This window comes from Danio rerio, chromosome 5 (genome assembly GCF_052040795.2).
Source record: "Danio rerio strain M-AB ecotype USA chromosome 5, GRCz13ab, whole genome shotgun sequence".
NCBI lineage: Eukaryota > Metazoa > Chordata > Actinopteri > Cypriniformes > Danionidae > Danio > Danio rerio.
Window position 1 is genome coordinate 17,332,762 of NC_141025.1, and position 144,179 is coordinate 17,476,940.

Genomic DNA, 144,179 nt, shown 5'->3' on the forward strand with positions numbered 1-144,179 from the left:
TATATATATATATATATATATATATATATATATATATATATATATATATATATTTTTTTTTTTTTTTTTTTTTTTTTTTTTTAAAGATAATGTCTCAGACAGAAATATATTTTTGCTTCTAACGCATGAGTGTGGTCTAGCAATATTGGGTGGTATTTTGAAAAAATGTAGAACAACTTCAAAGTAATTTCACTTTAAACACAAGTTGTTTGTTGTAACTTTTGACCCCGTCAACAGGGACAAAAGTAACACATGGCTGGGTCAAAAGTAACACAACAATGTGTGCTAGATTAACTGGCTTAATCTTGTTTATTTTAATCATATCTGACTATGATCTAGATAACATTAACTGCAAACATTCTTTTTTTTCTTCAAAAAAAATTTTAACTAGATTTTTATTTCAATTTCAGCTCCATCAAATGTTTCAAAAGCAACCCAAGAATGCAAAATGTTCAATTTTTTTTCAATTTGTAAATATTTATTTAATTTTTTATAAATAACTATTAATTTTATTTTTATTGACAATATACATTAGTTTTATAAAACATATTAATCTAAACACTGCAAACTCTAATGTGGAACTGAAAAATAAAGTATGTCTAGAAGCATAAATATCAGTTGGGCATAAATATCAGTGTTACTTTCATCCCCAAAGGAACTCTTGCCATTTAAAATTTCAGGATGTGCTATTGCACTAAATAACCTGTAGATGGATCATTAGTGTGACACATCGAAAAAAAAAAGCACTGCTACAATAATTTGCTTTCTGATCTTAAAAACTGAAATTCTGACCTTACCGTAAGACACGGTCCCGAAATCAGCTAATATTTTGCAGCTCCTTTAAGGGTTGCATGTGCTGTTAAAGCCTGCAAAAGCAAAAATTGTCAGAGCTTCAAAAATATCGGTTTGTTACTTTTGTTCCCACTCTCCCATACATATAGTACTAACAGCTTTTCTTCAATCATTTCTGCAATTCTGACAACAAATAGACACAGATTTCATAAAAGATTAGCGTATTATTTTTGTGTGTATTAAGCACATCAGTTAAATTACAAAGCACATTAAGACAAGATTACTTTGTTTTAGATGACGTTTGTGAAAATGAAATATCAAAACGAATGAAATAATGTTCCATCCTCATTATAACAGATAAACTCAATGCAAAAACAAAACAGCATTGCCTGTAGTTGTACAAGGTGAAACAATCAAACTTAATTTAATAAAATAAATGAATAAATAAATAAAAACATTTTGAAGTCAATTGGGCAATAAATACACTCTCAGAAGTAAAGGTATGTGAGCAGTCACTGGGGTGGTACCTTTTCAAAAGGTACAAATTTGTACCTAAGAGGTCCATATTAATAACTCAAGGGTACATAGTACCTAAAAAGTACAAAAGTGTTCCTCTTAACATGTTTAGGTACTAATATATACTTTTGAGGTACCAATACGTATACTTAAATGTGTACCTTTTGAAAAGGTACCACCGTAGTGACAGCTAGTATGAAGACTTGAAAATGAATTAACATTTTGAGCCTACATAGCGTTTCTGTCTCCAAATGATTTTGTCTTAAGTTTGTGTGACAATAATTTGTTATTCAAACAGTTGTGTCGTTTTAAATCATGGTAAAATAAGTCAATATTTCTTTCATAAATATAATAAACAAGACACATTCTGAATGCCTAATATTATTATAAATTTTAGGTGTATTATTATTGTTTTAATCCCTCAATCACCCTTTAATCTTTTTATAAAATCTTGTGTGTAAAGATTGTATATCTTTTGTGTAAGATTATGTTAATTGAATTATTGAATTAAGAATTAATTAAAAATTATTCATGTATAAATGAGAAATTTCTTCATACAACACATCCTTCTTTCCAGAAAATGCATGCAAGGTAGATCTGCTATCAACAGACATTTCTAAACCACCAAGAAAGGGCACAGTCATAAAAAATCTGCTAAAATTAACAACTCTAAAAGCTCAGGATGTCCTCTTTATGACACACACTTAACACAGTGACGTGTGTGATCTCAGAGAAATGTAAAAATAACTAATGTCCTTTACACAGAACAGAAAAATGACCTGCTGGGCCCCAGGAGATTAAATAAAAATATTAGAAGGCAGACCATTAACCCCTTCATGCATCCTCTAATGGGGACACTTTCACAACATTTTAGTCAAAACTACATTCTGAACAGGGGCAGCCTGGTGGCACAGTCGGTAGCACAATCACCTCACAGCAAGAAGGTTGCTGGTTCGAGCCCCGGCTGGGTCAGTTGGCATTTCTGTATGTCAGTTTGCATGTTCTTCCCGTGTTTGTGTGGGTTTACTCCTGGTGCTCTGGTTTCCCCCACAAGTCCAAAAACATGTGTATAGGTGAATTGGGTAAGCTAAATTGTCCGTAGTGTATGTGTGTGAATGAGTGTGTATGGATGTTTGGGTTGATGGGTTGCAGCTGGAAGGGCATCTGCTGTGTAAAACATATGCTGGATAAGTTGGCGGTTCATTCCACTGTGGCAACCCCAAATTAACAAAGGGACTAAGCCAAGAAGAAAATGAATGAACATAATGGATTTGTGAAAATGAACTGCTACGGTGGCATGGTGGCTCTGTGGTTTGCACTCTTACCCCATAGCAAGAAGGTCCCTGGTTCGGGCCAGTTGGCATTGTGTGGAGTTTGTGTGTTCTCCCTATGTTTGCGTGGGTTTCCTCCTGTTGCTCCGGATTCCCTCAAAGTCTAAAGACATGCGCTATAGGTGAATTGGATGAACTAAATTGGCGATTGTATGAGTGTGTGTGCATGTGTGTGTGTGTGTGTGTGTGTGTGTGTGTGTGTGTGTGTGTGTGTGTGTGTATGTGTGTGTGAATGTGAGAGTGTATGGATGTTTTTCCAGTACTGGGTTGCGGCTGGAAGGGCATCCGCTGCATAAAACATATGCTGGAATAGTTGGTGGTTCATTCCGCTGTGGTGACCCCTGATAAATAAGGGACTAGCCAAAGAAAAATGGATGAATGAATGAATGAATGAATGAACTGCTCTATGTCATTTTAATTGCCATCCATTACAAGGTTGATGACATCTTTGACTTGTTATTTTTTATCTGCTTCCTCTATTCTTTTTCATCTAAAAATACACATAAATTGATATATATAGTTTACCAATTATTAATTTTAAAAACACCCACAATGTATTTTAAGATGGCATTTCAGTCACTAATTATATTAATTAAAGGGCACCTATTTTACCCCTTTTTCAAGATTTAAGATAAGTCTTTTGTGTCTCCAGAATGTGTCTGTAAAGTTTCACCCATCAGATTATTTATTATGCTTTCAGAACATTGGAAATTTTTACTCTGAACACAATGCAGCTGTTTTTGTGACCTTTGCCTTTAGATAAACGGCACAGTGACAGACATGAGGGAAGTAGATCTCACATAACGTTTGTGATATACTACAGTAAGAACTTTCACAATGATTCTTTGATGTATTTGTTGTGGAGTTGCAACGATAAATTACACACAATGTTTTGTCCACACATGCACACACACATAAACACAGAGGACCCACACAGTGCGCACGTTTAGCACGTTTTAAACGGCAAATGTGACAGGATACACGTTAATATCCACTGCTGTATGAATATCCGTTATGTTAATTTGCAAAATAAACCTGCATGCTTTAACGTCCACAAACCAGGATTGAAGCATATTTATAATTGTTTAGACATGCGGCTGTGGTGAGGAAATACAGCAGTTTTACTGTCTTTAACTTACTTTATTACAAACATGTACTGTTTTAAAAACATTTTAAACTTGTAAAACTCATTCTTGATTTGCGATCGCAATCAACCACCCAACTCTTCCCTTTGTCATCGCATTGAGCACCTGCCCCTGTAAGAGTCAGTGCACGGGCTTGCATTTGATGATGACTGATGATCACAGAGAGCTCAACAGATCCGTCTTGTTCATATGATTATACGCATCACTACGGAAAATCTGGTTTAAAAGAAAACTGCAAAGAACAGTCTACTCTAAATAGTTCACATTATATGTTCAGCCCTTTCCCTTAAGGACTCCAGTAACCTTTGCTGCATGAGAATTAATTTTCTTGCCACCTGAACAAAGTTCACCATGTCAAGGCAAAGAAAGAATTTCCACAAAACAGATGATGCTGCAGCTTTATATGTGGACTCTCTCTAGAGATGCTGAATATAGTTTATCATTTGTTTCACCATGCTGAACTAACAGATAAACTGTTCTGACCTGTCTGGTGCTGTTTTACATTGCCCTTTTATTGTTGCACTTGCAGTATAAGACTCAGAAATATTCTTTACGTTTTGTTGACTTTTTATTTAATTGTATTATTATTATTATTATTATTATTCAACAAAATTATTTTACATTCTGCTGGTTGTATAAGGCAGAGTTTCTCAACCCTGTTCCTGGAGGCACACCAACAGTACATATTTTGGATGTCTCCCTTATTTGACCCATTAACTTCAGGTTTCAGAGACTCTTCAGATGAGTTGATTCAGGTGTGTTTGATTAGAGAGAGGTTGAAAATGTGTACTGTTGGTGTGCCTTCAGGAACAGAGTTTGGAAACACTGACCTAAGAGGTAGAAATTTCTGGTAACAAAAATAAACCTGGTATTTAAGGGAGTTTATGGGAATTTACAGGAATCTACATAAAAATATATATATTTAAAAAATAAAATATTTTTTGCTTGTTCAAACTAAACTTATTTAAAAAAAAAAGAATTCTTTAGATTTCATTGGGACAACTTAATTTTTTAATGTTTAATTTTTTAATGTTTTAATGTGTGGAGTTTGCATGTTCACCTCATGTTTGTGTGGATCCTTTTAATGTGGTAAATAACTCTAATGACCTCAATTAATTCAAGTAATTATAGACACACATGGGAACGTTTTCCAACACTTGTCCAAAGCAAAATTTTCCAGTTTCAGTAGGTTTGTCTAAACTAAATATTATAAAATAAAAAAAAAATTAAATGAATAAAAAATTAAACATAAAATAAAATAAACATAAACAAACATAAAATCCTCTCCAAATCAGGATTTTAATACCTGTCATGACCACTACAACCACATTCAAATAAAAAGTAATTATTTAATTAATTAAAAATGTAATGAAATAAGTAAATTAGTAAATGTAAGTAAATAAGAAAATGCGGCGCAGTTGGTAGCACTGTTGCCAAACAGCAAGAATGTCGCTGGTTCAACCCTTAGCTAAGTCGGTTGGCGTTTCTGTGTGGAGTTTTTATGTTCTCCTCATGCTGTCATGGGTGTCCTCCGGGTGCTCCAAAGACATGCACTATAAGTGAATTGGGTAAGCTAAATTGTCCATAGTGTATGTGTGTAAATAAGTGTGTATGGGTGTTTTCCAGTGTTGGGTTGCAGCTGATAGGGCATCCGCTGCATATAACAAATGCTGAATAACTTGGTGGTTCATTCCGCTTTGGCGACCCCTGATTGATAAAGGGACTAAGCCAAAAAGAAAATGAATGAATGAAATTAGTAGACTGCATCCATTTGCCATCAAAGATATAGTGTTTATTAGTGCATATGGGTGAATAATTGCAGGTTAATTTTGTGTCTCCTAGTAGATAAACCTATTTTGTTTCAAAACAAAAATCTTTAATACATTTTGCATAATTTTTTTTATCAAGTTATCTGATTATAATAATATATGTATAAAATAATGTTTGTATGTGCATTCAGGAACGTCCTGAATCATACATTCAGCTTAAGCTATAATGAACTAATTTAGTCTAATTTTCATTTTATGTGAGTGTGTTTACTTTATTAAATTATATGAACAATATTGCTGGAAGCATCTATTCACTGTATTATTTGTAAATTCAGTAATAAAATAATTTTCATGTCCCTAAACGCTCAACTCTGTTACATTTTCTAAAACATGAATTCACACAGAAAAATCATGTGACTTGCTACTTGTGATTTTACATCTTAATACTCTGGAAGGCGTTAATATATGCTATTATTCATCTTATTAGTTTGTGCAGATGTTTAGAACTGGTGGTTAGCACTGTTGCGTCACAGCAAGAACGTTGCTTGTTTGAGTCCGGGCTGGTTCAGTTGGCATTTTTGTGTAGAGGTTGCATGTTCTCCCCGTGTTGGCGTGGGTTTCCACCGGGTGCTCCGGTTTCCCCCACAGTCCAAAGACATGTGGTATAGGTGAATTGGGTGAGCAAAATTAGCCATTGTGTATATGTGTGAATGAGAGTGTATGGGTGTTTCCCAGTACTGGGTTGCAGCTGGAAGGGCATCCACTGCGTAAAACATATGCTGGAATAGTTGGTGGTTCATTCTGCAGCTTTAAAATGTTCCCTAAAAAACGAGAGTCAAAAATGAACTCTTCATGTTAAAACAAATTATTCTGAATACAACTGTATCACAAACAGCCACATCCACAGTTCCTAATCTGCAAAATGTTCAATTCACTCTGCTCTCGAAGTGAACTGCACTTCAATTATGCATTTGTGTACAGCCAGTTTATGCAGCCAACTGTGTTGCTGTTGCTGTTGTTGTTATTATTATTAAAAGTACCCATCAAGTCAAACATCTTCTGCCTCCTGTCACAAGTTTATTGTCTGCTGCCTTTAGAGGATTGTGTGACATGTTTTTTTCTTTACTTACCCTGCATGCTGTATGCTTGTGAAGACACATACTACATGGACTAGTAAACAATGCTTTATTACAACAGACATCTTTGTGAATTATTAAAAATGTCTACAGAGAGAACAAAACTACTGGTAGACATCTTTGCCATGTCATCCTAAATTCTCAGGCTGGAGTTTAAGGTGATGCATATAGAATGGAATTCAGGATCATTTCTCTACTGCAAATAAAACAGGCTTAAACCGTTTTGATTTTAAAAATAACACTGGGAAAAAAGATTTTCTCGAATTTGTGGCATGGTTTGCCAATATAAACATTTCAACAAGAAAGAGGCTAGATTACTTAAGTTTTGTTTCTGAAGAAATGTACACAAATAAAGAGATTTTTTATTCCAAATAAGAAAATATTCTTCATTTATTTTCTTTCAGCTTAGCCCCTTAATTAATCTGGGGTCACAACAGTGGAACGAACGGGCAATCTATCCACATATGTTTTACGCAACGGATGCCCTTCCAGTGGCAACCCATCACAGGGAAACATCCACACACATACATTACGGACAATTTAGCTTACCCAATTCACCTTTACCGCATGTCTTTGGACTTGTGGGGGAAACCGGAGCACCTGGAGAAATCCCATGCCAACATGGGGAGAATATGCCAACTGACCCACCCAGAGCTCGAACCAGCAACCTTTTTGCTGTGAGGCGATCGTGCTACCCACTTTGCCACTGTGCTGCCCACAAGAAAACATATTTAAGATTAAAAAAATTAACAATTAGAGCATAGAATATATATATATATATATATATATATATATATATATATATATATATATATATATATATATATATATATATATATATATATATATTGAGAGTTAGAACTCAGAACTGGTAACTCCACCTTTCCTACACCCTCTCATCCCCTATTTTGCGCTACAGCAATATACAAATTTTGGTCCATACTGACATGATAGCATCACATAATTGCTAGAAATTTATCCATGCTTTTATGTTGTTGATTTCAAATTCTTACTCTACCATCTGAATGTCGAAGCAGAAATCGAAACTTATCAGACCAGGCAACATTTTATCAATCTTCTATTGTGCAATTTTGGTGAGCCTGTGTAAATTGTAGCCTCAGTTTCCTGTTTTTAGCTGACGGGAGTGGCACCCATTATAGTCTTCTGCTGCTGTAGCCCATCCGCCTCAAGGTTTGACATGCTGGGCATTCAGAGATGCTCTTTTTAATACCTTGGTTGTAATGAGTAGTTATTTTAGTTAATGTTGCCTTTCTATCGGCTGGAACCAGTCTGGCCATTCTCCTTTGACCTCTGGCATCAACAAGGCATTTGCACCCACAAAACTGCATATTTTCTTTTTTTCGCACCATTCTCTGTAAACCCTAGAGATGGATTAACGTGAAAATCCCAGTAGATCAGCAGTTTCTGAAATACTCAGACCAGCCCGTCTGGGACGAACAGACTTGACCCGTTCAAAGTCACTTAAATCACCTTTCTTCCCCATTCTGATGCCTAATTTAAACTGCTCCAGATCGTCTTGACCACGTCTACATGTGTAAATGAGCTGTGCTGCTGCCATGTGACTGGCTGATAAGAAATTTGCAATAACGAGCAGTTGGACGGGTGTATCTAAAAAAGTGGCCGGGAAGTGTAAATTGTCTTACATTTACAAATAACATCTGTATATATCTCGTTCTATCTGAGAACTGTTTACTCCACCTCACCCAACCCCCTCTCATTCCCTATTTTGCACTACTATCATCTTACATTTACATATTACAAATTGCTCTCTTGTGTATATATATATATATATATATATATATATATATATATATATATATATATATATATATATACGAATGCACGCCTCTCACCAGTGCTAATACACAGCCATATTCATATACATTGTTCATATACACACACACACACACACACACACACACACACACACACACGCACACATACATACATACATACATACATACATACATGTGTGTGTATATATATATCTATATATATACATATATAGATGATATAGATCATCTATATATGTATCTATATCAGAATCTATATGTATATGTATCTATATCAGAAATCAGAAAGAGCTTTTATTGCCACATATGTTCGCACATACGAGGAATCATTATCATCAAGTGTTCATGAGATGGGTTGCCTGAGGGAAAAAACTTTTCTGTGTCGGGCTGTTCTGGTGTTTAAATTAGTTTGCCTTTTGAATTAAGCTTATTTTCCTGACCCTACGGGCAGATATTAGATTTTATATTAGCTTAAAATCACTTATTTTTTTTATTCTGAATATTTCAATATTTGATTTGTGTTGGAATGCCAAGTAAGACTGTTAATACATTTGTTGTTAGTGCAAATGTCTTTATCAAATTAATGGAAAATGCTTTTGCTCTCAGTATATTTTTACTTCTTAACTTTTTTTAATTAAATAAAGTACATAATTTATAAAATGAATATAATTAAATATATTGTTTTGAAGCTTCTTAGTTTGATTCAAGAATATTCAGAGATAATTGTAATAAAAAGAAAGGAAAAAATATAAAAGGATTTATTAAAAATATTTGGGCAATGAACGATAAGAAATTGTGAAGCAAAAGTCTGTCTAGCCTCGGCAGCAGGCAGGGATAATTATATATTTTTAATTAATTCAGATTTGTTATTATTCAAACAGAGCTTTTGGTGATATCAGCAATTTTCCTTCTGACACAACACTAATTTCTCAAACATTCTGTTCATTTTTTTCATGTTTGAAACTTTTTAATGAGGAACAAAACACTTTGTTCACCTTTAAATTCTTCAGAGATTAAGTTGCTTAAATTAAACGTCAATCATAAGAATTGTAATTAAGATCTGGTCCTCCTATGAGAACACAGGTTGGAGTCGGGTCTGTGTCTTGATCTCATTCTCTCTTCTGAAAGCATAATTATCATCTTTAACACAGAAACACTTTTATATTAAATGCCTACACATAAAACAGATGAGATTTGTATGTAAACAAACACCCTTCACACCTCTACTGACTCACTATACAGGCTCATAAGTCAAGTGTAGCATTTCAGTAAAAGAGACAGCCGTTGACACTCATCAGAAGCAAATGACTGCAATGAGTTTTTAATCTAAAGTGACACTCATCATCAGTGGCTCTGCCCGTCAGGTAACTCTCTGAAAATTGGCCAATGAGGCTTGTGGGAAGCAGTGCATGCTGGGTCTGTTTGGTTTTCATCTCTCTGGCAGCACTTGACCTGCAGGTGCATTGACCTTGTGAGAAACAGTCAGATTTTGGATCAGATTTTTTGCATGGTGATTTTTAATCGGAACGCTAGCATTTCTAGAAAGTATAAGAAAGTCGTTTAAAGGGCTTGCTCACCCCCAAAATGAAAATGTACTCATTAACTCACTCTCAAGTGACTCTAAGCTTTTGTTGATTTCTTTCTTTTGCTGAACACACTCACAAAAAAAGATATTATCAAGAATGTTAGGGAAAAAAACAGCCATTGCAGTAGAAACAAATAAAATACCAAGGAAGTCAATGGCTGTTTTTTTCATTTCATTTCATTTAATTTCATTTCATTTTCTTGTCGGCTTATTCTTTTTATTAATTAGGGGTCGCCACAGAGGAATGAACTGCCAACTTATCCAGCAAGTTTTTACGCAGCGGATGCCCTTTCAGTCGCAACCCATCTCTGGGAAACATCCACACACATTCACACACTACGGACAATTTAGCCTACCCAATTCACCAGTACCACATATCTTTGGACTGTGGGGGAAACCGGAGCACCCGGAGGAAACCCACGCGAACGCAGGGAGAACATGCAAACTCTACACAGAAACGCCAACTGATCAACATTTTATTGTTGCAACATAAAAGAATAGATACAGTGGGGGAAATACATATTTAACACGTCACTGTTTTTCTCAGAAAACATATTTGTAAAGGTGCTACTGACTAAATGTTTTCTTTCACCAGATGTTGGTAACAACCAAACACATCCATATGCAAAGAAAACAAATCTAATTAGTTTACAAATGAAGTTATGAGTCATAAAATGAATTGACACATGGTATTGAACACATGAATAAAGGGAGGATTGAAAAGACAGTAAAAGCCCAGACAGCCGCTGAAATCTCTCAGTAGGTATTTAGCATCCCTCTGCCCTTCGCCATTGTAAATAGCTGCTTCAATCAAACATATACAGGATGATGAAGATAAAACCAGGGCGAACATTTCAGCAAGACAATAATCCAAAACACAGCCAAGGAAACTGGTTTCAGAGAAAGAAAATCAAGCTTTAGAATGGTCCAGCCAATCACCTGACTTCAGTCCAATAGAAAATCCAAACTAAAGTCTAGATTTGATAGAAGAGACCCACAGAATCATCAAGATTTTTTGCACACTGTTGAAGTCTGTGAAAAAAAAAAAAAATCACACCTTGCAAATCATGACTTCATTCTCCATATGAAAGGCATCTTTTATATAAAGTTTTAAATACATTTTCCTTGTGTCATTCCATTGTTATTACACGTACAACTTTTTCGTTTTGTTATATATTTATGCTTGTATTGTTTGAGTTTTTACTAAAATCTGGCTCAATTCCATGTCAACAGCTCTTTTAGAAATATTATTCCACCACTGTATAGTATACAGTACATTTTCCCTTGTGTTCAACAGAAGAAAGGAGCTCACATATGTTTGGGCCAAGTGGAGGATAGTTTCAACTCAAAGATTTGAATTAGATTAATGTGCTGCACTGTAATATTGCGTGACATATTTGTGAATAAAGCATCGTTTCTCTCCAACGAGTCTGGCCAATGAGGCCAAATGTCAAAAAGAAAAATGGAATTTGTTGTGGTAGGAGGAGCCAACGTGGCTATTTTTTCTTATATCATAAATCACTTGTGCCTCAGAAGATGAAGATGAATGCAATAAATGATGTGGATGATCTGAAATGAGAGAGCAAGATGGCGCCGTTGTCACTGGCATGCTGTCGGTCTCTCTGCTTACTAGTTGTTTTCTGGCCTGTTTATGTGTAGATATCTTCTGATTCTAGTAAGACAAATGCTGTCAGATTTATCTTTAATTTACAATGTTCAGATTTTGCTTGACATAAGAACCACTATGATGTTTTGCACCAATGAAGATCTGACTGGTCAAAAATGTCCAACCTTCCTGATGAACATACCCATATTTACCAATTCAGTGTATTGTATAGTGCAGGGGTTTCAAACTCATTTTAGCTCAGGTGCTACATGGAGAGAAATGTATTCCCAAGTGGGCGGGGCGCTACATCATGGTATTTATTATTTAAAAACAACAACTTCATATAAATATTAATTTGTACGATCTCATTTGTACAATTTAGTACGATTTGCTCATCCACCAATGACGATTGGGTTTAGGGGTGTGGTTGAATGCCAATTTTTGAACGACTAAACTCGTATGAATTAGCCACTAAACTGACAAAATGTGAAATAGTTAGATTTCCTCGTGAGAACACCTCAGTGTGGTATGGCAGGGCATACATGTGGGCTTATTCTCTGAGAAGGCTGTCAAACTGACGCTTGTCGATTGGATAAAATGAACAATTTACAGTTGCAAATCCAGTGGACACAGTCCAAATTGCAGTTTCTTTTATTGAAAAATTGCAGCTCATTTTTATACTTCACAGAATTGTCTCATGGGCCAGATTAAACCCATTTGCTGGCCTAATCCGGCCCATGGGCCAAACGTTTGACACTCCTGGTATAGTGTATTGCACTATATAGCGTAATTGTACTATATAGTGCACAGCAAGTGAGCAATACTATAGCATGGATAGTACTGTATGAGTCAAATAACACTCTTTGATGGAGAATGTCATCATGAACGCACCATGAAAGTCCTTTTTTTGGTATTACGAGTTATAATACAAGCAAGAGTTTTTGGTATTATATGTATATATCTGATAATTTGTCAGATTTAATGTATTATTTATTAAATTTTGTTGCTAAAGATTTGCCACCCACTGTGTTTCTTTTTCTTATTCATTCTTTTGCTGCCTCATGTTGGATTCCAGGAAATGGCAAACTGTAGGTAAGATGAGGGCACTACTTTTCACTTTATTTATTTTTTATCTTTTAAAAAAAATCTTGCAGTTCACCTGTAATAAAGCGGATCTTCAAAAACAGTTTTGGGAGTCCAAAAAAGCTGTTTTGAAATTACAGTATATAGAAAACATGGACAAATAAAAAAAAAAAGTAATTTTTACAGTGTTTTGTTTTGCTGCATGTACAAAAGTGTTCTTGGAGCCTCGTATGATTACAATCTCGATACCATTGCTGCATATGAAGGACGAAGAAGCTCTCTCATTTCATCTAAATTAATATCTTAACTTGAATTTTGAAGATTTCTCAGTGATGGGTTGCGGCTGGGAGGGCATTCGCTGCGTAAAAACGTGCTGGATAAGTTGGCGGTTCATTCCGCTGTGACGACTCCCTGATTAATAAGTCGACTAAGCTGAAAAAGAAAATGAACGAATGAAAAAGTTTCGAAGATGAACAAAGGTATCAGGATTTTGGAACAATATGAGTGTTACGCCCCATGTGACTTGGAGGATGAAAAGGGCTAAACGTAATTACGACAACCCAATATTTAAAAAATTGTCCTGAGACTGCTATGGATCGACACAGACAACGAATGTGGCAAAAAGTGCTTTGCTTTCTTTACAATAAAGATAAAGAAAAAAAGAGTATTTAATCATACAATGTATATTTACAAATGTGTACAATAAATGCAAAATAAGTAAACAAATCAATTGAAACAAACATAATAGAGGGAAGAAAAATAAGTGGTGCCAAATATCAAATTAAACACTCGCTAAGTAAACCCTCCCCACCTCTAAATAACTAAAGAGAATTTTGAAAATAGAAAAAAAAAAACATCTTGGGGTCACACGCCCCTTACTAAACTGCACTCACTGGACAAACAGACAAAGGGTAGCACCCGCTTCTGACCGAATGAATTAACAGAAAACCTAAAATTGACGATTTCTGATTGACGTTGTACCCCAACAACATGGGATGTTGTAGTTTGTTTGGAAATGAAAATCAGGTTGATGTCAGAACCCAACGTCCCAACCCAAGATCATTGGTCACTTTTCAACGCAACCTAAAAACAACAAATTATCAACATCTAATGATGTTACAGGTTGACATTGAGTGGACATTATAGCACTATGACGTCTATCAGACGTTGGATTTTGGTTGCCATACCTGACGTATAAATGTCAGCATTTGACGTCAATATGATGTTGGTTTAAAATGTTGGCTCGACGTTGGATTTTGGTCATTTTCCAACACAACCTGAAATCGACAAAATATCAAAGTCATCAACGTCAAAATAAAATTGTCCTTAGATTCTGGCGACCTTAATGTAACCTAATATTAATGTCTTATGATATTGTGTCTCTGCAGGGAAAAGTAAAGCTAACATCCGAAATAATGACCTATACTGTATAGGGTTTATCAGGGATGTGTACAACTGAAACACCTCAGACAATGTGCACAGGAGCTTGAGTTATGATAGTATACATGATGAGAAGCTATTCCCCTGAACAGCCCACCAAACATGCATCACCATATAGCCTATATATCTAAATTATATATAAGTGCAAACTCGGTAAATAGGTTATTATCCATTTATGAATGTTAACCTTAACTTACACCACTGCAAATGTAATTCAGTACTCTACAAACGGACATGTTTCATGCTGTTGTGTCATGCAAGGTCATTGCATAATCTAGAGAAATGTTTAAAATAGGTCAGAAAGGGTTTGGTTCAGACACAATTTGTCAAGGATTGGTGTCCTATTGCATCACATGCAGTTTTGTAAAGTAATGATAAGAGGTTAAAAGTTATGTTTAGACACACATGATGTGGAAAGGATTTTTTAAAAGAATGGAGTACATCTCACAATTTAAATTATTGGATTATAGTACACTGAGAGAAATAATTATTGTAAAATTGTTAACTTTAGTAATGTTCAACTTAATTTGTTTGTTTATATTCAGCACAAATAAATTGTTTGCAGCGACTTACCTTAAAATATTGTAGTAAATCCAATTATTCATATTTGGATAATTTTTCAGTGTGTTTAAGCAAGAAAAATATGCTTTGCTTCACTTGCATTCTTTTAGACAAGTAGAAGAACATATCCAACATATATCCAAAAAATAAGAGAATATCCAAGTGTTTGTCATATTATGTTTTATCTGCTTTTTTAAATCCTCATTGATCCAAATCTCTATTTCAGTACCACAGTATTATGTTTTACAAAGTGGATGCTTTTCCGCTGCAGCCCAGTACAGGGAAACATCTATACACACTCATTCACACACATACACTACAGCCAATTTAGTTATTCCCCTATATAACGCACCTGGAGGAAATTCACACTCTGAAAAATAACTCAAGAGGTCTGTTACCACTGCATAGTTTAAGACATTATTGTAACTTAAAAATTCTAAAATGCTGATTAGATTAAAACTTTTAAGTTGCCAGAATATTTGTTTTTTTAAAGTTTTCAAAACAGGAAAATATTGATAATTACATCAATTTAAAAATGCTGCTAATTTAAATATATCTGTCAGTTGCTTTAAAACAATATTTAAATTGTAGCAACCCAAAGAAATTGGGTTGATAACTCACACTAATGAAGTTGTTTTGTATTTTTAAGTCCACACACTAATGTTTTTTGTTATTTTTTACACTGATAATATGGGACAATACATGTTTTTGTTTTATAAAACAATGAAAAACTGTGGATTAATACAAATAAAAAACTACCAAAAAAACAAAAATGTTGTTGTTAAATGTATTTCTTACAAGCATGAACAGGAAATTTGAAAACAAACAAAAAATTTAACAATTTCGACCACTTAATTTATTTGGGGCACTGGATTTGTTTTCAATTTTAAAATAAAAAACTAATTGAACAACAGTTTTGAGTACTCAACTTATAGATTTAAGGTTTTTGCTTTGTAAAAATGCCTTGAAGAGAAAAATGTTTTAGCTAACATAATAAAGTTTGTTGTCTGAACTTCATTTTGTTGGATGTTGTCTTAACTTCAATATATTAATGCAAACTGTTGCGTTAATTTTTAATTTTTTTTTGTCAAAATATTTTTTAGACTGCATGGCAACATGGGGAGAACATGCAACTGGCCCAGCTGGGACTTGAACCAGCAACCTTCCTGCTGTGAGGCGACAGTACTAACCCCTGATATCTATAATTATATCTGTAAAAACCTTTATTCTGAAAATATATGCAAATTAGAGCATATTTATTTAGATAATACCTGATTTGCATATTTAATGTTTCAGAAACTGTGTTAATTTACTGTGATTAATTGTATGTAAAGCATATGGTCATCCCGTCTGTTAATTCATAATGGTACTTTAACAAATAAACCCAGTTTAACATTAACAACAGAACCTGTCATGGAAATCATGCATTTATATTCTTACACAAGACCTCACTTGGGGATGACATGCCCCAGCTGTTGAACAATGATGAAGATTATGGGGATGATGATGGTAGCTTTATGCATATCAGCCTGGGAACATGCTGTCCCTGTTCTCTGCTTCATTACAGATTCATTTTTCATGCATGATGATGAGGGCTCACCATTTATTCACATACTGTATACACTACAAGATGAGTCCTTTTATTTTCCTTTTTACTCAAGTATTGTCTTTCTAGCTGTCAACATTGGGTTTTGATTGTTCAGCTTTTCAGGGCTTTTGTTATCTCCGAGCTCCACGTAGTGCTCTGGAAAGTCTAAAATGATAAGCATTTTACGCTGGCGGTTCATCCGAAGTGACTTACAGTACTCTTATATCATGGAAAATCTCCCCTGCAGCAACCAGGGTGTAAGCGCCTTTTCACTTGCACTGTCTGAAATTGCCCCTTGCAGGGTTTAAACATGCAGTGCTTTTGATCACAAACTTCGAATTATTATTCAAAGTTTTTGAATTATGGCGATTGCCAGTCATGTCAAAAAAATAGTTTTGCATTTCAGTTAGAAAACACGATGGATGCAATACACTAGTTTAAAGCCATTGAAGAATCCAATTTCTCCTGTGGGTTTTATGTTGTTTTACATTTTCATGAGTAAAATACACCACTCACTGGCCACTTTATTAGGTACACCCATTCAACTACTTATTAACGCAAATTTCTAATCAGCCAATCACATGACAGCAACTCAATGCATTTAGGCATGTACACATGGTCAAGACGATCTGCTGCAGTTCAAACAGAGCATCAGAATGGGAAAGAAAGTTTATTTGAGTGACTTTGAATGTGGCATGGTTGATGGTGCCCGATGGGCTGGTCTGAGTATTTCAGAAACTGCTGATCTACTGGGATTTTCATGCACAACTATCTCTAGTAGGTTTTAAAGATGATGCAAAAAGAGAGAATATCCAGTGAGCGACAGTTCTGTGGGCGTAAAATGCCTTGTTGATGCCAGAGGTCGGAGGAGAATGGCCAGACTGGTTCCAGCTGATAGAAAGGCAACAGTAACTCAAATAATCACTCGTTACAATCAAGGTATGCAGAATAGCATCTCTGAATGCAGAACATGTCGAACCTTGAGGCGAATGGGCTTCAGCAGCAAAAGAGCACACTGGGTGGCACTACTGTCAGCAAAGAACAGGAAACTGAGGCTACAATTCGCAACGGCTCAGCAAAATTGCACAACAGAAGATTGAAAAAAAACATTGCCTGGTCTGATGAGTCTCGATTTCTGCTGTGGTGGAACAGGAGATTCACATCATTGATGTCCAGCTGACAAATCTGCAGCAACAGCGCGATGCTATCATGTCAATATTGACCAAAATCTCTGAGGAATATTTCCAGTACCTTGTTATATGCCTCAAAAGATTAAGGCAGTTGTGAAGGCAAAAAGGGGGTCCAACCCAGTGCTAGTAAGGTGTACCTAATAAAGTGGCCGGTGATTGTATATGCATTGTAAAATTCCGCAGATTACATAAGGAGTAGATAAAAAAATCCTATAAGTGCCTTTAAGTGAAATTTTCCTCTGCAGTTAGCATTTTTCTGTCTTTTTGTAGGTTCCGTAATTTTACTTTTATGGCAACAAATGGATTATTTTCAATGCGTTTAAAGTGAAATAACTGAACATAAACTAAGAAGACAATGCTCATTTCAATGAAACATTTCAGACTGCACTTACAGGCTTTTGCATCTCAACTCTTTAATTGGTTCTCTTATTAAGCAGTTGGTCCAACTTGACTCCAACTTAAAAAAATAAATAAATAAAACGTTGCTGTTTATTACTTCAGTCAACATTCAGGCTATTTATAGCTTTAAAATAACTCTTCATCTAACATTTCTAAAAATATATACTTGCACACTGCAGTATTTATGTGTCATTTAATTGGTTAAAGGAAGGAGAAACTCACAAAATGAACCAATCACACAAAAGCAATATTTTTTTGCCATGCAGAAACACTTCACAAACACTTGCTTCCGATCTACAAATGCGTCTATCACTTACTGTTTGAGATCTCACAGTTTGAAGTGTCTGTCATAGCAAAGTGACGTGTGCTGCCATGAGTAATTAGTCTTCTAATAGGATAAGGACACAGTCTCATGAATAATTATGATACATTAACATGGCACCAATTACTGTGGTGTCACAACCAGCGATGTCAACACAATGCAGATTCTAACAAAGCACAAAAAAGCACAATTATGTAAAACAAAAGCAAACACCTCTTTAAAATTAAAGAAATGACCCTTTAACATCATATTATGTGCTTATACGATGTAATTTCAATTGTTTTGTTTTCAAAATTCAAGATTTATGACCAATCGCCTTACATACTTGAGAACTTAAACTTGGCCTTAAGCAAGTGTATCTGTCTGCGGATTGCAAGATGGGGGCATAACATGAAGGAGCATAACTTGTAGTTGTTTAGAGGTGTAACATGCAGTTATTGAGATACCATTGAACCATGTGAGATGTAACAACGAAATGTTGTTGGCAAGATGGCGGAAATATTTACCAGAGAACATTTTCATTAAGTGTTTTCTACAAATTTATCCACAACCAATTAACTTGATATATTATATTATATTATATTATATTATATTATATTATATTATATTATATTATATTATATTATATTATATTCAAAATTTAGCAACTCCACAATGTGACTCGCTAACTTCTTCATCCATTTGGTCTTCATAACCAATATCAATATGATATTGGTTTAATATGTTGGCATGGATTTTGATCACTTTCCAACACAACCTAAAATCAACTAAATATCAACGTCATTGGGGTCGTTATTGGATGTCAAAATTATGTCCTTAGATGCTAACTAGACATTCAATTTTGGTCACCTGAAGTCACGACCTAAATCTAACCTAATTTTAACATCTTATGATGACACTAATACTAATTAGATTATATGGTCATATTTGCTTTACTACAAGATGGAATTAATTCAATAAGTGAACTTATATTCTTATACAGCTAATAATATTACTTTTTAATTGTGAACATTTTATAAAGGAAATTAAACATATACTACACTATGTAACATTAAAAAAGAAAAGCTTAAAAAAATTTGATTAAGTAAATGTTATTTTTTTATTATTATCTTACCTATTTATTTGTTTTAGGCATCTGTTTATTCATTGATTGTATAACTAATATAATTTCACTCATTTTTAATTTTTTTTTTTATTCATAATTGTTGTGAGATGTATATTGCTGGAGTAACTTTGTATATATTTACAATTAAAATGACGTTGTGTGCCTGCTGAGAAACAGAAAGAAATTTTAACCGGTTTAAAAACTCGAGTTCAAGTTGAGTTCAAATTCAACTAGGCTATCATAGCTAAGTTGTTATTAGGCAAGTACAGGCTCTTTACACATACTTTATATTACTTATTAAGATAAACACGTTTTTTTGCTATTTGTTTACAAACCCATCTCTGATTATGCCAGCTGTCATGATCATGATGCTGCATAAAGAGTAGTTTAGTATTTTCTTGTGTGTTTATTCGAGTATTTATTAGTGACATTAGTCAAATTCAGTCATTTCATTGCATCTTCCCCCTTTGCAATCATTATTTCTAAGATACGCCAACATACAACCCTCAGAAAAAACAGTAGCCTAGTCATGTAATTCAAGTTATGCAACAAAGCGAAAACTAATAAAAAATAAATAGGCTAAACAAAAAAGGAAAAGAAAAAAAAAAACAACAGCGCTATTCCTGAGAACTGAAGTGGGAGAGAGATAGCCCACAGATCCTAGAAAGCAAACATTTAAAAACAGACTTGCGCTTCCACCGAAATAGAAGCAAGAAAAACATCTTAATGTAGGTGGAGCCGAGACCTTCCGCTTGCCTTTGATGAGAAAGTTACGCGTTTAACCTACTAGAGTGCGCAATTCTCACACGCTTCCCCGCAAGAAGAACACAACTGTCACTTCCATCAAGTCAAGCGCGTACAGTCTCTCCAGCCAAACCACAGCGATTGTCCTCCCTCTTTATTGAAGTTTTTCTCGGTTGCATCCGTACGACTTTTTTTCTTTTCTCTCTTTTGGAAAGCTGGAAAACACCCCGGATCCGCGCTCGCTTCAGCATGCGTTTGGCGCACGGAGCGCACTCTTGGCGAGCTCTTCATCATCACCATCACCACCACCATCATCAGGCGCAGGGATGATGTTCAACTCCTCGCTTGATTTCTTCTCGTTCACTCACCCCGAGGTCGCGTCGGAAGTTCTCAATGGTTCCTCACACTTCTTCTACAACATCTCGATGGCCATGTGGAACAAATCCTGCGGGGAGCAGCTGCTGGACTTCACCGCGGCGGAGAAGATCGTCATCGGCTTGATGCTGGCCATCATCACCACCGTGACGGTGATTGGGAATATGCTGGTGGTTATCGCCGTGTGCGTGGTCAAGAAGCTCCGACAGCCCTCCAACTATCTGCTTGTGTCCCTGGCCGTGGCCGATCTCTCCGTGGCCATCGTGGTGATGCCGTTTGTGATCGTGACCGACCTGACCGGGGGAAAGTGGCTGTTTGGAGAGGTCTTCTGCAATATCTTCATCGGCATGGATGTGATGTGCTGCACCGCGTCCATCATGACGCTGTGCGTGATCAGTGTGGACAGGTGAGTGCAGCTTGGCTTCTTCTTTTCATAGTTGTTTTAGTGATGTGCTTAAATATGAAGTGACTTTGGAAAATCTTCGTGGAGTTAATAAAGTATATTGGGCACAGTTTAAGAAGCAAATGACTACTTAATGCATTTCTTTAAATGTACATATGTCTGAGACCACTGGTGAGTTTTTAATTCATTGATTGATTCGTTTCAATGGCTACATCCAGTTACAGTGAGCTAAACTGTATCCCAGAAGAGTGAACCCCCTGCTGAATTTCTAATTATTTGTATTTGTATTATTTAATTTACTGTTCAGTACATGAATTTAAGATCAAATGTGCCCAAAAGTCTGGTTTCTTTTTATGTATTTCCTATTTTATTTGTATTTGTATTATTTAATTTACTCTTCAGTACATTAATTTAAGATCAAATGTGCCCAAATGTCTGGATCACTGTCCTTCTTGGTTGCTTTTTATGTATTTCCTATTTTATTTTATTTATTTTTCTACTTTTTTGTTTATATATTTCAATATATTCCTTTATCCTGAAGTCCAAGACTGCAAGTAAATTTCATTTCATTTTAAATTTCAAATTTCATTTTATTAAAAAATTGTTTATTTATTTATTCATTCATTCATTCATTCATTCATTCATTCATTCATTCATTCATTCATTCATTCATTCATTCATTCATTCATTCATTTATTTATTTATTTATTTATTTATTTATTCATTCATTTATTTATTTATTTATTTATGCATGCATGCATGTATTTATGTTTGTACATTAATTTGAACTAAAGCACATTCAAAATAATCACAAATTAGTGGTTAATTAATTCATTAATTTCAATAAATCAGTTTAAGGTAAAATATGTCCGAGACAACAAGCGAAATTAATATTTATTTTTATATTTTTGTATTTATTTTAGTACATCCATTTATACTAAAATGTAGCCTAAAATGATGTAATGTATTTCTTTATTTCAAAATGTATTTAATACATCAATTTAACATAAACACATTAAAAAATCTAAGACCACTAATGCATTTTTATTATGTTAAATAATTTATTTCAACATTTGTAGCATTTATAGCACGTTCAACATGATTTTGGGGATTTAGAGAACATCTTGTGCTTTTTTGGAAATCTCAGAATGTGGTCTAAGACTTTCAGACCCCACTTTATATGCATAAAAAACTGTACAGACCAGTGATGATGCTTCTACATTTTTTGTTTATATATTTCAATATATTCCCACAAGTCCAAGACTGCAAGAGAATTTCTTTCTTCTTTCACTTAAAAATCTATTTATTTATTCCTGTGCATCAATTTGAACTAAAACATATTTAAAATGATCTCAAATTATTAGTTTATTAATTCATTAATTTCTAGAATATCAATTTAAGGTAAAATATATCTGAATTTCTTTCTTCTTTCACTTAAAAATGTATTTATTTATTCTTCACTAAAACACATCCAAAATGATTACAAATTAATTAGTTAATTAATTAATTTCAATAAATTAAAGGTACAATATGTTTGAGACAACACTCAAAATTAATATTTATTTTAATATTTTGAATTATTTCAATATATTCCTACAATTTATCCAGAAGCCCAAGACTGCAAAGCAAATTTCTTTTTTTCTTTTACTTTAAAATTAATTAATTATTTAATTAATGTACATTAATTTTAACAAAAAAAAAAATTCAAAATAATCACAAATCATTAGTTAATTTATTCATTAATTCAAAATATCAATTTAAGGTAAATATGTCTGAGTCATGATTTTTGGGTTTAGGAGAACATCTTGTGCTTCTTTTTTTTTTGAAATCTCAGAATGTGGTCTAAAAGACTGTACAGGCCAGTAATGATGCTTTTACTGGTAATAAAATCTGCACTATTTTAAACAAAATCATTATTTTTAAATGATTTTTTAAATGAAAAAGAGTATTTCCAATAAATTACCTTTATAATAGTTCTATCCAATAACTAGAAAAGTGCCATATAAAGCTGCAGGGCGCTGCTGTCACTCAGCATCGTGTCACGTCATCTTTCCATCTAATCATAAATGTTCCACGCTGTTGCTCATTTAATACCACTCCTCAGTGAAATACACATCATTCAGTACTAAACTGCACTGGCAACTTCCTTCACTCGAATGTCAAGGCGGCTCTCCGGACGTGTCCATCGCACGGCTGAAATTAAGACTGACAATCTGAGTCCATGCTGGACATCATTCCTCCAGACCGAGAATAGGGTCAATACACCTGCAGCCAGTCTGCCATGCTGACAGAGCCTGATTCACTGTGACACGTCTGAGGAGCTTGTGTCCTTTAAGTCCAGGAGGATTATGTTGCAAAAGAAAAAAACGGAGTACTATGTGTAATACATTGACTTCGCTGCTTTCACTTTCACATATGGCTGTAGTAAATTGTTATGAGATTGAATAGTACTGTCAAGATTAACAGCAATCTAACAATCATAGATTGCAGGACAGAACATTCACATTTACACAGACTACAATCTTGTCATGCAACACACACACACCTGCTCCAAGTCTCCATTGATTACACTCCCACAGCTGATGCTGCTCATGGACTGATTACACTTTATATATATACGGCTCACTTTGAGACACTCATTGACACTCATAGTCTTGTTTACGATGTGTTTTCCTTGCCTTACTGTGTTTTTGACCCTCGCCTTGTTTTGTTTGTTTACATTGCCTGCTGCCTGCCTGTGCTGACCACGACTCTGGATTTCCTGTATACATCTGTTTTCCCCGGTGTTGACCATTGCTTGCCTGATCATGAGGGGGGTTGGGGTGTTGATGGTTGGTACGGTGGATGGTGGAGCTGTGTCATGGGCAAAAGTGAAGAGGGTTGGGGAGTCGGGAGGAGTCAGGAGGGTTGTGGAGTCGGGAGTTGGGAAAGTAAAAGTGAACAGCTGGATGGAGGAGGAGGGCAGTTGAGGAGGGGGATCAGTAAAATGAGGTGCCGGATTAGATTTCAGAGGTGCCGGATCCGGCATGTTCTGGCACAAATTAAGCCCTGCTCTCAACACTTGGATGTGAAAATAAGGGATATGCTCATTATAATAAGGTATATCATCATGATATGATAGACAGTCAGGCAGTCACGCACCGCATATATGACTGTTTTGAAGACTGCATAGGAGGGACGACTGCACCTGTAATGAAAAGGAAAGGGAATCCTGCCATTTTTAAATATTTATTTCAGTGTTTTCATGCCTAAATAAAGCTAAAGCACAGAACAGACTCACATTTAAGTCGGGAGGAGTCAGGAGGGTTGTGGAGTCGGGAGTTGGGGAGCAAGGGGCTGCCCCTGTTGATTCGGTGGTATGGGTTGTGTATAGGGAAGAGCAGCTCTGTAATGTTTATAGCTACCCTTCAGAGAAAGACTGAAAATAAAGGAGAAAAACGGGAAAATACCTTTACGGCATGATATCGGGATAGAACTGTAAAATACGGGAGAATCCCAGGAAAAACGGGAGGGATGACAGTTGTTTGGATCCCTCTGTTGTCAGCATCCCAGTCACTTTACAAGTACATCTGGTCAGCCATTGTTCTATTGGCCTAGTGGAAGTGGAAGTGAGCTCTTTTCTGCGATTGTTTAGAACTTCCGATTCATTTGTCTATGGGGGAAATGACTAGGAGTTAGAAACATCAGAAGACTTGCTCGACAAACAATTGTGTTCATGACAGTACAGCGAGTGTTTAGTGTCGAGTCCTGTGAAGGAGGTCCAGATGGAAACTTTTGATTTGTGTTTATCTTATGATTGTTGCACGTCCGCCGGTTCCAGCCTCTGAATGAACAAGTTTTAGCTATCTGTATATTAAGGTATTAAAAAATAAACACCGGTAAAGAAAATTGACACAGAGAAACATAAAAACCTCACTTCCAGCAAGCATTTCAGAAGTGCTATGTCAGAGCAATACAAACAGCACGCAGAAATATAAATGCACGGCAACACCCAAGGCAGGTGCCGTTGGTCACGCCGATCGCTCGACGCAAAAGTATAAACCAGCCGTAAGGTCAACAGTGTGTGATGTCAAAACAGAATGTCAGATTAACCATTGAATCTAAAGACACAGTATATAATTTTCGCCACTAGAGGGCACATATTCATAACAAAAGGTGTAGTTTGATGATGCTTTTACCGAGGGCTTTATTTCAATGATCTAAGCATGATGTCTAAATTGGATGGTGCAAAATATGAAAGTGAGTCTGTGTGCTGGTGCATGTGTAACAGAGGCCAGCTAGTAAAATGCTGTGGAGGTAAAATTCACTCTAGCGACAGATGCTAGAGGCCATGGTCTTTAGCATCCTTGTTAGAGCAACCGACTCCCATGTTTGATCCCAGCTTGGAATGAGTTGGGTGGGTTGGGTGAGTTGGGTGGAATAAGTAAACCTCATACTTTTTCTTAGTGACCGATGCTAGAGGCCATGGTCATTAGCCTCCTTGTTACAGCAATCAACTGCCACATGGGGAGTTGCCGGTCTGATCCCAGCTCGGAGCAGGTTGGGTGGTATATGACCGGTAGGATTACATTGGTGCCGTGACCTGGACAGGAGTGACGTTTAGTGGAATGATCTTAACAGAGGCCAGCTAGTTAAATGCTGTGTAGGTAAAGCTCATTTCTCTAAACCCGAAAAGGTGCTTTAGCGACTAATTTTAGAGGCCATGTTCTTTAGCCTCCTTGTTAGAGCAACCGACTCTCCTGTGGAGAGGCACCGGTGCGATCTCAGCTTGGAGCAGGTTGGGTGGTGTAGGACTGGCAGGGTCAAAAATGGTCTAAAAGGGTCGTGCTTATTCTCTTAATGAGTTATGGGTGTGTTTTTAGCATAATGTGCATTAAACCAATCAGAGTTTCATCTTCTATTTTGTTAATTAAAACATAATCTTTAGTGTTTTGGTGTTTAAAAACAATCTGGAAATTAAGGGTTATGATGTCATTATTATGGCAATGCAATATATGGTTTGTGTGACTTGTTAAAATCGCATATTTTTCTGAATTTGTACATTCTTTGAAACATTTAGGGTAATGTAGCTTATGTAAGAACATAAGTCAGCAACATATAACACTATTCTAGTGTTTTTCAGATATTTTAATGCAAAAAATACTGTGGCTTCAAATGGTGTTGCTTTTCATCTGAACAAAGGGGCTGTTTTTCTGTTGACATGACAGTAAAGTCAATGGGGAATATGGTTTACAGCGTGTCTGGGTGTACAGTAAATACCATTTGTGGGCAGTGCTTTGGTGGTTTTCAACTTTCCAGCTTTATCTTATGCTCTCAGGTTGCTGCTAAAACAGCTGGGAGGGAAATCTATAAATCATTATTGTAAAGCTGTCTTATTTTTAAGATGACTACGCATTGTGGTGTATAAGGGAGTTATAGGACCACCAGTTAAACCAATTAGAATGAGCTACAACATAATGGTAAACCTGATTAGACAATAAATTAATATTTTATTGCATACATTTAGTTAAATTACATGTAAAATGAATGTAATATAAAATATAATGTTACTATTTTTTTATTAAGACTTTAGTAAAAAAAAAAAAGGAAAAAAACAACATGTTGCCACTATGCAATCAACCACATTTGGTTTTCCAACCAAAGGTTTCCATGACTAAGAGAACATTCAAAGAAGATTCAAATTAAGAACATTTAAATCACAAAAAAATCACTTTCACTTTGAAGAGTTAAAATGCATTGTAAAGACTCAACTAATGCAAGTTATAAATTTGTATTTTTAACCTGCATACTTTCTTTTCAGCTATATATATATATATATATATATATATATATATATATATATATATATATATATATATATATATATATATATATATATATATATATATATAATACATACTACATGACAAAAGCCTTGTCGTCAATCCCAAAAAGTTGTTAGAGCATCAGATATTAACTTGACTTCTAGTTGGTCATTCAAAAAAGTGGCAGAAGGTAGATTTATCTAATGTATTGGCTGTTGAACTGCATCCCAGTCATCACAAACACTGCAGAAGACCTATTGAAGCCCGCATGGACCCACAATCCTCACAGAAATCAATAATTTCTTTTTCCACTGCACCATGACTTTATATTCTATACTGCACATTATTTCTGTTAGGTGAAAAGACTTTGGTCTAAGCAAAGTCAGACCTTACTGTCCAAATAAATTAATAAAAAATCAAGGCACGATCATATTTTATTTTGGCAAAATACGCGTAATCTACAGACCTTTGCCTTTCATATAAACCACTTCTGTTAGCAAATGATCAACTAGAAGTTAAGTTATTATTTGTTGATCCTAAAACTTGGATAGGCGACAAGACGTATGCAATTGTTTTCTTCAATAATCAAAACATGTCAAAACATGATAAACTTGTTACATAAGTGGCTAATTTTTTTTTAATTTTAATAATTATTTCAATTATTGAGCGCAATGCTTTATATTAGATGGCGTTAACTAATATGTACTTACACAGAAATTGTTACAGTGTTTTTTTGGGTAAATATGTTTTTACATTGTACGTATCATTAATTAAAAACCAGCTTGTAATTACGTGTGTAATTAATGTCTGTAATTGCATCTTTACCCTGCTGAAAAAACAGCTTAAACCAGCCTAGGCTGGTTGGCTGGTTTTAGCTGGTCGGCCAGGCTGGTTTTAGAGGGGTTTTGGCCATTTCCAGGCTGGTTTCCAGCCATTTCTAGCCATTTCCAGCCTGGTCTTAGCTGGTCAGGCTGGGAGATGTCCAGGTAAAACCAGCTTGACCAGCTTAGCCAGGCTGGGAGCCCAGCCAAAACCAGCTATGTCCATCTTAAACCAGGCTGGTCAAGCTGGTTTTAGCTGGATTTAGCTGGTCATTTTCCAGCCTGACCAGCTAAGACCAGGCTGGAAATGGCCAAAACCCTTCTAAAACCAGGCTGGTCAACCAGCTAAAACCAGTCAACCAGCCTAGGCTGGTTTAAGCTGGATTTTTCAGCAGGGTAATTACACTGTTGACTATCCCTTACACATGGGGGTGTCCAAACTCGGTCCTGGAGGGGTGGTGTCCTGCAAAGTTTAGTTCCAACCCCAATCAGACACACCTGGGCTAGCTAATCAAGCTCTTTCTAGGCTTTCTAGAAACATCCATGCAGGTGTGATGAGGTAAGTTGGAGCTAAAATCTGCAGGACACCGGCCCTCCAGGACCGAGTTTGGACAGCACTGCCTTACACCTTAACCCACCCTTAAACCTACCCATACCACCAAACGTATCCTTATCCTTACCCATATCCCACCTCAAGAGCACCAGGGGTCTTCTGAAATAGATTACCAACACAGTCAGTGCACTCTATTTATTGTTTTGATGCAAGTACATTAAGGCCACATAATATAATGTGAGACCAAATATGGTAAAGCATAACTGTTTAACTTTAGTGGAGATATAAAACGAGCCTATTCCAAAGGTTGAGTGTTCATTTAACCGTGTACAGTAAAACCAAACAGGTACAACACTCTCAGCATCTTCATTGTTGTGACGCAGGCATCTTTTTCTCAAAGGCATGCTTTTGATTTTCAAGGAAAACACACATAGATGCAATTTCGTTTTTTTTTTCCAGCACATTACGTCTGATATCATTCATTGACACTTTAATCTATATACATGCGCATACCAGAGGCTCATTGAAGCACTTGAGGGTTTTCAAGGGGTATAAACAGTCTAATATGACGCTTGTGTCTGTTGTACAAAAGGTGATGTGAAGTGATTGGACATTGCAGTATGGCTTTTTTCTAAGTGCAGAGACACAGACAGGAGGTGCTTAGTGCTTTTCTTGTTATTGAGGATCCAGCAGTGCGATTCGTCAGGTTGCCCTGATCTGGTTTTATTAAATGAAGATTGTGGAGCTGCCATTTGTGATGAGATTATCCTGTCTGCACAGTCTGATTGGCTATTCATTTAAAACTGCTCTAGAATTAGATTGTATTTCAAATGAACCTGGATATGCAGGTCTTCTGAGTTACATTGAAATATGTAAACCAGGACCACAAAACCTGTAGGAAATAGCCAAATATACATGAGTCAACATGATCAATTTTTCTTTTATGATAAAAACCATTGGACTATTAAGTAGACATCATGTTCCATGCAGATATTTAGTAATTTTCCTACTGTAAATATAATAAAATTTAGCTTTTAATTAATAATTTTTATTGCTAAGCACTTAATTTTTATAACTTTAAACGTATCAGGGTTTTTAACCCCCAGATTCTATATTTTTAGATGTATCTAAGCTACAACTAGATAAACTACTATTCTATTTATTCAGCTTTTATGTGACGGATATGATGCACGATACATCGGCAGCCGATGAATGCTATTTTTAATGTTATCATTGTCGATCCGATATCAAAATTAGACCGATATCTTTAATCCAATTAGTTACATAATTGTAGAGAACTGCTTGCCTCGCACATGCATGGGCAGAACTTGTTCAGACTTGTCCAGAGCACTATTACGGAGCTTGTTTATTCCTTCAAAGTCCGTCCTTTCTTCATGTGGTATTGCTTTGCTTTAATAACGCAGTAAGTAATCGCATTCCTTATCATAGATATGTTCGATAGAGTGTCATTATGTATTCTGGTTTAAATCGCCTCAGGAAAAAATTTAGCACACATGCTAAACATCTCATTGGGTTGTTTGTAATCTAACATGATTTTTGCCCACCATGTGTGGTTGGTGTAAGACTGTATTCAGTTTGATCGGCATAGTTATAATGAGCACACGTGATGGCTATTACTACGCACACACATAGTGACTAGTGAGCTGTCTGAGCCTTCAAAGCAGTAGGGGATACGTGCACCAATCACTGAATCCAGCATAGCGGTTCTCAACCCTCTGCAACTTTCTGCCCACATGCACTGTCTTTGTCATAAAGTCATCTTTACTCAATGCTCAAGTGTTTTATTAAAATCTGACATTTGACATTTGAGGACGTGCAATTTTTGCATTTGTTATTTACATTTTTTTTATACAACAGTCTGTTAATTTGCTATGCAAAGAAAACGCCATAATTTTTTTTGGCATGCTAATTTATGTTAAATCATGAATGTAGATCTATATAATCACCTTACAATTTTGAAATTATGACCCATGGTCATTGTTTTACCCATAACCAAACCATAAATAAAGATAAGTTACACATAATTTACCACCAGTCAATCAGTTTTTCCACAGGGCTCTGGCATGAATAGGCAGAGTGATTGGTGTCATTATAACGGCATCGACAAACTTGGTTGGTAAACAAGGTGCGCAACCAACAGGAAGCAACCAACAGTGTCTGAGGTTTTCGCTAAAATGATTAAGTACAAGCGTGAAAGGGAAACATTGAAGCAGTGTACTGAAGCTGTGACATGTTACCTGATAGATTCAAAAGGCAGAAGAGTCGTTAGATAGAGACAATATTAATTAAATTTCACATTTAACAACTATTACAACCTTGATAAACTGTCTGAGGTGCACTGCTCTCTGGGGTTTTGTGCTCAAAGCACCCACTGACTGCCTGGATCTCAGACGTGTGGGTATGCTGCAGCGCATGCCTGTGTGTGTGGTGTGTGTGACCATGTGACGTGCGTTTTCAGTTTTCTGGAGTATACTGTGGAAGGAGGGCTTTTCAGAAATGCTAGATGAAACGCCAGTATGGACATGAATCATTTTCGTTATAAAATGACATTTTAAAATGAAGAAATATTTATACGTGTGTATTTTTTTGCGAGCGGGTTGCTGCTGCAATGGGGGTGGGGCTGAGTATTGCGATCAACACAACCCTAAGATGTATACATTTTATTTTCAAAAAAATTAACTGGTTTAGTCTAGGCTCACATATGAATATTTTGCTTAAACTTAAGTTCACATATATTTTTTCCATGATTTTATGTGTAACTAGAAATATATGTTTGTTCAACCAATGTAAGACATTGTAATGTACAGTTATTAAATGTATTTTTAACGTTATTTAGTTAAGAACACAAAACATTAAATTATAAGCAAGCCAGTTTGTGTTTTATGCTGATTTTAAGAGCATTAATGTAATTTAAGCTTGCAAAGTGTACTAAAAATGCCATCTTGGCGCTTTTAAGACAGATTTTTGCCAAAGTTGATGCTCAGCAGTGAAGGACAACTCTTAAATAGGAAGCGAAGTGCCTGTAAACTCACTATTAGACGTCAGTGTTCAAGTACCCCTGACAAATGCTTTGACCTTTGGTTCCATACACATAGATCATTTCAATAATGGAAGTGAAACTACCTCGCCGGTGCCTTTTCCACATTCATCTTGAAAGAGAGTTCTTCTTAAAGGACCATTTTCTAGACGCTGTCAAAAGTGTTTCCAACAAGAAAGCTCTTGACAGAAGAACAGATCAATGTCTGGACCCTCCGCTCACTGAACAATTGGACAATCCAACAGGCTCTATAGATTGTACCCTTTCAGTGACAAGAAAAGACCTTTAACAGAAAGGGGAATTAGCAGAAGGAAAAATGACAGATCATTAGCAAATCAGTTGAGACAATTTAGGCTGAAGAGGTTTTGTAAAGTCAGTCCTGTTTAGACGTTTCTTCTCTTAAATGTTCTTTTATGCCAAAATCATTTGAATATTAGGTAAAGATAATGTTCCATTATGAGGTATTTTCTACTGTACTATACATCAAAACTGAAAATTTGGTTATGTAATGTTCATTGTAAAGTAATTTGCATTGATATGCAGGTGTTTTTTTTCAGTATTTAGATTTTTTTGAACCCTATATACATATATTCTCACTCAAATCTTTATATTGTCAAATTTGAATGAGTGGATAAAGTATATTTATTTTGGAGATAAAACTGTAGCCTTCTGTATTCAGTAGACAAAAGCTTTATGAAAGTATATTTACTCTCTGGTTTCTGCCCTTATTTCAGTGACAAACATTAAAGAGATGAAAATTTGCTCACTTTTTAATAATCTTAAAGTGGTTATAAAACTTTACGAGTTTCTTTTTTTCTGTTAAAAGCCAAATAAGATATTTTGAAGAAAGTTAAAAACCTGTAACCATTGAAATTCATAGTAGGAAAAACATATACTATGTAAGTTAATGGTTACAGCTTCATAACTGGATTCAGAATATCTTTTTTTTGTGTGTTCAGCAGATGAAGGAAACTCATAAATATCTGAAACAAGTAATAATAGCAGAATTAAAATGTTGGAGTTTTTGTATTCTTTAATGATGCGTATTTTGTGACAATACTTACTACACTATCATAACAGTGATATGTGCTGTTGTGGATGTGCTTGTTCTACAGTATGTGTGTACATAAGCTGGTGTTTTTATCAGTTGAGAATTTTTAAAAAGCTTGTAAAAATTCAATAAAAGAGTCAGATCTGTGCCAGGGAGTTGTGTTAAGACTTTTGATTGGTTCGCCTCTATGGGTAAATGACAAAAAATAACACAAGGCAGTAAACAGTCAAACTACTACAAACCAGTGTGTTTGACAATATCCTCAATCACTTTCAGAACTCCCAGTGCAGTCTCATTCCCACACACTTATATACTACTGGCAATTAAGTCTATCCATTTCAACTATACCACATGTCTTTAGACTACGGTGGAAACTGGAGCACCTAGAGGAAACCCACGTTACACTCGAAGAACATGCAAACTCGAACCAGCAAATTTGGTGTCAGTGCTACCCACTGAGCCAATGCACCACCCTATGATAATACACTACCTGAAAAAGTCTTGCTGCCCATCCAAGATATAGGAACAACAAATAATAACTTGACTTCTAGTTGATCATTTGTTATCAGAAGTGGCTCATGTGAAAGGCAAATGCCTCTAGACTACGCTTATTTTACTAAAATATACTATGATCATGCTTTGATATTTAATTTTGTAATTAGGACAGTAAGGTCTGACTTTGTTTAGACGAAAGTCTTGTCACTCAACAGAAATAATGTACAGTTTAGAATATAAAGTCATGCTGCAGTGAAAAAAGAATTCATATTGTGTATGACTCCCATGAGCTTGGAGGACTGCATCCATACATCTCTGCAATGACTCAAATAACTTATTAATAAGCGTTCTTGCAGGACTCCCAGAGTTCATCAAGATTCTTTGGATTCATCTTCAATGCCTCCTATTTCATGTTACCCCTGACATGCTCAATAATGTTCATATCTAGTGACTGGGGTGGCCAATTCTGAAGCACCTTGACCTTCTTTGCTTTCAGGAACTTTGATTTGGAGGCTTAAGTTTGAGAAGGAGTGCTGTCCTGCTGAAGAATTTGCCCTCTTTTGTGGTTGTAATGTAATGGGGAGCACAAATGTCTTGATTCCTCAGGCTGTTGATGTTGCCATCCACTTTGCAGATCTCTCGCATGCCCCCAAACTGAATGTAACTCCAAACCATGATTTCTTCTTTACCAAACTTGACTGATTTCTGTGAGAATCTTGGGTCCATGCGGGTTCCAATAGGTCTTCTGCAGTATGTGTGATGATTGGGATGCAGTTCAACAGATGAATTATCAGACAAACCTACTTTCTGCCTCTTTTCCAAATGATCAACTAGAAGACAGGTTATTATTTGTTGCTCTTACAACTGGGATCCACGACAAGACTTTTGTCAGGTAGTGTACAGCAAATGTAAATAATATGATAAGAATGAGTAATGATAAATTGTTTTGTACGGCTAAAAATCAGTGAATGAAACTGGAGATATCGACACATTTATGTTACAATGGCCACTCCCACTCCTAAAAGGTTAGTTCACCCATAAATGAAAATTATGCTATTAATTACTTGCCATCATGTCGTTTCAATCCCCTTTGACCTTAATTTGTCTTCGTAATTCAAATTAAGTAATTTTAGGTGAAATCTGACAGTTCCCTCAGACACCAAGGCTCTTTCAAATTCCCTAGAGGCACCAAACAAAACATCTTAAAAACGCCTGCAGTGGTTCAATCGGAATATTATTAATGTAGGGTAATATTTTGGCATATTTATATTTATTTTGCATATAAAAAACAAAATAATGATTTTATTCAACAGTTTCTTCTCCTTAGTGTCAGTATATTGCGCATGTTCATGGTCACAGTGACACATTGCAGTGCAGTGCAGTGCAGTGCAATGATGGATAAACTTAGATGCCCACTTGTAACTTCCTCTGCACCTAAAGTATTAGGTCAGCAGCGTGACTGTGCTCTTGTGAATCTGTGTTTGAACCACTGAAGGCATACATTCTCTTTTGAGCATTTATTTTTTGTATTTAGTCTTGAATACATCAGGACCAATACTATCTTTGGAGGATGAGGGAGCTCTCAGATTTCAGCTGAAATATCTTCATTTATATCCCGGAGCTGAACAAATGTTTCATGGGGTTGAATACTTAATAACAGAATTTAGATTTTAGGTGAACTAAGCCTTTAAGTGAAAAAAAAAAAAAAAAAAACGGTAGATTTCTGATTCTTGTATTGAACTAATATTAAAATGCGCTACAGCGTTATTTCAAGGTTGCATCTTGTAACATTGTTCAATTCGTTTAGATGTCTTTGATCAATGTTTTTGCTCATATTTCAATAGAACCACAACAATGTTCATTTAGAAGCTTATCAAGATCCATCTCTGTCTGTTTGGTTGGTGCACACCGAGGTTCAGATGGCAGCGTTCACACTTACTCAAATGAACTACACTAACAGAGCAATCACACCAGAACCAAACCTGTCAAGTGTGAACTCCCAAATTCATTCCTCAAATAGGCAGCACAATGCTTTGAAACATCCTTCTCCTGTAGTGCGGAATGTATCTGTTTGTGCATGCAGAGTTATAAAGCTTTAGTCTAACAAACAGAAACCAGCTCCAGATATCAAATCTAGATGATACTTTCTTGAACATCTTCATCACAGTACGAAATATGAATATAAGTGTACACAAAGAAATAAGGCAAGGCTTCAGTGATTTGTACTGTAGTCATATTTTTGGATAGAGTTACAAAATAAAAACTTACCACTGTGAATGTTCAGCTGAAGTCGTGCTTGCCATTGATTTTGCCTCATCCGATACTCTGTCTGAATCTCTGGCTTGAGCTGATATAGTAAAACTGATGTCCCTGTTTGTTTTTACAAGAAAGCCTTAGATGTTGAAAATACTGGTAAGGGCAGCTACATTTGTAACACGTGCTTGAAGTAGCCAATCCAACACTAGATTTATTGGAAATATATGCTTCAGCCTTCTTTTATGTGAAATTGCAAAAACCTACATAAACATACAGTTGACTGCAGTTTATAGCAACTATTTATGTTACAGGGGCAGTATGATGCCAATAACTTTTGTTCCTTTTCACAGTAAAGATATTTACAGGAACATATTATTGACAAATAAAGGATTATTTTTGTTCAGTTCAATGCACAACACCATATGATTACCTTAAAACCACTTAACAGAGTCTTTGATTTGCAATTTAACATATTTGCCTTATCTTTCTATCTCCATATGGACACCTTTTCTGCCATGGTCAGTTAGCTCTGTACCTCACTTTGTACTGTGTTGTATTTGTGATGCAGAGCGATTGGGTTTGAGTCTGGTAAAGCATACAGTAGTTCCACAAAACAGACAAAAGCAATGCAAAATCAACTATGTTATTTTATGTTTAACTAATATAACTATGTGGTCGCAGTGCATGTTTCTCATATGCTTGCGTTTGAAAACACTATTGGTTGGGTTTACATTGATAGTTCATTAGTTGATCTGTATGACAAGCCCTGTCCACAAATGTGCTACAAAATGCCAATAGAGTCTGCAGATTTGCACTTGCATCTTCAGGTTTGCACTCTCGGACTTGCACGCTCAGGCAACTGCGCTTCCTCTGCAAGTGACGTCATTTACAATGCACCTGTGGCTGCTTGCATGAAAGTCCTTCAGAAATTCATCTTAAAGGTGTCCCTGAGGGGGAAAATCCCTGAGGTAAGGGATTTCATTAAGATCGTTGCAACAAAGTTCTAATCTGTCACCCTTTTACCTAAGTGCCTTTTTTCTAAGCATTTTGTGCAGTTTCTGGCAACATATGACGACGGGCACCGCATTGGCTATAGTAACGTAAACAGATTGTAACGAACCGTGAATGCTTGCCTTACAACAGCTCTGTTACACATCATCTGTGACGTTTTCTTTCTGTTAAGCGAGTCAAAACATTCCCTTATCTATTCGATCTCGACATTATGTTTGGAGAACCTATAAAACTGGGGTGCTGGGATCATGTAGAGACTTTTGAAGCTGCACTGAAACTGCGATTTCATATGGATGCATTTCTGTGCAGATGTGCTAACTTATCAACACGTTTTAGTTTATTTATGGTTTTATTAAATTACTAATTTACAGTCCTGTGAGACTTTTATCTGAAACATTTTTATTTGAGTGAGAATGCTTGCATTTTGAGTGTCATTTGTTCAAGGGAGCAGATACTCATCCCGAGGTCCTCAGATTATGCGGAGTCACTGATTGGATCCAAGACCGGCGACGTGATGATCCCAAGGATTCCATATCCGGGACCAGGCCATATCCTGAGCTGCTGCTGCGCTGATGGTCGTAGGGAGTGGAGAACATGAGTCTGATTCCAGCGACGCTCCAGGGACAGACGAGTCTTCACTGAGGCCATCTTCCAGCCTAAACCACGGCAAATAAAGCTCTGCACAAGACTTTTGGCCAGCGGAGAAATTAAAATGGTCGTGCCCAACTGAGTCTGGTTCCCTCAAGGTTTTTTTTCTTCACTCCCATCAGGTGAAGTTTTTTTTTCCCTCTCCGCTGTCGCCACTGCCTCGCATGGTTCAGGATTGGTAGAACTACGCATCGATGAATTTGCTCTTCAGTGTTTGACCTCTCAGTAATGATTAAATCACACTGAACTGAGCTAAACTGAACTGAACTGAACTTAAACACTGAAACCTGAACCACACTGTTCCAGTTACTGAACCACACTTTTCCAGTTACTATGACCATTTATGTGAAGCTGCTTTGACACAATCTACATTGTAAAAGCGCTATCCAAATAAAGCTGAATTAAATTGAATTAGGTCCTTTAAATGTTTTAAGAGGAAATGGTTACTAAGGACTGAGGGGAAATAATGACAGCCTTAAGTTCTTTTTCTTTTTTTCTTTTTTTTTCTCTCCTTGCAAACCAACTTTTACTAAGGGTACTCTTAACCTTAAACTGAGGGATTTTTTTGGTTAAAAACTTGCATTGACATCTGCATTGTTATTTGCAATCGTCCTGGGACCTGCTGAATAAAGAATAGTTTCCCAAGTCATTCAAGAATAATTTCTGTAAGTTCAAAATTTGTATCCACTAGTTGTAATACTACAACTCCTTAAAATGTTTAAAATAAAAACAAAAATTCAATTTTGCTTTAGCCTGTTTTTTTTTTTTTTTGCATAACTGTAGAAGAATACTTTGTGTGCCTATTTAGACCAGATAGTTCATATAAATAAATAATAAGCTTTGCTTGTATAAATGTTAATAGTGGCCTACTTTGGTAAATTTACATTAAAGCATAAAATCATATGATGAATATATGAACCTATTTTCGGTGGCGGGGAGAGGGGGGTGGGGGTTCAGGAAATCTGTCATGCTATACAAGTACTTAGAATGATTTGACAACGTCATCACTGGCAACGCAAACAAACTGGAAACTGACTTTTGGTTTATTTGTGTTGCTTGCAAGTGACATGACAGGAGAGGGCAGGTGCCGATTGTAAATGACGTCACTTGCATTGTAAGCGTGGGTGCCTGAGAGTGCAAGCTCGAGAGTACAAGCCTGAAGGTGCAAGTTCAACTCTGCAGCCAGATCCTTCTCACAAAATGTAACAAGTTTATTATTTGCAAATAAATCTACATAGCGCCCTCCAGTGTATTTGTCATCCGAAGCGTGCAAAGAAACGTACCAGGAGCAATGAATTTTACATTTCACAAAAATCGTATGCCGATACAAAGTTTGTTCATTCATTCATTCATTTCCCTTTTGTGTTAGTCAGTTTATTCATAGGGGGTCGCCACAGCAGAATGAACCGCCATTTTATCCAGTATATGTTTTTGGATGCTTTCACACTTGGTTCAATTGCCTGGAACTGTACCCAAGTTCAATCATGGATTCATACGAGAAGTGAACCGCAACGGAGTTGCCGTGAACCATACTCCACGTCTTTTAGGTGTAATTAGGTACGGTTCGTGAGTTCAGAAGACACGTTCACACTAGCTAAAGGCACCATACTCTGACGATAAACGAACCCAGGTGCGGACCAAAAGTGCAAGTGTGAAAGCACCCTTACATACCGGACACCCTTCCAGTTGTACTTGAAAACATCCATACACACTCATTCACACACATGGCAATTTAGTTTATTCAATTCATCTACAGCACAGTCTTTGGACTGTGGGGGAAACCAAAGCACCTGGAGGAAATCCAAGCAAACAACTAATACAGTACATAATATTTAACTAGAATTTTTTGAGATACTAGTATTCATCTTAAAGTGCAATTTAAAGGAAAACTAGGTTAATTGTTATGAATTGTATAACGATGGTTGTTGTGTAGACAATGAAAAAAATATTGCTTAATATTGACCTCAAAATGTTATTAACAAAAAAACATGCAATAAAACAAAAAACAATTTCTCCTGAAGAAAAAATATTGTGGGAAATACTGTGAAAAATTCCTTGCCCTGTTAAACATCATTAATATTTGAAAAACAAAAGAGAAATTCACAGGAGGGCTAATAATTTCAACTTACAACTTTGACTGTATATACAATTATGCTAAATTAAATGATACAACTAAAGCTCTGGGAGTGTGAGAAAAAAATTAATCATAAAAAGAGATGAGAAAATGTTTCTCTGATGGGGTTAGTGCTATCTCAATTATATAAATCATCATTATTTTAGAAGACAAATGACCCTCATTCACAACCCACAAATACCATTAAGTTGTCCATGAGTGATCTCGAGCTATAGTTATCCATCTTACTGAGACAGCAGACGTGATGACTTTTATTTACGGGTGTGTTTTAGTTTCATCCCAGGCTGAAGTGACAGTGATGAAACGCTGCTGTAGTTTTAGGATTGAGTGTTAGTGAATGAAATGTATACTCTCTGAGTGAGAGCACTGGGCTTGGGTTTGAGGGAAAGGCGCGAAGGAAACAGGAAGTAGCTCTTGACTTTTTCACATTATGTTCATAGGCGAGGCTAATGTTTATGTAATGTGCTTATGTAAATGCTCCGCAATTGGAAATTTAAGTGTAGTGTTTGTTGTGTTATTAAAGAGGATACATGAAAAATGTATGGCAATGATTTTAATGCAGTTAATGCGCTCACAAAACCACTGTACCGGTTCATCATGTATCATTAAAAAGTTTGCGGTCAGAAAAAAAAAAAAAAAAACCTATTCAATATAAGTGCTTTGGAATTGAAAATATATCACTTTTTTGCTATTGAATGCCCGGTACACAAATGCTTTACTCAAGTAGAAGTACAGATACTCATGTTTAAAATGACTCCGTTAAAAGTTAAAGTACTGACTTTTGTACTCAAGTAAGGAAGTACAGCTTCAAAAATGTACTTAAGTAAAAAGTACCCATTACTACTACATGTTTTAGTTTCACTAGGTAGGTAAATATCCGGTTTCCCCCACAAGTCTAAAGACATGCAGTATGGGTGAATTGATAAAGTAAATTAGCTATAGGGTAAGTGTGAATGCGGGAGTGTATGGGTGTTTGACAGTACGGGGTTGTGGCTGGAAGGGCATCTGCTGCATATGCTGGAATAATTGATGGTTCATTCCGCTGTGGCAACCCCTGATAAATCTGAGGCCAAGATGAAGGATAGTGAGGATAGGTAGGTGACTAGACCTTTTTAATGTAACATATTTGTTGCCAATTTTATGAAAGCAGTCAAGCAGCATCACACCCTGCAATATCATCGCACCCGGCACCAACATTGCTCAAAAAGTCAGTCTGTGTATCATCATCCTGATGCAAACTCACAGCGTTCATCAGTTTTGCGGCTGTTGGATCAAAAACAGCAGCTGTCATTCATGTTCATAGATAATTCTGTAGGCGTGTTTATCTTCATAAATAATGTCTTAAATTTTACACTGAATTCTGCCTAAAATATATAGATTTTTAAATATTTTATTTTGTAATTTTTTATTGAATATATTGAGGGCAGTATGGTGGAGCAGTGGGTAGCGCTCTTGCCTTACAGCAAGAAGGTCGCTGGTTCGAGCCTCAGCTGGGTCAGTTGGCATTTCTGTGTAGAGTTTGCATGTTCTCCCTGTGTTCGCATGGGTTTCCTCCAGGTGCTCCAGTTTACCCCACAAGTCCAAAGACAACTTTAGGGGAATTGGGTGAGCTAAATTATCTGTAGTGTATGTGTGTGTATGAGAGTATATGGGTGTTTCCAAGTGATGGGTTGTAGCTGGATAGGCATCAGTTGTGTAAAACATGTGCTGGATAAGTTGCCGGTTCATTCCACTGTGCCGACCCTAGAATAATAAACGGACTAAGCCGAAAAGAAAATGAATGAATATATTGAAAATATATCTTTTTTTGCTAAAATAAATACTTGTCGTATTTGACTGCAAACTATTATTATTATTATTTATTCATTTTCTTTTCAGCTTAATCTTTTTATTAATCTGGGGTTGCCACAGCTGAATGAACCGCCAACTTATCCAACACATCTTTTACACAGCGGATGCCCTTCCAGCTGCAACCCTCATACACTACGGACAATTTAACCTACCCAATTCACCTGTACCGCATGTCTTTGGACTGTGGGGGAAACCGGAGCACCCGAAGTAAACCACGTGAACGTAAGGAGAACATGCAAACTCCACACAGAAACGCCAACTGACCCAGCTTGAACCAGCGACCTTCTTGCTGTGAGGTGACAGCACTACCTACTGCTCCACTGCGTCACCCTATTATTATTATTATTATTATTATTATTATTATTTTATTTTGTTTTTGTTATTATTATTATTATTTTATTTGCGCAAGGGGCTCTCACTGGTTATTTTTAGTTTTTTTTCCAGGGGATATTTTCAGTGGTGCGTAAACTCTGGCCACCCCTGTGATCACTTCAATATGACTTTGCTGTTAATATTATTAATTTAAATTTTCTTGCGTAAATTCATTATATTTCAATAAATAAACAAATAAATAGCAGCCATAAAATTTTTGTTAATTGTCTGGTGCCACTGACGTAGCCTGATTGTCATTGACAGAACACACACACCTTCAATAGACAATGGCAATTTAATATTTACCTTAAGGTACATTAATAGAAGAAGCTGCTTTAATAATGTTGTGGCTCAAAAAGGAATATGGATAGATAATATTATTAGAGTCTGTATAGTAAGTGTGTGTACATAGTAATGCATTTTGTCCATTTGTTTGTTTGTTAAATAAATTAATTAGCATTAATTTTAGACATGGCATGGTATGCTATACAATAAAAATATGTGGAAAAACTATTGAAAAGTTATTTATTTATATGAAAAGTGATTTAAAAGTAAATATTGTTTTTTTTAATTTAAATTAATTGATTTATTGTGAATAAATTACGATATTTCAAGAGTAATTATTTAAATGAATTAAAACCACATTATTTCATTTATCAGAAACAAAAATATAACATTACACTGAATTCATACATTGTTTTGTGTGTGCCACCCCAAGATTTGATGCGGCCGTTTCTGGCCACCCCTAAGAAAATTTTCTGGGGGTGCCACGGGATATTTTAATTAATGGATAAACATTAATTCTGTTAATACTTTTATTCTATGCTAAAAGATACATACACAGACCTGACTACAACCTACAAAACATGTGCATGATCTTTTTTCATGTGATAAAATCACCATCCTTTGCATTATATGTTTATTCATGAATTGCCCAGTATAGTTATTTCTGTTGTTGTAAAAAAATTATTGAAGATTAAAATGCCTATATGTAAAATCATAGTCAATAAAAAAACTGTTAAAAAGCATAAATTCTGTACTAGGAAATATAAACTCATTGGAAATAAAAGAAATAAATCTCATAAAGATTTTGATTGTTTTAGTACTAAATGTACAAATCTATACAAAAAAAGCATTTTTTTCATGGCATTAAAATGAAAGACCAGAGAAATCTTGAGCAGTATGATTGGAAGTGGACAAAAGGCTCTTAACCTTAAGCATTTGTGCGGCATATTTTTGAACTGGAATGTGTCTCTCCTGCTTACCTGGGATCTGATCGAGCAAAATGTGTCTTATTACTGTGTAAACAGGGCAGCATCCATCATGTCAAATTACCGTCTCCCTCTGTCTTATCTGCGTAGTCATCCTTGCCTTTCTCATAGTAATCTTCATAAACTAGCGTGATATCTTTGGTTGAAAAAGCCGCACACTGCAGCACACAGATGTACAATGACGAAAATAGGCTGACTGCATCAAAAAGGCGTTCAAATTGTATAATGAAAAGAAATAACATAGATTGCGCCACCAAACACATGAAAACAAAAGTAACAAGCCTGATTTCAAAATGTAGGGAAAAGAAAGTACAGATATTTGTGTAAAAAAGTAAGGAGTAAAAGTAAAAAGTTCTCAGAAAAATAAATACTGAAGTACTGATTCCAGAAAAATCTACTTAAATACAGTAACAAAGTATTTGTACCTTGTTAAGTCCCATCTCTTATCAACTTATCCAGCATATGTTTTACACAGCGGATGCCATTCCAGATGCAACCCAGTGCTGAGAAACATCCATACACACTCATTCACCCACATACACTACAGCCAATTTAGTTTATTCAATTAATCTATAACGCATTTCTTTGGACTGTGGGGGAAACACTCAGAGGAAACTCATATGAACACAAGGAGAACGTGCAATCTCCACAAATGCCAACTAACCCAGCCGTGTTGTCCTTAAGAAATCTTAAGTTTGGCTAATGTGACTGTGCTTTTATTCCTTGGACCTTTCTGTTTTATTTAGTTAAAAGCACTGTACAAATATAGCTGAACACGACAAGCATTTCATTCCTTTGTAAACATAGTAAATTTAGGACTTTAGTCTCCTTGTTAGCCTTGACACCATATAAAGTCTCCTCTTCTTTAACAGTTCTTTTAATCTGTGAAATGAAAGCTTCATACATTCTCGCCGTAACTTTTTTCTTGGTCACTTTAGGTCTAGTGTTCCTGTTGAGATTAATAAATTGTGATATCAATTATTCATAAAAGTGACATTAATATTTAAACTCCAGCATAAGTGGAGGAAGTCTATCCTCTTAGCAGCAGCGACTCTTTCCTTTGTGCAAAAAAAAAAAGAAGCCTTATATATGTTGGACGGGGAAATGCGGCGCTTGGAGATGGGAAGGGACAGAGTCACATTAAAATTGCAAATGAGACACACACGGTCTGGCTGTCTTCTAGGATTTAGAAATGAGAACGGACACAGATGCAGTTCAGGTTCAAAAAGCAGGTTTTCCCAGTGGCCCAGGAACTAGCCTCGGGTCTCTAGTGTTCTTGTGACTACTCTCCTTGAGTCTTAGTGGCATATGGCACTGTTTCTGCTCCCCTGACCAGCTTCGTCCTGCAGTTTAGAAGACCAGAGAGAGGCTACTCTGAGGTAAAAACACACCTGAGATGAGCCTTACATACTGAGTCACACCTGTCAGTGATGTCCGATGAGTTTTCGAGATTGTCAACCAATGTTTCCTTGTGGTCAGAGGTGCAGGAGAAATGGCTATTGTGAAATTCGCACTACCATTTTTGGTAACACTTCATTTAAAAGGGGTGTTTTATATCACTATTATGACATCTACATTTAACCCAGACTCATTCTGATTACGTACCCCTACATACATTTCTTGAGAGAGCAAAACCAGGCCAGGAGCAACGTTTTTTTTTTTTTTTTTCAGTTTTTGCGAATCTGCCAGAAGCCGCTGTGTACACTTTTTGAAATCTTAAATTTCTCTCGCAAGTGCCATTCATGCCTGCTTTTCCTGTGTAGCATCCTGGTTAAAAGATGATCAAGTGTTTGATGGTTCACGTTTCATATATTGGTCAAACTCCATTGAATTTTTATGCATCATTTCATCATGAATCACCAATAAACAAACAACCAAACCCAAATAAATCCCGAAAATTAAAACACCAAGCCAACATCAACAATCAAACATTAATCTTAAAAAAGTAACCTAAATGACCTTATTTTCCCTTAGACCAGGAGCTAAAACACACGAACGGGGAATCAGTGAAGCAGCCGTATACCTGTGCCTTTTTTACCGTATTTCACCTAGCGTTACATGCTTGGCGTGCTTTGCTTTACATTCATTACAACACATATATATCAGGTAGGCTCCGAAATTTTGATGTCATAATTAAGTCATAAGTCCCCAAACAACTTAATTCATTCAACAAATCAAACCATATACAAAATACAACAAAATAACTAAACATTTTTTAAATTATAAAAAATAAAGTAACACATTATTTCAAATTTCGTTACATCCTGTGTAAATCCAACAGAGGCCGCTGTCGGCTGACTGACCAATCCGCTGGCCCACCCTCTTCCTTCCCTAAACCCAACCGAGAGTGTTTTCAAAAGCATCAATTGACCCGCTCACCCTCTTCCCTAAATCCAATCAACAGTGTTTTGAAAAGCAATGCAGAAAAAAAAGAAATTGTATTTTACCATGTTTTCAGATTTTACAAAATTCACACTGTGTTATTTACTCATTTATTTTATTTATTTTTTACTTTTGTTTTTGTCTTACTTGCTTTCTGGAACCTTTCTTTTCATCTGACTCAAACCCTGTCATTGCAGTCAACTCTGCTCTGCGCCTTAAGTCCACTGACATATGTGTCAAGCTACTGGACTAACTGAAAACAGCGGAAAAGCCCTCCATACAGAGGTAGGCGAGAAAAGCAATGATGTTATACTGGCCGGTAGTGTTCGTTTTAAAGACAAAATGCAGCTATACGTTCCTCTGGCTACATAATTCGCGATCTCTAGAAATGTATTTATGTATATAGCCCACATTTTCAGAATGAGCCTATGTTGCCAACATTATATAATCATGAGATTTTATACATGGCCATTGTCATTAAGTTCCATTAGTTCTGTTATTTTAAATGCAAAGATGGTTGGAGATGTCTATGTCATGACGACTTGACATTATCAAAAAAACAAAACCTGTCATAAATCTGTCATAAACATGATTGTCATGAGGTATTAATAATTGTGTCATGAATGTTTTTCTGATAACTTTTTAGTTGTAAAAGTGTCAATTATTGTAAGTAATAATTTCAATAATCATCATAATAATATATTATACAATAGTTATGTCTAGTTCTGGAATCTGACTGGCTGACAGGCGTGTGATATTCTACAATAATAGCACTCTTACAGCCTTTTCACTCTTGTGTATTACTCCACCCACATAGAGTGACAGCAGATACAAATATTGTATTGTATTGTATAATTTACTTTTGAGGCTTTTTTATGCAGTTGTTTAAATTGCAACTATGCCGTTTATTTATAAGGATAGTGTCTATTTTAAATATTTATAATTTCAGAGATCAATTGCCATCAGCCTGTCATACTGGGCAGAGCAATGACAGTTGTGCCACAAGATGGTGTTTTTCAAACTACAGCTGATAAAATCATTATAAAACTAGTAAAAGGCATTCTTAATCAATCTCTCTCTCTTTTTTATGTTGTAGTGCTGTATTTATACCATAGTTATTTGCTAGTGTTTGTTTTGTTTTGGCTTTTTCGGGTTATTATTGTTATCTCTCGATTGCAACAGAGAAATATTGAGAAATCTCTGTAGACTGATGGCATTTCATGCAGTTCAGCCTCATATTCTTAAAATGTGTGCAACATCATCTGTTTTGTCATAACTTTAGACATTACGCTAGAGAATCATTCAAATACTAGCTCTAAAGTGGCCAGTTTTTAATTAACGGTTTCTGTTGTTTTAACCGACAGCTGCAGATTTGAATGAATTGTGGAAGTAGTTCCTCTTGCAAACATTTTTTTTTGAGACTCTCCATGTTTAATTTTATTTTTTATATACATTATTATGCCAACGAACTGTTGTATAAACCTGATATATGTATACAATAACAGTGTCTTTAGAATTTAATTACATTCAATTACATCCTAATGACAAATTAAACATTTTTAATAATGATGTTTTAAAATTCATGACACAATTATAATAGCCTCATGACAATAATTTTTATGACAGATTTATGACAAGTTTTGTTGTCTTGATAATGTCAAGCTGTCATGACAAAGACAGGTTGTGATGTATTTGGTTATGTCAAGTTGTCATAAAGATATCTTAAACAATGTCACCTTTGAATTTAAAATGACATAACTGTCATAAGCATCCATAAAATGTCATTCATATGCAACAAAGGCTCATTCTGAAAACGTAGCCCTATATACATATTTGGAGATCATGAATTATGTTACCAGAGGTATGTATGGCTGCATTTCGTCTATGGGGCGGTATGATGTAGTTCCTTTTCTCCAGCTGATCACTTACTATTGTATAGTCGGCTTTCCTGCGGTTACCAGTTTGTCCAGTAGTTCGCCATGTATGTTGGCGGATTTGAGATGCAGAGAGGAGTTGATCACGATGACAGGGTTCGAGTCTGGCGAAGAACAGTTTCAGTAAGTAAAACAAAAATAAAAGCCAAAAATAAAATAAACTAGTAAATAACAGGGTGAGAATGTGGTCAAATCTGAAAATGTGTTATAAATCAAGCAAGGGCATTTCCTTTTTTGGATTGCTTTTTAAAACTGGCAGTTGGGTTTAGAGAAATGAGTGGCCAGGTCAATCTGTGCTTTTGAAAATACTATTTAGTTGGGTTTAGGGAAGGAGGAGGGTGGGTCAGTTGATCAATCAGTCAGTCAGTTAGTCAGTCAGTCAGTCAGTTTACAGTAACCTCTGGTGGATTTATACGAGAACAGCAAGCACGAACGCCACTCGCGAGAAAAATTTGAGACCTCAAAAAGGTTGAGAAAACAAAACTTGCAAAACAGCATAGCCCCTGGGACGTATTTGTTGCTCTCTAGAAATGTATATAGAGGTACATTTTCAAAATGAGGCTGAGTTACTCATATTCATGACGTGTCAATGATTATAAGTGTTTGTCTTTTAAACACCTCCTTCAAGTAAAATGTTACCATATTTTTCTAGATAAACACTTAAAAGTATTGCACAATCCTAGAGCTGTCAGGAGTCGTGCTGTTCACATGCTCAAGCAAACATACTCCAATCCCCAAAATGACTGGATATCATCTTGCATGAGATGTACTAACCAGGAATGATGACAAGTGGTAATATGCTTTATTCCTCAGGGAGGACAGAGAACTGAAATCGCACTGTACGAGACAGAAGCACAAGTGTTGGAAGAGAGAGCGTGAGGGAGGTTGACACACTTGTCGCACAGAAGGGAGGATGAAAATTTATACAGTTTCCTCTACGGGAGGTTTCCAAGGTAGATGTTAAGAGAAAAAACACGTCACAGAGAATGAAATGGGAGGTAGAAAAAGCAAGTGGAGCTGGTTAAATATGAGTTTTACTACAAGGCTGTTGAATGCTCGATTCAGAAAGGTTGATACACTGTAAAAAATGCAGGGTTCCACACAATACCTTCATGTTGTCCCAACACAAATTGATTTAGTTGACTTTATCGTTTTTACAAATTTAAGTGGATTGAATATAAAACAATTAAGTTGTCCCAAAGAAAAAGGACAAATTGCGTTGTTTCGACTCAAATAATCCAGTAGTTTGAACAAGAAAAAGTAATCTTTGATTTTATAGCGCTTTTTACAATGTAGATTGTTAACATAGATGAAGAGAATAAACTTAACATAGATAAGGATAAGCAAAAGGCCATAACAAAATTTTATAACGATATTTCCAGCATATCAAGCAGGCAGGAAAGTAGTGGTACAATGCTGGTGTAGTTCTAATAAAAATAAAACTCAGTTTATTACAAATGTAAAAGTTCAGTTGAATTAAATTCAGTTTAAAACAAATATTGAAGGCCTATCCACTGCTGTGCATCTGCACTAGCAAATAGGTATATGAGTCGGATCCAAAATTATAAGAACCCCCAGATGAATGCTAGTAAGGCTGCTCCTGAGTTATGTTACCAGCTATGAAAAGGACTGCAGTCGATTTTGATATTCTAGGTATAAACAATTATCCATAATTTCCGTGAATTGAACATGGATATCAGTAATGTAATTATTTGAATTATTAGAAAATGTGCCATGGAGCGATGCAACTGACTCTTAAAGGGAATAGGAGATGAGACTCTAGTTTATTCTCAAAACACACTTATAACTCATTAGGAGAATAAGCTCAACCTTGTTAGATAATGTGCCGCAGGCGCAGAGCGAATTTTCCCATCCTTAACATAGCTAAAGTGGATTCTGACTTGCTCTTAATGCTTTTGCACCCTGTTCTTCAGACCTTGCATCTAGACCATTTAAAATACAGTTTAAATCGCGGCAAAATGATCTGCGGTAAAAATCCTACACGACTGTACGTTTGATTAAGGTGTTTACATGTTTACATTCGGAGAGCAGCATTTACAGATTCGCATGTTAGCAGACCATTGTAATCCACAAATGTAGGCCCACATGCCAGCTGTGCTCTCATAGCGGGAAAATGAAAACAAAACCTCCATTGTGCCACATTTAGAAATGCAACTCAGATGACTCATGTCTCTGAACAATTCTTCTACTTCCACTTGTTTAAATTACAGTTGGCAACACAATGTGGCGTCTCTGCCGTCTGAGCATTGTAGCAGGTAAAAAGAGTTGTATCATGCATATTTAGGAAGTTACACCTCATTCACAATAGAGCGCGCTGATTAGTTTGAACCAATTCTTTCTCATGAATTAATAATGAAAACTCAAAGACGTCACATTGTACACGCCAATACAAACATCCAGTCTCCACGCTGGAATTTACACAATGATCTCATGGCCGTGACATAGCTTCAAATTTAATTTTAAACTGAAAGGACAAATTTGCTCAAAATAATGCAAAAAATATCATTTTTCACTTTTTAGTGAAATATATGTGTCCTAATAGTGTTTTTAGCAATGTGGGACACATATATGACTATCAACATCTCAAAAATGTGTTTTGGTGTTTCGTGACCCTTTAAAATGCTTGTACTTCACAGCACTAATGTCACCAAGATATACAGTATATTATTTCATCTACAAAACAAGCCTCACTTTAAAACCACAACTAAATGCACTCTGATGCATTTCCCATACCTGCCCATTGTTAGTCCATTACTGTACATGCACTTGCTTTGTTTTGGAGAAATGAGGAATGAAGCAATTGTGTTTTTCTGTGTGTTATTGTTGTGTGCTAAATGAGGTGTTGGCATCTTTTCACTACACATAAATACTACATGTCTCTTATCTCTGGTAATTTTAGTGATAAACCGATCTCTTGCGTGTTATATGAGGTGTAAACCCTCACTAAACTCATTATCTGAGCCTGTCTGAGACTTTCAGTCACTCAGAAAAAACAAAAAAACAAAAGAGATCCTGTCCATCTTGCAAATGTCCTGATTTTCATTTGAATTAATTTTGCATCATTATTGCACAACACGATGACGGACTCTGATGAATGATAATTGTTAAAATTGCATGATGTAAACAGCTTCTTCTTTTAAATTCAGTCTAGTGCACTTGTTCAAGAAATGATCTATCATCTGAAACGAAGAGGTTGAGCTGGTGCCATTTGACTAGCGTGTTCACTAAGTAGGCATATCAGACTATATATATGCTATATATAGCATGCACATATCAGGCCACTTGGTGGTAATGACTTTCATATCATTTCCACACATGGGAATAATGATAACAGCCTCTGGGTAAAAATAATAGTTTGGTAAGGTTCTCAGCAAATGGAAGCACCTGTATGACCGCTATAATGAAGCTGCAAATATAATGGTGTGGCAGAAACGAGTTAAATATTTGGTCTCCTATCCATATGTTCTGTTTGTTTTTCTCTTAACTTGTTACATTATTGATTCTTCCTGAGTGACCCATCTAGTGCTTTTATAATACATGGCTTCATATAAAACAATATCAATATTTAACTTCTGTGATAGTGTTTCCGCTTACAGTTCAACACAATGTCAGCTGAATGCGGGATGCGGCTACTGTAAAAGGTTACTGTGGAAAAACGAATTTATATTATAGTGAAAGTAAATGAATATTGTACATGAAAGGTTGCTTTTTTTAAATCCTTTGGATATTTAAAGGGATATTTCACTTGAAAATTAAAATTCTGCCATAATTTACTCACCCTTGGTCTTGATTTTTAAGATAAGATATTTTCAAGCATATTGGAAACCTTTAAATAACGACTTCCACAGTGTTTGCTTTTTCTTCTATGCATGTCAATGGTTACACGTTTACAATGTTCTTCAAAATATCTTATGTGTTCATCAGAACAAAACAACTCAAAGTGATTTGGGATAAGTATATACATATGCCTTTAAGCTTAGCATGAATTAAAACCGTCCATGTGTTTTTGAATAAAATACAGCAGGGAAAATAAGTATTGAACACATCACCATTTTTCTCAGATTACATATTTCTGAAGTTGCCGTTGAATTGAAATTTTCCCCGGATGTTGGTAAATAAAATAAAAAAATCCTTATATGCAAAGAAACAAATCGAACTAGCTTATAAATTAAGGTGTACTTTATAAAATGAAATGATGCAGGAATAGAGTATTGAACACATGAAGAAAGGAAGTTGTAGAAAGGCAGTGAAAGCCCAGACAGCAGCTGAAATCTCTCAGTAGTTCTTCAGCAACCCTCTGCCCTTCCTCATTGTAAATGAATATTAGCTGCTTCAATCCAATATCTACATTGGCAGGATGATAAAGATGAAATCAAAGTGGACATTTCAGCAAGACAATGATCCAAAACACAGCCAAGGAAACTCTCAAATTCTTTCGGAGCCTATTAACTGACTTGAATCCAATATAAAATACAAATTAAAGATCAGATTTGATAGATGAGACCCAAAGAACAATCAAGATTTTTACACACTGTGAAAAAAAAATTAAATGTGAGCAATTGATGTGACTTAATTCTCCATATGAGAGTCATATTTAAGCTGTCATCACCAAAAAAAAAGAAAAAAGAAAAAGAAAAAACCTTTTATATAAAGTAATGAATACATTTCAGTAGTAACTTTCTCCTGGTTTCATTCCGTTGTTATTACACATAACAATTTTTTCAGATTTTTCAGATTTCAGTTTTTGTTTTGTTTTATTTATCGTAAGTATTGTTTGGGTTTTTTTACCAAAATCTGGTTCAAATCCATGTCAACAGCTCCTTTAGAAATAATATTCCTAAGAAAAAAAATGAAAAATCATTGCTGTATGTTACTGATATTACTTATAGCTTAAAAAAATAACAGTTGTTTTACATTTACTATATATACTTTCTAAACACTTGTAATATTATTATGATCATTAAAATCAACTGTTTTCCATTTTTATATTTGAAAAAAAATGCTATTTCATGTAATAGTAATACATTCTTTTACTTAATTTTATTTTACATATCTAAAACAATTTCTAAAAACGGTCCCACTTTTTATTAAGTGGCCTTAACTAATATGTACTTACACAGGAATTAATAGTTTGTGACAATGTACTTATTGTGTAAATACATGTATTTACTGTGTACTTGATTAAATACATGTATGTAATTACATCTGTATATAACTTTTTTAATAACATTTGTAAATACACTGTTGACCATCCCTTACACCTTAACCCACCCTTAAACCTACCCGTGCCACCAAACCTGTCCATAACCCAACCTCTATCCCAACTCAAAACACAGTACAAACACAATAAGTACATTGTATTTATTTTTTGATGTAAGTACATAGTAGTTAAGGACACTTAATATAAAGTGGGACCCTAAAAACTTAGCCCAGTGTACTGTGTTTGCGTGCTTAATAAGACTGGGATTTCTAGTTTCAAGATGGTTTTATAGGCATTTTATCCATATTTTAAAATTGTTCATTGAATTGTGTTGTGTTTTAAAGCTGAAGGAGATTTGGATTTGGAAAATTTTGCTGTAATTTTCTGCCAGAGTATTTCATTTTTTCCATGATGACAGTTTTGAGTGAATTTATTTTGGTAATGTTCACAGCTCAGATTTACATATGTCAGCTTTTCCACATTACCCATTACACTAACACAATTTTAAAATAAAGTGGCTGGTGACTAACTCACAGGAGAATGGCATCATGTCAAGCTGCATCTAAACTTCATGTCTAAACTCCATTAAAAGTTCAGTACCTGCATTTTATTGACATTCTTTTTCCCCCCACTGAAAATCATTGTGAAGGATTACAGTTTTCACACGTTGTCCACCATCTTATACCTTGATTTAAATGATTTGACACGGATCAATAAACTGTGATCTTTCACATGTTACATGAAGCGTAAACCATCACAAAAGCCATTATTTGTCACTCAAGTGAGAAAAAAATGAAGATAGTGCTGTATATTGCAGATTTCCTGAATCTTGCTACAATATAAAATTTTATGGTGAATTTTCGGTACAATTAATTTTTAAAACCACCATAAATTGTATGAAGAGTTTCTAATTTGTAAGTTATTAATATCTGGCAACCCACTTTTTAAGTTTTGAGTCTGTCTGTCTATCTGTCTGTCTGTCCGTCTATCTTTCTTTTCATCAATTTTTCCATCCATCCATCCATCCATCCATCCATCCATCCATCCATCCATCGTCTGTCTGTCTGTCTGTCTATCTATCTAATCACCTTTCTGTTATTAAAACAGTTTTGTTATGTACATGAGGTTTGTCTCTCTTTTCCTCTCAAATATTAATTAGGCAAAAAAAGAAACCTCATCTATTCAATTTTCACTTGTACGAAAGTCCACTAAGGGCCGTATATTTCTCTCGTTTCACTCCAGAGTCACTTTGCTCCATTTTTTTTATTGAATCTCTCCATTTAATCATTTTCACTTTCCCCATGACAGATACCTGCAATGACATAGTTACTTTAATTGGAATAAATGTTCTTGCTTGGAGAAAGATACCATTTGCCCTCTTATTCAGATTATTTTTTATACTATTATATTATTGATTTAATAAGGTCATGAATCTAACTGGAGGTGGTCTAACCACTTTCTAAAATATACAGACAGCTTTGTTTCTGTCTATGAAATGTTTAGAAACATTACTTTTAAGGTTTTTCAATGCTTGTACTTTTGAAGAAATATTGTGAAGTATTATTTCAATTTAAAATGATTGTTTTCAGTGTTAATGCATTTTAAGATGAATTTATTTCTGGGATTTAAAGCTGAATGTTAGCAGCTGTTATTTTCCAGTCTTGAGTGTTACATAATCTTTGATCTAATTCTAGAATGATTTAGAGCTTATTGCTGGTGCTCATTCATTAATGATGGTTTTTATTCTTATCAGTGTTGAAAGCATTCCTATTTTTTAATGGAACTGTTTATAATTTTTCATGTCTTAAAATAATTAACTTCAAATACAATCTTATAGCATTACAAATGTTGTTGAAATATTTAATCAATTCCATGCGTGTTCAACAAAAAAGCTCAGGAGAGATTTTTCATAATTGTCAAAATTATTAGTAAAAACAAAATCTTAGTAATTTACATTAATTCCATTCATAGAATTCTGTTATATTTAATGCAATGCAAAAGTTACATTCAGAGGGTGCGCAACAACTTTTATTTTCTGATTCACGCTTATACATTGCTGATATTACAGTTTTTCTCAGTGGCTTTGGTGCATTTCTCACAACATTATTTACATTTGCACAACAGTTAATGCATTTCTCAAAACAATAAGTCATTTGTGCACATCCTAGTAGCAGTTTCTCATTCCTTCCAACAAATTGCAAATGCTTTTGGACATGCATCAATTGCTTTCATACAACTCTCTGCTGTTTATAACATTATCATTTGCTCATGTCATGTCAGTCAAAATGAACTAAACCTGTGAATGCTGAATAGTCATTCCATATAAAACTAACAGTCCTCATTTCATTACTTGAGTCATTACATACAAAAATGTTGTACTTGATGTCAAAATCGGTCAAGAAAACTTAAAAAAAAAAAAAAAAAAAGTAAAACTTTGTTTTCCTGAAAATGTCTTTTAAATTGAACAATTTGATGAATGATTCACAGACCTGTGTATGTTGTAGGTTCAGATACAATATGTACTGCAATATTGTTTACAGTTGTGCACAGTTCAACCCAAAGGGAGTTTATATTTGTTGTAAATAAGGGTGTGTTTATTCTTTTGCACAATGCTGTGAATAAATTAGGATTGTAAACAGCAAATGCAAGTAAAAATGTGAAACATATATATTCAGTGTCTTGTACTCAGATACCTCACTAAATGCAGTGATGTCCAACTTTACTGTAGATTTCAAATGGCTGTGCAAATAGTATATAGTGCTGTCTTGAGCATTTTCAGGACGTGTCACCAACATCTGACTTTTTTGCATTGAAAAAATGTCCAGAGTAAACTCATAATGAAAACATGACAAAGCTATTTGACTATCTTGTTCATAAACAATGGTGTCATTATTTTGATAATACTGACACTTTGATTGACATGAATACTTGCTTTTGAGGAATGAACTATCACATTTTGAGCAAGTGATGCGCTTTTGCAGGTTATCAACTAGGTTTTGCAGTTTGCACTAATTGTTTTGAGAAATGCATTAACTGTTGTGCAGAAATGCACTGGTGTGAGAAACGCACCAAAGCGACTGAGAAAAACTGTAAAATGACAACTTATTTACATTACGTGATATTTTTTTTATAAGTTGTTTACATTTTAAGACTTTTTATTTAATAAACAAAAACGATTTATTTACAAAGCTGAACTGTAGCTCAGCTCTATAAGCTTCTTTCTGTGAGCCAATCAGCATTTTTAATGCATGCACGAGGACCAATTAGAGGCAGCTTTCCTTGTTATTTCACTAGACTGCTCCATTGACAGCAGAAAAAACCAGAAAGACAAAAATCACACAAAATCAGTCAGCTAAATAATGCCCCACCACACAAAATTTAGATGTGCGTAAATGTGATGATTTAGAAGCAGTTTTAATGTTGAGATGAAATGTTACATTTTACATTGCTGAAAAAGAAACAAATATTTTTTTTAAAAATTATATAATAAATGTGAAATATATTTATTTGTGTATATAGACACTATATAAACATTTTTCATTGTTGTCTGTTTTTTTTATTTTAAGTCTTCGAATTAAATATTAAGCCTTGAAGGGCAAAACCTTAATTCTCAGGGCATATAATTCAATAACTATAATTCAATCATTCATATAAAGCAAACAATTTATTAAACATTAACATATGTTAATGTTAAATTTCTTCACTGGAATTTTTTTAGCACAGCATTATGCTTGATTTGCACAAGAAAGAAAAATTACAAATTAAATAAAATAAATAAATAAAAACATTAAATAAATGTTATAGAAAGCCAAAAAATACTTTCTTAAGCATCAACATATTGTTACAACACAAATTATATATTTTTTGATTGTATTTGTTGAAAAGTAATGCTTCAATGAATGATCTGCCAGATAGAACCTTATAATTCCACGCGGAAAATGACTTAAGAATTAGAAGGTTCTATCTGCATTTTCCGTGTTTTTTTTCTACTCCAATTTGCAAATGTAAGAGAACTTTGATAATTTACATTTAGACTACATTAGGGTCTCTTATGTTAATGTATGAAAGAGAACTGTTGCACACATATTGTTTGCTACATGGAATGCAAAAACTTTGAAGCTCAATATCTCAAAATCATTTAGAACACAGACAGAACCTTATAATTCTAAGATGATGAAATATTTATGATAAAAAGCAAATGAGAAGCGTCTTGAAGCCAGATACTAGAGAGCATTTAATTGGTTATTATGTGAGTGTGAGTTGACGTGAATAAAACCATTGATTTATTTGGGCAGATGTGACAAACTACAAGCTTTACATGCATGTTTATATCAGTTTTATATCTTCTTAATGTAAATTTTGTCTCTGTTTTGGGGCACTTATAGATATCCTAAAAGTGAATAATACTTATAATAACATCTAAAAAACTTTATTTTATTTCATAGTGCCTTTAATATGCTAAAACAAATGATGCCACTTTTGCTTCATGAATATCTGCATCAATAGGTTTCTCTTTCTAATAACAGATTCAGTGTTTTCCATCTGTGCTGTTTTTTGTTCAGCCAGGAAGGTCATAAAAATGAATGTGGACTGGTTCTTGATATTAATATGTCCAATCTGATGTGCAAATGCCCAGAATAAATGACTAAAATATGAGGAAACGAGCGCAAATAATCATGAATTAAACATAAAAACCCTTGGAATGGAAGTCGGATGAATATTGCAAATCATCATTAAGACGTGTCAAGTTTATAACGGCATCACTCTGGACATCAATAAGGAAATGTTTCCTCATCTGAACGCTCCGCATGTTCTGGTTAGAGTAAGATCTGGATGATAAATTTGTCATCAGGTGTATGTGTGTGTGTGTGTGTTTGGGTGTGTTTGTTTGTGAAATGGAGCAGTCTGAGCATGTGCATTCTGTCACTGAGTGAGAGTTTTCTGAAACTAACAGATCTGCCGTCATTGTTTGTGCTTAACATTTCAAGAGCAAGTCTGTCAGGTGGATCAGATGTGTGTAAATAAAGAGAAATGCAGAGTTTTACTTTCCTAAGTGTACTTAAATCTTTTTAGGTAACTTAAATTAATTCACTAGATTCCAAAGCATTTAATCTACAGATCATAGAAACATACCATTTCTGAGAAATCATCACCTGCTCTGAAACAATTTAGCAGTGTACGATTCAATTAATTAATAAAACTAATTGATAAAATGACTCACTGATTCAAATGATGTAACTCACTTTAAAAGGATCTTGTTAGAGTTAGTCTCCAGATAATGATTCACAAATTCAAATGATTTAGTGCCAGTTTCTTGTTAGCAACTCACTGGTTCAAATGATTCAGTCAGAGTGAGTTTTCAGGGAAAGACTCACTGATTCAATTGATCGGCTTTTTAAAGTTTTAAAGGATCCAAAATTCATATGATCCAGAGCCATTTTTTTTGTTAACAACTTACTGGTTTAAATGATTCAGTTGAAGTGAGTCTCTAGTATATGACTAAATGATTCAAATTAGCTAGTGTTTTCAGTTAATGACTCACTGATTCAGTTAATTAAAATCAGATTCAAAAGATCCGGTCAGAGTCAATCTCCAGTTAATCATTAACAAATTCAAATGAGTCAGTGCCAGTTTCTTGTTATCAATTCATCGATTCAAATGATCTGGTCAGGGCGAGTTTCCAGTTTAAGGATCCTGTGATAGTCAGTGTCAAGATAATGATTCATAAATTCAAATGATCCAGTGTCAGTTTCTGGATAATGATTCATAAATTCAAATAATTCGGTGTCAGTTTCTAGATAATGATTCATAAATTCAAATGATCCGTTGAAAGTATCTGCATAACAACTTACTGATTAAAATTATTCCATCAGAGTGAGTGTCTGGTTTATGATGATTTAAATGATCTGGTCAAAGTGGGTCCACTCAGAGAAAATCTTCAGTTCACAACTCCCTGATTCAAATGACACATTCAGTGGCAGTCTCTGGTTAACAACTCACTGATTCAAATGGTTCGATCAGAGTATAGTCTCTGGCGTATTAACTGAGATGATCTGGTCAGAGTGAGTTTGTTTAGAGCAAATCTTCAGTTAACAACTCAGTGATTTAAATGATCCATTCAGAGCTAGTTGGTTAAATACTCAGTAATTTAAATTATTCAATAAAAGTGAGTCTCTGGTGTATGACTTCACTGAGATGATATGGTCAAAGTGAGTTTGTTCAGAGCAAATCTTCAGTTAAAAGCTCACTGATTTAAATGATCCATTCAGAGCCAGTCGATTAAATACTCAGTGATTGAAATTATTCAATCAGAGTGAGTCTCTAGCGAATAACTAATTAATTCAGATGATCTGGTTCTATTGAGTCCATTCAGAGCGAATCTTCAGTTGTCATCTCACTGATTCAAATGATCCATTCAGTGCCAGTATTTGGTTAACTCAGTGATTCAAATGATTCGATAATACTGAGTCTCTGGTGTATGACTAATTAGTTCAGATGATCTTGTGAGAGTGAGTTTGTTCAGAGAATGTAATGTAATGTAATGTGTATTTATATAGCGCATTTAGAGAAGAGAAGTCTTAATTCAAATGATCTATTCAGTGCCTCTCTGGTTAACAACTCACTGATTCAAATGATTCAATCAAAGTGAGGCTCTGGTGTATTAACTTAGATGATCTGGTCAGAGTGAGTTTGTTCATAGGAAATCTTCAGTTAAAAACTCACTGATTCAATTGGTCTATTCAGTGTCAGTCTCAGGTTAAAAACTCAGTGATTCAAATGATTCAATAAGAGTAAATCTCTAGTGTATTAACTGAGATAATCTGGTCAGAGTGATTTTGTTCAGAGCAAACCTTCAGTTAACAACTCACTGATTCAAATGATCCATTTAGTCAGTCAGTTAATTACCGAGTGATTCAAATGAAACGTTAAGAGTAAGTTTCTGGTGCATGACTATTAACTTAAATTATTTGGTCAGAGTGAGTCCATTTAGCGCAAATCTTCTGTTAACAACTTGCTGATTCAGACCATCCATTCAAAGCCAGTTGGTTAAATACTCAGTGATTTAAAGGATTTTATCAAATGGACTAATTATTAATTAATGACTAATTAATTCAGATGATCTGGTCCGATTGAGTCCATTTAGAGTGAGTCTTTAGTTATCAACTCACTGATTCAAATGATTTAATAACAGTTAGTCTCTGGTGTATGACTAATTAGTTTAGATAATCTTGTCAGAGTGAGTCCATTCAGAGTGAGTCTTCAATTAACAACTCAGTGATTCAAGTGATTCAATAAGAGTGAGTCTCCGGTGTATGACCAAATAGTTCAAATGGTCTGGTCAGAGTAAGTTTATTCAGAGCAAGTCTTGATACAAATGATCTATTCAGTGCCTCTCTCTGGTTAATAACTCGCTGATTCAAATGATTCATTCAGTGGCAGTCTCTAGTTAACAACTAACTGATTCAAATGATTCAATCAAAGTGAGACTCTGGTGTGTTAACTAAAATAATCTGGTCAGAGTGAGTTTGTTCAGAGCAAATGTTCAGTTAACAACTCACTGATTTAAATAATCCATTCAGTGTCAGTCTCTGGTTAACAACTCAGTAATTCATATAAATCGATATGAGTGAGTCTCTGGTGTATTAAGTGAAATAATCTGGTCAGAGTGAATGTTAAGAGCAAATCTTCAGTTAACAACTCACTGATCCAAATGATCCATTCAGTCAGTTAGTTAAATACTCAGTGATTCAAATAAATCGAAAATGTGAGTCTCTGGTGCATGACTATTAACTGAGATGATTTGGTCAGAGTGAGTCAATTCAGAGCAAATCTTCTGTTAACATTTTGTACAGTGTTCCAGCATGGGAAAAAAAAAACATTTTCAAAGCAGAATATCTTACTTCAGTATTGTTTTTCAGATAAACAGGTATGTTTATATAGCATGTTTGTTAAATATCTGCAAACATAATATAGTATTTTTATGCTTTAGAAGAGTCAAAAACGTACATACAACATCTTTAAATACTTATTAAAACAGAATTGTTTCAGTTCTGAATAAATCAATTGCACACATGATTCAAAGAAATAATTTATAAGGACAGTAACAATATTTTTTACACAGCAAAATAAAATAAAATGATGAATTTTGTATTAAAATTCTGAATCTGAATCTGATTTTTGAACAAATTAATTGAACGAATAATACAACAGAATAATTTATAAAGCAAGTAGCAATATTTTTTCAGAGGAAATTTTAATAAAATATTAAGTTAATGACTATTAACTGAGATGATTTGGTCAGAGTGAGTCCATTCAGAGCAAATCTTCTGTAAACAGCTTGCTGATTTAAATGATACATTCAGTGGCAGTCTCCACTGTTAATAACTTGGGATTCAAATGATTCAATATGAGTGATTCTCTGGTGTATGACTAAAAATTCAGATGATCTAGTAAGATCAAGTTCTACAGTTAACAATCTGCTGATTTAAATTATCAATTCCAGGATGAACAAAATATCATGTTGTTTTGATCACAATACTCTGTGTTGAAAACATGTAGACTGGAAATAAGATGGAAAATCTTCAAAAAGTGTCTTCAATGGGGTCAGTAAGTTTGTTTTAATGTTTTTGCAAGACCTCTCTTATGCTCACCAAGCCTACATTTGTTTGACCAAACACACAATCAAACCAGTAATATTGTGAAATATTATTGAGATTTATTTTAAACCATTGAAACTGTGTAAGTTTAAAGGGATGGTCCACAAGGTATTTTTAAGGCTTGGGTGTGTTTATAAGATGCAAAGCAATGTGTGCTCATGCCTCACTTGTAGAAAATCACGCTATTTTTTAATATATCTTACTTTAATTATACACAGCTACTCAGCTAATATGAAAATTACTTTCATATATTTCCTAGTTCCTCCGAAAGGCCCGCCCTCAAGAGGCTCTGATTGGTCAGATAACATAATGTGCCATGATTTGCGGATCGGCTCCATGTCACCACATCACGCCCCTACAAGCATGTGCTTTAGCGCTGTGCAAACAGAAGCTGAATCTGACAGAAAATGAAGAGCACACAGCTGAACCTCACTCCTGCTGTCTAAAATAAAATCTGACCAGTGTTTTTCACATATATTTGGAATAAGCTCTTGTAAGTAATATAAATCGTTCACATATCTTTTGCAAGTTTGTTATTTGAGATGTAGAACGCATGGAAAATGGCCACATAGAGAGACACTGTAGCGCTGGTGAAGATTGTAGAGCTGCGTCCCAAATGGCACACTATACACTATGCACTCATGCACTATGTACTTATGCACTTACACACTCCATAGGATAGTATATGTATGTAGTGGCATCCCAAATGGCACATGTTTTTTTACTAAGAGGAAATTCGAACCGTTTCCCTGATGACGTTTGACAGTTGCCAAATCAGTGAAATAAACGACCGAATTATGAAATAATACCTCCCGTGAGTATTGCCGCATTCAATATTGGGAGGCGCTGTAATCACTCTCGTAGGTGAACTTTGCTTTCACCTTCCAAAATAAATAAAGTTATTCAACATGTGCATCCGATAGCTCCGCCCCTTTCGCTACATCAGCAAACCTGCAGTCGTTGAGTGCGTGAAGTGTCCATCGTTACACACTTCATTTTAGCGGCTGAATGAGCGCATCATCCGGGTAATTAAAGTGCACTTATTATTTTTAGAGTTTTCAGTGTGAACACACTACTTAAACTATTTATACTACAAAATGGCATAGACTAGTGCATACGCATGCGATTTGGGACGCAGCTTAGGTGTTTACAGCACTTTGACGGATAAATCTGAATTAGTAGCTAAATTGTTTGCAGTGCCAAACAGCATTTCCCGTTGTTTACATCCTTGTTTATGTCCTCGCTACAACATACCGTTAACACTAGAAACTGTGCATGTAGTTGATCAATTTTAACAAATACAAATACTTACAGGTTGTGGCTCACAGTCCACAGCTTCGTCGGTTGGAGGAGTTTTTAGCCGAATCCATCACTGAACTATGAAAGATTCTGAAAGCTGTCCTTTGTCAAATGCTAGCTATAAATATATATTTTTTATAATTCTCTGGAACATAATTAAAATTAGGTTGCAAGCACTTCTCACTTTGTGCCATGTCCTTTGGAAGCCCAAATACAGAAACAAAATAAGCTCTGTGGAATTAGTAGCATTTGGACATCATATTAGCTTTCTCTGCTATAACATTACCACACTACCCTTTGCTGCGCAGGGTGTATGCATGTGGTGAATACGCGTAACCTGAAGGGTTTATGATCTCATTTACCTGGATGTTTTTTTTGTGGTCCTTAAATTTGTTCACTGTAGGCTTTGCTAAGCTAACACGCCAATGTCTCCCTTTGCATTGAATGTTGAGCGCATTACATTGAGTGATGTTGTTTATGTTCGCACAGCTACATTACACATCAACTAAAGTTTAAAATATGATATTATAGTGGACCTCCCCTATAATACATTTTATGATGAAGGCTATTCATGCAATGGCAGAATTTTCAGCATTATTACTCCAATCTTCAGTGTTGCATGAAGAGCTTAAAAACATTTCCTCTTATCATCAATGTTGAAAACAGCTACTAATAATATTTTTGAAACTAGGGTGCTTTCACAGGACCCTTTGATGGATAGAAAGTTTAAAAGATTTATTTGAAACAGCTTTTTAAAACAGTTTAGAAGCTTTTTACTGTCACTTTAGAGTGAATTAATGCATCACAGCCAAATAATAATATATTAATTTAATTTAAAAAGCATACTGAACACAACTGAATGGTAGCTTAAAGATATCACAGCTCAAGATAAAATATTACGCCACAATAAAGGCTACAGTTATATTAAAGAAATGTTATGGTGACACATAAATGGCATTGTAGGACGTGTGGACGTCTACGTATGTGTTAAATCTATATTTACATATTGTATCTGTGCGAGAGAATAAAGGCATAATCAGATGTGTTAGCGAAGAGGGGAAACATTCATGTGCTTGTGTATGTATGCTGTACTTGACTGCTACAATCTTAGATTATGTAAACGAGCAAATTTTCTGTTTATACTTTTATTTACATTCTTGACACTTTCCTGCCAAATGACTCAGAAGGACCACATAATGTTTAAATAGCAGTTACACAGATGGGTTGCTAAGGATGTAAGTCAAGTGGTTAGGCTAGACATCAGGGGTGCAAATGCAAGTATGCATAAACAAAGAATGTTGCATAATGTTGATGGTGCTACACTTCTTCACCTTTTTTTGTGTGAAATGAATCTCTGTAGCAACATGAGGTTAAAAAAGATTTTTCATTTTAATTACTCTTAAAACGTAATTTAGTCCCATGATTTTCATAGTGCATACTTTACATGTTTATAATATACAGACATCTAAAATTGAAATTAATTGCATTTTGCATTTACGCATGCTTTTAGAGCCTTTCTGAATGAATGAATGAATTAATTAATAAATGAATGAATGAATGAATAAATGAATGAATGAAATACGCGGTTTTCCACCAAGGCAACCCAGGGTGCTGAAATATAATTGGCTAAACTGGCATTGGACAGGTTAAAAGAACATTTTTCTTTAGACTGTGTTCCGGCACAGGGAAAAAACATTTTTAAAGCAGAATATCTTAATTCAGCATTGTTTTTCAGATAAACAGGTATGTTCACTTAGCATGTTCTTAAATATCTGCAAACATATTATAGTATGTGTATGCTTTAGAAGAGTCAAAAACGTACATAGCATCTTTAAATACTCGCTTATTAAAACAGAATGTTTCAGTTCTGAATGAATCAGATTTTTTGAATGAATCAATTGCACGAATGATTCAAAGGAATAATTTATAAGGACAGAAACATTATTTTTTACACAGCAAAATAAAAAAAAAATAAAATAAAAAAATTTTTAATTTAATTTTAATTTAATTTAATTTAATTTAATATCAGATAGTTTGTTACTGGATAAACTGTGCTTTTAAACAAATGTTTTGAATTAATGATTCAAAGACTCGCTTATTAAAATTCTAAATCTGAATCAGATTTTTGAACAAATTAATTAAATGAATAATACAACAGAATAATTTATAAAGCAAGTAACAATATTTTTAAGATAAAATTTTAATAAAATATGATTTTAAAATATGAACAAATTATCTGAATTAATTAATTAATTAATTTTCTATTTTCTAATTCAATGGAATAATTTTTAAAGACAGTAACAATATTTTGATACTGCAATAAAATAAAATAAAATAAAATACTGCCTGGATGATTCAGTGTTTTTGAATGAATGATTTGAAGAAATGATTCAAATACTCAATTATTAAAAATGACTTGTTTCACTTCTGAATGAATCAGATTTTTTTGAATAAATCAATTGGACGAATGATTCAAATGAATAATTTATAAAGACAGTAACGTGTTGGCACCTACTAGCACATCACTGTATCTTGTAGAAAGAGTCTGATGGTGATTACATATTTTGTGGTGGGTGGGGCTAAAGAACAATTTTGTTGCATGATGCTCAATAATGCTCTCTGATTGGTGGATTTTTTTTTTTTGCACGATATCATACCTAATGTAATTTCAACCAATAAACTTTTGTTTATTCAGTCAAATCAATTAAAAAACACAGTTCAAATAAAACATATTCAACTTATTACCAGCTCAAAACAACTAACTATGCAGTGAGTTATTCAATATATATATAGGTCAGAATTATTGTTTGTGCTATGCAACGGCATTTCCTTTCCAGTCACAATGACGTTCTGAACTGCTAAAAAACAAGCAAACAAACACATGCAAAGGTCATGTTTGCTCACATGCAAACTCGCACTAGCAACAGATGTCTGGGCTTCATAAAAAAAGAAAACAGCAAGACTTACAGTAGTTAAGACTTAAAAGAGGACATTTGAATGTTCATCCTCTTACAGGTGAACACTAGATTATGTGAAGTAATAGCTAAATACCTTAAAAAGCAAGTAATAGCTGGAACATGTGGCCCTCCCACCACTGGCTTTATAAAAAATGCTATATATCTGACAAGGCATATTAATTCTACCTGAATGCATTAACCGAGATCTTACCTGTTGCCTAAATACGCTTATGATATCACATTAAAAAGTTACACCAATGAATAATTGCTGTGGAAAACCATTTTTCCTACTGAAATATTAAAACGCATGCAAACACAACAGGAGCAAAACAAACTTCTTATGCAGTTGAGTGAAGTAGGACAAGAAAAACAACCAGATATTGAATTGGCCTTCCAAACATGCTACTAATGCACCCGAGGCTAAAAGAAAATGTGGCTTCAGTCAGGAAATGAAACGGAGAAGTTAATGGATAAAAGCAGATATTCTGTAAATACTGAATGTTGTAGAAAAAAAGGAATTGATAAATTAGCTTTAAAATCCCCTTTGTTTATTTGACTGGTAGGTCATGTAGTGCTGTGGGTTTACAGTTTACAAATGCTAAGCTACAAAACATGCAGAAAAATCAATTTATCATAATCCTGTCAGCAGACGTGTTCACAGATGCTGGTACTAATGAATGACGGACCTGCTCCCATTGGAAACGAATGATCGATTGCTGTAATCCGTCATGTGGACCACATTTAATCATTTATTTGATGATGATGGAGGTCATTAAAAGGCACTAATTTAAGTTTATGTAGTGTATTGATTTTAATCATGGAAAATGCCTGGTAAGTGCAGCTATAAAAACATTAAGTACTGGCCAAATGTTTATAAATAAATAAATAATATTATATAATATACAGAAGGTATAGAAAGTATTCAGACCCCCACCACCCCCCCCCCCCCTCCCTGATTTTTTCACTCTTTGTTATTTTGCAGCCATTTGCTAAAATCATTAAATTTGCTCCTCATGTACACACAGCACTCCATATTCTAAGTATTTATTCCTACACAGTTAACAATTTTTGCAAATTATACAGTAGTTAACTGTAATATAAACTGTATTTTATTGTAGGATAGTTATGTAGAATGTAATTTAACTTTAAAGTTGCATTGTGACAATTACTGTATATTTTACTGTAAATATATACAATACTGTAAATACATACACAGCAAGGTAAATGAAATGTAAGTATAGTATTTTTGCTGTAATTGATTTACTGTACTGTTAGCTACTGGCAAACTTGATTATAAAATGAACTGAATTTTACTGTAGTGCAGTTATGCAGTATATTACTGTATTTTAAAGTCGCATTGCGACAATTACTGTATATTTTATAGCAAATATATACAACACTGAAAATGCATACACAGCAAGGTAACTGGTGCAGTAAATGTAAAAAGAGAATTTTTACTGTAATTGGTTTATGGTAAGTTACTGTCAAACTGAACTGTAACATGTAAATAATTTTACTGTAGGGCAGTTATGCAGTATGTTACTGTATTTTAAAGTGACATTGTGAAAATTACTGTATATATTTTACAGCAAAGTTATACAATTCATTAAATACATACAAAGCAAGATAAATGGTGCTGTAAATGTAAATAGAGCATTTTTACTGTAATTGATTTACAGTCAGTTACTGGCAAGCTGAGCTGTAGTCTGAACTGAATTTTACTGTAGGACAGTTTTGCAGTATGTTACTGTATTTTAAAGTGACATTGTGACAATTACTGTATATTTTACAGTAAAATTATACAACTAGGTAGATACATACACAGCAAGGTAAATAATGCTGTAAATGTAAATACAGTATTTTACTGTAAGTGATTTATGGTCAGTTACTGGTAAACTGAACTGCAATATGGACTGAATTTTACTTGTAGGACAGTTACGCAGTATGTTTCTGTACTTTAAAGTCACATTGTGACAGTTACTATATATTTTACAGTAAAGTTTTACAATACGGTAAATAAATACACAGCAAGAAAAAATGTGGTGTAAAAAATAGAGCATTTTTACTGTAAATAATTTACAGTAAGGTACTGGCAAACTGAACTGTAATCTGCACTGAATTTTACAGCAGGACAGTTATACAGTTTGTTACTGTATTTTAAATTTGCATTGTGACAATTACTGCATAGTTTACATAAAATATATACAATACTGTGAATAAATATACAGCAAGATAAACAATGCTGTAAATGTAAATACAGTATTTTTACTGCAATTAATTTACAGCAAGTTACTGTAGATTCTACAGGAAATTGTTAACAGTGTAGATTTAACTCAGGTGCTGTCCATTTCTTCTGATCATCCTTGAGATGGTTCTACTACTTCATATGAGTCCCGCTGTGTTTGATTATACTGATTTGTATATGTTTGGATTTGATTAGGCCACACATCGGTCTATATAAGACCTTACAGCTCACAATGCAGGTCAGAGCAAATGAGAATTATGAGGTCAAAGGAACTGCCTTAAGTGTTATTGTGTTGTTTACAAATTTTTATCTTTACTTATGTTTTAGATTATATTATGTGTAATTGTATTTACTGTAATTTCCTTTTAAATTCTACTTTTTGTATTAATTATATATATATATATATATATATATATATATATATACACACACACACACACACACACACACACACACACACACACACACACACACACACACACACACACACACACACACACACACACATATATATTAGGCACTTGGGGTCTGAGAGTGACTTCAATTAGATTTTTATTTTGTATGTCCTGTACATGTGGTTGAATTGACAATAAAGCTGACTGTGATTTAACTTAAACATAGACAGTTTTTATTTTTGTGTTTATTAAACTATTACTTTAGGATCTACATACACTTGCCATCTGCATAGTGAAAATAAACAAAGAATACATTTCAGACGGGAAGCACTTATTTCAGAAGTGGCTCCCAGGGTCGTTATTTGTCCATTATTTAGTATGATAAAGCATTGTATAGCCATGTGAGTTTAACAAGTGATGTTTAATCTAAGCCACTACAATAACAAAGCATTCAATTTTACAATTTTTAAAACGACAGATACATTATATTCTTCTTTATGACATTCCCTAAGGCCCACTTGTAATGTTTGTCAAGGCTTTTTGCACTATAAACCATCATATCATTTTGCTTTCGAGGCCATTTTCTGCTCTCTTTCTGAACTTCAATGTTAAATGGCTTTTTATTGCAGTGTCTATGTAAACACTCTTTTCCACGTGGTGACAAATAGGCAATGAGTTTCCTGTTGAGTTCAGAAGAGTTTGTGCTGCTTCACCCTGTGTGTATCTCTATTCTCATAACGTCACTTTGACTCAATGGCCCTGAATGCTAAATATGTATATCATGTAAACAGTAGAGTTCAAAAGATCAGGGACTTGTGTTTTTTTTTATTTGTTTTAACTCACATTGTACTTTCTTTGCAAGAATGCTAAATTGACATTAAAAGTGGCAGTGAGCACATTTCTAATCTTACAAAAAATTTCTATTGAAAAAATATTGCTCTTAAAAAGTTACATTTAGTTTTAGTCCAATTATTAACTATTAATAAGCAGAAAATTAGGAGTTTCCTGAGGCACAAAAGTCATAGTTAATGCTTTGTTTATAACGAGAACTGTATCTTTAAATAAAGTGTGACCAAACATTTATTTTCTCATTAATTTGTTTTATCATTTTATTAAACCATGGTCATGATGCATCTATTTGTTCCCTTTTTGTTAAATCATATACCAAATTGTTTATCGGTTTAGTAAATCGTGACCACGTTGAATCATTCCTTCGATTAGTTATTCCATTCATCATCCATTATCAATCCATCCATCCATCCATCCATCCATCCATCCATCCATCCATCCATCCATCCATCCATCCATCCATCCATCCTTCCTTTCTTCCTTAAAATCTGTGTATTAGTCCATTCATGTCTCTGTCCATGCAACCGTACATATCAACATTTGTAAATCCACCCATTATCCATCCATCCATCCATCCATCCATCCATCCATCCATCCATCCATCTTGTCCATTCCCCTATATATCTATCTATCAATGCACCATCTGTCTGTCCATCCATCCCTCCATCCCTCCATCCATGCAATCTGTGTAGTAGTCCATTCTTGTCTCTGTCCATCCATGCATCATGTATCAACATTTTTTGTAAATCCACCCATCATCTATCTATGTAATGGTTCATTCACCAATGTATCTATCCATCAATCCATCCATAAATACACCATGTGCCTAATTTATAGCCCGTTCCCACTGAGTGGTACAGTAGGGTATGGGTCAATTTGGGTCAATATTATCAGACTTGAGTTCCACTGCCATAAGGGTATATCATATCATATGAGAAGCAATCAAACATCAGTTTATTCCCTGTTTCAGTAAACTATGGCCAAAAATGAATCATTTGTTCCTTTCTTTTACTAAATTGTGTCCGTTTGGTCCATTTTTAATAACCAATTCCTAGTTTTAATATTTTGCAGCAATGCTGTATCAGTTTGTTCTTGTTATAGTAAAACGAGACCACTTAGTATACAAATTTGTTCTTTGTTTTAGTAAAGTGCAGCCATATTGTAGATTACTAGTTTGTAGTTTCCCTTGTTTTAGAAAATCATAGCAAGACTGTACCAATTTGCTTTGTTTTCTTCCGGCTTTTCTTTTGTTTTTTCACATGTCACACTTGCGCTTCAAGCAAATTGTGGCCATATTATAGCCTACTAGTTTTTGTCCCTATTTTAGAAAATCACAGAAGGACTGTACCGATTTGCTCTTTTATTTTGTAAGTCAAGACCATGTTGTACCAGTTTGTGTACCAGTCATTGCCATATTGTTCCAATTTGTTATGTGTTTTAGTAAATAATTCATGGCAAAGTTCAAACATGTCTTATTTGTTTAAATGAATCATGGTCACACAGTTTGTCCCTTGTTTAAGTAAATTATAACAACATTGTAACAATTTAGTCATTTGTTGTCACATTCTATCAATTTCTTCCTTGTTTCATTAAACTGTGGCCACAAATGAATGATTTGTTCCTTTCTTTTTCTAAATTTTGTGTTTGGTCCATTTTTTAAAACAAATTCCTAGTTTAGCAGTAATATTGGATCAGTTTGTTCTCATGTTTTAGTTAACCGAGACCCTATTTGTTCTTTGTTTTAGTAAATTGTGGCCATATTGTAGGATACTAGTCCATTCAATTGTTTAATTTTTAATTAGTTTAATTTTAGTTTGTTTATCACCACGTTAATCCAATTTGTTTCTTGTTTTAGTAAAATTTCATAGCAAAGTTCAACCTATTTTTTATTTCTTTTAGTAAATCTTGATCACATTATACTACATTCCCTTGTTTAAGAAAATTATAGCTAAGTTGTAACAATTTACTAACTTGTGCAAAAATTTGGTTTTAAAAAATTGTGGACACTTATTTTACACAAAAACAGTAGAATTAAGAAGACAAACGAAATGCGGCATCCTCCCATATAACCCTCTGTGACCTGCTGAGGTCTCTTGTTTCAGTTTAGCCCTATGTCAGAAATCAACCTCTCACTGAAATACAAGCTCTAAGGGCCCAAAACAAGGCCAAAGCAGAACAGCAATCTTGTCTCTCAAGAGCTACTGCAACAACCCAGGGAAAGCAGAAACAACTTTTATGAAGCTCTCTTTCTGATCAAATTCATAGCCATGTTTATATCTCAGAGAGAGAGATATCCAAGAAGCATTGTCCTCCCCTAATGCATTTTCTCATGTGTATATGTGTCTTTTATTGACACACAATTCAATTTCACCGCTGCCTTAATAAAGACTTCAAGGTTATTGAACGGAATTGTTCCTCCAGTCCTGCTGATAAACCGAAACTGTGCAAAAGAATATTTAGTTACAGCTCTGGAAAACAGTTCCTTAGGCAACCACAAATCTTGAAGTTTAGTTGTTAGGATCGGTCACTATCTGTTCATCTGTTTGTTTAGTCATTCTCCCCATACTTCAAGGACATCTGATTGTGTGTTTGTGCAACAAATTCTATTCCACATCTACGCTATTGTGATTATTTAGGTAATTTAAACAGCTTGTTCTCTGTGAGAATTCTATCATCCTCTTATCATCACAATACCAGAACTGTGTAATTACCATGATTGAAAAATAATAGTAGGACTTTAGTAAACATTTTTATTCCTTAGACCAAAAAAAGTGTATATGTAACCCATTATTACCCATGTATCTGTCCTTCCATTTATCATTCTATCCATCCATTATCCATCCATCCATCCATCAGTCAACTAATGTCTCTCTGTTCATCCATACATCCATATTTGTACACCCATCCATCCATCCATCCATCCATCCATCCATCCATCCATCCATCCATCCATCCATCCAATGTATCAGTCAACTAATGTCTCTCTGTTCATCCATACATCCATATTTGTACATCAATCCATCCATCCATCCATCCATCCATCTATCCATCCATCCATCCATCCATCCATCCATCCATCCATCCATCCATCCATCCATCCATCCATCCATCCATCCATCCATCCATCCATCCAATGTATCAGTCAACTAATGTCTCTTTGTTCATCCATCCATATTTGTCCATCCATCCATCCATCCATCCATCCATCCATCCATCCATCCATCCATCCATCCATCCATCCATCCATCCATCCATCCATCCATCCATCCATCCATCCATCCATCCATCCATCCATCCATCTATCTATCTATCTATCTATCTATCTATCTATCTATCTATCTATCTATCTATCTATCTATCTATCTATCTATCTATCTATCTATCTATCTATCTATCTATCGATTCCATGTACTGTGTCTGTCAGTCTGTCTATACATCCATCAAGCTCAAACCTGCTGTATGACGGTCCATCCATCAATCCAACCATCCATCAAATCAGCAATCTGTCCATCCATTTTTTTGTCCATTTTTGGTCCATCCATCCATTTAGCAGCCCAGGCATGTATCAGTTCATCTATTCAACCACTCATCCATCTATCCATCCATCAAATCAGCAATCCGTCCATCCATTTGTTTGTCCATCTGTTAGTCCATCCATCCATGTAACAATCGAGCCATGTGGCATTTCATTCATCCACCCATTCATAAATACATCCATCCATCCATCCAATCATCAAACCTCCTATATGACTGTCCATCCATCAAACTATCAATCCAACCATCCATCAAATCAGCAATCCGTCCATCTGTCAGTTCCTCCATCCATTCAGCCATGTCAGTTCATCCATCCATCCATCCATCCATCCATCCATCCATCCATCCATCCATCCATCCATCCATCCAATCTCCTGTCTGACTGTCCATCCATCAATCCAAACATCCATAAAATCAGCAATTCATCCATCCGTTTGTACTTTCATCCATCTATCCATCTATTTATCCATCCATCCATCGATCCATATAGCTGTCCAGCCTTGTGCCAGTTCATTCATCAGTCCATCCACCCTTCTGTCCATCCATCAAACCTCCCATCTCACTATCCATCCCCCAAACCATCAGTCCAACCATCAATCAATGCAGTAAACCATCTGTTCGTCCGTTCGTCCGTTCATCCGTCCATCCATCCATCCATCCATCCATCCATCCAATTTATGTATCAGTCTATTCAGCTGTCTCTCTGTATATTCATCCATCATGTGCCTATCCATCTAACTGTTCATCCACCCATGCATCTGTCCATCCATAGAATCCATTTATCCATCCATCTATATTTCTGTCTATTCATCCATGTGTCCTCGATCTAACCATCCATCCATGTACCTGTCTATCCATTCATCCGAGTGTCCATCATACTTCTTTTTGTCCATCCATTCATAATGCATCTATCTGTCCATCCATCCATCCATCAAATCCATGTACCATGCATCTGCCCGTCCATCCAATCCATCCATTAATCCACCCATCCATCTGTCCAACCATGTGTCCATGCACCAATCCATCTGTCTGTCCGTGCTTTATCAACATGGCTTATGTGTCCAGATATTTTTGGTGTCATATTACTGCCATCATGTCTTTGATCCACCATGTCTTCATTTGATCTAAAGCTTGTGTGCTCAGTCATGACATTTTCTAACACAGATGTATTATGCATTCATTCTATCTGTCTGGCAAAGCAATAAGCATTTAGGATGACAGCTGCTGCTTGTGTGCACATTAGCAGCACTAAGGAAATTTGTTCAATTAATTATCTTAATAAATGAGGAGCTATTGGTGTTTGTCGCTAATAAACTCAGTAGGGCATGTGTCATCTGACATATTTAGAGAGCAATTAGCCCCCGATTCTGCATTGCAGTCCTAAGTGGAGAGGCTTTATGAAGCCAATAATAAATCAGAATGGAGTTGTTTAAATATAGCTGCAAATGGGACTGGAGTGCTGATTTATTCCCTGTGATTTTTGTTTTCATGACTTTCCCCCAAGGACCACAGGGATGGGTTTTTTTAGCTGCTGTCACAGACGAACAAATTTGGCAATGAACCACTTGATTTTGCATGGAAGCCCAGACTTTAAAATGACATTTTTCCTTGAGTGTTCTGTTTTCGGTACAGCTTCAACTGTTTGTTGTCAGCACATTTGCATTTACACATTAAGTAGACACTTATTTTAAATGACTGATTTTAACTTGGACTCGTTCCTTAATTTGTATAAATAGCTAAAATTCACAGTTTGTGAAAATATATGTACAGTGGGTAAACGTGGCAGACGTTGTGCCAGGGTTAAAGCAAAGCCAAGGCCATGGGTTTCATTCCAAGAAAATGCATGACTGCAATGAAAGTTCATTTAAGATGAAATAAAGAGATCACTTGACAATTCTTAGTTTATCAGGACTTCTGATTTAAAAAATATTTTGATGACATTTCGTCCAAATTCTCAATAAAATATCTAACATAGGCTCATTCTGAGAATGCAGCCCTATACATTTCTGGAGATCGGGAATTATGTCACCAGACATACTTATAGCTGAGTTAATTTTTTAAATGAATGCTAGGCGTGTCGTAGTTTTTTTTTCACACTTACCAGCTGACGATTACCTCCGTATGGATGACTTTTGGGCAGGCGGGTCATTTGGTGCTTTTGAAAACACTATCAGATGGGTTTATGGAAGGAGGAAGGTGGGTCAGTCGATCAGTCAGTCATTTAGTAGGTCTGTCAGTTAGTCAGTCGACAGCTGCCTCTAGTGTATTTACGTGAGATCAGCAGGTGCAATTGGCGCTCGTGGGAGAAATTTGAGATCTTAAACAGTTTACACAGCAGCCTCTGGTGGATTCAAGAAAACTGCAAAAACTACCAACAAAATTTAAAAAAAAAACCTCCAGAGACATATTTGGCGCTACCCAGAAATGTATATAGAGGTCCATTTTCAGAATGAGCCTGGGTTGAAAACGTCATCATTTAGAGCATTTTTAAAAACGTAATAAAATAAAAGCTGCTACAGTTAAGGGCAAATTTATTAGCCCTCCTATAAAATATTTATTCTTAATTATTTATTCTCAAGTGATATTGAAGAGCAATTTTTGCAGATCATATGATTTTATCTAATCATATGTTTCTTCTAAAGAAAGTCTTTTTTATGTTTTATATTTTTAAGCATTTAAAAAAAGAAGCATTTTAATAATATTTCAATATTATTAGCCCCCTTAAGCATTTTTTTTTTTTGCGATTGACTATAAAACAAGCCACTGTTATAAAATGACTTTCCTAATTACCTCAACTTGCTTAATTAACCTAGTTAAGCCTTTAGATTGCACTTTAAGCTAAATACTAGTATCTTGAAAAATATCTAGTAAAATATTAAGTATGGTCATCAAGGCAAATATAAAGAATGAATCAGTTATTAAGAGAAATTGGGGAAAAAAAACATACAGCGTGGCTAATAATTCAGGAGGGCTAATAATTCCGACTTCAACTGTTCAATATTTGGAAAATCAATGAAAGCTGTTCAGATGGATTTGCCTGGCAGAAAAGTTAATATACAACTTTAAGGCTTGAAGCCTATGCTGCTATTTTGAACCAATAATCGAAAACAGAAAGCAGTTGAAAGATGGCGTGTTAAATCAATTATTTATCTGACTCCACTGTAATTAATCTGACTCCATTAAAGTTGTTATCATCATTGATAAAGAGAAATAATCTCAACGTCTTAAAGCAGAAAAAGTTCATTAAGTTACATGTTTAAATATATAGATAGTTGAATGAAACATACTAACAAACTGTACAGAGAAACGTAGCTGTAACATAGGCACCGTTGTGCAACAAAGACAGTGAAACTGCCTTTGCTAGCGGATGAGGCTACACACGGTGTTCAGGAGAAGCAAAGAAAAAGTCACTCACTCTGATCAACAGTTACCTTTCCTTCTTATACAACGAGCAAAGCACTGTCAAAGATGAGTGAAATACCAACCCCAAAACCATCTGAACATGAAAGCAAAGTTGAGATAAAGTGAGGGAGAAGCACATTACATATACTCTCCTCAGCCCATGACTCAACAATACTAAAAAGATTTTACATTGAAATACATTACTGAGTACATTTACATGGACACCAATAATCTAATTTTAATACTATTAAGACAATACTCTGATTAAGAGTCTACCATGTAAACAGCGATTTTTGATTAATTTAATCTGATTAAGGTCATTATCAAACTAAACAGAAATCGAATAAAACATGTGGAGTAAGTTGATTTTAGTGACATTATTGAAGTGCAGTACAGACATGTAAACACCACAATCAAACTATTACTGTTGTGTAGGACTTTAGACACATTTTGTGACATGATGGTCTAAACACACAGCTGTTTGACAGTTTTCTCTGCACCTACCGAGTCAGTAAAAGACCACAGAAACATGCATCATGAAATGCTGAGGTTTTTTCCCCATGCGGTATCAAATTCCATTAAAACAACACTCTTCCTGCAGTTCGTTTCCGCATCCAATATCTGGTTTGTCACAGGGGGCATGCATGAAATGTTCCTGAATGAAAGTGACAGTGCCAAACTGTTGTTAAAGTCGACAAATTAAAAATTAAACACCCAAAATTACATGAAACTCCGGAGGAAATGTGTATAGCGTGCTGACGGAGTGACATTAATTGAATCATGTGCTATAACATGTAAAACTGGATCATAAAAGGAACATTCAAAAAGTAGCTCATGAAAACACTTTAATCATATAATCATATGCTGAAGTCCTAAACTGTCAAATGACACCAAACATGACAAAGTTATATGAAAGAAGACTTCAAGCAGATAAATTGTGTACGGTGAAATGCACATGGTTTCTGTAAGACAAATGGCAGAAATGTGTATTGGAACTGTGAGAAACTGTAGGGACTTCTCTTATGCTCAGAATGCCCCAGTTGTCCTTCATTAGCATAGAAGTAAAAGCGGTAACACTTTACAATAAGGTTCATTAGTTAATGTTAATTAATGCATTTACTAACATGAACAAACAATGAACAATACATTTACTACAGTATTTGTTCAAGCTAGTTAATGTTAGTTAATGAAAATACAGTTGTTCATTGTTAGTTCATGTTCACTCATGGTGCATTAACTAATGTTAACAAGCATGGACTTGGATGTTGATAATGCATTAGTAAATGTTCAATTATGATTAATAAATGCTGTACATGTGTTGTTAACGATTAGTTCATTCTAGTAAATGCATTAACTAATGAACCTTATTGTAAAGTGTTACCGTAAAAGTATATAATATTTTCTCAGCTTACACAAAAAAAAAAAAAATTATAATTTGACGTTCAATCTCCTTAAACTTAATTCAAACCTTCAAAGATTAAGATTTTACATCCTAAATATCACAGAATTGTATTTAAACTTAACACCAACCAAATTGAGCTTCTAAACACCATTGAGTGAGAGTCGAATTGAAACAATTTTCTCTGTAATGGACAGCAGGCAGCTGTTGCTGTCGATATGCATGAACTTGTATTGAACCTGGCTCGTTCCTTTAAAAACAGGCCTGTGGTTTCAGCCAAATCTGCTAAGAGCTGTTTTATAGACAGACTGAGCTTAAAATCGTTCTCTTCTCTAAATAATACTGCACATCCAATAGACGGCGAGTTGACTTAACATGTGAAGTCTCTGATACATCCTATCGCTTAAATGCAGTTACTCTCTTTAAAATGTCAGGCTTTATAAAAAGGATCAATCTGTTTATGAGTTCAACGCCAGGCCATCAGCAATAAAAGGTTTAAAAGTCACTTTGCACATACTATGACGGATTCTCTTTTACTCAGCTGATGAACATTCTGCAAGAAATAGTCTATGAGAGTGCTTAGTAAGGGTATTTTAGGAAACAAACACTAAAACTAAGAAAAACTGTATTGGTCAAAAAATATTTTATATATTTTATATTTATAAAAAAAAATATATATAATATATTATATATATATATATATATATATATATATATATAATATATTATATATATATATATATATATATATATATATATATATATATATATATATATATATATATATATATATATATATATATATATATATTTATTTATATTTATATTTATATATATATTCAACAGTCATTGGAAAAAGCTAACTGAAGTAAAATAATAATTAGCAAAAATAAATAATCGTTTTCAGAATTAATACGCATTCCTCCTGTGGTGGACAATCTGACCTGTGGCTGTTTAGAGAAACACATGTAAATGTGGTTTTACAGACAAAAACATCAGTCAAGACAAAGATTATATACAACAACACATTTAGATACAAAACATGTTCTAACTTTTCTTCATTTGCCAAAAAATGTTTAACAAAGATTATCTGAAATCTTCATCATTTGTACTTTTATTTGCTGGTTTTGGATTTAGTGTTTGTTTACACAATTATTACTTTGATTACTAAGAGTTTTGAACAAGAGTCAATGTAAGCTGTGCAAGCACATTTGGTCGACATTAAACTTGGTTTGCATTGGCTGACATTAAATTCAAAGTCCTTTGCCGATCCTTGCCCTATCTCTGGCCCTCACACTTTCCTGTCTGTAAATCTTTACTGTCTTATCACGATAAAGCTTCATTCATTCTATGAGCCAGCGGCAAATCGACAAGCGATCATTCATTTCAATGGAGAGTGAGCGACGTCTGCCGACCTCCGTAAATGCAAGCGACAGAGACTGGTTGCGACCAGAAGGGCATGTTCACCGATGCAACAAAATTAAGAATCAAAGTTGAGCGACTTTCTTGAGCAGCAGCCATTAAGAGCACCAGTAGAGCTCACGTGATACTCTCTAAGCTCGCTCAGAGGGCGGTTGTATTCTCAGTGCTGTAGTTACAAGGTCACTGCTAGTGTAAATGAGGCATAAGGGTGAAACACCTTAAAAAACAATGCAACAGCTTAACACATATGACTGTAGATTTGCATGTTCTTGCATCAATTAAATAAAAGTGTTTATAAAAAAGTGTTAAATAAAAGTGGAAACCGGAGCACCCGGAGGAAACCCACGCGAACGCAGGGAGAACATGCAAACTCCACACAGAAACGCCAACTAACCCAGCCGATGCTCGAACCAGTGTCCTTCTTGCTGTGAGGTCACAGCACTACGTGCTGCGCCACTGCGTTGCCTGTTTTAGCAATGTGTAATCTATTTTTATCTCTTAGCATGTCTAAAAATCTGTTTGGGGTTTTACAATGCTTTAAGCCTGAGGTTATGTACATGTGCAATGACATGCAGCTATGAAGCAAGTTAAAAGTGTGCAATTATGTAATCGCATACAGTAAGTGAATCTGGCAGTGTTTGCCAACTGAAAAAAAAACAGGTTTCCTCTCCATAAGGAAAGCTGGCTGAGAAATGCGGTCAAAATCAGAGATCTCTGTTTCTCCTAGATTACAACAGGATTAAAATAGATTTAATCTTTTTTAATCCTAAAAATAAAATGAGAAAATCACAGATATGAATGAGAATTTATGAATGCCCAAAAAATAATTCAGCAAACTCAGTACTCTGTACTCAGTTAATGTACATTATTCCCTAAAGAACAGCATTCATATTGTAGTTTATTCAGAATTTATAATAAATTATTATTAATATTGGGCAGCACAGTGGCTTAGTGGTTAGCTCTGTTCGAGCTGGTCCACTTGCCCAGCACTGGTTCGAGTCCCGATTGGGTCAGTTGGCGCCTCTGAGTGGAGTTTCCATGCTCTCCCCGTATTCCTGTTTCCCGCACAGTCCGTAATTGGCCATAGTGTATGTTTGTGTGTGTGTGGGTGTTTATGGATGTTATAAAACATATGCTGGAAGAGTTGGCCAACTGGAATAGTTGGTGGTTCATTCTGCTGTGGCGACCTCTGAAATAGAGACTAAGCCAAAGGAAAATGAAGGAATGAATTATAATTATAATTACCTTAAAAACAGCTTAAATATGGATGTTACGCCTTTCTGTTTATAAATATGATATAAATATATATCTAAAATGTAGATTACAAATGTGGTTATTAGATTATTCTTCCTACATACAAATCATCGTCTGTGATAATACAAAATATATTAAATATTTTACATACGGTAATATATACAACAATATAAACCCCATATTTTTTTAAGGATAGACATATAAAAACATTAAAATTTAAAATATTAATAATGAAATATATTATCAAAATGTATTATCACAATTAAAATATATATATATATATATATATATATATATATATATATATATATATATATATATATATATATATATAAGAGAACTTCATTTTATTTATCAACAAATGTTTTTAATTTTTAATTATTATAAAAAATAATATTAAATAAACACATATATTAAATTGTTATATATATATATATATATATATATATATATATATATATATATATATATATATATACACATACACATATATATATATATATATACACACACATATATATATATATATATATATATATATATATATATATATATATATATATATATATATATATATATATATATATATATATATATATATATATATATATATATATAACATAATTTGGGAAATATTTAAAAAAACTAAAAAATTCAAAGGGGGGCTAATAATTCTGACTTCAACTGTATATTAATTTACAAGAAGATATGTCGTTATTATTGGTAATATTATAATTTTCCATCTATTTCTCTATCTAACTTAGACTGTTCTTTCCTTATTTCCTATTTACTTATATAAATAGAAGTCTTAGTGTTTCTAGATATAATCTGAAAATAGCCACAGGTTTTTGTCCCTGACCTCAAAAGACCACAAGCCATCAAACATGTAGAGACATCAAACATAGCACTAAAGCTGCGGATTTGGATATAAATGATTGGAAAATACACTGAAAGAAAATGAGAAACAGATAGAAGATCAACTAAGAAGACTTTAAACGTCATTAGTTGTGTTGTACGGTGAGTTGATGAATCCAGAGAGAAAGACGGAAACATTATTTATTTATTTTCAAATCCCTCCAACACCAAAACACTACTGTGCTGCCGTCGACCATCAAGCCTCTGCAATCCTTGGCTTTTAGACTCATTTGAGATGCCAAACGACTCGTGTTGAATGTAGACGAGAGTAGGCGGCAGAGAAGTCAAAAAAGAGCTGTCAAGACGGACAATTCTCCCTCCTGCTATAGTGGAGTGAATGTGCGCAAGCAAAAGCAGAGATCCTTTCCCTTTAGCGAATGTTTTTTTAGTCAGTGCAGTTCTCTACTGTGCTGATATTTTAGTTGCAGTATGCTGGATGCAGTCTGAGTGAACTGCGTAAGGGTGCTTATGCACAAAATGCATCATGTACTGTAAAAAAAAGCTGTCTTCCACACCATTCCTTCATGTTTTCCTACAACAATGATTGTGTTAACCTATAATTATTATTATTTACAAATTTAAGTGGATTGAACATGAAAGAATTAAGTTTTCAACAAAAATGTCCAAGAATTGAATTTATTCACCTTATTTTAAATTCATAGTTTGAACAAGCAGTAAAAAAAAAAAAAAAAAAAAAAAAAAAAAAAAAAAAAAAAAAAAATATATATATATATATATATATATATATATATATATATATATATATATATATATATATATATATATATATTAGGGGTGTCACGATTTCGATATGCTCAATTTCTATTATCGAATCAAACAATAGAATCGTCGATGCTGCCACGCCCCCATGTCACGTCAGCTTGGCTTGCCAAGCGGGAAAAAACTTGCTTGTTGAAGTGCTTGTTAAACTGCAGACGCAGGAGACCCGTCGACAGAACTTAAACCCTCTCCTCTTTCAATGAAGTCGCCGGTGTGTAAGGATTTTGGATTTCCAGTGAGTTATGTTGACAACGTTCGTGTTGTCGACAAAAAACACAGTTTTGCAAGCTCTGCTATGTACGTATTACGTACGGTTCGTCCGATAGACAACACCGGCATCGCGATCCTCCGCCCGCCCTCGTTGCAAATCCGCTCGCAAAAAGTACACACTCAGGCCCTGTTTACACTGTGTTTGTTTTTAAATGGCATTTTAGAACGACAACGATTTGACATCCACAGTGGCGTGTAGCATTTCTGAGCAGCCCTCCTTCCTCTCTACCTCTGAAACATCACGTGACCACACAGACACAGACGCACACACAGCCATATGAGCTTGAGACAGCAGGTCCAGGCAGTCAGAGGACTGCTTCAATCTTTCACTCACTTGTACTTTGTCATTTTAGCAAACACCTCAGATACTGTTGGCTGGTTCCTGTTGGTTGTGCGTCTTTTTTACCGACGCCATTATAACGACACAGAACACTGCCTATTCACGAGTCCCGCAGAAAAAGTGATTGACAGGTGGTAATTACGTGTGTAACTTGCCTTTATTCATTTACTGTATGATTTGTTTATGGGTAAAACAAAGACCATGTAGGTCTGGTAGTTTTAACGGTAGGCAACAAATAATTAATTGGTCATTAATTAATTAATTATTCAAAATTGAAAATGAATTGAATCGTGCCTTTAGAATCGAAAATGTAATCGAATCGAGGATTTGGAGGATCGTGACAACCTTAATATATATATATATATATATATATATATATATATATATATATATATATATATATATATATATATATATATATATTGTGTGTGTGTGTGTGTGTTGTAAAAATTATAGAAAATAAGACCAAATATAACTTATTTAAATCTTTTGATATGGAGATTATAGCTGTAGAAAATAGAACAAAATCGTAGTTAAACAAACAAACTTAGAAAACATAGAAGTCTTTCTACACTGAAAAAATGATGTCTGCAAAATCGTTGCAAACAATTTACGTATTGAATTTAAACAAACAAATTAAGTTACTATAATTGACCCTGTTCATTTAAAAGTCTATTAATCGTAGGTAAGTTGTGGAAATTGTCTTTCTTAATTTGATCCAAAAAGGTCTCTAGAAGATGCTTGTATGACTAGAGACAGTGAATGTCAGAGACACTCAACACAGAGGTTCATAAAGGAGAGGGAAAGAATGGTGTTTTGATGGAGAGTTTGTGTAAAGGAAAGAGCTTGTGTTTGGAAGGAGGAAGATGGAGGAGCAGTGGCCGCTCCAAATGCCTTTGTTTGATTGTTTTTTTGTCCTCTGTATGTCACTCTACATCAGTTCATGCAGTGAGAGAGAGACCTGGGTGCATTTCCCTGCCATGTCCTGTCCTCCATTAAACCGCTCAGTGCACCACTTTAGCCTTGTTCTCTTTGAGAAGGACTTCACAATAAACAATACATGATGATGTAATTTACCAAAAAAAACAAAACAAAAAAAACAAGTCCTTTTGATTAAAAAAGAATTAGGAAAAAAATATTTATAGTGAAGAAAGACAAACATGGAACTTGTAACTTAATAGAGAATTTGTTTGAGAATAGGGGTATTATAAAACCACTCAACAATATTTTGTCTAGATGACTTGTGATGCATTATGTTGTATGCAGTGCCTAATTTGTGAATTGCGAGGTCCCGGAACAGATTGTGGTAATGGATCCGGCATACCCGAGGATGGAAAGGTGTTGGAGGGAGGGGGTGTTGTATAGTGGAGGGGTGTCACGGACGAAAGTGAAAGTGGATGGGGGAGGAGGGCAATTGAGGAGGGGTATCGTAAAATCAGGTTCCGGATCAGATTTCAGAGGCGCTGAATCCGGATCCGGTGTGTTCCGGCACAAATTAAGCCCTGGTTGTATGTAAATGAATGTGCGAATGCATATAATGACTTTAAAATAGGAGAAGAGTGCACTGTAAACATTTCTGTTAATTTGTAGTTTCTGTATTTTATGCTTTCCATTTCTTTACAATTGTAAATTGTATTATGAGAGTAAATTCAGGGGTGAACGCTGAGAATGTTTTCTACTGGCCTGATCGGTTTGCTTGCCCCACCAAAAAAAAAAAAAAAAAATAGCTAGCTATTTATTAGCCACATATTTTAAATTATGAACCACAAATAAAGTCTGGCCGATGCCGTGGCGCAGTGGGTGGCACATTTGCCTCACAGCAGGAAGGTTGCTCTTTTGAGCCTCGGTTGGGTCAATTGGCGTTTCTGTGTGGAGTTTGCATGTTCTCCCCGTGTTCGTGTGGGTTTCCTCTTGGTGTATATGCGGTACAGGTGAATTGGGTTAGCTTAATTGTCCATGGTGTATGTGTGTGAATGAGTGTGTATGAATGTTTCCCAGTGATGGGTTACAGCTGGAAGGGCATGCGTAAAACATATGCTGGATCAGTTGGTGGTTCATTCCGCTGATGCGACCCCAGATTAATAGAGGGACTAAGCCAAAAAGAAAATGAATGAATGAATTAATTAATAAAAAGTCAAGGTTAAAAGTTGTCAGAAGAAAGATAATAATGTCTCATAAGGTGATTCAAAAGCATAAATAAACGGTGAAAAATAAAAAATAAAACCCTGAATAACAAAATAAGGAAAACTGCTAATTTATGGATTGTTTTTTACAGTGTAGGGATAAAGGAAACATGAAATTGACCTGCACTGTATGGGTCAAAAAGGTGAAAAATATAGTGTGAATTCTACAGTGTTTAAAGGCTACTATCAGAAGGTTCCAGATGCAAACAAACGAAAAAAAAAAGAGGATAACCTAGTTACTTTTCCTTGGTAAGCATTTTTTTTTGCGAGCAAAAAAAAATTGAGCTGCTCAGTAATGTAATGCTATGTAATGTTGAGCAGTAACATGCTAGCTGATGAGTTAACTTATCTTCACAACAACTAGATAACACTATACTAACCGTTCAATAATATCCTGGAACAGTCTAAAAGTTGTAACCTCTTCCTCTCTTTCATTGTCAGACTGTGGTTTAAACATGCAAGGCTTTTCTACAGGCATTTTTTTTGCATTTTGCCTGTCTGGGATTTACTTGTTTGGTTGTTTATGGAGTGTAAAGGCTCCGCCCTCTTTGGGGAAGCAGCAGCTCATTTGGATTTTAAGCAACACACCCAGTAATGGATGTATGAAAAGAGGAATGATATGAAAAGGTTAATAATATATCACTTTTAAAGGGATGGTTGAAATGAAAATGATCTCTTCATTTACTCTCCCTTCAAAAAAGAAGATATTTCGAATAATGCTGGTTGCTGGGATCTATTGAAATCTATAGTATTTTTTTTCCGATTTGAAGTCGATGAGCCCCAGCAACCAGCATCTAGAAAATAGAAACTCAAATAGATTTTGAACAAGTAAAGGGTAAATAAATTATGACCATTTCAATTTAGGGTGAATTTAAATTTTGGGTGAACTATCCCTTTAAGAAAAACAAAAAAATGGTTCAGTTGCTGTGTAAATCTTCTTAAGAATCTTGAAACAATTCTTTAGGTCAGTGGTCACCAAACTTGTTCCTGGAGGGCCGGTGTCTTGCAGATTTTAGCTCCAACCCTAATCAAACACACCTGATCAAGCTAATCAAGGTCTTACTAGGTATACTTGAAACACCCAGGCAGGTGTGTTGAGGCAAGTTGGAGCTAAACCCTGCAGGGACACCGGCCCTCCAGGACCGAGATTGGTGACCCCTGCTTTAGGTTATTAATAAAAGCCATTCCATTGACATTTTCCTGAGAGGTTCTTTGGGGAACAAAAAAACTAATTGCAATATAATTACACCACAGTGAAAACCCCCCTGAGAAACTGCAAAACGCTGTAATGTAATGCATAGTTCTTAAAGTGGGGAAACCATCTGTAAATATTCAATACAATGAAAATGCTGGGACCAATTTTTTGTACATCGAGTTTAAAATACAGCACTCAACTTTCATTTTTTGAATATTTCACTCTCCCTCATCTCGAACATAAAAGACGAATGGTGCTTTTAAGAAAAAAGTGATAACATAATTTGTAAAGCATTCAAACAGAAATTACTTTACTGCTCTTTTTTTAATATAGTGGAAGCAAAACTTCTCCCCATTGACCCTGTCCCTACTGTACATCCGAGACCACAGAACAAACCCACAGGACAAATAAAATCATGAGGGTAACAGAGCTAAAGAGAGAACAAGAGAAGACGAGCCAAGAGTTTTCTATGCTCATGGATGTATTTTTCTCTAAGTCTTTGCTAGGCATTCAACAAAATCTGAAATGCTCAATGACGACATGAAAACTATCGCGGCTATTTTTAGAGTGCTTTTCACTCTAGGGGCTCAGTGGTTACTGTATCAAACTGTCATTTAGATGCTTTTGAAAAGCAATGAATGCAATTTAAAACAGTGAAAGCAAAGAAAGGTTGTCAAGGATTGATGTTAAGTGGAAGAGTTCAGATCCCTTTTCAGTGCTCAGGAAAAAGAAGAAAAAAAAAACATTTCACAGGAAAAATTTTAAGTGAAAGCATAAAACTCAACACATTTTCCAGAAAATATTAATATTAATAATATAAATAATAATAATAATAATAATAATAATAATAATAATAATAATAATAATAATAATAATAATAATACTTATTATATATTATATATGCATGTATGTATGTACATAATAATATATAATAATATATATAATTATTAGTATTATTATTATTATTATTAATATTATTAATATTAATATTTTCTGGAAAAAAAAATATCTCCAGTTGAAGTCAGAATTATTAGCCCCCCTGAATTATTAGCGGCCCTGTTTATTTTTTTCCCCAATTTCTGTTTAATGGGGAGAAGATTGTTTCAGCACATTTCTAAGCATAATAGTTTAAAAAAACCTATTTCTAATATATATATATATATATATATATATATATATATATATATATATATATATATATATATATATATATATATATATATATATATATATATATATGTGTGTATATATATATATATATATATATATATATATATATATATATATATATATATATATATATATATATATATATATATATATATATTTATTATCAATTTATATTATTTATATATACATTCTACTATTTATTTTTATTCAGCTAATTATTTCCTCATTTTATTAAGTTCTGTTTTGTAATAAATGGAAAGGAAATGACATCTGTCTCCTCCCCTTTTTGGCTGATCCGAAAAATGGTCTAATTTTTTATTTAATAATTAAAAATAAAATGAAGAAATAATCAGCTGAATAAAAATAAATTGTAAAATGTATATAAAATGATATGTACTAATAATATAATAATAATAATAATAATAGTAAATATATATATATATATATATATATATATATATATATATATATATATATATATATATATATATATATATATATATATATAGTAATCATAATTGTTATATTATTAGTATATATTATTTATATATACATTTTACTATTTATTTTTATTCAGCTGATTATTGCTTCATTTTATTTTTAAGTTCTATTTTGTAATAAATGGAAAGGAAATGACAATTGTCTCCTCCCCTTTTTGGCTGATCCGAAAAATGGTCCACTCGGTGATTAAATAAACATAATGTGATCCGAACTCTGTGATTTGTCAGTTACACCACTACTTGCTACACACTATGTGGAGAAATATGCACAATCATCAAAGTATTAACTGCCAAAAAGACACTCTCACTGGCAGAGCTTTGATTAAAAAAGAAATGCTATTGGTTGTTTTTAAAGGGTATGTGCTACTCTATTTCCCACCCTCTCTTAATTTTTCAGTTGAGATTGTCAAATATTTAATTAAAAAAATTGACATTTCAAAGCACTTCACACGACTTTTAAAGGTTTTTACCACATAAAAAATGTCACACTTCTTAAATTTATTGTTCTGTTGACAAACATTTTTAAAACGTACATTCACATGCGACCCATATTTGACTATCCTCCCTCAAGCCCTTATTTATGCCTTGAAAGAACTCATAAGGTCACTCACAAGACTGTTTTTCTTTCTTTTTTTTTTTTTGAAGTGGAAAATTGTACATGTTGTTCAAAGGATTACACGGAAAGGTCAGCCTGCATTTTCCTTATGACCTAGAATTATGATTAAAATTATTCTAGCCTTGGAACCGCCTGTGCCCTCAGTGTTATTACATAAATAATGGCTATGTTATTTACATGACCTGCAGACCTCTTTGGTGCCCCGAGAGTCATAAACCAATGGCTGTTTGACTGCTAAGCCGCTTAAAGGGAAGCTGGAGTCATTTAGTTCATGCAGCTGATGGTGTTTAAACCAGAGCTGGTGCCATAGAGAGTCACATCTGCATGCTCAGTTTGTCACTGCATATAGAGGACGTGGTGCTTCAGGAATTTTATATAATGTCCTACTTAACTCATATCAAGCCACACTCTGCTTTACATCAAACTCCATTACACAAGTGAATAAAACTAGCGATCAATCAGAGGCACAATATCAGAGACTGTTACTTTTTACACATCAAAATGTACAATGTTTAATTCATTAGCACACATTGTCACAGTATTAAGGCGAACGATTAATCCATGTGAGTTAATCCACTGTAAAAAGCAAATGAATGTCTCTGATGAAGCAAAATGGGTTAAATATGAGGAGGAGTGCAAAAATAAAACCACACCTCCTACTCAATATTTAGTTTTAACTGAAAACTTGTCATTATAAACTCTGTAGCTTTTGGTTAATAACTCACGTTCTAGATTTACATGCAAATAAAACATCTATTCAATTAGAATTATACAACCGCAATATGGCACAAGACGTGTTTGGTGCAATTTGTTGCTTTTTTGAGAAAGCAGTCAAGCCTGTTTCTGAAAGAGAGGTAACATTTGCTCAGAGTCAGTTACTGTGGTAACACTTTGTGAACCTAATCTGGTCAGGAGCAGAATTAATTCTCTGAACTCTGAGTCTCTGACGGTCTCCTCCCCTTTTTTAAAGACGGAGCGGTATTTCTCGCCTTAGCGTTAGTCATTCATTACTTACATTTCACTCACAGAAAGAACAAAGTTATGAAAGTGGCTTTCAGAAAATTACATTTAGATACATTACTTTAGTTTTAAGTTTTACCTTTGATATTACTGCAAAAAATAAATAATTAGCTTTAATTTACTGTCCTTCAACAGGTACCTGTACTGTAACTAGATTATTACTCGTTCTAAAAACTATATTTTACTACTGTTTACATTCTAAATGTCATATCAACCTCTACCACTTGATCTATAAAAAGAAAGACACACAAGTGCTAAATCTATTGAAAACTCAATTTTAGAAATGTCTTAAACTGATCATCATGTGTAAAAGTGGGAACCTTAAATTAAACATTTCCACTGAAGATTGAGTTAAGGTTATATGTTCTTGTTTTGTCAAATTTGTTGTAGAAACTATGCAGTAGCCTTTTTTATATAATTTAATGCAATTACATCCAAAATAACTTCAAAATTACGGCCAATTCCCTACTTTTTCAAGTCAAAATTCAATAAACGTCACAGATTACATGACCTATTTTTACATAAATATATAAATACTTAAATATTTCAACTATAAACCTATGCATTAACTTTAGCAGCTACGTTTTCCCATGCTAACTGTCTCTGTTTCGCCGATGCAGTGGTGTTGCTTTTTTTCTTTAAAAATATATATGGTCATATTTGTGTTTTGTGGACTTAGTGAAGACATTTGACTGTTTCCCTCGTGGCATTCTGTGGAGGTTGCTCTGCAAGTATGGGGTCAGAGGCGCTCTGTTAAGGGCTGTCTCGTCCCTGTATGAACAGAGTAGGGGTTTGGTTCGCATTACCTGCAATAAGTCAAACTTGTTTCCAGTGCATGTTGGACTCCAGCAGGGCTGCCCTTAGTCACCAGTTCTGTTAATAATTTATGGACAGAATTACGAAGGGCAGCCATGGGTTGTAGGAGGTCCAGTTCAGGGACCACAGGATCTCACGCGATGGGACGTGAGACTGACAGGCGGATTGGTGCAGCGGCATCAGAAATGTGGTCGATGTACCAGTCTGTTGTAGTAAAGAAGGAGCTGAGCTGAAAGGCAAAGCTCTCGATTTTCCAGTGAATGTACATTCCTACTCTCAGCTATGTCATGAGCTTTGAGTCATGACCGAAAGGACGAGACCTTGGATACAAGCGACCGAAATTAGGTTCATTCACAGGGTGGCAGTGCGCACCCTTATAGATCAGATGAGGAACTTTGTGTCCTGGGAGGAGCTCGGAGCAGAGAGAGAAGTCTCTCCTCCACATTGAGAGAAGTCAGCTGAGGTGGCTCGGGCATCTGTTTTTGATGCCTCCTGGACGCCTAACTAGGGAGGTGTTCCAAGCATGTCCCACCTGGAGGAAGCCTTGGGGAAGACCCTGGACACGCTAGAGCAGGGGTCTCAAACTCAATTTACCTGGGGGCCGCAGGAGGCAAAGTCTGGGTGAGGTTGGGCCGCATAAGGGATTTCACAAAAAAAAAAGTCCTCAAATGTCATTATTAACAGTTTTAATTATTTCTTCTGAACATGAAGTGTCCTGAACATTAATAGAACATTGAGTGAAGATTATGAACAGTTCTTCTGAACATGGCATCTTTTGCCTACTTCTTGCTGCCAGAGACTTGACAGCGCTTCTTCTCACAAATCTGAACCACATTTGGCTTTAGAGCGGAAGCAGTTGAGACCCTCAGTATGGCTTGAAGATGATCATCATTAAGTCTAGACCTGTACTTTGACTTATTGAAGTCCTAGGGAAAAAAGTGGGGGAACTCACTCAAAACTTCCATTCCCTCACCTAAAAAAAAGGCGTATATATGTATAAATATATGTATAAATAAAACACCCCCACCCCACTCCAGTCACATCAGTCTGTACCAGTCTGCATCTACCTAGTGCACACATAGGGCTCAACCTGTGCAGAGCATATGCCCTTTTTAGTCTTGCATAGAAAGTGCCCTTCCAAAATAATCAAAATTGCCCCCGCGACGCGACACACCCTCGGTCCCGCCCTTCAGTTGGCGCGCGATAACACCGCTCTTGAGTACGCGCGCGACAACACAGCTGATTGAGTGACAAGCGCGCTGTGTACGGATAGAATAAGCGGAGCGGGGAGCGCTCTCTCTCCCCGCTCCGCTGATTCTGTCAGAGTACAGCGGTCGGCGCGGGCCACAAAATATTGCACTGAGGGCCGCAAATGGCCCGCGGGCCGCGAGTTTGAGACCCCTGCGCTAGAGTCTCTCAGCTGGCCTAGGAATGCCTTGGTATCCCCCCGGATGAGCTGAAGGAAGTGTCTGGGGAGAGCGAAGTCTGGGTTCTCTCCTAAGACTGCTGCCCTCGTGACCCAGCCCCGGAAAAGCAGTTGAAAAAATGAATGAATGAAAGGTCATATTTTGCCAAAACTTTGCATGAGCACATCAAGTTCAGCTGCAGAAAGAAATGCTGATCTCTTTTTTCAGATGTAGCCATGGTGACTTGTATTATCTGCCTTTTAATAGTCGCAGTGTGAACTCTGAATCAGTCTACTCAGACTTGATTAACCTAAGATCAGCAGTTCTGAAACCAAAAACTCAGAGTTTTTAATGTCTCAGTAAGTCAACTCAGAGTTCAAGTTTCAACTCCAAGTTGGTTGATCCTCCTTACTGAAACAAGCCCTTGAAGTACTGGATTTGTTATTTTTCCTGTTATACCATATACCATTACCGAACTGTGACCCCAAAACCGAGGTATGCACTGAACCGTGACTCCAGTTTACAGTTACACCCCTAGGTGTAAAATAATTACATACTGCTGGCTCAATATCTTAGCAAAGATGTGTAATTTCAGATATTGCAACATGTTGTTGCGTCATGTCTTGTTGTGGAGTCACTCTGTGTTTCTTTGCCAAAGCAAAAGCACTTTATTTGGCTTTCAAAAGTGACCCTGACAGGCTCTTCAGTTCAGCAAAGATGACATAGCTGAAGTATTCAAGTTGACACGAAAAGAAAGCTGTTCTAAAGTTACATCATCTACCCCGAGCATTTAAAACAAATATATTCATTTTGACTTGCCTAAAAAATAAGAAAGGGATTTTTCAAAATCAATCACTATATATGCAGTCCTGCTTTCATTTCCCTCTTTGCAAAAATATTCAAACATGTTCAAATATAGACAGTTATTTTCACTCTTGCAGACATACACTGACTCTTTCTTCTAGTTGCCTGTAATCTTTGCCTTGTGCCTTAAAGTTTAAAAGTTAGCACCAATTTGGTAGTGCCTCATAGATTTAGTATGACATCAAAAGAGAGCAGAAATTGCACTGAGATTACATGAGGATCTTTATGGAAAGCTCATTCTTGCATCAGTGTCTCCCGAGGGCAAGGGTCAGGGCAATGAGACTCCTTCATCAGACCTTCAAGAGCTGCAATCTTCTAGCTCTTTAAACACGTTCAAACTCGTGATTTAGCCACAACAGACTCAATGGCGACATCAAGGTCAATTTCCTCCGCATCAGAAGTGGCAATAATAATATGACTGATCTTTTCCCTTTTCATGCATTTTTCTTCCAATTCTGTGCTCCCGCTCATCAACTCATCTCAAGTGGGTGCTGATTGGTTCAGACAAGAAGTGCTCAGACAAATGCAATTTGTGCCACCATGATCCCATCACGCTGCAGCATTTTTGCCCCTGATGTGAACTTAATTTCTTTCAAGAGTTCACACTTAGCTGATGATTAATTATAAACTTGTTTGGCATGCTGTCCCGGGAGAGAGCCCTGAGCTCATGAGATCCTCGAGCCCAGGACTCAGTTTGAGTTTGAGCTCAGGTAGATCTCGAGAACTCCCCTGCTGTAGCAAGTGAATGCTCTTGAAACTAATTACTAACTAGGAGCGTGTCTATGTTGACAATTTGGCTTGTTCAATTGGCTTAATTGCATGTTTTTGGGCGGTGGGAGGAAACCGGGGAACCCGGGGGAAACCCACGTGAGCACGGGGAGAAGTGCAAAACTCCGCACAGAAATGTCTGCTAGTTTTGGTAGAGCCAGGAACCAGAGACATTCTTGCTGTGAGGCGACAGTGCTAGGCACTGGGCCACCGTGTCACCCGTCTAAGAAGGAGGCGTAGGGGAGGAAGGGGGGACTCTTCGAAACGAAGATAGCAATGGAATAAATCCCAGGGTATTTATAGTAGTTTAGGAGTCATCTGATTGGATAGTAGTGAATTGGATAATGCGGGTCAGCTGCTAGCAATCATAAGCACGTGATCCTCTCGAAATTTGTTTATACATAAACTTCACTTAAAGTGCTTAAACTCTCGCTTTATTCACATTCGCTTCTGTCATCTTGTAAAGCACCACCTATTGTCTTATTGAGTTGTTCCAAGCAACAAGATTGAAATGAGTCAATGCATTTGCAGAACATAATGGTTTTAGGAAAAAAAAAAAAAAAAAGTTGCATCTACTCTGATTACATACAGCGGGGAAAATAAGTATTGAATGCGTCTTGTTTTTTTTCCCTGGGAACATTTACAAACGAGCTGTTGACATGAAATTAAACCAGATTTTGTTAAAACCTCAAACATTCCGCACATGAAAATAAAACAAAACAAACAAATCTGAAAAATTTGTTATGTGTAATGACACAAGGAGAAATGACTGAACTACTGCATTGTGTTTAATACTTTAAAAGGAGACTCTCATATGGAAAATAAAATCACATGAATTGCTAAGGTGCGAGTTTTTCACAGACTTTAACAGAGTGTAAAAAAATCATGGTTCTGTGGATCTCGTCTATCAAGTCTGATATTTATTTTGTATTTTCAATTGGATTTAAGTCAGGTGATTGGCTGGACCATTCTACAGATTGATTTTCTTTCACTGAAAGCATTTGAGAGTTTCATTGAATGTGTTTTGGATCATTGTCTTGTTGAAATGTCCAGCCTGGTTTAATCTTCATTATCCTGATCATGTAGTTGTTGAACTGTATCATCAGATAATAATTTACACTGAGGACGGGGAGGAGGTTGTTTAATAATACTGAGAGATTTCAGCTGTTGTCTGGGCTTTCACTGGCTTTTTACACCTCCCTTTCTTCATGTGTTCAATACGTTTTGCCTTTCCCCCTTCATTTTATTACACATAACGTAATTTGTGAACTAATTAGATTTGTTTTCTTTGCAAATATGGATTTCTAAAGTCAGCAGCATCTTTAGAAATATGTTTTCTAAGAAAAAGGGTGAAGTGTTCAATACTTATTTTCCCCGCTATATAGAGATACAGATTTTTTTAAACAGAACACTTTGTAAGTATGGAATTTGGTAAAATATTACAAAAATAATTTGTTTAATTTTACACAGGTTTGATAATTTTTTTATTTCAATAATCTATTTAAAACATTTGTTATTTAGAATGTTTTTCTTCAAATAAAATGACTACTGATCAGATTGCTAAATGTCTTTGTTGATATTTCATTGCAATGCTACATTATACCTAAAATTGGGATGGAATGTCATCAGTAGTTTACAGAATAAAACAACAATTGCATTTAATTCAAAAACATGACTCAATTTATAATTTTAACATTTATCCCACATAGCTTTTGCCACATAGTTTATGAGGACTCTCCATTGGCATATTATATTTTATACTGTAAAAAAATGTGTGGAGCCAGATAAGTCTAAAAAATACATTTATGAAACAAAATTAAAACATGAACAGCACAATTCACATTTACAAAATCCAATTTAGATTTGTGCATTTTTGAATCATCTTTTGAATTTACGAATTAGATTTGTGTATTTTCGAATCGTATTTTGAATTTACCAATTTGATTTGTGTATTTTTTATCGTCTTTTAAATTTATGAATTAGATTTGTTTATTTTTTTATCTTTTAAATTTTCAAATTGGAAAAGTGTGTTTTTGAATTGTGTTTTGAATTTACGAATTCCATTTGTATATTTATGAATTGTGTTTTGAGCATACAAATTGGATTTTGTAAATGTGAATTTTGTTGTGGATGTATGATTTATATTTTATATATGTATTATATTTTTGAGACTAATATTATATTTATTTTATATTTATTTTATAATTTAAAATATAATTTTATATTTATGTCTAATCCCAACCCTTACAGGAAGCCTGTGACAAAAAACTGTGACAATAAGCATGTCAGTTTATCATAAAATGCCTGAATTTATTTTTAGTTTGATCTTGAGTCTGAACTTTAAATGTGATGTTTATATTTCTATTCTTCTATTCTGTCTTAAAGAAAAGAGAAATATAAGGTTCTTTCATCGTTTACTCACCCTCGTGTCATTTCAGGCCTCCAACACCACTTTTTTTATTCTGTGAAACACAATAGAAAATATTGAATATGAATATGAATAATGTCTTGCATGCTTTATTCCAGGTCTTGTGCAGTGGTATGAAATTTACAAAGTCATTAGACAATGGAAATCTCATTGTGATTTGAACATGTATATATTTAAATTTGGTGCATCACAATCACTGTCAAGACATCCCTGAGTCAATATAACTTGTCAACACTGACGTCAAACCTGGTATGACATGTCTAGATGTGCCATAGTGAATATATTTTTAAATGTGAAAGAGCTGTGAAGGCCAAATTGTATCCTGTGTTTTCTCAAGAGCTGTAATATTGCACATAAGATGCCAAAGCTTAATATTATAATTTGATACGTCTTATTATAGAATCATAATCCAAATGTTTTTTTTTTTCAGTTTCTTGGGAAAATGTCAAGCAGATTTGAAATGTCATGAGTTTGAATACATAACAATTTAATTGGGTAATACTAGAGTAAAGTAATCACACACTTCGGCTTGGCTTTAATATACATAATCTAAGCATAATCAAGACTTAATGCTTACTTTTTCTCAAGAAGCACAAGTGCCTCTGAGATTTTAATTAAAAACAGCATTTAAATACATCAGGAGTCTAATTTTGATATACAGGTGAAGTCAGAACTGTTAGCCCCCCTGATTTATTAGCCCCCTGTTTATATTTCCCCCAATGTCTGTTTAACGAAGAGAAGTTTTATATAAACATTTCTAAACATAATAATTTTAGTTTTGTTCTGTAGTATATCGAAAAAAATATATAGCTTAAGGGGGCTAATAATATTGACCTTAAAATGGTGTCTAAAAAAATTATTCTAGGCGAAAAAAAAAAACACGAAAAAAGAAAAAAACAAAAAAACAATAGAACTTTCTCCAGAAGGAAAAATATTGTCAAACATACTTTGAAAATTCCTTGCTCTGTTAAACATCATTTGGGAAATATTTAAAAAAGAAAAAAAAATCAAAGTGGGGCTAATGATTCTTACTTTAACTGTATCTTTTTGAATGTAGCTGCTCGTAGTGAAAAAGGATTTTTTTTAACATTTTATTACTTTGGTCTCTTTTACTTTTCATTAAACATTTGTATTTTGTATTACTGAGTGATATATTAACCAAATTTCTTTTCTGAGCGTGATACAGTTTGCATACTAAAGAAGCATTTTTGCAGAAGTAGAAGTTTCCTGCCACTGCATGGCTGGAAAGATAGAGCGAGTATATATGAAAATAACTTTAATTTCTCATTCAGCTTTCTTATACAATGAGATGTGCTTAAAAGGTGTGAGGACAGAATGTTGCAGAGCATGCCTTATCTGCTAATAATGTCAGCTTAGGTGCACAGAGACCTGTAAATACTGGAGTCAGGGAAATGCAGAGTTGCTGCGAACCTCCTGAATGTAATTCTTGTATTGCATTGGTGTAACGTAACCCAGAGCTCTCTTATCGAATTGCTTATTTGTATCTAAGGCCCCGTTTACACTGTCAGGTCTTGATGCCCAATTTCGATTTTGTTTTCTATGTTTGATTTTCTATGTTTGATTTTTTTTCACTCTGACAGCTGACAGTGTGCAATTGACAGTGACAAACCAGCACATACTCCCTAGAGCCCTGTTCAGACTGCAAAATGTTATTGTTGGTACAATTATGTATTAAAATAATGATGTAATGCAACATTCAGATCATATGACGTGAACCTTGATGTGTCATGGATACCAAATATGACATAGTACACCAATTACTATGTGACCAATTATTGCCAGAAACAGAATCAGAATCAGTTTTATTGCCAAGTGTGCTTTACACATACAAGGAATTTGTTTTGGCTACAGAAGCTTCTAGTGTACATAAAGTGAAATATGGGAAAAAAAGACAATAAACATTCAACAGAGATGCAGTTAAACTGTAAAAAATGCATTTCTTACCTAGATTTTTCCCTTGTTTCTAGTCCAAATATCTACACAATTTTAAACCAAGAAGCATTTTCTAGACAAGCAAAACATACTGTCTTGTTTTTAAGAAATAATATGCCAAAATGAAGTGAGTTTTTCCTTAAATCAAGCTAAATAATCTGCTAATGGGGTGAGCATAATAATCTTGTTTTTTGATTTGTGATAAGATTATTTAGCTTACCCCATTGGCAGATTATTTTGCTTGATTTAAGGAAAAACTTGGCATATTATTTCTTAAAACAAGACAATATGTTTTGCTAGTTTAGAAAATGCTTCTTAATTTAAGAACTTTTAGATATTTGGACTAGAAACAAGACAAAAAAATCTTAGTAAGAAAAGCATTTTTTGCAGTGTAGTCAAGAAATCTGGATGTTGAATTGTATGTACAGATTTGTTATAAATATACAGGTTATATGGTGCTGTTTACAAATGCGAATGGAGAAAGTATTGCATTGTATATTGATATAAGGTGCTGTATACAAGTGCGTATGAGAAAGTATTGCACATGTTTATTGCACAGTTGGGGAATAATTAACTGTTCATAAGGTAGATAGCCTGAGATAAGAAACTTCTCCTGTGTCTGGCTGTTTTTGTGCTTGGTGCTCTGAAGCGCAGACCAGACGGTAATAGTTCAAACAGGTAGTGTGCGTCCAGAGTGATTTTGCGAACATCTATGACTTGCATTCTGACATCAAGTAGCTGCATAAATTACAAATCTCGTAGATAAAACCGTTATAAAAACAGTAGATGCATTATGTGCCAGCAAGAGATGCTTTTGGAGCTGCGGAAGCGGTTTCCCAGCAACAACTGTAAACAAAGCAGTCCTGTATTCATAAATGCTAACGTTACTTTAAACAAAGACTACACAAGACATGTCACTCATGTAGTTTTGAATGGGGAAAAGTGTAATGGTCAATGAAGCCCAACCTACTAGTACAGGAGGCAATCATTGATCGCTATAGATTGACATTTCTCTGAGGGAGAAGCTCAGACCAGACGTGTGCTTTTAGGACAGTTTATGTGGCCAACAAACACAATGGAATCTCAGCGAATACTTGTTTCACTGACATAAGAATATCCGCATAAAGCTTTAAATCTCTACTTTTAAATGACCCCACTACACAAGAAAACAAAACCTTTTTGGTTTTGTAATCTGTATGAAACGAATGCGAGGTACAGTCCGTCCTGTTAAACGCACATCACATGACAGCAGCAGCTACTCAAACGCCCACAAACTTGTAAACAAAGAGTTGCTGTCATTTCTGGAGGAGATTTACCATCAGGACCAAGTTGTGAATTACTTCACAAGCATTATTTAGAGGATGAAAAAGTGTTACACTGCCATAAATGAGGTTGGTGTCGTGATCTTGTTTCTTTCGAGTGCGCATTAGCTTGAGCACCCTGAAAAAAATGCAGATTTTGTTTGCTTCGAACGTTTAGAAACTAAACTTATGACAGCTGTTGTTTGTAATTTTATTGTTGATTCAAAAATAATGTAATTGTAAGCTTGGCAAACAATTTTTGAGAATTTAATGTTTCCCCATTCAGATAGAATGGCTGAGCATACTGCCTGAGAGGCGATTCAATGGCCGCCAAAACAAAACTTTCAGTAGACAGCCGGTTACCGTCAAATACATACACTCATATGAAAACTCTCACACAGCCACAAATAAATCAATGTATTGGAAAACCAGTGTTGTTATTGTGAGAACATAATGAGTGATTTGTAAGTTGACATGCTAATCCCAGTATTTACAGGCTGCTGATTTGTTTTATTGTTCTGCTTTTGATTGTTCTGCTGTTTTGTTTTTACTCTTGAACACCACTGATTGACCATTGTGTTCAAATGCTCCAAAAAGTATTACTGTGATCCAATGATGATCACTCGACACTTTTCAACAAGCAATATTATACTACACAGTATTTCCACACACCTATTTTTACGTGCATTTTAATGTATCGAAGTTAAGTCAAGCTAAGCTTTATTATCCTTCTGCTACATGTGTGGACATACGGTGAAATAAAATGTCGAGTCTCGCAGGACCACAGTGCTACATAAATAATTATAAATATGAACACAAAACTGAAGCTATTTTAAACATATAGATAACTAACATGCCAGAGTGGTAATCTAACTACTAACTATACATATGCTATAAATACTTAAACTTCAAACATAACTTAAAACAGACTATAAAGTAATTTTACATAAGACAAAACAATGTTATGCAAGATATTGTGCAAATGTGTTATTTAAAGTTAAAGAAAACAAGTAGTGCAACATGATTTTAGGTACATTCATAAGTAAACATTGTTTGACTTTTTTTCTTTTCTTTAAACCTGCAGAACCCCGAACAATGTCACGAATTTCTCTTGCCTATCTTAAACCAATTGTAATGGTTTGTTTTGGTTTAATTTGGAATTTCTCCAACCAGTGCAGAGCCCGAGGGACAGGAGTCAGACACAGTGGCTCAGTGGTTAGCACTGTCACCTCACAGCAGGAAGGTCCCTGTTTTGAGTCCTGGCAGGGACAGTTAGCATTTCTGTGTGGAGTTTGCATGTTCACCACATGTTTGCATAGGTTTCCCCTGGGTGCTCTTTTTCCCCCACAGTCCAAAGACACATGCTATAGGTGAATTGAATAAGCTAAATTGTCTGTAGTGTATGATTGTGAATGAATGTGTATGGATGTTTCCCACTACTGGGTTGCAGATGGAAGGGCATCCGCTGTGTAAAACATATGCTGGATAAGTTGGTGGTTTATTCAACTGTCGGGACCTCTGATGAATAAAGATACTAAACTGAAGGAAAATGAATGAATGAATGAATGAGTGATTGTAATGTAAGATGGATTTTAAGTAAAGTGTCTGGTGCATATAGAGAAAAGAGTGTTTCTACAAGTGGTATGTCAAGCCTACATTCATGTGTAAAGCACACTTCAGAAATTCATGCTTTTATCTAGAGATATGAAGTGATTCTATGAAAGTGTCTGGTGCAAATGTGCAAAACTGGTGCAAGTGTCCGTTAAAGTGTGGCAGAGATGAAGGAGTGTGTTTTCTACAAGTGGTTTGTCAAGCCCACTATCCAAATGCTTAAAGGACAGGCCATGGTGCACACATATGTTGAAAATCTGCATTAAAAAACCTATGCGTACTAAAGAGGAGGATACATTTTTTATACAATACAAAAAATGTGCATAATCTTCGATGGAGTCACATTTATTAAACAAATTCCAACATGAACTTCAAATAGTGTGACTTTGTTCAAGGTTCTCCCTCAGGAGAAATTTGTTGTTAATAAAAGCGCTCTGCTGTACATAGACACCCACAAGACAACTGTCATGTGAAGAGTGCTGACAACAGAGTTAAGGATAAAAATGCAGGTTATTATGAGAATGGTCAGGCAGACAATGGTCAAATAGGTATTTGCAGAGCAATCCCAAGTCGTGGTCAAAATGCAGGCAAATAGTCGGTGCGGGCAGCAATAAATTAAAATGATAACACAAAACAAATGTCAAAACACATCTAAGCAAGACAATGGAAACATGTATATTGTTCACAAACAGCATAACAAGATTTATCAACTGGTGTGTGTGTGTGTGTGTCTATACTGCTTATAAAGTCAAAATAATCAGTGTGTGTTTGTGTGTGTGTGTTTGTAATCAATGCGAAACAGGAATAGGTGTGAGTCTGTGGTGTATGACAGGATTTGTAGTTCTTTTGGTGGCAGATTTGTAGTTTTCCAGCAATCTGTATGGACCTGATCGCTCGTCACTGTGACAATAACATATAACAAAGACATTAATCCTAATCCTAAAATCCATCCTAATTAAAATACAGTTCCATTAAAAACATTAATTTAAAAACACAATGTATACCCACTGCCCTTTTATGCTAACCAATGTTATCTTATTTTTTTTACCCATCCTACCGTCATTGCTCAATCAATTTAATTGAAAAAAGTATTTATATCTTTTATACCTGCATAATAGCACCCTATATCTTCTGCCAGAATTCATCAGCTCATACTCCAAAAACAACCTATGCAAAGAATCAGATAAAATCTTGCTGGCCTGTTGAATTATGCACAACTCAATGATGTCTTGTAGTAAATCGAGTGTCTCAATTCCCATAATTTTCCCTGCCACTCTCATCACGTTATTTACTTGTTCTCATTTTTACTGTTAAATTTCCAAACCAATGATTCCATATCTTGAAACAGACTCTATTGTTGCTTTGTAAAAAGGTTAGCATTATGCTGCTACTCACTCCGAATAATCTTAGTCTACGTAAAAAGTGTAAGCGCTTCTTACACTTGACACATGAGAGTGCCAATTAAGCTCACAATCAATATGAACCCCTAAATATTTATATGAAGCAACCTGCTTAACATCTTGATTGTGAACCACAACAGAGCTCCTATCATTCACTATCGCTTCTATTATTTTTTAAATGGGGCTTTATTTGCAAATGTTTTCAATCATAGTCATTTTTGTTCAGTTTATGAACACACGGGCCAATCAGTGGTCTTAAAGAATCCACTAAATTTCAGTACTGAAGAAAGTACTTTCAACATCTCCACAGATTATTTATTTAACCAGAAAAGTCCCATTGAGAGACTAAATATCTTCTACTAGGGAGTCCTGGTCAAGACAGGCAGCATTTATGGACATCTATTTTTAGTCACAAATTTGAAATACTAGCACTGTCAAGCTCTGATTATGACTTTAATTTGTTTGGATTGCAGATACCTTGGCATCACCCGCCCTTTGACCTACCCTGCTCGTCAAAATGGTCAACTTATGGCCAAGATGATCTTTGGCGTGTGGCTGGTGTCTGCCTCCATCACGCTTCCGCCATTTTGCGGCTGGGCGAAGAACGTCAACACGGCTGGCGTCTGTCTGATCAGCCAGGACTTCGGCTACACCATCTACTCCACTGCTGTGGCCTTCTACATCCCCATGATCGTAATGCTCTTCATGTACTACAAGATCTTCAAAGCTGCCAGAAAAAGCGGCGCCAAGCATCGATTCACCGACTTCTCCCGCAGGGAACGACTTGAAACCGTCGCCAGCGAAGCTCTGAGGATGCAAGGCCTAAAACCTCAACACACGCCTGGAGTAGCAGAGGAGTGCGCCGCTCTTTCTCGATTGCTCAGCCGCGAACGACAGAACATCTCCATATTTAAGAGGGAGCAGAAAGCAGCGACCACACTTGGAGTGATAGTTGGAGTTTTTGGGATTTGCTGGCTGCCGTTTTTCATTCTTTCTACAGCGAGACCGTTTATTTGTGGGGTCAAGTGTAGTTGCATACCGATCTGGCTGGAGAGGACGCTGTTGTGGTTTGGATATGCAAATTCATTAATGAATCCCTTCATTTATGCTTTTTTCAATCGGGACCTGCGATCCACCTACAGAGACTTGCTACGTTGCAGATACCGGAATATAAACCGCCGACTGTCGGCTGTTGGTGTGCATGAGGCACTGAAGGTTTAAAAAAAAAAAAAAAAATAAGAAAAAAAGTGAAGTTATAAAGGGTGACATTTGGCCCCAATTTGGTTGACGCACAGGTTAGTGATGATGGAATCACTGTCAGCCAAGAAAGACTTCAAAGCTGAACAATGTGCAATGCTACATTCACTTTTTTATTGGCAGAGTCTTAGCAAATGCAGGAATCACAGGCTCCTGCTTCTTCAGAACATTCATATTTGAGTTGCATTGAGGTCAGTATTTTTTTATTTTTTTTGATAATGATTTTGCTGTTAGCCGGTGGGCTATGATGTGTTAAGCTTGATTTCACTGAGGATTTGAACAAGCAAAATACCTGCCAATTCAGCACTTATTCTTGAGCCATAACAAAACAAAAAACGGAAAATAATAAATCAATAGTAGTTAACAAAAATGCTGAATTCATTAAAACAATATAAATAATGGAAATGGACTGTAGGCAGCTAAAATAAATACAGAAACATATATACACTACCGGTCAAAAGTTTGGGGTAAGGTTTTTTTTCCATGTTTTTTTTCCATGTTTCTTTTTTTTTAAGAAAATTACTCTGTTCTTCAACGTGCCATTTATTAAATGTAAAATATTGTTAAAATGTTACATTTTAGCCAGCATCAGGATGTGGACGCACTGTAAAAATTTCCTTGCTCTGTTAAACATAATTTGGGAACTATTTAAAAAAGAAAAATAAATTAAAAGGAGGACTAACAATTCAGACTTTAAATATCTTTTTAAATATATATATATATATATATATATATATATATATATATATATATATATATATATATATATATATATATTTATATATATATATATATATATATATATATAAACAAAACAAAAATAAAAATCAATTATAATTAGACACAGCTTCCAGCCCCAATATATTAGAATGGTCTATTTCATTTTATTTCCAAGCAGAAATAATCATACATTTCTCTATAACTTACATATGACACCCACTAAAATGTCATTTAATGTAAAATTAAATTATATATCAAAAAACCTTGTCATGCATAATCAGAAAAAGAATCATTTGATGGCATAACGTATAATAAGACTCTTTTTAAATTTTCTATTTAAGAATCACAGTGCAGTCCTAAATACGTATTAATAGTCATTTAAAATCTTTAAATTTAAACGTTATCTCTGTTTTGCCCATTTGTTTTTGATGAATATATATCTTATACTGAATGATAATGCAACATTATTTCACCCACATTTCCATATTTTAGCATTTTTATTTTCACAAAAAGTATTTGAATGCAGACACTTTACTTGCATTTAATATGCTTATCACTTTTGCAAATTTAATTGGATGCAGACACCAAACTGGGACATCTCATCAATAATAAATGTAAAAGAAAATGAACTAAGCATTTTTGAGGTGGAAGAGGTGGAAATTTGTTAACAGTCACAATAGTAACTTGTAGAGTTAACATTGTTAACAATTGTAATCAGTTAAATTCTTGTGCAATTCCGGTGTTACAGTATTACTGGTGGCCGTGTTAACTATTGACCATTACCAGATGTAAACTATTCACCTTTTCAGATTGGCAGATTTGTCACTTTTTCCCTCAACAAAACATGCATTGATTTGACCAACTGCGATAAAACATCTAATCTCATTTCCTGTCATTTAGAGCTATTCTGAGAAAATATCAGCATGAGAGTTTGTAGAAATATGTAAACGCGAGTCCATGGAAACAACACAAGTCCAAAACCAAAACAAAACATATTTTGACTCATAAAAATATTATAACCAACACAAAAATGTGTAATCCTGAATAGCTCAGTTAGATAGGTCGATTGATACTTGTGTTGAACTTTTTGATTGTACAAGTTCGAATCCCGTTGAAGACATTCAAATTATAATTTTTTTTTTAGATTAATTTTGGTTATATACTGTTCTGCCTAAATATTAAAATCAATAACGTTTGCAATGGCACTGACACAAAGTAATAAAGAATATTTATTTGGTATGGGCATGCTTTGTTGCTGTGAAAAAGTGACAAATCTGCCAATCTGCAAACATAAATGGTTTACATAAGGGAAGGGTTATTAGTTAACACGGTCGTTAACCGGCTACGCTATTTACAAATCGTCACTATTGTATAATACCTAATTTAACCAATATAATAATATAAAAGATGTGAAATTTGTGTGCTAGGAAGGTATAAGGAGTAAAATGCCCTGCAGGCACAGGACCTAAACATGACGCCATATTGACATTGTACCCCATTGTGGGGGCGTTGGATTTTGTTTGGAAATAAAAATCAGGTTGACATCAGATCTTAACGTCAGGTCAACGTCAATGTCCAACATCCATCCTAAAATCAACCTAAAATCAACCAAATATCAACATCTAATCATGTTACACCTTAACGTTGTGTGGGCGTTATCACTATGACATCTATCAGACGTTGGATTTTGATCACTTTGCAACAGAACCTAAAATCAACCAAATATCAATGCAATTTGACGTCAGGCCGATGTCAATGTCCAACAACCAATCTAAAATCAACCAAAATTAATGTCTAATCATGTTACACCTTGACGTTGTGTGGGCTTTATCACTATGACATCTATCAGACGTTGGATTTTGATCACTTTTCAACAGAACCTAAAATCAACCAAATATCAATGCAATTTGACGTCAGGCCGATGTCAATGTCCAACGACCAATCTAAAATCCACCAAAATTAATGTCTAATCATGTTACACCTTGACGTTGTGTGGACATTGCCACCATGACATCTATCAGACATTGGTTTTTGGTCACTTTCCAATACAACCTAAAATCAACCAAATATCACTGTAATTTGACATTGTTATTGGACGTCAAAATAACGTTGTCTTTAGACGCTGACTAGACATTGAATTTTGGTCACGTCATGACCCTAAATCTAACCTAATATTAAAATATTATGATGTTGTATGCTTGCTGGGTGCATATTCTCAAATTGAAAGAAATAAAATGGGAAATAAGTTAATTAAATAGTATTAATTACAATGGCTATTTCTTTAAAGCACAGGAATATAGTTTATAATTTGATCTTTTAAGAACAGTGATAATTGAATATATACAGTCCATTTTAAATGTGTCATACAATGTAAAATTGGGCTATTTTAAATGATAACCTGACAATTTTTTCAATGACCTTAATCAACCTTCTAGGCAATCAATTATTTTACAGCTTGGGCTAAGTTAATGCAATCCTAAACTAACTTTCGTCACATTAATAACAGTAGCACTCGCATGAAGTTTAGATCCATAAATTCATAACAATCAGCTCTCTTTTTTTTTGCTGTCATAAAGTGATAGGCTGCGATTACAGACATGCTCTTGGCTGTTCCTAAAGCTGTTAATTTTCTCATCATCACAATAGATTCTGCAATGTGGAACAAAAGTGCAAGTCTTCACACTTGCCTGCTTCATACTCAGCCAGTCACTGGTTAAAACTGCCACCGGTTCATTTATCCGCATTAAAACAGAGATCATGTTGATTCCCATGACCAGCGAATGTTCTGAAGAAGCACACGACCACCTTAAAGCAGATGTTCTGTACATATCTGGTGCCAGAGTCTCCAGAGGAGGAGAAATAAGGGCTTTTGGCCAGTTGTCACTATGAGGCTTGACTGATATTGGAAATCCATCAGAATGTGTGTGTGTGTGAGCGTGAATCCCTGCCTTGAGACAACAAGAGACAGGACTCTCACCTTGCTTTTCCAATGACTCAGTGCGTCTATTTTAAGAATTAAAAAAAAAAACACACACACACAGAATAGTCGGCTGTCGTTGATGAAACATCAGACTCTTCGGGCCTTTGTGCATATGCTGTGATCCGCCATTGTCAGTTTTGTACCCTTTTCTGACCCGATGTGGCAATTGAAAAAGACTTTCAATGCCTTTAAGTGTCTCTTCAACCGTGAATGATGAAACTCATGGTAAGAAAGATTACGCGGGGACTGGGTTTCTGTGAAATGACTCTTAACGGATAAATTATTGACCGGACAACTTGTTGGACGTCTAGAAGAGAAATGTTTTTCTATGTACAGTTCTATATGTGTGTTGCCAAATCTTTGTGAGAAGCTTACAAAGCGTTTCTTGTCACAGATTTTTAACCCCGCACCAGAAATGTCAAAATTGCTTGTGCATTTTTGTGTAATACCTTTTTTCCCACAAGGACTACACTACGTGTTTTGCCAAGTTTGTTGATGTAAAACAAAGCAAAGAAGAAAATGATGATGGTTCAGAAGGAAATAAATTAGAAGAAAAAGTAAACCAGGTAATCTTTTGACATTTTTTACTTCTATTGGGCATTTCATTTGGAAATTTTTGACATAACATAACTCACAGTTGAACTACCAAAATTATAATGCATCTTTCAGGAAATAAACTATGTAGCTGACAAGTAGTTCCTGAATTCTGTTGCAGGTCAATCGTTTGAACCACATTGGTTTAAACTTAAAAGTGGTTGTCTGCAATGAGCCTTTAGATAAAAATTCACATAATCAGATGATATACCTGTTTATATATATATATATATATATATATATATATATATATATATATATATATATATATATATATAACAGTTCTGTGTGGTTCTTAAATCTGATAGCTGTGAGATATTAAAGTAATATCAGCACTCCTACAGCCTCTTCACCCTTGTGTATTACTCCGCCCACAAGAGTGGCAAGCAGAGGACTAAAATTTGACAAATATTTCAGGTTTTGCACAACATAATGTACTTTTGAGGCTTTTGTAGGCGAAAATGTAGCTGTTAAGATTACAACTATGCAGTTTTTTTTTAAATAAGGATAGTGCCTATTTTAAATATTCATCATTTCGAAGATTCAGCACGCTGGGAGCCATCAGCCTGCCATACTGAGCAATGCAAAGACGGTTGAAGTTCCGCCACGAGATGGCAACAGAAATCGCTTAAGTCCTTAAGGTAGAAAAATTGTGTTTTTCAGTGTGCGTTTCGAACTACAGCAGAATAAATCATTACAGAACAGGTAAGTGACTTTCTAAGTCGATCTCTCTCTTTTGTATTTTGTAGGGCTGTATTTATACCTTAGTAATCTCGTAGTGTTTGCTTTGCTTTGGCTTTTCCGGGGGTTAATTATTGTGATCTCTCTATTGCAACAGATAAATACTGGAAAATCTGTGTAGACTGATGGAATTTCAAGCTGTTCAGCCTTATAATCTGAAAATGTTTTGTCTTTTATGCTAGAGAATCATTCCAATACAAGCTCTAAACTGTAGTTGGTGAAGCAGCAGCGGTTTTTGCTGTTCTGACATCAGCTACAGATGTGCATTGATGACAGAAGCAAGTAGTACCTCTTAAAAAAGAATTTTTATACTCCCCATGTCACTAGTGAGGCACTGATACTCGTGTGATATTGCTTATATAAACAAATAGCTTAACTCTTGGTCTTGATTAATCTATTTCCCTGGATATTTCATTGAATATGTTCAATCATCTTTTCTTTTTTATATTCCTTATTCTATTCTACTATTGTAAACAAAACATAAAACCACTTGGAATAAGATGTAGCCTAATACACAGATCAGCTGACGTGAAAAAAAATATATATTTCTCTATAAAAATGACATTTGGTTTCAGAAATATTATTTCGAGAATTTTTTAAAAAAGTATTTATTTACTTTAGTTAGTTACTTTTACAATTTTTGACCGCTGCAGAAATGTAGCATACATGTAGTCTATAGCAGCCTACATTGTGTAATAAAATCAAATCCATTAACAAGCTTTTTTAACACCGTTTTCACAAGCTTTGGAAATGTAATAGATTTTCACTTCATAAAAGTCACCATCCTCACAATATTTTCAGAGTGCACTATAAAGGGATCACAATTGTCAATCTAAATATTTAAAACTAAATAAGTTAAAACTGAACAACTTCAAGCTTTTTTGATGGTGAAGCGTTTAAAAGGATTAGGGCATGGGGGATAACTATGCTTCCTACTAGAGGTGGGTAGTAACGGATTACATTTACTTTGTTACATTTACTTGAGTAAAACTGTTGGGTAACGTATATTTTTGAGTACATTTAAAGATGTGTGCTTTTCCTCAAGTAAATTGTTAGAAAGAAATCATTACTCTTACTTTGCTACATTTGGCGGCGTTCCTCCGTTACTGTCAAATGAAAATAAATATGATTATTATGAAATGTTTGCAAATTTCGCGAGGCGCCACATTTTAGAGAGGTTGGTGCTTTTGATTAGAGTGCACGTGCCTATGTTGGAATGATGGCTGAAGTTGAGGGAGACGTGTGAGTTTATACTGCGGTCTTGCCATGTCGCCATCTGCGGTTCACTCTGTGCGTGCAGTGAGTTTATCAGACCAGGTCATCCACGGCCTCAAGTTCAGAAGTTAGAAGTTTTCACTCTAAGATGTCAACAAGAATAGTTTGATAATGCGATCCACGCTGTACATCGAACTGACATTGCAACATATACATGAATTACAGCTTCAACTTCAAAAAAAAAAAAAAAAACAGTGGTAAGTGTCATATGATCCCAATTTGAATTGTATTAATGGTATCTATGGGATAACTTAAGAAGCTGCTGTTTGATGGAATAACTGATTAGCCCTGGCCTGCACAAATAAGTCATTCACACTGTTACTAAATAACAATATAACTTTAAACATATACATCTCTGCCATGATGACAATACATAAGATTTAAACAATATATTAAGTAACATAATATATAAAGTAAGATGAAAAGTAACAAGTAACTATTTATTAGAGTAATTTTTTCATCAGATACATTTGTTCTCTTACTCAAGTAGCTTTTAAGATTGTTATTTTTAATTTTACTTGAGTAAAATTTTCCGCAAGTACTTGTACTTTTAATTGACTATAGATTTTGGATATTCTACCCACCTCTGTCTACTAAAGCTCTAAAGGTGTACCATAAGTCCTCTACACTGTTTACGAATGTGCATTGCAATGATGGATTCGGAAAACTGCTGAACTTTGTTCCTAATGAAGGAACTTGTAGGTTGTCAAATGGTGGTTTTGGGAAACGCACCCCTAGATTAGATATGTTCCAACCAATGTGTGTTTGTTTTATAGAAATATGGGCTGATATCTAACAACCTTTGTACACCATACTAATAAATGAACATACCATAAGTGAGACAGCTGACAGAAAGCACAAGATTGAGTATAAATCAAATCGCAAATCACACAAAGCGAACAGAAGGGTAAACTTAAAATGTTTGCGTTTTCAAAAGAATGATTAACTACTGAAATATCTTATATAAAACATACTCAAACCAATATGTTTTTTTGGCTTCAAAGGCATCTTTACAACGCTTTATCAACCAATGTTTAAAAACAGTTCCTTTTCAGTTCATGAGCTGGAATTTTAATTGAATCAGCCACAACATACTGTACACAAAGCTGAATGGCACCCCCCCCACACACATATATGTATACATATCTTACAGGGACACTCCACAAGCATAATTATTTTATACTGTACAAAATAATATTAATAATTCCTTACATTTATATAGCGCTTTTCTGGACAACCAAAGCGCTTCACACATTGTGGAATCTCCTCATCCACCACTAATGTACAGCTTCCACCTGAATGACGTGATGGCAGCCATATTGCGCCAGACCATACACCAGCTGATTGGTGGAGAGGAGACAGAGTGATGAAGCCAATTATGATATGGGGATTGTTAGGAGGCCATGATGGACAGAGGCCAGTGGGCGAATTTGGCCAGGGTGTCCTGGATTAAATCCCTACTCTATTTCGAAGAACATCCTGAGACTTAGAAGCCACAGAGAGTTTCTGTGATGGTTTAACGTCTCATCCGAAAGATAGCGCTCACAATGCAGTATAGTGTCTTCATCAATATACTGGGGCATTAGGACCCACACAGATCGCAGGTTGAGCAACCCCTGCTGGTCTCACTAACATCAAAATGCTTATTATATTGCTCCAATCCTCGCAAGAAACCTGTGGCAAAACTTTCATTTGAAAAAACCTTATTAAGTGTTATTTTCAAGTTTTTTGAATTACAAGGACATGAGGTGTGACCCTATAAACCAGGGTTTTTCAAACTGTTGGCCGCACAGTGAACAAAGGTGGGTCACGCAACGTCACAAAGCTGCAGCTATATTTACGTTGCGGTGAATCAAAACCAGTACGAAAATGAGTGAACGACTCTTTTGAGATGATTCTGTTTTTCAAATGAATCATTTAGGTTTAGGTTAAAACACATAAACTGAGACAGTCTGAATCAGCATTCATTGAATGACTGAGCAGGGCCAGCCCATGGCATTGGCAGTATAGGCAAATACTAAGGGCGCTGTACATCCAGAGGGGCGCCAGAAATGAGCCCTAAGTTGTTTTTGTTTTCGATATTCCTGACACATTCAGTGATAGACAGCAGTAACTCAAAAACCTCTTACCCTATAAAGATCTAAAGTGGGTTTCCTACAAAAAGACAAAGCTGGTTATGTTTCACAGCTGTCTTTTTCTTTCTTTTTTTTCGCTCGATATTACGACCATTGCTCCGTTTGAGCCCTTACAATCTGCGTTTAGCCAGGAGGGCTCTCAACAAGGGACCGTCGGAAAAGTCCTTCTTTTTTTTTTTTTTTTGCTCCGTCCTGCGTGTTTTGTTTTAAACACAACTTATTTTCTCTTAAATGAGCACAAACAGTTACTAAAGTAATCAAATGCTTCATTATAGATCTGTGCATTCTTACATGAACACCTCTGTTATCAAACAAAACACAATTAGAGATTTATTTGCTGCTCTTCACTAAAAAACTATAGTAACTTTAATCAATATGCAAAAACAATTAAAAGTGAAATAGATTTTATAGCTTTATTTAATTTCTGTGTAGGCCATTGATTTTAATAGGCTAAACCTTTTATTTTATTGTCAATATTTTCTAATGTTTGCTATGTATTCTATCATTTGAAGCTATTTGTTGTCCCATATTTTTTAAATCCCAACGTTGACAGATTGCCGATCAATAAATAGCTATAGTGATATCTGTTAGTTTTAACGTCAGCTAATGTTATGGAAGGGCATAGATGTTATGGAAAATAGTAATAGTAATGTAACTAACCCCATCAGTCCTTCCTCAAGCAAATGTGTAAATATTAGATCTATTCAGCAGTAACGTTAATTGCTTTGGCATATTTATCTGACACTCTCCCAGCTTGTTGTAGTCGATCAAAAAGCTGTTTAGCTTATGACTATACACTAGGAATGGAACTTACTGCAATGTGAAGGGGCGCCACCTAAAATCTTGCCTAGGGTGCCAAACTGGTTAGGCCCGGGCCTGTGACTGAGTCAGATTCATTCGTTTTGAACTGTCACGTGTCTTTGTCAGTAGCATAAAGCACTCATGATCGCAGCCTCAAAGTCTTTGGTAAAATGGAAAAGTTTTTAAAACTTAAGGCATCGCATACTTCTGATAGGTCTTCAGATCTAACCAAATCTAAAAAAGGAGCCAGACAGAAATATGATCAGTCCTACCTCAATCTCAATTGTATTGCCGGCAGAGGTCCAGAGGGTGAGAAAGTCCTGCAATGTCTTTTATGCTTAGAAAAGCTTGCAAGTGCTAGCATGAAACCGTTAAAACTTAAACGACACCTGACAACAAAACATTCTGAATATGTCAACAAAGGTGGATCATATTCTCTTCTGAAAAAAGAAGAGTATCTTTGTCAACAAAAATGATCACAATTACAGCCAGCATCCTACAAAAAGCACTTTGAGCCTCATCATGTGCATTTCAAATTGCAAAATCCAAAAAGCCACACTCATATATTTTTGACTGCTTTGAATGGATACATTTTTTTTTTTACCCATTTTCCATTTTAAAATATTATGGTGGGTCTTGAGATTTAATTACTTGCCTAGGTGGGTCCCGGAATAAAAAAGTTTGGGAATCCCTGCTATGAACTACCTTAATAGAGGATAACCAAAGACTGTAGATTACACAAGACACGTCACTTGCATAGTTTTAAATGGGGAAAGTGTAATAGTCAGTATGGCAAATTAAGCCCCGCCTTCTAGTAAATCATAGCCTATCATAGATTTCTATAGAATGACAATTCTACCGTTGAGGTGCTCGGACTAGATGTGATTTTCTGCAGATTTTGTGTGATTCAAACATTTAGAAAATAAAACTAAAGTGACAGCTGTTAAATTTTATTGGTGATTCTTTATATGAAATTCATTCATAAGCTTGGCTAACAGTTTTGGAGAATTTGATGTTTCCCCATTCAGACAGAATGCCTGAGCATTAGGGATGCTCAAAATAACCGCTTAACCGTTAACCGAAATGGTGTGTTTGTAACAGATTAATTGTATCAGTTAAATAATTCAAAAATATTATTTTATATATTTTTAAAGTTTGGCTGCATAAAGGGGCGATAACCGAAAGCGCTTTTTTGTGTTGAGAGGTGCATCTTTTGAATAATTTACTAACAGTTGTGAGCTTTTTGCGCACTGCTTATGCGCCCTGCGTGCCTCGCAATATGCCATTTAAAAATCCAGTTTCCAGTGTAAAAATATGCCATACAAATGCTTAAGGTTAAGAGTCTTTTGTCCACTTCTGATCATATTGCATGGGATTTCTTTAGTCTTTCAATCTAATACCGTGAAAAATAGCGTTTTTGTAAAGATTTGTACATTTAGTACTAAAACAATCAAATACTTTATTAAAAACTTTATGTGTTGAGATTTATTTTCTTTATTTCCGATAAGTTCATATATTCTAGCACAAAATTTATGGTGTTTTACAGTTTTTTATTGATATTTTTATTGACAGCAAGATTTTACATATAGGCACAGTGTTGTCTTCAATTAATTTTTAAACAAATATTTAACAATAAAAGTAACTATACTGGCCAATTCATGAATATAAATATAATGCAAAAGATCTTGAATTTATCATATGAATAAAAGATCCACAGACTAAATGTATTAACAGAGATATTAATGTTTATCTATTAAGTAAAATATCCACAATACCCTAAAAAACACTAAAATAACGAGTTTTGTATTAGAGCTGCTAAAGCTAAATAAATAAATAAATAAATAGTTTGCAGTCAAATACGATAAGTATTTACTGTATTTTAACAAATACATATATATTTATTCAGTTTATTCAATAAAAATATTAAAATATTAAATTCAAAAACTTCAATATATTTTGGACAGAATTTTTGGACATTATTTATAAAAATAAACAGGCCTATAGAATTAATTTTAGAGTGTATCAACATGAATGACAGCTGTTGTATTTGATCTAACAGCTGCAAAACTACATGATGAAGAGTTTGCGTGAGGATGAGGATACATGGGGGTGAAGCTGGATATTAACCTACCTAGTGAAACTAAAACATAGTAGTAATGAATACTTTTTACTTAAGTATATTTTTGAGGCCGTACACCTTTACTTTTACTCGTACAAAAGTGTAGTCAGTACTTCAACGTTTACCAGAGTCGTTTTAAACATGAGTATCTGTACGTCTGCTTTAGTAAAGGATTTGTGTACTCTTGCCATCTCTGCAGATAATTATAGTAAAACATACTCTATCTCCATCTTCTGAGTTGTTATCTAGCAACATGTGGCATTAAAACCGGGTTTTGCGACCAAATAATAATAAAAAAAATAAATAAATCAATGTAAAAAGGCCTTGTGAAAGATGTAAAATCAGATAATAAATAAAGCATTGTAGTGTTCAAACAGCAAATGATAAACTTAAGTGCAAGTGATATTCTGTATTATATAGAACATAGAGGTTTTCAAGGACATATGATTTAATAGCTCTGAAAAGAACAACATGCGGGAGAAGATTGAATGAAAACATGATTGATGTGTAGCAGCGTAAGACATGTCATTATCAGCTAAAACGATGGCACTTAGGATTATATTAGCCATGTGCAGGCACTTGGAAATGAATGGCTTTGAACCTGCTGACCAGTGTTGTGATGCTGTGCTGGAGCCACGGTGGATCAGGAGAACAGTCTACGGGTAAACGGGATTGTGGGTAAACATTTTTGTCATTTTGTAAAGCTAGCAAAGAGGCTGCCTTTGTTCTGTACTGTGACAGATGCATATACCTATGCAGCTACATGCATTTTCTACTCATTTTGCTTGAACGATGTATATTTTACAGTAAACTGAACTTATTATTTAGGGAGAGATCCAGAGTGTGTTTTAAAGGCTTGGTTGTGTTTATGTTGTGCAAAGCAATGCTTCATTTGTAAAAAAAAAAAAAAAAAAAAAAAAATCATGGTATTCTTTTATATACAGCATCTTACTTTGATTATACTCAGCTTACATGAAAGCAACTGCCATATTTCCTAGTTCCTCCGAAGGCCCGCCCTCAAGAGACTCTGATTGGTCAGCTAACATAATGTGCTGTGATTCGCGAATTAGCTCCATGACACCAGGAAGTGCCACACCTCTACTAGCATGCAGTTTGCCATTGTATAAACACGGTCAATCAGAGAAGCTGTAAGCCTGAGTCGGACAGAAAATGAAGAGCACACAGCTGAACCTCATGCTTGCTCTCTAAAATAAAATCTGAATGTCTTTCAGAATAAGCACGTGTCAGTAATATAAAACGTTCACAGATCTTTAGGAATTCGTTATTTGAGATGTAGAACGCAAAGAAAGTGGCCACATATAAACACATTGCAGCGGTGCTGAAGATTGTAGTGGTTTGACGGATAAATATGAATTTGTATCTGAATTGGTAATGGTGCCAAACAGCATTTCCCATTGGTTACATCCTTGTTTACGTCCTCGTTACAACATACTGTTAACACTAGAAACTGTGCATGTCGTTGATTAATTTTAATAAATAAAAAATTCTAAATAAACAACAGTTATATTGTTATTATGCTATTATTCTAAATAAATAACAGAAATTAATCCTAAATGAAGCTGGAATCTAAAAACACAACTGCAGAGATGCTAAGATAATTTAAGAAATCTTTTGCCTAAATATTAAACATTAATTTTGTTAGAATGAAATTCTATAGACAATTCAAAGTACAAAAAATTGGTTTTATCGAATTATCTGTTGTGTGTTGTCCTAGACCCGACTCATGGCCAAGAATTAGGTTTATTAAGTCAACCTAAAAAATCTATCAGGAGCCATGCAGTATAAATAAGATCACCATCATAACACACCATCAAAACTCACTGCGTGCGACACCTCCAGATAAAAGACTTTTACGCCGGCTTTACAATGCATGAGCGAAGCAGCAATTTTTCGGCATGCATGTTCACAACCAGACTGGAAGCAGAGCAGTGTGTCAGCGTCAAGCTGAAGCAGTGCGTGAGGTGTGCAGGTCTGCGCACGTGCTCAGTTTGCTTTCTGATTAAACTACATTGCTTTCATCAGCGTTGCTTCAGTTGCACATAGAGAATAACGTCTTTTTTCTGGGATTACCACTCTTAATACAATTGCAAATAAAGTAAATCGAATCTCAAAGCATTTACTGGAGCACTGGCGACTTTTACTGCGGCACGTGCCCCAGTAAATGGAGTTTAGCAACGCTCCTGATTTAAGTAATTTAAAATATTTTTTATGCGGTTGTAATCATGACAGCTTCTAAAAACAGAGAAATCTCACAAGGAAAATTTTATTTTATTTTTTCATTTTATTTAGTTTAGTTTAGTATATCTGAAGTGCATCAAAACCTTTAATAAAAGTTGTCCTAAAACTATTGAACACTTTTAAAATACTTTCTTTAATCCGCTTCAGATGTTGACTACTGTAGTATATGCACAAACTTACTGGAACAGGAAAACGTTTAGAAAAGTTCCCAAGAATTAATTGAGCTCATTAGAGTCATTAATCACATTAAGGATCCTTCAAGTGACACATGCTCTCAAAGTCTAAAATGAATAAAGTAATATAATAAATTGTCTTGGTTATTGCTTTTGTTAGACATGCCACATAATCCTGGCAGTCTAGTAACCTGTTCAGATCTCATTCAAAGGCAGCTTGGTGCACAAATCCAATATGAAAAGCCAGGCAGATGTTGACAAACTGAGATCTGAAAGCAAATGTGTTGGGGAATCCATAAAGGTGAAGCTGAAAGTAGCTTTTTTTTGACAGCATGAAGCAACATCTTTAGAAGCAGGTGTCAGCTTTTCTGTACAAGTGCTCCTGTGAACTACGCCACATATTCAGAGAGTTACAGTTTAGATTTTCCTTGTTTGCTGAGAGTTTTTGGCTTTTACCCAGCATTTTGTTACACAGAACCACAGTGCAGTTTCACATCTGTTATATCTATGATTGCAGTAATAAATCTTTCACGCTCGTATGTGAGTTTTGTCAAACAAAGTTATGAAGGTTATAGTCTTGTGGAGTCACAAAGTAAAGCCTGAAGTGCTTCCTGCTAACTTTTATATCAAAAGGATGTGGGCAAAGTAAAAAAAGAAGATAAATAAATATAAGAATTATTATAAGAATTATTATAATAATTATATGAATTTTTAGCCCCCTGTTTATTTCCCCCCCAATTTCTGTTTAACGGAGAGAAGACTTTTTTTTAAACACATCTCTAAACATAATAGTTTTAATAACTCATTTCCAATAACTGGTTACGATTAGTCACAGAATTATTTGAAACAAATTTAAGGTGAAGAACCCTTTAATTTTTTTCTTGAATGCTACAAAATTTTTTTGCAAAATAATTTATTTTCTGCTATAACTTAAATTGCGAGTTTAAAAACAAGTATATTCCAATAAAAAATAAAATAAAATAGAATAAAGTAAAATAAAACAAACAAACAAACAAACAAATAAAAAAATAAATAATAATAATAATAATAATAATAATAATAATACAAACTAAAGAAGACTCATTAATATAAAAAAAAACTAAAACTGTGACTGTGCTGGGATTTTACATTTTAAAAAAGAAACATCAGCATATCTCTGTTTTCTGACATAAGCTAAGTTCTGTACATTTTCAAAGTCCCCTGCTAAAAAAAATTCTTTCACTGGCGATTGAGATGGCTGGTGTTGAGAGGTAAGCCTTTCCTAAACCAGAGAGCAGTGTGTACAGAGGTGGTCAATAGGCCCTCTGAGCCAGGGTGGGTACCTGGTTCTGTAACAGATCAACTTTCTTTTCAGTTTGAAAAACATCTTTTGCATCTTTTGCTAACTGATTTATTTTATCTTTGTCATGATGACAGTAAATAATATTTTACTATATATTTTTAAAGACACTTCTATACAGCTTAAAGGGACATTTAAAGGCTTAACTAGGTTAATTAGGTTAACTAGGCAGGTTAGCGTAATTAGGCAAGTTATGGTACAACAGTATTTTGTTCTAAAGAGTCAAAAAATATAAAGCTTAAAGGGGTTAATAACTTTGACCTTAAAAGGATTTATAAAAAATAAAAAAATTAATTAAAACAAATAAGACTTTCTCTAGACGAAAAAAGATTATCAGACATACTGTGAAAACTTCCTTGCTCTGTTAAACATAATTTGGGAAATATTTACAATATTTATAAAAGAAAAAAAAAAATAAGGGGGGCTTTAATAAAAAAAATAAATTAAGGCAGGCAATAATTCTTACTTTAACTGTATATATAGTAGTTTTAAACAAAAATAAATAGTAATAACATTAATAATAATAATACAAATAATAATAATAATAATGTAATAAATGTATTTGTTATGCTGACTGGCAATGACACTGTGTCATTATTTAATATCTAAAATTTGAATTTTATTAAATTTTTAATACAATCTTTCACAAAAGATACATCCACTTTACATGCGTGTAAAATATTTCAATCTATTCAATCTAAATATTCTGACATATTGACATATGAATAAACAAACTAAAATGAACCTAAAATAAAATGAAACAGAGGAAAAAAGAACAGTAGCCTAAACTATTAATAATCCCAACAATACTAAAAATAACACGGTTGTACAGCATGTTCTCTGACTAGATATATTTATAAAGAATCATAAAATTGAAGTTTATAATCCATGGCTATTTTTTCTGTTATGTCTGCATGTCACCATCTTCGTAAACATGACGGCATATTTTTTATTGCATTTTGTGAGAAATGTCATAACACATACTGTGTACACACTCACTCACTCACACACACATACGCACACACCCTTGGGTGAGCTGTGAACTAGATCATAAAACTGGCGAGAAACAAACATCTCAATTGTTCCTGATGGCATAAACTCCCAGGGTAAGAGACACTTGCTTTCTCGGTGGATTGGACTGGCTGAATGACCTCCTGGAAGAGACTCCAAAATAAACATCCCATTCGGTTAATAATTCATGAGTCGAGAGGTTTTTAAGTCGAATAACAAAGCTAGGAGGAATAGGGAGCTTTCGGGAGCTTGGAAGAAATCTCAGCCTCTTAGAAACGCAGAATGAGGACTGTGACCCAAAAAGGCCTTTTTATTCTTCTCTCAGCTTGCAGGAAGATATTTTATTCAGAGGTTGTGTGGCAGATGTGCTCCCTGTACAGCAGTTCTGATGGGCACTTAGACAGGAGGAGTGCATGATGCAAAGCAATCTGAAAGACAATGCGTGCTTGTGTTGAGTCGCACGTCATTTATAACTATCTGCAGACGGCAAAACTCTGCACACTTCAGCAGCTCTATTATTAGAGATTAGCTGTTATTAGAGAGGCTTAGCAAGGCAAGTATCTCTAAAGTTGTAACCCAAAGCTAACAGATTTGAACAAATTCATAACTCAAGGTGTTCAGCTTTTGAAATGTATATAATTATATTTAGTGGAAAGGTCTGCTGTTTAAATAGATTTGATTTTGGGCTAGAAAGTGAAGAAAAAAAAAACACACACAATGGAGGAGGATAGAATCTACAAAAAGTTAGATAGTTTGGAAGAAACTCAGCAACCAAACAGATCAATCATTGCATTTACTGCCAAGACATCCATGAGGAGTATGGTCTGTCTTTAGACTGCAAGACAGGGGCGTAACACGAAGGGGTGTATCGTGTAGTACGTTACAAGCATAACTTAAAGTTATGGGGACGTTAAAAGGACATTAAATTCACATCTAACATTTGGTTTCAAAAAACACATCAAAAATGTTATATATATATATATATATATATATATATATATATATATATATATATATATATATATAAATAAATATATGAATTGTCATAACATTGCATTGGGTACCACTTTGGTAATTTACTTCACTAATCTGTTAACCATTGCACATTGACTGGGAAACAGTTTGAAGTTTCATTAGTTTAAAAAACAAACAAAAACAAAAACAAGAACATTAGTGTTGCATTTGGTATGGCAGTTTAATTATATATTGTGTATAGTGTGTCATTTGAGACCCAACTAAATACTATAGGATAAATGGGTGGCAAGATCTGTTTAGTTAATGACATTCTTCCAAATATCTTTCTTTGTGTTCAACACAACAAATGAATTTATGAATTTGGAACAACCTGAAGGTGAGTAAATGACAGAATTTAAACTTTTCTGTGAACTAACTCTTTAAGAGTAAAAATATCAAAATGATTTAGGGGTGTGCTTCTTTGACAATAGCAGGACGTTTGCATAAAAAATGAAGTACGTTGTCTATAAATGATGCACGTTCACACATATCAGCAAAAATGATTAAAAATGCTGTTTAATGAATGTTTGGCTAATTAAGAAGTTAAATTAGTAGCCCTTGCTAATTTGATTTGTGTGCACAATTAAATTTCTACATAAAACCTTGACGGATAAAGCACTGCTTCCCATGTGTTCAACAAAACAAACAAACAAACAAACAAACAAACAAACAAACAAAAAGTCACTTCCTAGGAAGCTATAGAGATATATGAATGATAAACATGAAGAAAACAACACAGGTTGAGAGTGCTGCATTGGTGTTGTCATCTATGCTCTTTCGATACCAAATCCCAAGTAGAAAAGATGAAATACTTAAATAATTGAAAATAAAATAATTGGCATCACATCATTTGTTGAGGTAAAAATCAAACGACTGTTTTTAAATGTGCATCAACGTTTTTTTCATGTGTTTCATTGTAGTATATGCGCATATCTTTGTATTGGATTCAACATTTATTAGATTCAATTGAGTGCAAACTTTACTTTCATTTTTACAATTTATGTGCATATTGGTGTTTCCATCCTGCAAGATTTTGTTTTATCCGATAGTCTAAAATGCGCATAAATAAAGGTGGTTGGAAACACAGATAAGGTCACTTGTAAATAAACACTATGCATCTGCACACATGGTCCAGTAGTCTGCCATTGTTGTTTCAGATTTGATGTACTCACACGTTTATAAATTTAACGCTTAATACGCAAGCACATAAACACAGTTTTCAAATATTTGTGTAGCTTACTTGGATGCAAACATGCACATTTAAACCTGTTTCCAAAGATTTGTTTTGTTTTGTGAAGCCCACAAAATGCTGCTGTTGTAAAAGTGTTTATTTTTATTTTTATTTTTGCGATGAAAAATGTTAAAGGAATTGATTATTATTAATATTTTAAAAATAGACTCATTTTACAATGCCCTTGGAGTTTAAGAGGTGAAATGTACCATTTTTAATCAATTCAGCCAATCTCTGCGTCTGGTGGGAGCACTTTTAGCTTAGCTTAGCATAAATCATTGGATCAGATTAGACCAATAGAGTCTCGTTTAACATTTATAATGTGCTTAATAATTGTATTTTCATATACTTCAATATTTGTACATTTTATTGTTCAGGCACAGTAATGGTTACTAATAAATGCATTATTAACTCAACTTCTTGCAGTCTTGTGACCTACTCTAAAATGAGGACTGTTTATGCTTTATAAATCCCTTACAAATGACAATTAAAGGCTTAATATCAAATAAACATTGAATGTTTGCAATATCATCTAAAAAATAAAATTACTGTAAACTTTAAACACTGCTGAATGTTGAACAGGAGTTAAAATACAAGTAAAATCAAATACAATTAAATACATTTGGATAACAACTATTTAGTCTCCACTTCACTTCCTAATCTGCAATTGCCTATTTGAATATTACACTAACTGTACAAAAAAAAAAAAAAAAAAAAAAAAAAAAACTACTAACACTTCCCTTCTTAGACTTTACAGACCTGAAACTTGCCTTTAGTACTTATTCATTGTTGCTCTTAGTTGTGTAAATTGCTTCCTTGTCCTCATTTGTAAGTCACTTTGGATAAAAGCGTCTGCTAAATGACTAAATGTAAATGTAAATGTAAAACAACAAAAATGTAATAGTTTAACAATATATTATAATACAACATTTCAGTTATTTAAGTAAGGTAAGTTTAAACTGTACGGTAATTTTATTTAACATAAGATTACAAAGACTTGTTTTTCATTTGATACGGTTTCATTTTTATCTTTAAATGAATAGAAATGAATAAAGTTATTTATTTTACTTTTTTCCTGTTTAGAACAGAACTGAGCCTTTAATAGTCATTTATTAGGGATTTATAAAGCATAAATAGTTTTCACTTTAGGTAACAAAACTGCATGAAGTTGACTTAATTAAGCACTTTTGACTTCGAGCATTTTGCTCGAAAATGTAAAAATAACCAACACAAAAAATAAAAGTTGCTATATTTTCTACACCTATATGGCTAGAAAATACACTCTCATTCCAGCGTAATAATCTTTATAATTTAATGCTATTATGCAGTACCTGAAAACAGTTCCCAAAGATCAGCTACAGTAAATAGATTAAAATATGGTAAAACCCAACAGTTTTACTGTAAATAAGCCCATTTGCAAAATAAGTGTAGTGTTCCTTTAAGTAAACACCCATCACCACACAGCCACTAACCACTCAGAACATGCTAGTAACAGATTTTTAAGAAATTAACTAAATTGTCTGTGCATATTCAGATAAATAATTATAATAATAAAAAAAAGAACGTGTTTGGACATGTGTGCGACGCATTGACGCAGTAGGTAGTGCTGTCGCCTCACATCAAGAAGGTCGCTGGTTCGAGCCTCGGCTGGGTCAGTTGGCGTTACTGTGTGGTGTTTGCATGTTCTCCCTGTGTTTGCGTGGGTTTCCTCCGGGCGCTCCGGTTTCCCCCACAGTCCAATATGAAGGTAAATCAGTTGCGTAACTCGAGAGCTTGCAAATGTAAATGTGAGCACTTGTGATAATAATATTTGTATGTGTAGGTTGAAATGTACATTTACAGCTCTGATGTGAACAGCTGAATCCCTCGATTTGCACACACACACACAACAATCCACACACTTGTGTTTTAAATTGGAAGTTGCAGATTAATAGTTGTGTATTTGTAAAATGTCATTTACAAATACAAAATGACAGACACACGTGTGCACGGCAAATTTGATTGCATCTTTGCTCTACAACCACAGGTCAGAACTCACAACCTCTCAGATTCGTCAGTACAACTACAAATCTCCTGCGGTCTGACTTTTGCTACACATCTTCCGCGATCTCTGCAGCAGAACTCATCTGTGCACTTGCAAATGCAGAGGCGCAAGCAGCGCGGGGCAGGAGAGGGGCGGGCAGGTGTAAAGCTGTTTGATTGGCTGATGCCTGACCAATGAACAATGCCAGCAGCCAACAGGACTGAGGTGCAAAAGAATCATTTCCCATGAATATTTTATTATTTAGGGTTTATTTCAACTCGTTTCTGAAGAGATTCTTGTTAAAAATCATTAATTTTGCGGAAATGTACAGACCAGTAAAAGAGGAGCAAAGCCGGTTTATGCAGTACAGGTGAATTGGGTAGGCTAAAATTGTCCGTAGTGTATGAGTGTGTGTGTGGATGTTTCCCAGAGATTAATTGCGGCTGGAAGAGTCCCAGCTTGGCCAGTTAGCATTTCTGTGTGGAGTTTGTATGTTCCACTCATGTCAGCGTGGGTTTCCTCCACAGTCCAACAACATGCGCTAAAGGTAAATTAAAGAAACTAAATTGTCTGTAGTGTATGTGTGTGAATGAGAGTGTATGAATGTTTCCCAGAAATGGGTTGTGGCTGGAAGGGCATCTGCAGCATAATACATGTGCTGGAATAGTTGGTGGTTCATTCCGCTGTGGTGACCTCTGAAATAAATCGAATAAATTAATGACCTAAAGACATAATATAGGGGTCTAAAAAAGGACTGGTAAGAAAATACTGCTGCAGTGATTTCAGACTCTGTTTATATAATATGGCATTAAATATGACATTATGAACTTTCTGGTCTTCATCTTCTAGTTGAAAAGGTTACAACGTGAAGGTTTTTAAATACACTCATGTACAATGAAGAAAACAACAAAGATGCCCCCAAAGGACTCTTAAAAAATATAAGAAACAAATCAGAAAGCAAAGAAAAATGTATTTATAATCTATTCTCAATATAAACTAAACATAATGTAAACAAAAATAATAATTAATTAGTGTATTAATGCTACAGTACATACTAAAATAATGCATTTTCTCTGCATTTGTTTTTTTTTTTCTCATTAAATCTAACCATTTCTTTAAAAGTCATTTCACTATAATACAGATTGCCATCTCAGTCTTATTTCTGTAGCCTGAAAACAGATGAATATGCTAGTATCATTTAATAATAGTCATTTACCTACGGTTTAGACTCTGTTTCAGAGGTACCACCAACTATTCCAACATATGTTTCATGCAGAGAATGTACTTCCAGCCACAACCCAGTATTGGGAAACACCAATACACACTCATTCACACGCACACTCATACACTCCGGAAAATTTAGGTGCAAGCTTGGATTTGGATCGGTACCGTCTGGCCGATACTCGATCCAGCAAAAATATGCGGTATTGAAACATTATGCGATCCAAGTATTGGGATCAGTGCATACCTAGTTTTAACCTCTGTCAAACATTTTGAAAAATGTTCTCCTTGCCACATCAGCACTGCTATAATATAATGTAATATAATATCGTTTCCCTTTGGAGAGAAATGCTTATTGGACATTTTTTGACATGCTTCATGAGAGTATCCCCATCACATCTCAGGTGGTGGCCTTAAAAAGTCACAGAAAAGTTTTCAGTTACTGTAGCCTAATTTACTGAGCTGAAGCACTGTAGCCAAACAAGAAGAGGAAGTATAATAGAGAAAATGTCTAGGTTACATACTTTTTAAATGTTCATTTTCCTTCTGGTTAGTCCCTTTATTCATCAAGGGTCGCCACAGCGGAATGAACTGCCAACTTATCCAGCATATGCTTTACAGAGCAGATGCCCTTCCAGCTGCAACCCATCACTGGGAAACATCAGTGTACTCATTCATACAGTACATACAACCTCCACAAAGAAATGCCAACTGGTCCAGCTGGTACACGAACCAGGAAACTTCTTGCTGTGAGGTGACAGCGCCAACCACTGAGCCACTGTGTCACCCATTTAAAAATGTTATATATGTTTAATTAATTTCTTGCCAGCCCACAGCCATTATAAATATGTTTTTAAATATGCCATTATAAATTTGTTAAAATTATTGTTCGTGACACGTTACTGACAGATATTATTAGGCATAAGTTGCATATTGAACCTAGAACTCAGTCTTTAAATACTAATTGACTCCCACAAGAAAATGCACAAGATGTTACTTAAATAAATGATGGTTTTCTGTTCAGAACTCTTTCATAACTGCACTGTAAGTGACCCTATCCTCAAATGACAGAGCTGTCGACCAAGCCATGAAAATCTGATGTGTAATGTTCATATTCAGTAAACAAACGTGTGATTCGTTCTATGCTTCAGCACACAGCAGAAGCAGCACACAAGACATAGAGATGATCAATGGGCAACTAGAAATCTCTTGGGGTGCTTGACTACTGAAGCATTTTTTTTAGGGGGAGATGAAAATCCCAGCGCTCTTCTAAAAGTACTCAGCTGCGATCGTTTCTCTAACTGTCAGAGTCCATTTATTTCAATTCAATTCAATTCAATTCGATTCATCTTTATTTCTATGGCGCTTTCATTATGCTTTTGTAATGTAAAGCAGCTTAACACAGCAGTTCTAGTAAACTGAAACAGTGTCAGTCCAGTTTTCAGAGTTGAATTTCAGTTTAGTTCAGTTCTGCGTGGTTTGGTGTTAAAAATTGTACATATTCATACAACTGAAATCATATAAAAAAAGAGGATTCCTTGGATTTACTAATTTTTTTTACGTTAAGTTGTTGTACAAAATTTGTTTGTGTTGAATTTAAACGAACAAATTAAGTTGAACATTTTTTAACTAAATTTGTTTGTTTAAATTCAACACAAATAAATTGTTTGCAACAGTTCTCCATGCAACACTTTTTTTCCATAATTAACCAGTGAACAGACAAAATGTAAAATAGTTACCTTTCCTTATGTTTCCATATGATCAGGCTGCGGAAAACACAAGCTTACCACCTTGACATGCTGCTGTTATTTTGAAAAACAAGGCGCTCTGGCTGAAAACAACTGAAAAAATACACTCGGCTGGGAAAAAAGACTTTGGTGTACATGTGCCCTTACAGTTGATGTCAGAATTATTAGACCCCTTTTTATTTATTTATTTTTTTTATTTCCCAAATGATGTTTAACAGAGTAAGGAAATTTTCACAGTGTCTGATAATATTTTTTCTTCTGCAGAAAGTCTTATTTGTTTTATTTTGGCTAGAATAAAAGCAGTTTTTTTAGACACTATTTTAAGGTCAAAAGTATTAGCCCCCTTTAAGCTTTATATTTTTTCGATAGTCTACTGAACAAACCATTGTTATACAACGACTTGCCTAAATACTCTAACCTGCCTAGTTAACCTAATTAACCTAGTTAAGCCTTTAAATGTCACTTTAGGCTGTATAGAAGTGTCTTGAAAAATATCTAGTCAAATATTATTTACTGTTATCATGGCAAAAATCAGTTATTAGAAATTAGTTATTAAAACTATTTTGTTTAGAAATGTGTTGAAAAAAAATCTGCTCTCAGTTAGACAGAAATTGAGGGAAAAACAAACAGCGGGGCTAATAATTCAGGGGGGCTAATAATTCTGACGTCAACTATATGTGCTTGGATCTGCATGCTCAGAGTTAGCCTTTCCTGCACTTTTTTCCACTTTCATATTTAAATACCAGTATATAGTATGAATGCCTGTCCTGCTATGACCCTCTCAAATCTTCAGCTCTTTCTCCTCCAGGCATTGTGTGTATGTCCTTTGCTTCTCTCCATTTCTTATAATACTGTAAGCACCCTTCACACACTCCAGACTGCCCTGTCATTTAAAGGTGACGGTACTTAAGTGGGTCACAGAAAACTCTGCTTTTACACATTTTAGCCTTTACCCGTTGCCCTATATATTTGAGCCAAGCATTTAGAGCTGGGATATTAATGCTTTAGTGTGCTTTAGGAGTTCAGATCTCTCACCTGCAAGAACTCTTTAAGCTTCTATTTTATCTCAGTAATTTCAGTTGGTACATGCAGTTACACGCACTACTTTTTTATTTATTTCATGTTTTATATCAATTGTTTTAACTGCATTTTTTTTCCAGAACACAATTAAACAATCAATGTGCTGACAAATATCTACTAAACAGGTTCTCCATACAAAATTTACACATTTATGGGAGAGCAATCACAAACATTTTCTTCCCTAAAAAAAACTCTAGGAAACGTATTGATGAGTGACATCCAATAAAATCAATTGTTTTAATACACTAGCTTTACCAAAGAAAAATCAAACTATATTTCCTAGTAATTCCGCAACCTGCTGGCTGGGAATCGATATGCATATTTATTGCAATAAAGTCTGATTGACCAAGTTCACAAGGTATAATAAGTAATCCAATATTTCATATTTGAAGTGTTAAATGTTGTGCTACATGTCAGTCTCTTGCAGTAAACAGGCATGGTCAATGCATACAATGGCTTGATTAGCATGCAAATGTGTTGGATGAAGGAGAGCTGGCATGGTTTAATAAAATAAGCTATCGTTTTATTTAGTTTAAAATTAGACTTTAATGTGTATGTAAATAGTTGTTAGTGCACATACAACCCCTGGCAAAAAGTATGGAATCACCACTCTTGGAAAATGTTTGTTCAAATGTTTGTGTAGAAAAAACAAACAAACACATACATGCCACAAATTATTTCCATTGAACAATCCAACCGTCTGGTTATATTAAACACTTAAGGAAAAAAAAGAAAGAAAAAACACTACAACAGTTTCAACAAATCGAACAGAGGAAAACAATATGACAATATGGAACAAATCTGAGGAAAATGATATGGAATCACCAAATAAAAGCACCACTACTTTGTTGGACTACTGGCTTTTAAAAACAGCTTTAATTATCTAAGGCACATATTAAAAGTATTCATCATCAAACTGTCTCCAACTTTGACTTATTGCTGTTGCCAGGATAACTTTATAGGTTGGAGCCTTGTCATGGACCACTTTCTTTAATTTCCACCACAGATATTCAATAGGGTTGATGTCTGGACTATTTGTAGGCCATCCCACTGACATTATAAGTCTTTTCTGTGGGAAAGTTTTTACAGATTTTGCCCAATGGTCATTCTAAAAACATTGTCATCATCACCAAACATCCTTTCAATTGGTGGAATAAGAAAATTGTCCAAAATCTCAAAATAAACTTGTGCATTTATAGAGGATTCAATGACTATCGTCTCTCTCATACATTTACCTGCATTCAACCCAACGCAATCTCCCGGCATTTCGTAACTTTTTGATTTAGTGGCTAATTCGTATCAATTCGTACGATCTAATTTGTACAATTTAGTATGATTTGCTCATCACCCAATGATGGTTAGGGGTGGGGTTGGGTGCCACTCCTCCTTTTTAAAGTCTGACATTTTCGTACAACTGAACTGAACTGAATTTGTACGAATTAGCCACCAAATTTACAAAAAGTAAAATACTTGCGTTTCTTCTTGAGATCAGGCTGTTCAACCCAATATCATTAATGATTATGGAGATTTGCATGTTTTCTTTAAGCAGTTGTCTTCATAAAGTTCATTGAAATGGTGCTAAACAAAAATTACGACATCATCACCATGCCCAATGCAGTTTCGTGATTTATCGTTGAATATCATTCTCATCCAGTCCTTCACAGTCCAATATTGTCTTTTTTTAGCCCACTGAAACCTTTTTCTTTTCTTTTTACATATTACTGATGGCTTTTGTTTGGCTTTTCTGTATGGAAACCCCATTATTTTAGGCAATTTCTTACAGTTCGGTCACAGACATTGACTCCATTTTCTGTCCATTTGTTCCTCATTAGCTTTGTTGTGCATTTTCTGTTTTGAAGGCATATTGTTTTAAGATTTCTGTCTTGACGCTTTGACATTTTCCTTGGTCTACCAGTATGCTTCACTTCTACAAACTTCCCATTTGATTTGTACTTGGTCCAGATTTTTGCCACAGCTGACTGGGAACAACCAACATCTTAAGCAACATTACATGAAGATTTATTTTTGAAGATTTATTTTTGAGAAGTTAACCTTTCCTTTGTTTCTACTGACATCTCTCGTGTTGGTTCAACACCTCACTAAGGTGTGCAAGCACTCTATTTAACTGCAGACTAATTAGCAGTTGTAATCAGATCCAGTTTTTTTGTTTTGTTTTAAAACTGTAAATGGTACAGTTTAAAAAGTACATAAAAAGTACATGGTGATTCCATATCATTTTCCTCAGATTTGTGTGATTCCATATCGTTTTCCTCTGTTTGATCTGTAAAAACAGTTGTAATTGACTACAGTGTTCTTTCTTTCCTTTTTTAAGTAAGTACAGTCAGCAGGTTAGATTTTTTTTATATATATAAAAATAGATTTGTATGCGTGTTTGGGTTATTTTCTACACAATTAAACATTTGAATGAACATCTTCCAATATTGGCGACTCTATACTTTTTGCTAGGGGTTGTAATAGTTACTCCTAGTTAATGTATTTATGAACATAAACAAACAATGAACAATAAATGTAATTTAGTATTTATTAATCTAGGTTAATGTTAGATAATGGAAATAAAGCATTTTATTATTAGATTATGTTAACTCGCAGCACATTAATCATTGTTACCAAGCATGCATTTGGATTTGAATAATACATTAGTAAATGCTGAACTATGATTAATAAATGCTGTATAAGGGCTGTTCGTTATTATTTCATGTTAGTAAATACAATAACTAATATTTAAAACTTGTAAAAGTGTGACAGACTTAAAAAATGTGCCTATTTGGGCTTCCAACATGAATTCAAAATCTTTAATACATTAAAATATCCCAAATAACACAAACACACTACAGAAGGACACAAAATTGCATGATTCATGTCATGCAGGGAGATAATCTTTGAAGATTGGGGAAGAACCTGTAAACCCCTCTAGTCTGTTCTAACCTTATTAACCTGATTTCACCTCTCTGCTTCTGATCAGATTATTTTAAGCTGCTAAAATCCTTGAAGTTTCCAGTTCAAAGATCTAGTAAATGAATGTATTCAAAAACAGCACTAATGCGAAGAAAACCCGGCTGATTATATATAGAGATGGCAGAGACAAACAGTGACTTGCAGCCAGTTTTCAGTGAATTATTCATTCCGGCGTGTTTCTCTGTCCCCATGACATAAACATTGAAGTTTTCAGGCTTTTGCTATGAATATGTTAGTCTTCAAGTTATCTATACGCTAGTAGCTGTGCGCTGCGTCTGTGACACCACTGAAACCACTAACATTTTGCTGAATTGACATGACAACTGAAGAGACAACAGCTTCACTTAATATCTTTTAAAATCATAGTCCTGCATCACAAGAACACTCCATGACACCACTGAAAACAACTTGGCCACCCACTGGTTGAGAAATACCTGATTATCTCATCCATCAACATGATTTCCACCTGAACCTCATTAAAGTGAAGATGACAACTCCCTTGAATCCACACTTAGTCATGGCATCATCAAGCTGCAGATTTGTTTGTTTTGAATATGCTCTCTCTGGTGGTGAAAAGCTAACAGTATGCCTTTACTGCCTCACAGTCTTTTTGTCTTTTTTTACTTGCAATGCACATACTAATCAACATTAACCAAGTAAAACAATAATAAATAAAAATATACAAAACTTGATATTAAATAAAAACTAAAAATCAATATTAAGATAAATCAATATTATCCATTGATTAGTAATACCTTAAACTCCTTTGATACAGCCAAAAGTAATTATTTACTGCAACATATTGCTTTTCTAAAGCAATATTTCACAACACTGTTCACTTCTGCCAATATCATCATCTTTCCTGACATCACTTTACACTTCTTTAGTTTCTCATTCGATTTTTCGTCCAGTCAAATGCTCTCTAGAATCTGAAAATTCCACCCCTAAACTACTGTATGGATAGACGCTTATAATCAGTTAAGTTGCTGAGACTGTTATTTCTCTTATATAACAAGTTTTGAAAATGATTTAAATCACTTACTAAAGATTATTTAGGTATCTAAACCAATTTTATTTTATTTGCCAAAAAACAAGTTCCTTTTATTGTCTGGAAGAACTTTAAGTTGCTGAAGAAGCTAAAGAACTGGAAGTTGCTAAGACTTTTATCTCAGTATGTCGATGTACTTCCTATTGAAACAGAATATTAAGTAGGGGGGCAGAGCTTTCTTTTTGTGCATCATTCCCTAATAGCAAACTAATGGTAAAAGAGGTGTGGTTATGAATATTATGGCTAAAGCTGTCAAACTAATGTCCAAACACTGAAGCAAATGGTCAAAACTTTGATTGAAGATCATTTTTTTGCAGTGGATTAATGCACTGATGAATACGTACCCCGGTATACATTTTTTAAGATTGTGAAATACATCACAGGATTTTTTTTTTTTTGCAGTTTTTCTTTTTCGCAAATTGGCCAGAGACTTCTGTATATGCTTTTTCAGATCTCAAATTTCTCACCTCTGTCACACCTTCTCTCATAAATTCACCAGAGGCCACTGTCAACTGATTGACTTATTGCCTGACTGACCCACTGACTGACACCTCCACCCAACCCATATCCTAAACCCAACCGATAATGTTTTCAAAAGCAATCCAGAAAAAAGAAAAACCCTCACAAGAGCCTTATTTTCACCATGTTTTCAGATCTTACCATGTTCTTTTTTTGCCGTTTGTTTTTGTTTTGCCTACTTTCTGAAACTGTTCTTCCTTAAACCCAAACCCCATCGTAGCCATCAACTCCAGTCAAAGTTCTTCAACTTATGCACAAACTATAGGGCAAACTGGTAACATTAGAAAATCTGTCCACATGACGCTAAGTGGTCAGCCGGTAGCACTTAAAGGAACAGAAGCCATCGCCAGCATCATACCGCCCTGTAACATTTATTTTAAAGATGAAATGTAGCCATACGTAGATCTAGCTACATAATTCACTCTCTCCAGAAATGTATACGGGGGCTATGCATTTACAACGAGCCTTTGTTTAATTAGTTGTTCACCTAAAGAATAACAATGTAAGTCAATAAAATAAACATTGTAAATTTAGATTTCGCACAGGCTTTAAGTACTGAATGTGCCTATATGGCATTACTTGTTCATACAAGAACCAAATTCTATTGTATATAGTGAGTGAATGACACATACTAAATAAACAAACAGTGTAAATAGGCTTAAAATTGGGTCTAGTTTTAAGATGTTTTTCAACATTTATTATTGGCTTTCTCCCTTTACGTTGATAGGAGAGTATGCAGAGTGAAAGTAAAGTTTGAAAGAGGGGGACATGGTCGAGAAAGGTTTGAACCTGGGATGCTTGAATGCAATGACACTAATGCTGGCACACTGCCCACAAGGTTATCAGCACCAACATAATACTATATTTTAAAAAGTGCAATGAAGGAGATTTAGAAGGGAAACAGTAGGCTACTATAAGACTGTTAGACATTACAGTCAGAAGCTGTCAAACTCAACAGCTTTGGCTAAACTGCTGTTTAATAAAAAGTATGTGCTGGCGGGGGATGGGGGTTGCTTTATGTTGTGGTCTCTCTTCCTGTTTCAGTGGAAATTACGACAACACACTGAATAACGCAGTTTCAAGGCACTTGAAGGGACACTAAACAAGCCCTTCAATTTTTGTGATTGTTCGTGAAGAGCAACTCCCCCGAGGCACGTTTTATATACATTGATAACATTGATTGCAGAAGTATCCGATTGGATTACAATTGACCATTCAGTCTTTTCGTTGGTAGGAGAAGTTGATGGTGTATTATTTGTTGAATAAAAGCAGAATATGTACGTGTCTGATCAGCCATATTCATTACACTTAATTCAAACTAAAATATATTTATGACTAGTGTTGATTAATCATGAGCAATTTTAATTGTTGATTAATTTGCAGATTTTCTCTTTATTTAGTATCATTTAGTATCATTTAGACGACAACTATAAGCCCATCCATTCTGTGATTACCTGAAAACGTGTAAACAAAGCCAGGACCCCCTCTTCTCTCCCTATCTCACGCCACAACAACTGCAAACTGAGTGTGCCTCACACAGGTGAGTAGGCTTGACAAACATCCTATAGAAAACAGTTTTCTCTGACACTTTAACCGACACTTGCACACGTTTGCACTGGACATGTTCTTACAATCAACACACACACACACACACACACACACACACACACAAAAACTGCATTTATGAAGTGTGCTTTAAATAAGTAAGTGGGTGTAACAAACCACCTGCAGAAACACTCTTTTCTCTCTCTTTCTAAAAAAAAAACAAGACAGTCCCCTTAACTCTAGGATCTAATTCTCAGAGCAATAACAGTTTGTATAATTAGCACTTCTTGTGTGTACTGCCTTTTTTGTTGAATCACTGAATGTCTCCATAATTGTAAGTCACTTTAGGCAAAAACATCTGCTAAATGTCTAAATATATTAACAATGAAGTGATACACAGTCTATGTTTTTGAAGAGCACTCTGCGAGAAGCAGTTTGACAGATCATGAAAGTTTGTTTGTGGGAGGGGAGAGCGAGAGACACTAAATTAGAACAACATGTTTTTCTCAGGAACTTACTTCAACCACATCTGACAGAATCATCAACAGCTTTCACATACATCTTGCTGAGGATCACAAAAACACTCTACAAGCCTTTAGAATGGATGTGTGACCCAACAATTGTTGTAAATAATGTATAGTTTTTTTTTGCACAGACAGTGCATTCACTTTGTAAGACCTTAATTTTTCTTCAGACGCCACAGTTATACATTTTTTTTTGTCTGTAAATGTTATTTTGACTCTCAACGTGCCACTGACCTGCATTTTATAAGACATTTAGTTGCTAAGTGATACTAAAATTCAGCAGTTTGTTGTTGATCATGGCCACCAAGCACAATTAAGGTCATGTTGGACAAAATAAGTTTAACAAACAAATTGAATGAATTTAGTAATGTTCTACTTAATATGTTTGTTTAAATTTAGCCCAAAATAAATTGTTTACAACTACTTAAAGAAAATCTAAGGAATCATTTTTAAAAACTTTTTTTCAGTGTTGGGGATACTTACTGTACAGTATATGAACTCGATGTTAGCATTTGCTCATAGACCATTTTGAGGGATGTAAACAAACAATGGTCCCAACGTATATGTCCTGTTTTATATTTTTAATTTCTATAGCTTCAGAGAATCCAAAAAGTGTCACATATTCATAAGTGAAGTTTCACAAACTAATTTCGAGAGTTTTACACAATATGGTTGACCACATCTGGTGTCTCATCTGAAATCATTAGTAGCCAATCTGATTTATCCAAACTAGTAGGCTGGCTAAAACTACTTTCTTATCTTCGTTTTCCAAAGAAGCCCCTCCCTTCCACCCCATCTCCCCCTTTTTCTTCCTTTACCTCTTGAGAACTACCTGATCTCGTACCCCCTTACAAGCTCATTGACCATGTGAGAGCCCTGGGCTCAATTATCTCCGAGCTCAGGGTTCTCTCCTGGCACAGCATGCCAAACCTGCTGAGAAAAAAAGCATCCACTCCTTTGTCTTGAAAAATAATATAAAGATTTTTTTCTTAAAACAAGTGCTGGAGCAGCAGCACATGCTGGTCAGGACAGACAGGACGGCGGCGGTGGCGTATATCAACCGCATGGGGGGTATTCGCTCTCGCCGCATGTCTCAGTTTGCCCGTCGTCTGCTTTTCTGAAGTCATCCGCGGCTGAAATCACTGTGCGCCATTTAGATTTCAGGCAAGCTCAACCATGCAGCCGATGCGCTCTCACGGCAGCCTTTACATCCTGGAGAATGGAGACTCCACCCCTAGTCTGTTCAGCTGATATGGGCAAGATTCGGGGAAGCCCACATTGATCTGTTTGCTTCCCCCGAGATTGCTCATTGCCAGTTGTTCTGTTCCCTGACCGAGGGCTCTCTCGGCACGGATGCACTGGCCCACAGCTGGCCTCAGGGCATGCGCAAATATGCGTTTCCCCCAGTGAGCCTGCTCGTGCAGTTACTGTGCAAGGTCAGGAAGGACGAGGAACAGGTTGCTGGTTGTTCCCCTCTGGCCCAACCGGACCTGAATGTCAGAGCTCTCCCTCCACGCGATGGCCCTCCCTGGCAGATGCCTTTGAGAGAGCACCTACTCTCTCAGGGACAGGGCACCATCTGGCACCCTCGCCCCGATCTTTGAAACCTCCACGTGTAGTCCTTAGACGCGAGGAAGACTTGGGTAGCCTACCGATTGCGGTGGTTAAACCGTCATTCGGGCTAGAGCCCCCTCCTCAAGAGCCCCTATGCCCTGAAGTGGAGTCTATTCACTGAACGGTGCGTCTCTCGCAGAGAAGACCCCCGAAATTTGCCAGATCAGCGTTGTGCTTTCTTTACTCCAAGAGAAGCTGGAGAGCAAGCTGTCGCCCTCCACACTCAAGGTTATGTGGCTGTCATCTCCGCTCTCATGACGCGGTGGCTGGCAGCATCGTGGGAAGGCATAACCTCATCATCCGGTTCCTCAGAGGCGCTAGGCAATTTAATCCACCCCGCCCCCCTCTCATGCCCTCTTAGGATCTCGCACTCGTTTACACAAGCCTGCGTCAGATCCCTTCGATCCTCGACTCAGTATCTTTAAGATTTCTGTCCCTGAAGACAGCTCTGCTGGTCGCGTTGATATCGATTAGCAGGTCGGGGACCTGGAGGCATTTTTCGGTCAGTGACTCGTGCCTGTAATTCGGGCTGGCTTACCTTCACATTCCTGAGACCCCGCCCAGGATATGTGCCCAAGGTTCCTACCACACCGTTTTAAGACCAGGTAGTGAGCCTGCAAGCGCTGCCCTCGAAGGAGGCAGTCCCAGCCCTTTTCTTACTTTTTCCAGTTCGCACTTTGCGTATTATCTGGACTGCACTCAGAGCTTTAGATCATCTGAGCAGCTCTTCGTCTGCTATGGTGGTCGGCAGCAGGGAAGTGCCGTATCGAAACAGAGGTTGGCCCACTGCATAGTGTATGCCATCTCCCTCGCTTACCAGAGCCTGGGCGAGCCATGTCCCCTGAGAGTGCTTGTGTAGATTTGGAGCATTGCATCCTCTTGGGTGCGTGCACGCGGCGCCTCTCTAACAGACATCTGTAGAGCTGCGGGCTGGGCGACACCTAATACATTTGCAAATCTGCGAGTGGAGCCGGTTTCCTCAAGGGTATTAGGTAACCCTTGGTGATTGAGGAAACAACTCGGTTAAGGTGTTGAAACACGCTTGCTGCGCCATTCTCCCTAACACGGAGATACATGCGCTTTTTCATCTGTCAGTAAAGTTCCCCGTTAGGTGAGCCCTGCAGATTCCTCTGAGGCCCCCAGCACTGACTCAGTAGAGGAGTCACTTGCTGGCCCATTACGTTGTAGGTCTGCCCGCTGGTCAGCCCGCGTTTTGGGTATAGGTGCCCGCTATGCGTGATCCCCACTATGCGATCACATATGCTTATTCAGCCACGGTGCAGTCCCCCCTTACGGGCGGACCCGTGTCTTCCCTCTCCGCTAACCATCTTATTATATGCGTACTCCCCCTTCTCAGGGCTAGTCCATATATTTGCCATCATATCTCCCCATTGGGTAGCAGGTGGCCTCCGCAGCGTCCTCCCTATCGGAACTGCACGCTTTCCCAACGTACTGTCGTATTTTCCTAGAATTATCTAGACGCTTGCGACTCCCAAAAATATATCTAAATCCGTAAAACTTCTTTGAAGTGGAATAAGTCAGGGCCAGGGATCACGTTGGAAGACCGCACCTCTCTTTGATGCAGGAGCGCTCACGCTATGCCTGGCTATCCTGTCATCGGAGGCGAAGGTAAGGTGCAGTCATTATGGCGTTTTCCAGACATTTCCCCATTCATGGATCAATAAATAAATCCACTGATAGCATTGAAGTTCCCCATCCGAAGGGGAATGCTCTGGTTACTAAAGTAACCCTCGTTCCTGAGGAGGGGAACGGAAATGCTATATAGCATCGCCATAATGATTGTTCCTTAGCTGTAATTGTCAGTCTCTTTAGCTTAAAAGGATGGCGTTTCCTTGCTTTCCCTGTGCTTATATGCGGAGCTAATTGGCAATAAGGCACACGTGCGCAAGCTTATGCTGCCAACTCATTTGGCATTTCATTGGCCCGTTGTATACTCTTTCAGATGATTGGCTTTCTGAAATGAAATCCCCATTCGTTGATTAATAAATAAATCCACTGATAGCATTTCCGTTCCCCTCCTCGGGGAGCGAGGGTTACTTTAGTAACCAGAGCATTTTCATGTGTTTAAATAGATGAATATGGCCACGGTTTAAATGCACAGTACAGTTACGAGCTTATTGCCACATTATATTGTTATGATAACATGGTATCGTTGGTTACAGTGATGTCCAGAAGATAAATACCAAAAAATAACGCAACTGGAATCACTACAGCAGTCACGATCATCAATCTTATATGAAGCAAGATATTGCGATGACATGTGCAGGTGTTGTAGTAGTGTCCTATTTCTTAAGAGTAAAATTTAAAGCTCTTCCACCCTCACACTTTCATAAGCCAAGGGGAAGCGTTAGGGGTAAAATAATAGAATTAGAATTGGGTCTAAGTTTCATCTGAAATTTTCTTCTAAAGTTAGCATTTTTTCTAAGCCTCCTGTGTATAGATTCAGTTATTTAATTTTAATTACAATGAAGAGGTTATTTTGATTGCGTTAAAAGTCAAATAAGTGAACATGACCATATGAGGCTGAGAAAAATGCACATTTTAGAAGGAAATTTCTGACAACACAGAGGATTTTTCCTCTAAACTCTTCATATACTGACCCTGAAATATTCCTCTGAGCTTCAGAATGATTTTCATTACAACCCATTATTATGATACATTGAGCCATCAGGATCTTTACTCAATCTAATCTACAGCAGTGAACACAGAAGTGATACAAATGTATAAGCTACATGACATACACAACGATTCTAATATCTCATGTGCAGATTTATGACGCACTGATGTATATACATGACTATATAAATGACCATATACATATTCATGCCCAAAAGATTTATGATCATCGAGTTTGTATAGACATGCTTGAAGGGTTGACAGCAGTCGATAAACATAAATAAATCTCCCCACGTAATGGTTTGCCAGCCATTTTCTAATTGCAAACATCCTACTCAGTCACAAGCAGGATCATTTCTATAAATATAACTGTTGATTAGTATGGAATAATCCCATTTTCTCACTGTGACCTAAAATGTCAAGGTCCTCCCACCAGCTCTTGTTTTGGCAAAGAAAAAAAAAACACTGGAGACTGATATTGACGCCGCTGGTGAGTCACAAGCTAAGTGCTACTAAATTTCAACAGTTTGTAGTCGATCATGGCCACCAGCGGGATTCAGGTCACATTTGTACAAAATAAATTTATATTCTCTTGAGGACATTTACAGGAGCTGGATGTTTGCATATACTTGTGTGTACTCTATGGCATGGAAACTATGTAAAAGTGCCAAAGCTTAAAGTACTGTGATATCAATAAGAAATACACTGATATGAACTATATAAAAGACTAAAAATGATTTGGTTCAGTAGAAATAAATCAAAACTTAAGTTAAATTGATCAAATGTCAAGCTCTTTTTGAACTTTCTATTCTTCAAACACTTCTGGAAAAAAAAAAATATTAGCCAGCATGACTCGTTTCATTTAAGCATTCAGTTTCCTGTGGCTTAGCGGAATGAACTGCCAACTATTTCAACATATGCTTTACGGAGCAGATGCCCTTCCAGCTGCAACACAGTACTGGGAAACACCCATACACACATACATTTCAGCCAATTTATTTTATTCAGAAACTGGAGCACCCGGAGAAAACCCATGTGAACATGAGGAGAACATGCAAACTCCACACAGAAATGCCAACTGACCCAGCCAGGACACAACCAGTAACCTTTTTGAGCCACCGTGCCTTCACAGACTTGTTTTAAATTTAGATTTTTTTTTCTTGACATATAATTTTATCTATAATTGTAATATTAGAATGATTTCTGAAGGATTAATTGCCACTAATTGATCACCTAGTTGATTAATTGACAACCAGCCTGAAAATTCAGCTTTTCTATCATAGAAATTATAACATTTTTTTCTTTTTTTTTTACTTTTTCTTTTTTTTTTGGTATTTAAAAAAAATGTAATCTTGATGAGCAGAATAGGCTTATAAAACAAAGGTTTAATGACTAGTAATATAAGTATTATTAAATTGATGTTAAATAAATAAATTATATATATACACACACACACACACACACACACACACACACACACACACACACACACACACACACACACACATATATATATATATATATATATATATATATATATATAATATTTTCCCAAATTATACATTTTTCACAGTATTTCCTATAATAGGTTTCTTATGCAAAAAGTCTTTATTTGTTTTCTTTTGGCTAGAATTAAAGCTATAATTATTAAAAAAAAAAAAAAAAAAACATTTTAAGGTCAATATTATTAGCCCCTTAAGGTGCAGTAGGTGGACAGTTTTTGTTGTGCTGGTTGAAAGTCTCTTCACATTTTTATAGTACTGATTAAAATAAATGATCTAAACATATCTAAATGTATTTTTATATTCTGGGTAAGGCATAAGACATAAGGCATAAGACTAAAAAATCACCTTAAAATTTGTCTGGCTGACAATTCAAGCAGATCCGCCATTTGAGTGTGTGCCTGTGCACGTGCGTTGCGTTAACCTGCACACGAGAGAGTAATAGAAGTAAAAACTAATGCTGAATGAAAACGTTTTTTAGTTACTTTTGCACGCTGGAGGAAGGATGACACCATGGCTGAAGGATTTTTTATAGACAGGTAATGTTGTGTTTTTAAAATTATTTTAGTCAAGCAAAGCTGATGTATTGTATATATGTGTTTTATTATGAATACTGTAGGTTATATGCACAGAAGTGTTGTTCAGGCACTGAAATCTTCTGGCGAAAGATTGATGTGACTATTTTCAGTTTTATAAGGGACCTTTTACAGCATCGATAATGTAGAATTTTATTTAGTTTATGATCAAAGCATAAGTAAATAGCACTGTTCCACCTAGCCTGCTTTACTGAGCTGAAGTTGGTTTTATATTCACATTGGGTCATTTTTGAACAATGACAACCTGTGATGCTCTCCCTTTTTTTGATTACCACGCTACTTTGAATATACAGTCTGACATAACATATAAGTATGGCTTAGTAATAAGTGTAATTCCTGCAAGCCGCTGGCCAAACACTAAGCATACAGTAGTTGCTTTTTGACAGCATGTGAGAGAGTGAGACCAGCGATCCTTGTATGCATGAAATATTGAACATTGTGATAAGTACTAAATACTAAACAGTAGTGATAATATATTATATTAATATTTTTAGTACTTTAATTATAAAGTACTATAAAGTTTTCAAACTGGCGAATGACGTGATCCAGTGGGTTGTCTACTGTCATCTTTAATGTGCGTGTTCATGATTTTAAGAGGCGTGGCTTTGGACAGCATGGGATGGATTGTGTTTTAAAGATATTATGCTAACGATTAGGATCTACGCAGATCATCTACTGGACCTTTTAGCAATATTTAAACTATTTCATTTTTCAATAGTCTATAGGACAAACCACCATTATACAGTGACTTACCTAATTACCCCAACTTGCCTAATTAACATAATTAACTAGTATTTAGTAAAAAAATATGTACTGTCATCATGACAAAGAAAAGTAATCAGTTATTAAAACTATTATCTTTAGAAATTTGATGAAAAAAATCTTTTTTCCGTTAAACAGAAAATGAGGAAAAAATATGCATCATATTTATTCTATAAAAACGCTTATCTAATATGCTTATTTTACTTCTTGCTTGCTTCCTGTTAATTCTGTTCCATTCTATATACTGTTCATTTCCAAGTCAAAGCTATAATGCAAATCGTTTTCATGCAATTTTCATGTAAATCAAGGAGCTAAAAAACACAATCATTTAAACCATTTTAATAGCACACCGAGTGGCTGTTTTTGACATAAAAGGTCTCATTACACAGTGATTTGAGCGAGCAATCATTGCCACTGACCATTTTTCCTTTAAATGTAAGCGGTCTGAAGCTCAAATGCCCCTCACAAATAGAACTTTTTTTGTTTTTGTTTTAATGAACCAGGAACTGGAGAAGATGTTGGTGAAAGACGTTACAAAACCGATTTCAGGGTTTCTGCAAGTTTCATCAAGTCAAATTTAATACTTTTAAAGATAATTTTAAGACCAATGAGATTTTAGACTTATACTGAGCTAAACACTAAAGTTTTTTTTTGTATTGGCCCGATTAGTCTAATGGAATTGGAAAACAACAAAGGTTATTCTTAACCACATATATATTTGAATTTGTCAAAACAAGAAAACTCTAGTTGTATACACTTTTTTAAAAAAATGTTCAAGTTAAATGCCTACTTCTAAATATTATGTCGACTCACACTCACTTCTGTAAATAGCTTTTGTGTAAACGGAAGATCATATAAGGATATATTGCTGTTATTAACAGCAGTGGTGTAAAGTAACAAATTACAAGTACTCCAATTACTGTAATGGAGTAGTTTTATTCAGGAATTGTAATTTGCTAGGTAGTTTCAAAAATGTGTACTTTTACTTTCCCTTGTGTACATTTTTAGTGCAGTATCTGTACTTTTACTTCACTATTTTCCTTCAAGGCGAAGCAGTGGCACAGTAGGTAGTGCTGTCGCCTCACAGCAAGAAGTTCGCTGGTTCGAGCCTCGGCTCAGTTGACGTTTCTGTGTGGAGTTTGCATGTTCTCCCTGCGTTCATGTGGGTTTCCTCCGGGTGTTCCGGTCTCCCCCACAGTCTAAAGACATGCTATACTGGTGAATTGGGTAGGCTAAATTGTCCGTAGTGTGTTTGTGTGTGTGTGTGTGTGTGTGTGTGTGTGTGTGTGTGTGTGTGTGTGTGTGTGTGTGTGTGTGTGTGATCAAATCGCACATAGAAAAGAAATCACATCATGCAGAATGTTTGGAAGCGTTAAAAATGTCCAAGAAGATGTCCAAAGTCTTTACACAATGACCCTCCAGAGACCTTTTGTAGACTGCATGTCACTGATGAGAAAATTAACAATGTGACTGTATGATGACTGAAATCATCAAACAGCCTTAAACAATTGGTTTGCTTCAACCTAAGTTCCGCAGACAGTATCATTGGTATTTGTTTCTTTTTAAATGTGTTTACTTTAATTTACCTTCTTATTTGAAGCAGTTTTTTGTTCCATTTACATCATCATATTCCCTTCGTCATGTGCAATAGAATTATTTTTTGGTTCCTAAAATTTCTACAGAAAGTGGCCGTAGGTCCTTTCGATACAAAGCTCCTTTCGACTGGAACAATCTCCCTTCTTTTTTTTAGATCAATTAAATCACCTCGTCTTTTTAGGGCTAATTTATTTTCTCTTCTGGAACCAACTTGCGAATGTTATTAAATTTGGCTCCAAATTAAATTAAATTAAATTAAATTAAATTAAATTAAATTAAATTAAATTAAATTAAATTAAATTATTTATTTGCATATCAAATTGTTTGTACTTTTGGTTATATGTTGTTGCTTATTTAGGCTTCGGATTATGGGAAGTGTTTCAGGTGGAATGTGCTGCTTGTTTGATTGTTTGTTTGTTTGCCTTGTCAAGTGTATGTACTTTATGATGTGTTGTACTCTGTTTGATTTGTGAACTTTTAGGGACCCTCTCGAAAATGAGATGTTTCATCTCAAGGGGCTATCCCATTCAATAAACTCAATTCAATTCAATTAGGGGTTGGGGTGAGTTGAGGGGTGGGAAGGGGGGCTGTGTGTCTGTGTGGGTATTGCGATGGAGAGTGGGGGGGATATGCAGTTGACCTATCGCAACAGACATAGCGCTAAGGAGGGGTTTGGGAACAAATTAATTGCTGAATAAATCATATAGGAGTCATTAGGATAATTAGGCAAAGGTGCTTATTATAAGACAATGAAAGTGTTTTTTTGTCCTTGCATGCATATCATCCTGTTGTTAGAGACCCCCAAAACCAAAATATGACCTTTTTTAATGCATAACAAGGGCTCTTTAAACAGAATATTATTAGCCCTCTTAAGCTATATTTTTTGATTGTCTACAAAACAAACCACTGTTAAACAATGACTTGCCTAATTACCCTAACTTACCTTATTAACATAATTAACCAGTTAAGCCTTTAAATGTCACTTTTAGCTGAATACAAGTATCTAGAAAAATATCTAGTAAAATATTATGAAGTGTCATCAAGACAAAGATAAAGTAATCAGTTATTAGAAATGTTACTAAAATGATGATGTTTAGAAATGTCTTCTCTCCGTTAAAAAGAAATATAAAGAGGGCTAATAATTCAGGAGAGCTAATAATTCTGACTTCAACTGTACAAATGAAACAATTAATGAAATTTTGGTGAGTGGTTATTTTTCATTCATAAATATAAAACCAAACCCAAATGCATTTTAATGTGCCAAAAAGCTGCCCACATTTATTTATTGATACCTGAAAATTTCCTTTTTTTCATCAGGAACACATTTCCCATTTGCTTGTATTTGGTTTTGTAATTTCACTGAAGCAGAAAGCGAGTTCGCAGAAAAGCACTAGAGAAGTGGAGCGTGTCTGACAGCCGCGATGACAACCGCAACGACAACTCAGCAAAACATTAAAAATAACACCTTCCAGCACTAGACTCTCATTACACACTCCAAATGAAAACTCCTGCTCAAGAACCGGAGATGCTTTTCCTTCTCTATTATTCACATGCCTTTAAAAACTTCATAAAGCTGCAGACGCCAAATCGCTTTATGAAAGTCCCCATTGTAAACAGAGACTACACCAGCAGTGCTGCGCTTTTGTTCAGTGTGTGTTTGCGTTTTTTTTCTCACGTCAGATTTGTGAGCAGGATGGATCCACCTCCTCTTATTTTGCTCATTCTGTGTGTCGAGTATTCCAGATGGCGAGCTCTTTACTGGAACAGGAATCACATCCATGAGACTTTGAAGCATAAACTGCACCTACAGGCATCAATGACATCAGCCGCCTGTGACATTAAGATAAGTGTGAGAAATATTTAGCGGCTTATATTGAGGTAAAAAAGAAACGACTACAAAGAGTTGCATGGCAGAACATATCATTTAAATGTCCATGAGTTCTGTGTGCTTTGAAAGAGGCTATTATCTTTAAACATGTCTGTTAGTGTGTTTACGTCATTGCTTACGTCAGCTGACTGATGTGGACAATAACTAGGTGCTTTTACTTCACTACTGTAATTAAAAATACATTTATTAAAATAATCTGAATTTTATCGAAGTAGTTTTATTTTTAGGAAATGTTTGTCTTTATTTCCAACACAGGCTCATTCTGAATTTGTACCCCTATATACATTTCTAAAGAGCACCAAATATGTCCCAGGGGGTACCTTTTTTTTGCAGGTTTTGTTTTGGCGAATCCACCAGAGCCCGCTGTGTACACTTTTTAGATCTAAATTTCTCTTGCGAGTGTCATTTGCATTCTGTTCTCACGTAAACCCACCAGAGGTGAACAACTGACTGATCAACTGATCCTAAACCCAACCAATAGTGTTTTCAAAAGCACTAATTAACCCACCCACCCACTTCCCTAAACCAAACCGACC

The 144,179-nt window shown here is 35.2% G+C and overlaps 1 protein-coding gene across 1 annotated transcript; it reads left to right on the top strand.

Moving 5' to 3' along the window:
• Positions 1 to 19,390: 19,390 nt before the first annotated feature.
• On the top strand, positions 19,391 to 102,702 carry htr7c (5-hydroxytryptamine (serotonin) receptor 7c). The gene is made up of 2 exons (XM_087253309.1): positions 19,391 to 20,907; positions 101,189 to 102,702. Exons 1-2 carry the CDS (start codon positions 20,453 to 20,455, stop codon positions 101,934 to 101,936), a joined length of 1,203 nt encoding a protein of 400 aa, XP_087109435.1. The 5' UTR covers positions 19,391 to 20,452; the 3' UTR covers positions 101,937 to 102,702.
• The last annotated feature ends 41,477 nt before the right edge of the window (positions 102,703 to 144,179 follow it).

Excerpts from the sequence above, each read along its gene's own strand:
- htr7c (XM_087253309.1), top strand. The coding sequence starts at position 20,453 with ATGATGTTCAACTCCTCGCTTGATTTCTTCTCGTTCACTCACCCCGAG. Across the intron at positions 20,908-101,188 it reads TGCGTGATCAGTGTGGACAG|ATACCTTGGCATCACCCGCC; the intron begins GTGAGTGCAGCT and ends TTTGGATTGCAG.